The sequence below is a fragment of the Scleropages formosus genome, chromosome 20 (assembly GCF_900964775.1).
Source record: "Scleropages formosus chromosome 20, fSclFor1.1, whole genome shotgun sequence".
Classification (NCBI taxonomy): Eukaryota; Metazoa; Chordata; class Actinopteri; order Osteoglossiformes; family Osteoglossidae; genus Scleropages; species Scleropages formosus.
This window is the reverse complement of record NC_041825.1, coordinates 19,449,834-19,559,485: the sequence shown is the minus strand read 5'-3', so window position 1 is coordinate 19,559,485 and position 109,652 is coordinate 19,449,834. Positions and strand designations below refer to the sequence as shown.

General features: G+C 42.8%; 1 protein-coding gene across 8 annotated transcripts; it reads right to left on the bottom strand.

The window, feature by feature from the left end:
* Window positions 1-707: 707 nt before the first annotated feature.
* axin2 (axin 2 (conductin, axil)) lies at window positions 708-89,133 on the bottom strand. 8 transcript variants are annotated; one of them, XM_029246695.1, is made up of 18 exons: window positions 88,585-89,133; window positions 87,557-87,739; window positions 60,343-60,405; window positions 53,121-53,260; window positions 49,046-49,162; window positions 32,634-32,684; window positions 31,548-31,608; window positions 26,514-26,597; window positions 15,488-16,418; window positions 12,790-12,930; window positions 9,134-9,236; window positions 7,197-7,337; window positions 6,168-6,634; window positions 5,640-5,834; window positions 5,217-5,441; window positions 4,786-4,881; window positions 3,751-3,918; window positions 708-1,403 (listed from the first exon to the last, which is right to left on the bottom strand). In XM_029246695.1, the coding sequence occupies exons 9-18, from the start codon at window positions 16,309-16,311 to the stop codon at window positions 1,277-1,279; spliced, it is 2,487 nt and encodes an 828-aa protein (XP_029102528.1). In that variant the 5' UTR covers window positions 16,312-16,418; window positions 26,514-26,597; window positions 31,548-31,608; window positions 32,634-32,684; window positions 49,046-49,162; window positions 53,121-53,260; window positions 60,343-60,405; window positions 87,557-87,739; window positions 88,585-89,133; the 3' UTR covers window positions 708-1,276. The 8 variants fall into 8 exon arrangements, with proteins under 8 accessions (XP_029102528.1, XP_029102530.1, XP_029102531.1 ...); XM_029246697.1 differs by having other exon boundaries at window positions 88,792-89,133; XM_029246698.1 differs by lacking the exon at window positions 87,557-87,739 and having other exon boundaries at window positions 88,792-89,133.
* Between the last annotated feature and the right edge of the window lie 20,519 nt (window positions 89,134-109,652).

The following is a 109,652-nucleotide window of genomic DNA, read 5'->3' as shown; positions in this document are numbered from 1 at the left end:
GTACTAATAAACACTAGCAGTAGTGTATTCTCTATGGTTTATAATGCATAATTACAGTATGTACAGGTGCTCTGTGTTTATATAGTGTAGTACAGCATACATACAGTTAATTCATTCATTCATTCATCCATCCATCCATCTGCAGAGTGACTTCTTAAAAAGGTTGCATGTTTAAATGTGTGATGAGATTGCGGAAAAAACACTCATACTGTAAAATGAGACGTAACTTGTTCAGGAGGAGAAAATGTTGGGTTTCTATACATTTTGGTGAGCTTGCAGCATGTTAATGTTCTCCCCTCACTTTTCATCATCTTCTCTAGTCAGTTCTGCCTGTCCTATGAAATGCCTCGTCCTTAAACAAAGGCACAGAGCACAATCAGAGTATGAGCTTCTACTGTAAATTCCCATCCTCCGATGAACACACAAATCAGCAGCATTGATTAAGACTGGCTGACATCCAGAAGAAGGGGGGGAAGGGAAGGAAAAAAAAAAAAACACACAACTCAAAACCAAAAACCAACATCAGTTTGTGATTCACCTTCAGAGTCTACTTGTGTAGTTAAGATATCCAAACATTTAATAATAACAAAAAAACACCACCCTTGTTCTCTCCCATTCAAAAGCAGCGTGTCCGTCTTCTGGACATGGGGGGGGGGGGGGGGTGACAGTTAAATAAATATTTTTAATATTATAGAGACAAAATCATTGTTTTTGTATGATACATGTATATATACATATGCATGTATGTATATGCACACGTATGGACATGTTTTAAAAAGTATAAGGAAAGCAGTTGCACAACGTTAGGTTTGATGCCAGTCTGTAGCGAATAGCCAGGAAGCCGTGTATGGGCACCCTACAGTCTATCAGCTCAAACAGTCCTCGGCATCTTGAGACAGTGGTTATATTTGCAGCGTTTCCTCCCTCCATATCGTTGTCCTCCTTGTGGAGAAAATGGTCCTCAAGGCCCCCCCACATTGTCCCTAATACAATTCCCTTGTGTTACTAAGGCTGGATGGTTTATAAAGTCACCTATAGGGCATCTCCTTGCCCCGGTTCATCCCCTACTTCATTGGCTCGAGTTCCTTCAATAGCTTCTGGTGCCCGCAGTCCATCGGATATATTAAAAATCTGTTTAGCTTAAAATAACGAAAACATTAACAAAAATAAATAAAAAAAAAAAAAAGGAAACGGGCACCTTTGAAAAGTCCATTTCCACTAAGTAATGCATTAAATTTCTTGTGGAGAGACTTCTGTTCTTTCTGATGGCATCCGCCTACTCCACCCTCTCCACCTTGCCAAGGATCTTGCCCTCATACATAGGGAGAATGGCACAGTCATCCCAGACCTCTTCGAACACTGCTCCGCACTCAAATTCGTCGCTGGCCTTCTTGAAGTAATACCTGAAACACAGAGGAGAGCAAATGATTAGAACAAATCTGCTACATCGCACAAACTCTTCCTATCCCAACTGGGAATGAACGTTATGGTTAAAACAAACAAACAAACAAACAAACAAATAAATAAATAAAAAAATAAATATACAGACAGACCAAACCAGACCAGGGGTGACTCCACCTAAGTCCAAGGCAAACTACTTTCCTGAGAAAAAGGTTTAGTGGCAACCACCTGCTTTGCCAAAGTATGCGAGTATCTTTAAAGCCTTTAAAGCACAGGAAACCTTTCTTGCTTTCTCTCTCTCCACTGTTTTCCATTACATGCTTTTCGCTAAACATACAATGAACATGCCCAAAAAAACGGGACTAACAACAAATTGTTTTATCACCCGTCAGCTGAGCCGCCGCAACACACCGGCGAAGACTGCCATCTCTCCGTCAATTAAACGCTTCTCGAACCTGCAATATCTCCACTCCTGCATCGGTTCTAATGGTGCCTGCTGTCACATGAAGGGTATTTTCTCACAAAAGGTTGAGATTTCAGGTGCCTGCAGGTCTGCCTGTCACCCGGCACACGGCGGCTGTTTTCCTCCCGAACTCCTCGATCACCAGTGGAGAAGAGAGAGGAGGGAAGGGGAGAACTGAGAACGCCCCCCAGCCTCTGACGGTTTGGAAACAGGCCCAGGAGGAGGGCGCGGCCCTGGAAAGGCAGTCATTTATAAGAGCGGGTCTTTCGGAGGTCGTGGGGGTCGCATAACTAGGGCCAGGAAAAATTTGGAGGGTTTGTTTTATGCCCACAACTCCGCCGGCCTGCTAATGATTTTTCTTTCCCTTGGTTTAAAAGGAGAGATCAGCAGGGGAGTTTTAATAATTGGCTTTGTCATGGAAAAAGGCTCATTTTACTGATGCGCAGCATGCAGTGGAATTCATATAGCTTGTGCTTTATGGCCGGAGTTGCGCGTAAACCCACCATTTACATGAAGCACCCACTCTTTCAGCTTTAGGTCACGAAATCAAAGTAATCAAATAAACATCTGGCTCGGATTTCACGTGTTGCGCAGAACACGCCAGTAACATAGGATGCCTTACGTCACGAAACCATTCCTTCCCCCTCGCAACAAAGCAATTCAGAAACAATACTCTGTTCTGCTTGGAGCTAAATAAAACCAAGTAAAATAAAAGCAGTATGACATTTCATTTAATTATAACCTTATTTTTCAGGAAAAAGCAACATCCTCCCCCACAAAAGCTTCAAACAAGAAACTCTGCTTTTACTTGATTGAAAAAAGGGGGAGAAAAAAAAGAAGTCTTTCCATTCGAACATGTTTTATGTGGCAAGCTTTTCTCTGTGCAACATCTGGCACCAATATCATCTGGCACTCCTGGCGGTACTGTTCTTTGTTGAATTTCTGCCATGGTGAAATTAACCAACTCCACACGTTTTCTGCTATTAAAGCCATCAGCTCAAAATCTATTTTTCTTCTCAGGCAACATACGTGATGAAGACAGGACTGTGACCCATATGTTTGAGTGATTTTTTTTTTTTTTCCCCTCCCCAAACATCTCAAGCTGCTCTCAAATCTTGGCTGCAGACTCGGGGGAAAGGCCATTCGATTCTCATGATGTCCCGAGAAGGCAACCATTACCATAAACACTTATGGCTCTTAAAAAGGCATCTTGCTTTTGCTGCTGATGCACAGGACCAGAAGGTGCCTTATTTCCAGCTTTGAACTGAGCCCTCTAGTGTTAAGCTCATAGAATGATCAGTGCAAGATGAGAATGTAAATAAGAGCATTCGCACTCGATAGCGGAAGGACAAAAATCCCATCCGTCTCAAGAAGTTCCGTGAATGCTACGTGCGTTCCAACAAGTTCATATTGGCTCTGTGGAACAGAAAAAACGTGCATGTGATTCCCCCTGATACAATCGGGGAAGAATGCGAGGGCCTACCAATTGCACGAGTCTTTCTGCATGAAATGAAAAGGGCTGTGCTTCAAAGACATGCTTATTAAGTGTGCCTTACGATGGAAATCAATACCAGATGTGGCCAAATCATTCTAGTTACCCCTTCCTTTCAGCACAGTGAAAATAGCCCACAACAGTGGCTCTCTTTGCCTTTCCTACTACACACAAATGCACTTACACCTGATAAATAAATCACTGATAAATATAGTGACAAACAGTTTCATACTGAATTTCATCAAAAGGTTTCGCAAAACTTACCGTTGAGCATTTGCCACAAAAAAGGCGGCATAAAACAGACCTCTTAGTTGAAATTAAGGAAGAGAAACACATTTGAAAAATATATACGTTTCAGGAATGACAGCAGTAGACGCATCTGGAGAACAACTACCTGTAATTGCCCTTCTTGCGGAGTTGCTCCTTGAAGTGCCCCAGTGTTAGACTGTGTGTCTTCATCATCCTTCGGTAGGGGATCTCCTCCCCGCAGAAGAAGTAAGTAACGACCAGCTCTGTGCCCAGTGCATTGTGGGAACCAGGCTGCTTCTTTGGCTCTTTCGTTCTGCATGGACAAAAACCAAGAGTACTGGTGGTGAGCACAACAAAGAACATACCGCACAAAGTTTACAACACATGGAAAGGAAACAAGAGGAAACGAGGAAGACAAAACTAGAACATCTGGAATGCAGGTCAGCGTGGACAGGAGTTAGGTGGTGTGTGTGTGTGTGTGTCTCTCACTGCTGCAAAGAACCACTCCATGATGGCCCATACACCATAGACTACGGGATGGATGATGCTGGGTCCAGTCCAGGATCCACGCACTAAAAGCACAAACTGGTCCCAGCTGCTGAAGGTACGAGTGTGTGTGCATGCTCTGGGGGGCTACAGGGCACCAGGCATCCTGTAGTCTTAGTCCAGCACTCTGCAGAAGGTGGACTGGAGCGGCATGTGTCACGGGGGGGGGGGGGGGGGGGTCGCCAAAGGGCAGGCCCAAAGTAATTTAGTCTTCTTCATTCACTTCCAAGGCTTTGTAACACAACTTCAGAAAGCGCCTGCTAGCCAGAGACAGCTGGCAGACTGAAGGTCAGCCAATTAAAAATAAAAAGGCTGGCAGTCAGGTGGCCGCGGCCGAACTTCAAACACGGCCCCGCTGAAGACCAAGAGGAAGGACGGAGGGATGGGGGGGTTGAGGTTGTAGAGGTTGTTAACTCTGGTAGGAAAGACTTCTGCGTGTGTGTGTGTGTGTGTGTGTGTGTGTGTGTGTGTATGCACTTGCGTATGTTTGCCTGTTTCCCCGATTTTTATATTGAATCTTAAATAATTCAACAAGAGTTCAAAGAAGATAGCACGCTGGACCATAATCTCTCTTTATGGCTTTTCTGGCGCAAAAAAGGAAAGATACAGATGTAGAACAAAGGTAGAAACATACTCCTCTGTTTGAAGCCCAGGACTCGACTGAGGTGTGCTACCACTCTGGAAAGGCATCGAATGGCTCCTGTCTCTTTGAAGGCTTGTTGCTGAATGTCTGACGGAAACACAACAAATTGTACCGGAGATGAGATCCACCACCAGTTCTTGTTGTATGCCACAGCCCTCAGAAATTGAAATGGAACCCGAATGGAAATATGGGGCAGTTTTGTAGTGTGCCGGCAAATGGGTTGACCCCGTTTCGGCGAATTAAACATGAGCATTTTCAAACTCTAGAAGGTAACGCAACCTATTTTCAACCTGACTGTGAGAAGGTTAACTGATGAAACGGTGGATCAGCATAACACCTCTGAAAATGGCTACTGAGATTAAAATGAAGTTTGATGATAACCTCTCCCACATGGTCTGGAAACAGGAATGTTGGCTAGCTACCTCTGCTTAGGAGGCTTGGATACCTCCTCCAAGCGACGGCAGGCCTCCTCCAGCTGAGCCAAAGTGTTTGGAGGTGGCAGTGGCGGCATGGCGGGGTCCTGAACAAAGGGATGGGCAGGATGATGGGCACGGAGGTGAGTCCCACTACCTCCCCAGGTATGTGTCCGCCCTGGCAGCGTTTTTGAGGAAGAATCTGGCGCGTACACCTTCTTGACACCTTGGGCACTGTGGATACATGGTCCTAGTCAGAACCAAGGATATCGATTCCTGCTTACCCTCATGGAGATTCCCCAGTCACTGAGACCATTACTTTTAAATCAGATCAACACAGGAAGTAAGTTGTGTACTTGATGTTAAAACGCCTTAGCAACTGAACAAAACGTCCTCATTGGCATCAACAGGTGACAGCCGTAAGAGACTGACCCGTATGACTTGTGCTTGATCTGCCTCTCGCTCTCCAGAATCCACTGCCAGACGTTCTGTGAACGATCGGTGCCGTCGGAAGGGAGCTGTGGGGCGGCGCTGCTGCCACAAACCCCTCCGACTTCCCCATTCTGCTGGGCTGGACCCTCGCAGACCGTGGCCTTGGACAGTCGCTTGGACAAAGTGCTGGAACGCCTGATGCCCGAAAGAGAACGAAAGAAACATGTTAAGTTTAACACTGATGCTCCTTTCACCATCACCAACAGAAGCTGGTTTGAATGCGAGCAGAACTACACACTCAGAGAAGAAAACCTTAAACATGAAAAAGAACAACACACAAAAAAAAGATCAATACGGTTAAAGAGAATAAGCTAAGGAAAAAGTTGGAAATAAAATCAATTATTAAATGAGAGAACCATACCGATGGCATGGGAATACAACTTTTCTCAGAGAAGAAAAGAAAGTCGCTGGCAGTAAAGAAGGATGACTCCTCACGGAGGAGTGAGGTAGCGGGCAGCGAGGACTCACCCAAGAGCGAACTCCGCCGGGCTGCCGCACTGCTCTCTGCCATGACCACGGCACCGGTGGTAGGATGAGTAGTCTGCACCAGCCGGGCACAGGCCCTGCACGCGCTGGGCCGCCTCTGCCTCAATCTGCTCCTTGCTCTTGGGGCCACTGTGGTGGTGGATGTAGTGGTGATGGATGTGCTTGGTTGCCTGTCTGCTTGGGAAGACCTTGGCCAGGGAGCTGGGGCTGCACGCAGAAGGCCCCTGAGCAGCCGTAGTCCCATGGCGAGATTCTGGTGAGTGGGAACGGGGCGAGTGTCGCGTCACACCTGGGGACTGGCATCCAGGGGTCTTCAGGACCCTGGAGAGGTGCTCGTCCAGGATAGCCTGGGGGTCCTCCTCACAGGATCCGGAAGGCAGCAGGCCCAGGGGGTGCGAGGGGTGGTGGGAGGGGACACTCAGCAACTCGCTCTCATCCCTCTCCTCCTCCTGTATAGGTGAACGTTCCGGGTCAGTCCAGAGAACACCGCCAAACCACAGACTCAAGACAGGAGTCTCATCAGCTGGAAGCCACACATAGGCAGCAATTACTTACTCAAATCACAGGCTCATTAACATTTTTACAACTTTTTCCCCTCATCACTATGTAGCAACCCTTTGCATGTGAAGGATGCTTCCTTGTGCATGTGGTGCACTTAAACTGCGTCAACTATTGCATTTAGCGACAACATAACATGCTTAACACGTGTTCAGTTACGCACTTCCTCGAACACTTGAATTTCAGGTACGCCGATGAGCTACTTTCCCTAGTGAGACGAGCTGCACCGACACGTTGTTCCGCGGCCCCCGTTTCGATACCTTGTCCTGGACTTCCTGGGGAACACACACTTAGAGCGACTGAGAAACCAGCAAAGCTCAAAGACGCCAACGTACGAATGGTCAAGACTACTGCCTGGTGGTGCAAATTCATGTCCGGAGCCTGCAGCGCGCGTGATGTCACTCACATTCCTGTATGAAGGGCTGTGGGGGTTTGGGGGGGGGGGGGGCTCACCTCCTGGATCTGCTGCAGCCGCTCCTCCAACGAGCTCATCGTTTCCTGCTCCCGCTTCAGCTTCTCCAGGCGGGCGATGAGCTCGGCAGCGAAGGCAGCGGGCTCCACGGGTGTCATTTCCTTGGGCAGGCGGCGGGTCCTCTGCGGGGGAGGCAAGGCAGAGTGCCTTGAGAGCGGGGTCGGGGGAGCGAGGTCAGGGGGAGGGTGGCCCGAGAGGCCAGGTCGAAAGGGCGCTGGTCTCCGGCGAGCGGCTCCGAGCTGACCGCACTGCTGCGGCCGGCCAAGCTCACCAACCCCGGCCCCGCACCGACCCTCCCCCCCCTTTCCCTCTCCGCCCTCTCATCTCCCCCCTCCCGTGCCCAGCCGCCGCTGGCATCGCTCGCCGTCGGCATGAGCAGTTGGTCTCACTCCGAGGAGCCCCTGCTTGCTCCTTCTGTAGTACAACCAAGCCATCAGCACCGGCTCTGAAGTCAGATGGCTTCAAAGGCCCCTTGTCAAACATCAAACACACACCAGGGTGGGAGGGACAGAAGCTTTAAATCTGGGAATAAAAGCCAGATATCGACAGGAAAAAAAAGAAAAGGGGTGAAATTAAAAGAAGAAATAAGATGGAGAGATGTGTGCAGCTGAGGGGGGAGTGGAAAAAGAGATAGAGGAGTCAAATGGTTTGAGATCAGAAGAGGAGAGGTAAATTATTTCCCGAAAGCATGCTGGGCACCTCTGAGGTACAGTAGCGACATTATCCTTTTTTTAGGCTATATGTGCATTTTTTTCCCTATTTTGCACTCTTGCTTTTTTTGATTTAGCTTCCACCCCCCCTTCCTCTCATCTCTTTGTAGAGGCGATGAAGACGGAGAAGAAAGGAGCGAGGCTGCTGGCAAGTCTCGCTGCGGCGCGGAGCTCCCGCTGCCTGGAGCTGGTGCATCCTGGGAGATGGAGCCATCTCCAAATCAGGAGGGAGACATTAAAAACAAGGAGAAGAAAGTGCACCGGAGGGAGGAAGAGAAAGGAAACCCACAACTAGCACGCACCCCACCCAGCCAAAAAAAAACAAGTTGTGTGCATAACGGCTCTTTGACAAGGAGAGGGCCACACGGTTTTACAACATTGTCCCACACTACCAGTCCCGATCCGGTGGCCCCCTCGACCCCGTCGTCACAGCGCGGCGCCCCTCCGCCGGCCGAGGGTCGCCCAGAGCGGCCAATTCCCCCCGACCCGGGCTCACGTGCGACGCCGCGGCTCTGCGCTCACATCCAGAGACCGCTGGGGGGGGGGGCGGTTGGTGGGGTTGCGGGTGTGGGGGAGCGGGAGAGCGGGAGGAGGACGGGGGCGTCGCGAAGAAAGGGGGTCGCGCTGCTGGAAGTTGTCACTTCTACACAGGCTGGCTCTATTCATCCGCTGATCAAAGCAGCATCTAGAAGAGCTGGTTGATTTGGGAGCCCCAGCCCTGAACAGTCTCATTTACAAGAGCCAGCGTCTCCATTCCCCACATTTAGCTCATCGTCATTACTTACTATTTTAGAATTAGTGTTGCCGCCATTACCCCCGTAGCCGCTATTGAGGAGGAAAGCACCAAAAACAAACTTTAACTTATGTTTTTGACAGCCTTAGGGAACTTATAGGGCATGGGGGGAGGGAGGGGGGGGGGGGCGTTCTAAAAAGGAACAGGGAAAAAAAAAAAAAAAAAAAAAAAAAAAACGGAATGCTAATTCTGTCTTTCATTTATTGACTTTTATATGAAAATGAGACTGTTGCGGAGAGAAGGAATATAAAGAACCGGCATCCTGTCAAAACATGCATTCGGAATTGGAAAAACAAAACAACACAACACAAAACAGAAACCCAGAGGAGAAAAAATGCCCACTTCAAATAAAGTTCTGTGAACGTGTAGGAACAGAAGCGGGAGGAGTGGGGCGGAGGTGGGGGGGGACACTTACAGGGAAGTGAGGTAGTGGGACCTGGCCGTTGACTCGCACGCTGCGCTGCATCTCCCGCTGTAGCTGCTTCTTGGAGCCCAGCTTGTACGGTGGGATCCCATCTCTGCCGGAGGACAGGGGGAAGGCGGGGGTTAAAATCTGCAGCGGCGCACACCTTGAGCGCGGCAGCCAGGCGAGACGCGCTCCGTCTCTCAGGACCGTCACCAAGCGCCACGTCGGCCGCCGGAGGGAAGCGGTGGGCCGATGGCACTGCCGTTCCGAACGTCAGCCCCTCCGCCAGCCGGGCCAGCTTAGTACGCTACGTCTTAAGTAAGGAATCCCGGAAAGGAAGGCTCCAACAGGTAGACACGGCCGCGTCTTTAAAGAGCCGACGGCGCTCGGAGAAAAGATGCTTCAGGTGTAAGAGGTTAAGGCAGCTACGCTTAAAAGGACATTAAAAATGACCTCCATTCAACAGCTCACAGAACTCCTGAGCAGCCCTTCCAGGATCATTAGGGAGGTCTGAGCTGTAACAAGGGTTAGCGCCACCCCCTTACCTCCTCCAAGATGAGCGAGGGATAGGGACCCCCAGGTACCGAGGCTACACTAGCAATATAAGGCCTTTCACCACAAGGGCTAACATGCAGCCCTCAGGGCAACGGTAAACGCTAAAGTAAACCGCCAAACACCAAAACAACTTCCACCAGGGGGAGGAGGAGGCTGGGAAATTACCCAACACCTCCGCATCTTCTCAACCATCTCTCAGTCAAGAGCCTTCAACGAATGTCCGCAGAGTACGAGCACGGCTGTTGACTTCTGACACAAGACCAGGATTAAATAATGAAGAAACCTACTTTTCCCAAGAGTTACACCAGCTTGAGAAATGTTTCGATTCGCACCGCAAATGAAAAGCGTTTCGGCGGAAGCGGGTGGACGCAGGTCCCGGAGGAGTTCGATCGCAAGCACGTTACCGGGAGCCGGCGGTGCCGGGAACCGCCGCGGTAGCCCCGACTCTTCACCTTTCCGTTTCTCCTCATTTACGCCCGCCGCACGCACAAATACGCACGTGCGTTTTGTTTAATATCGAATCGCGCTTAGTATAATTGTCGTCATCGCCATCAATCGATGCCGCACTCCTATAAGCTGCCGTTTAAGCTGGGCCAATTATCTTAGCCCCTTTTTAACTTAGAAGTGTGTGACCTAGCCCAAATGCAGCTTTTCGCTGGTGCTTTGAAATCCCGCACTCGTGCGCATATGCGCTCCCTGCCATCTTCATTTGGCAACGGCTGTGCAGCGCGCCTCTGATCTCGGCAACATCAAAAGGCTGGTTTGTAAGATAAGGTAATGTTTGAAGTTGGCACAGCAGCATTCCCTTGCGCCCAAGTAAATCCATAAATAAGATATAAGCAAAAAATCCTCTCCCCTCCTTCCCCCCCTCCCTTTATCTAGAAATGAGATTCAAATTTGTGCTGTGCCTTTTAACCATAATAAAAAGACATACTAATCAAATTGTTCCCCTAACAAAGAGGAAGCTTTTCCCCCCTCTTGCTCGGCAATGTGAAAATAAGGACGGCACGCCAGCAAAGGGAACCTTGCTCAGGTCTAAAGCGAGCGCAAGTGCGATGCTTCGCCGCAGCATCTCTACTGGGGAAAGGAGCGCGTTTCTAATGCGGGACCGCTCGCACTAGTACAAGTCGACCGGCTTCGGATGCACAGCCGTACGGTTTCCTCTCCCAGCGAAAGGCTTGGACCGGGAGACAAGATTTCCACGAACTCGATAAAAGTCAAAAGAAGCTCACCAGATCTTGTGCGTGTGTTAAGAAGACCAAGGCCGACAGAGGACGCATTGACTAACAACTCAAAGTATCTACCCCTCCAACGCCACCTTCCAAACTGTCTTGCCCCCCAGTCTCAGGTCCCCACCCCTGGCGGAATATTAATCCCCCCCAGCAGTTTAATCAAGCAAGGCACCCCCCCACGAGCTCTGCTCCGTCTGCAATGGCTACCCTTTTCATGGGCCTGCTTTACGGGGATCTCCTATTCACTTGTGCAAGTAATTTTCAAAGCAGCCAGCCACCCTCTTATCCCCCTAAGCTCCCCTAGCCTAACAATAGGCTGAAAGCGATTCAGTTAAGCCTTTCATCCTCCATGCACTTTAGTTCTCACTCCCTGCACTCGGCTATATGCTCCTACAATTGGCACTGGTGTAAAAGAAGGGAGACTGGGTGGGGTGGTGGCGGTGGTGGTGGGGGGTGTGGTGCCCTAATCCCAGCCCCGTTGAATCCCAGGTGACCTGTCCTGGGGTCCACAAATGACTAACCCAGCAAATGCCCCACCGACACATGATCTCACCCCACCAGGCCGGGTAGGCGGAAATCAAACCACCATGTGAGTAAGCCTTCTTTCATTTACTGCCAACATTTTTCTGAGAGATTGTCTTAAGGCCCAAGTGGCTATTTTTCCCCCTGTATTCAGCAGTGGAAAAAATTGGATAATAAAAACAGGTATTTTCTGCGGGAGATAGGACACGCTTGTCCTCTTTGGAGAGGGGCAACACCCCCATATGAAGTTTTCCTGCAACACTCCGCACACAACTTCAAACGCTAATGGCTAATGGCTTTCCCAGAGTCCTCTCCTCAAGGGACACATGTACTAAACAACAAGATCCATCATAAAACGGAAAAAGAATGAAAATAATTGTGGCTGTAGAAAGGCAGTAACGTGTTCCCACACGGACCTCTCTAGGGTCCCCGGAACACAAAGCAAACATCTCCAACAGTATCGACAAGTCAGCGGCTCAGACCGCGAAATAACTTATGCCCACTAGTCCCCTGCAAAACCTAAACAAATCCACCTGTGTAGAAAAACAAATCGTAACTCTACGCGAGGGTTACGCTGTGTCACTGTCAGCATCACAGTTTTGATTATCCGACATCAAAGCTGATGGAATTTTTTAAAAAAAAAGAAAAAAAACACAACACTTGAGCGCGGGCCCAGGGCTGGAATGTGTTGAAAAGTATATTGGAAATGTGGGTGTACTGTGTCACCCTGGTTGTTTGTTTTACAAAGTGCAAGAGGAAGCGTTCAGAAGTCTGAAATCTAGCGCAGAGCTCAAAACGCGAGAATGATAGCAAGTCTGAAATCCCCAGAGGACTATTGACTGGCCATCCAAAGTACCTTTAAAACAGTTAGAGAGGGACGCGGTGCAGCTCGGCTCCAAAACAAACAATGCTCTTCCCCGACGCTCGGTGCCAGCGTTCTTCTCACTGTGCTGTGGCCTTCTTGCATTCCTAAATATAACATCTGAGAGGCCGCCCGCCAACAGGGTCGCATCCATCTCTCATTACTCGCTTCAAACAATGAATCACAAAACGCTACCCAAAGAGGCTGGGAATGAAATGTTTCAAAAGGCTTTCAACATCTGCCTTGAAGAAACCGAGAATATATGCTGACCTTTGCCCACTGTCTGAAGCGCATGCCAAACGCATTCGGCGAGATGGCTTCTTGCACATTCCGCACAGAGCCCCCCCCCTCCCACAAAACAAAAGGAAAGGAATTAATAAAAAACAAATCGTGTCTTCTCATTTCAATGCCGTAAATCCAGGCTGCAATTAGCAAAAACGGAGAGATTCCCACAACCACGTGGTCCGAAACGGGAGAAGCAACTTCACACTTACACGCTGCTGTCCGTCATAGACATGGAGTCATCAGTCATGGCATCGCTGGAGATCTCGCTGTCATTGGCGCTGGTGGCAGGGGCGAAGACATAGCCCGAATTCACATGGTAGGGGTTTGCTGGCTCTCCTCGCCTGTGTGATCTAAAACCAAGCATAAATTAGTTTGGTGCATTGCTGAAGCTTCATCTGAACGAAGTGTTTTGTGCATGTTTTACGTGTGCGTGCACTAAAAGGTGATTTAGGTACACATGCATGAGCCCATGAACCCGGCAAGTGTCTTTTTTTCCCTGCGAGGGTCTACGGATTTTAATAATCAAGAGTCACTTCCACGTGGCTCGAGGAATGTGACAACGAGCTCTATGCCCCCCACACAGTTCCCCTGTCCCCCAGCCCCTGGCACAAGGAATGATGGGGCACAGTTAAAGTGAGCAGCACGGCAGTGTGAATGGATCACTCCACTTATTCTGCCATCTCTGTACTTTCTTTGTGCAAGTCCAGTGGTCCCGCACTTTCTGGGATTTTTTTTGTGACTCCCTCCTCACCACCATGTCCACACACACCTCCAGCACCCCTTTCCCTCTCCCCTCCAATACCCCCACCACTCCAGCATCCTCCCCCTCTGCTCCAAACTCTCTCTTTCTGCTCTCCTGCTGTGATGCATTGCTATTTCACTAGTGAAGGGGGTGGGGGGGGGGGCTGAAAACTTGAGCTTAAAGCTTGGGCAAATGAGTGAAGCAGAGAGCGAGAGAGATAGAGTGAGAGCTAGCGAGAGAGAGAAGAGAAAGGGGGAAGGAGGGCCTCCTCTTTATGAGAATGCCTACTGCCTGGAGTGCCGTGAGGATAGACACAGCATGACTAAAGCCTTAGGCCCCAGCTCAAACCTGACCTTTGGAGGCTCTTGCAAAGAGTCAGGTATTTAGCACAGCTGGGCTCACATTCTTTTCCTCTCTTTCTTTCTTTCATGATCACTCCCCCCAGCCCACCCCCTTCCTGTCTTTCCCTTCCCTTCCCTTCCCTTCTCTTCCATTCCCTTCCCTTCCCTTCCCTTCCCTACCCTCCAAAGCTTGCTTAGTCTCTGTCAGTGGGATTTTTTCAATAAGGAGAGATAAAAGCAGCAGGGGGAATGAAAAAAGGTATAAAAATCGTGAGCAAGGGAGTGGTGGTTGAACAACCATGCCGGTGGTGGTTCCTTTGGAACGGCTTGATTCAGAGGGGGTGTGAGGCATGTGGGGGGAGAGAGAATCTGAGCAGTGCTGAAATTAGTTCCACATGTTTCAGATGGAAATTTGGTGACATAAAGAGTTGGTGTGGAACAGAGAGAAAGGAAGGGGGGCTGCTCTCTTTCTTCACTGAAAGATTAGAGCACAATGATCACATGAACGAACCCAAGGAACGTCTCCATGTCAACAACCTCTTTCGCTCCAGAAATGGCTATATTGCGACGGTCAGCGACTAATATCTTGTTTCCCTAAGATCTTCAAACAAAGTCTTTGAGACCCAAGGCCCCCTATTAACTGCCAGCAGTTTACTCTAGAAACTCATTTGCAATGCCAGGCCAATTTTGCATACAAAAAGTAAAACAAAAACACATTTTACTGCTCGTCAGCCTCAGCTCTAACCGCCCTGCTTTCACTGCCAAGGCATTTCATTCATGCTTCCCACAGACGTTCGAGTCAAAGATTTCAGAAACTAACATTAAATCTTAACATGTTTCTCTTATCTCTATAAAGAACACGGAAGTTCACTTTCAGACAATTATACCCAGATGTGCTTTTTTCCCCCCCAATGAGTGGACGTACCGAAGAGTTCAATCGTAGCGAAGAGTTTGGAAGACCTCCGATAAACATCAAACATGTACTCCACAACTGAATATAATGTCTTGTGAAAAAATAAGAGATGAGCGGGAAAAACAAAGCAGTCAAGACAAGCATTCAGATGAAAAGCAGTACTGATGCTTTCCAGAAATTGCACGCCTTTCATCCAGTTACAAGACCACACCGACCCTTCACAACCTATCATTGCGTCCAATGAAAAGACAGCACAAAAATGAAATATGTATGCGAATTGAGGTAAGTGACGTGTCGCCACTACCCAAAACCTACAACTGGATAACAGAGTTCATTGATGTGTGCAGGGAAAATGGCGAAAACGGGAAGTGTGGCTGACATGTAACTTTGGAGAGGCATCACTCGCCGTGACGGAGCCGAAGCCAGACGAGCTCTCTGAACTTCATGCAAGACGCTCCGTGGAACCATTTCAAAGCGCAGGAAGCGCGCGAGCCAGCAGAGGGCCGCCCCGCGAGACACCGTCCGCGCGGAAGGAGGGAACAGAGCGGGTCGCGAGACCGCGGCGGGAAAACGACGCTCGTGCGGAGCGGAAGCGACTTCACAGGGACAAGAGAGACGCAGGGTGAACACCTCGTCAAAACTCCTTCAGTATTCCCAAAGACGGTTTAAAAGGGGCGAAACACGATGACAAACTAGAAGCTTAATAAATGCCAGGTAACCGGCAGTGCGAAAACACCTACCACACGTCACAGGGGCGCATTCAAAGTTCAGATCATCTAGTTAGCTTAGAATAATGACACAAGTAGTGGGCGAAAAGACAGTTCTGTCTATCGTTAGTTTATCTGATAATATCCTTCACATACTTTGAGGTACTATCAGCACACATGAGGAAGGGCAAGGAGGACTCTTACCTGAAGCCACTCTCCAACGTCTCTGTGGTCCTCATGGACATGGTCGCTCTCAGCGCCTTCGCCGATAGTCCAACGACAGAAGCCAACGCTTTAGCCTTCAAGTCGCCGCAACTCCACTCCTCTTCCTCGTTCAAGGTGGGCAGGTAGCCACACATGAGCTTGAGGGAGCCCAGATCATTGTGGCTCACATAGGCTGGGTTCTCGCACCCGGTGCGCACGAATTCGAGGTATATGTCAGATGTTAAGAACATCTGGTACGCGTTCTCCTCCATCGTCGACTGGATCTCGGTCTGCGCCTGGTCGAACATCGCAGAGTCGATCTGTTGCTTCTTAATAGTATCCTTGATGTAGGTTTTAGTGGCAGGTTTCAGCTGCTTGGCGACAATGCTGTTGTTCTCGATGTACCGCTTGTAGATTGCTTTGGCCACTCGAAGCGTTTTGGTATCCTTGAGGTCCATCTGCCTGAAGCCATTGCAGGCGAACCAGAAGTCCAAGGTGTCCACGCATTTCTCCCGTTCCAGGAAGGTCCTGAAAAGGTGAGCACCGTCTTGGTCCCCTAATAGGGAATGTAGCGATTTGGTCCACCGAGCTAAGGGCGAGTCCGGAGAAGCGCTCCCCTCGGGTTCCCCAAGTCCATCCTCGTTTCTCCTCGGCGTGGAACCGGGAGGGGCGACGGTAGCCGATTTAACCTTATTCTGAGGTCGCATCACGGCGAATTTGCTGAGACTGTGGCATGGCGCTTCACCCTCCTCCCCCGGGACTGGAGGACGAGGGGCATCTTCTCTGAAGCTACTGCTGATGTGGTCCGTGAGCGACCTGTTCATGGCTCCAGCTCGTGTCTGCGCGCGCGCTGCTCTCGCCTCCTCTGAGCTCGACTGTAATCTCCTCACTCTCTTAAATCAGCAGGGGAGCTTCTCAGCCCTTCTTCTCTCTGAAACAGAAAGTATTGATCTAATCAAAAACAGATCCGCCTAACTTCAAAGGGAGATATGAAGTAAACAGCCTTTCAGACCCTTGCAGATTCTCAAAAAAGGACGAAGACCGAGTAGAACCTCAGCAAGATTTATCTGCCTGTCTAAATTCACCAACTTCACAACTACTATCATCTTAACAGCACAGTGCCGGCTTGGTCACCACATCTCACACGCAATCTACAGAAATGTCGCTGTCACAGTACATCACCGATCACCTTCACCTCAAAAACACAAAAGCCTTTTAAATGGAAGGACATCGGAAGTGTACATTCAATTAAAACAACCCTGCAAAGACCAAGACCAAGATTATTATGCATCATAGACCAACATTCTTCACAACTACTCAACACGTAGTTTTTCCATTGGAGTCCCAAAGCCACTTGCTCCTATACATTCTAGTTTAAAATCATGGAAGTACGTGGGAAAAACAAAATGAGATGCGATACAACTGGACTTGCAGATGAGAAAAAAGAAGTTTTGGAAAAAGGCGCCCAAACAATAATCGCGATCAATCGGCTTTGATCACCGTATCAAAGACACAACGCAAAACACTAAGACTCGACACATTATTATATTGACTATGATACCGTATGTACAAAATACTACTAAGTGAAAATGTGTCGAGTGTGTACCACGGACCAAGTCGCTACAAAACTACGGACTAGTGTAAAAATACTTACTATACGATGTTGCAGAAACTGATACAGGAGTACCAACTACTGCTAGACAACAGCCAGTTTAACAGCTTCTTTCCATGAAGGAATTCAGACGATCTCATATCAACCAGGTTTAAACTAGCTCTTCAGTTCATTCCCAGCCAAGATATACAGCAAGATACTGGCCTAGACGATTTCGGATTTGCTGATAAATCAGAATAGATCTTTAATAACTACGTCTTGGAGCACCGATACTAGCGCATGCACCCCGTATTACATATGATATAATATCATGTGATTTAAGACACCACACACGATCACAGGCTCACCATTGTACCTAGACCACAGGACACGTCAAAACTCTGTCTCGATTTCCCATTCTCCTTCGCCGGCGAAATAACCCAAAAATAAATGAGAGAAAAAAAAAAAAATCCAAGGGAGCAGTTCCAGCAGACAGCGACAGTAATCCGACAAAAAGGGAAAATATGCTCATTAAAAAGCGCATGTGTGTTGTGTGTGTCCTGTGTGTGATGTCCCATTGAGCGACTGACCCGAAGTGCGCACCGACTTCTCCTTTTTACATCACAGAGGGTGTCAGAACATCGGGGGGGGGGGGGGCTAGAACTCATCACACACACCCCACTTCCCCGAGACCCCCCCCCTTACTTGTAACCATTCTGAAACCGTCCGTAGCTTCGCTGAGACACACGAAAACACCCGGGGAAAAAAAAAAAAAAATCGTTCAGTATCCATTCCAAACACATTACCATTAATATGTATATACACATTATGTTAAGCAGAGCTCACTGTTACACATCAAAACGGTCCGGAGAGGAGCCGCGTGGCCACATCATTCAGCACATCATCACACAACCAGGCTGTTACAACTTACCATCTATCTATGAATTCGCGTCTCCAAAAAAAAAAAAAAAAATCTTCCACACAGCAGAATGCAATTTAAAAAAAAAAAAAAAAAAAAAGTAATCCACAGTTTTCCGACGAAGGGGAGTCCTGCTTTCCGTTTGGAGCGCTGTTCTTCAGAAGGTAAAGTAGTTGTCCGAAGGAGGAGGAGGAGGAGGAAGCCGTTTGCCCTTGTGTCCCCAGGTACTGTTTCAGGTGCTGTTTGAGCCGCCGATCTCCTCCGGGCTCTTCCAGCGCGGACTGAACTGGGCTCACCGTTTAACTGCGGACATCAAAGCGAGCGAGCGACGGCCTCGTCCCGACAGATACATACAAAACAATCCTTTTCTGTGGCGCTCAAACGGGGACGCGCCGATCTTCTGCTTCGCATCGACTGCCCTCTCCGCAGCCCCGCGAGCCTCAGTAAACGTAGGGAAGCGATAGCCGGGGCAAATATTGAGAAAAACCGATAAAAATTACGTCACGTCTCCCGTTTCGCGAACGACAAAGTTGTTACTAAGTTGCAAGGACCTTATCAAAGGCTGGCAATCTCGAGCCAACTCCCCGAGGCTTCGGAACGTCAGAAGTAAGTGATCCGCCGCCCCAATGGCATTATCCCTGCAATCCTTCTGTTGCTGCAGAAACTTTAAAGACGCAGGCCTGCCTGCCTGCCCGACTGCCTCATTGCTCGTCCGTCCGCCTGCAGCCTGCAGAGCTCGCACTTTAACTCTTAGGCTGCTGGAGCGCGAGAGACACCGCCGGTGCCCACGGAACGGCAGTGTAACCGCGCGACCAAAAGCGAGCTGTTCAGCAAACCCAAAACAGCTGAAGTTAGTCACGGGCTTCAACAAATAATGCACGTATTCAGCTCTCTTTCGTGTGTGTGTGCGTGTGTGTGTGAATCTCGCATGCATGGGAGGAGAGAAGGCTCTTCCTGTGGATGATGTTCCAGCGTCATTGCCGGGATCTTTAAGGGAAGATGAGACACTGATCTTACCCCCCCTAGTACTTCAAAGGAGATATTGTTCCTTTGATGTCGAACATCAACTTTAAAGACGAAGATATAATTAAATAAGTGATTCATAAAAAAACAGGGGTAATAGCGTGGAATGTGGCCAAATATAAACTGAAATAGTAGCAGAAAGAAATAGAAAATTGTAACCTAGTGTCCCCCCAGAAAAGGAAATGAATGCTATGCGACAGATGGAATGTGAGAAATCATTGTTTCAAAAGGAATGTAACACGAATGTACAGGGGAGCAGCAAACGTTCAGTATTTTTTCTTCACCATCATTACAGAAAACATTGTCCAGACTCTGCAGAATTTCTCCAAAATACAGTAAATAATGGCCGATAATTATATTATCATAATAATCATAATATTATCGGCCATTATTTACTGTAGACATGTGAAATGTACTTGAAGAGCACATGCATTTTTACCATTTGTACACATTTTACACCATGTCTCGTTTTACTGTCACTTTTCTGGAAGTTGTGGTTTGCAAACTTTTTGAGAGCAGCTGAAGGAATGCAGCTTTTTTTGTCAAGTACAGTATTGCTAAAGCTCCAAATGCAACAGACTGCTGTAGCACACATCATTTGCCAAAAGCTTCCAGCTCTAGGGCTCTGAGTGATGAGATGTTGGGGAGCAGAAATTTATCACTGGTGCAGCATCACGGTTCCATGTTTCAACATTAACATGTTGCTGAGCTGGCACTTTCATGCAAAGAAACTTAATATTGCACCATATCATATGGATATTTTACATGATCAATTCAAGCTAAGCACTATGCTCAAATCTGTTATAACACAGGTCCTTTGGGGCACCAACTTTAAGATTATAAATAAGTGCCTTTAACTGCTACCTGGTCCCACTCAGCAACAGAAATAATTTTAACTGATGCCTTAAATTTCTTTTCCGACACGTATTGGTACACGTATTGGTACTTGGACTGGTACCAAGTGATCACTTTTTCACTGCTTACTTTGTAAATGTAATATTTTAATATGTCATAGCAGTATAATAAATATGTGATTAAACTGCAAGCAAATGTTCAGTTTTGATGCATAAACAATTTTAAAGAGAATTATATGTGTATATACTCAGGTTATAGGTAGTGTACGAATACTAAGTAATGTAAAATTATCTTGGACATGAGTACATACAATAGTTAGGTTTAGTGAGGATTAAAAGGGCTTCAGCATCAGTCAGGGAACTCTAAATTAAAAGTCTTAGCATGGAAGTAAAAGCCTATTGACCTAGCTGTCAAGAAGTCTGATAGTGCACAAAAAGCATCTCCTAAGATGATATGAACATTAACAATCAATTTTTATTCTCTGACCAAAGCAGAATGGGTTCTCTTTCATAAAGCATTGGTGCAGTAGTTGGAGCTGCTGGATTGCAATCAAAGGACCTGGGTTTGAATGTCCTCTCCTTCTGCAAAACCCTTGTGCAAGGTACCGAGTATCAATTACTCCGAAATTAACTAGATATATGAATGACGTAAAATGATTCTAAGTAGCTTAGTATACAAATCTAACATTGTAAGTTACTTGAAGAAAAATACAAGTCAAATGTATGAATAAGTAAAGGAGGACACCAGCTGGGTTGCTAGTCAGCATGCAACCTGCAGACAGAATTGTGGTTAAGAAGATGGACCTATAGCTTCAACCTTGATGGTTTAAGACTTCCGAAGGACCCTGCTCGCAAGGAGATATTCAGTTCTTTAAATGAGTAAGTAAGACAATCGCTTACATTTGTTAACTCAAGGACATAATTATTATGTTAGTTTTACTTTGTTATTGTGTATTAGCTTTACTTGAGAGGTTGTTCTTTACTACATGAGGCACATTAATATTTGTAGCATGGTAGTTAGGGCTGCTCCCTTTAGACCCAAAGGTCACAGGTTTGAATTCCACCTCCAGCTGTAGTATCTTTGACAAAGATACTTTTTATAAATTGCTCCAGGAAAATTACCCAGCCTCATAAATGGGTAAATAATAGTTGGTTGCTTAACGTTGTAAGTCACTTTGGGAAAAAGTGTCAGCTGAATGTATCATTATGATAAAGAGAACAAATGTAACTGTGGTAATGGACCTGTCCTTGACTGCTTCTGTTGTTCTACCTTTGAGAAAAAACACTTCCTTCTGCACAGTTTCAGGAAAAATATTTAGCTGCACAAATGAGTAATGGTATACACTGGGAAAACCATCTTTGGATGAAACATCTGCTGAGCAATTAAATAATCATATAATGCAAAAGCGACAAGGGCTGAAAAGTAGTGAACTTACAAAAGCAGACGCAACATCCCATGCATCCCATGCTGGCTTAACTAAAGGGAAACTCATAAAGTGACGACTGTTTCCATCTTTGGTTTGCAGGAGGGGTGGCAGGTGTATCTGCATACAGCTTTTGTTAATTTTCAAAATATAAAACTCCCAGTCCGAATGTCCAACTAGTTAAGGGATATGATTTACTCGGATGAAGTTCTGGCTAAATAGCTTCCATTATGGACTAAACCACGGACCTGGGGCTTCAAGAAATTGCAGACTCCCTCACTTGAACCTGACATCAAATGGCAGACAGAACTTACGAAAGAAACAAACAGCACTATTCTTTGCAGAACAGATATATGCACCCTACACATCATTACTATTTTTTCTCCCTGACAAAGTCTTTGTAGCCAGTCCTTGGTAGGAAGAAATATTTTATGTTTCAGGGGAAGGAAGAAGAAGAAGAAGAAAAAGAAAAAGAGACTGTCGCTGGAAAAGCTCACTCCTATCATTGTGAAAGTCCTTGAACTAGGAAGATAAAGTTGCTCCATAATGCATAATACTGTTTGCAACTTTCATGCAATGAAAATATACAGTGATGCAATTATTTGCAAATGCACGATTGTGGTTGCTCTGAGACTACAAATGGATATGTCCTCCAAAGGACATTTACCGCTCACCTGTCCCTACTTACCTGTGATTTTATTAAAGTGAGTCTGGCTGGGATAATAAAGCGGTCAAGTAGGAGGTAATGGCCCTTACCCACGCAGTCCTCCAAGCCACGATATTTACCTTAGGAAAGGTACTTAAAAAGTAACACAATGAAGACATTAGAAGGCTGTTCAGCTATGGCTCAAAGTTTTTCAACTGTTTAATTTACATATTAGAAAACATATATATATACATGTATATATATTTTAATTTACCGAGTAACAATTCTGATTGAATGAATAAAAGTGAATGAAAACAGCAATACTTACCTACAGTTTAACATTCTAAAAGTTATTGTCGGCCAACTTTTAGTATCTAAAGGAAGGGACCTCGTAGTTCCACTAAGTCTGATGAGGCTAAACTTTTTGGAAGAGGACCAGTGTCAATGTGATTTATTTATGTTACTGCTTTTTCAATTGAAGCATACTATCATAAAATCTATACTTTTTACTCGTTATCCATTCTAATACCTATTCTGATATTAAATATGCTTATCAATTTGTTAATTTAATCCATTCAGTTACATTACTGTAACTTTTGAAACATCTGTAGCATCGTACTAACATAATAGTTGGCTGCCATTTATAAAATTAGGATTAGGGTGCGTACATCGTTAATAAATTGTTGAATTTTTTGGACAAGATTTTTAAAAATGTAACACTATTACTAGAAAATAATAAGTATAATTGGAGAATTCTGGAAAATATATATATATATATATATGTCTCTCCAAGAAAGGATCAAAACATACTACTACATTTTAAGGAAAAGAGTGGGCCAATGAGCCTGTTCCTTACAGGTGAATTTGTCACAAATCAGGTTTTTATGCTCAGTAAATGTAAGAACAACAAAATGAGTGTATTTACTGTAGTAAAAAATAGTCCATAGAGGCACACAAAAGTGAACAATATTGTATGTGTGAAAAAGCTGAAAATGCAGTGCAAGATGTATTTAATTTATAAGACTGTTGGTTACAGAATAAAAACATGCAAAGAGAAGGGAAAAAGAAATTATTGTTTTTTCCTGATGCAGTGACAGCTTTTTGTGCCGTTCACTGCGACACTACGCTGGTTCATACCTCTAGTGCCTGTACCCTTGCTTTAGCTGTCAGCATCGGTTCTGCATGTTCAACTGCATGAGTGGGTCTAAATTTGAGTCCATTTATCTTTCAAGTTCTTTGGGAGAAAGAAATGAGCAGATTAAACATTATGAATAAAAAGCCAGATGAGTATAATTCTATAGTGTCCCCGAGGTTCAAGGAAACTTGATGGACTATTAAGATGAGGACACTATGAAAATACTGAATATTAATATCTTAAGAGGATCCCCTTGGGTACTAAGGTACTTGACTGGTCAAATAAGATATATAACTTTACTTCAACTGAAATTATTTAACATAAAATATATTACTTTAAAAATCCGAGTGAATGATTTTTTTTTTTTTAGCTTAAATATAAATATCTCTTTATTGCTGACCTGGACAAATTGAGCAGTATTAGAACTTTTTTTTTTTCTATTTCTTTGTGAATGTAATTCGATAGTTTACTAATGTACCAGAAATATAGTAAGCATATCTAAAACATTGAAGGAGCTGCATTGCCGCAATCAATGGGCATTGTTACGCTGGAAGATTACTGGCAGGTTTTACAAGCAGTATGTAAAAGAAAACCCCACTGACCCAGGAGCTTGAGTATTGTCAAGCTCATTACATAGGTATGGTGAGTGTGCTTTAAAAATCTAAATGGCCAGAGGATGGTTGACAGGTTCCTTTTTATAACACACTCATGGCTCTTTTGCTGCCTCGCAGGAAAATATGTGTTTAAAAAGAACAATCCAGGAGGAGATGCTGAGATCTGGCTATGCGCTAAAGCACAATAAAATAGGTTGACAGGGCACTGTGTGCAATTACTAATAGAAGCAGCTGCTGTTTATTTCCACTTTTGAAAAGCAACAGGACATTTTTTTTTAGATTAAACCCAGCCTGAAAGATCAATAAAGCTATCTCTAATGTGTATGAATTGGATCAGGACCTGTAATAGCCAGTATAGGGGCATACAGTGCTACTTGAAATTATGTGAACCCTACAGGGATGTTCATTGTTTTCGTATAAACTATTTAAACAAATTTAGAAAATTAAATCATAAACTTATACGATGAATACATAATTGTGATCTACACACCCGATTCTACTGCCCTACTTGGTTTCACCGATGCAACTTGGGATTTTACTAATTTTTGCGCCCGCACTACTTTCTACTTACGCACATGATTTTTCTCTAAAGCAACACATGGAATTGGTCACTACACATCTGTTATGTCACATGAGGAAGACTGATTCTCATCAAGCAACGGTTTTGTGGTGACACTAAGGGACGCGAGGGGTTCACGTACTTTCGAGCGGCGCCGTGCGTTCAAATACGTTCAAGCTGCAACGAGCCTTTTCGGTTCTTCCTTCCGCATAAGTGAGGTAAAGCCACTACGGGATGTAAATCCATAATGGAGAGGGAGCTGGGATTAAATAGGCAGTCACGTCAGGAGCGGTTCTGGCTTCGCTGACCGTTTCTGCATGGGCGAGCCCTGGAAAGAGCAATAAAATTAAGTGCATCTGAAAGTGTGTCCGCACCCTTTGAACGGGCCCTGTGATCAGTTACTGCTCTCAATTATCGCATTGTCCACTTGTCCTTTCAGCGCGGCGTTAAACTCTTAGCCGTGCGCTTTCAAGTGATTATCCCTTCATCTGAAGGCAGACTGAAGAATTTTTGAAGGACAATAGAAAACGAAGCGGAGGGGGGAGGCTTATGACGATTGTTGAGGAGGCCCATGCAGAGAGGAGCGTCAATGTCCACTTTTTCCCAAAGAGACCCAGAGGAAGAGGCGCTGGGAGAGGAGGGCGCAGCGAGCAACTGCAGTGTTTACCTGCTTTTTAATGACTTGTGACTTATGCGCAGCTCACTGTTTTAAGGAAATAATTGCTTATGTGGCTGAAATAAATGGGGCGACCATGAAGCAGCTCTGTAGAAGTGAGGAAAGTGAGAGCAGAGCGAGGGAAAGACATGATGACAAGGAGGGCGCTGGCGCTGCTGGTGACAGGAGGCGGCTGGGGGTGGGATTTGGGGAGGGGGTGGGGGACAGACGGAGGGAGAGAAGAGAAGGAGTGCAGTTGTCAGCAGAATCAGATGCCATGCAGGCAGCAGGCGAAGATACAATTAAAGTGTGGAGTTAAGACGGGCTTTGAAGTTGGACATGGTACATAACACCCTTAAAGTTAGAAAAGGCTACCATTCATCGGCTTGTTATGGGCTGTTAAGAGGATCTAGTTAAAAGGGCCAATTTGAGAAAATAAACTTTAATTTCAACTTGAAATAGTCTCTAAATAAGTATGGAAGTGGGCGATGGGTAAAAATATCAGCACTGCAACATCCCCATGTTCTGATTAAAGTTATTTTCGCTTTGGGGGCTGGGCGTTGGGGGGTGGGTGCCAGCACTGGAGATTATTTATTACTTTACTCTCTCTCTCTTTTTCTCTCTCTCTCGCTCACTTTTTAATCCCGTTTTGCGGTGACTTTAAAGTTTAACAATGTACAGAAACAATGTCTAATGTGGATGCTAATCCCTTTGGCCACAAACCCTTCACATCTGTGCTAATGAAGTCTTATAATGTGGCTTTCATTGCCTTTTTGGTGGGGGCGATGAAAACAGATCTGAACATTTTTTTTTCCTTTCAATATTTATTACTGCCCCCCGAAAGGATCCCCCAGATTACTGCCACGGTTCAGATCTGCGCTGAACAAATCGAACCCTGAGCCTGGGTGTGAAATAATTAAACCCGACTGTGGGGCGGGAAGCGACCGTCGGGGCTCTGTGTGCTCACAGATGAACCGAGATTTCAGAATTATGCCTTTTGTCAGGCTGAGCTCAGACAGACTCACAAGTTTAGGACATGTCCTCTCAACTAGTGTTGTCCATTGTCATTGGTCAAGGTAACCTCCTTGTAGGCCTGGCGAAACACCGAGATGGAACTGAACAACCGACGTAGGAAAAAACAGCGGTGGAAAAAAATAAGTATGAAGAGTTAACTCATGAGCCCTGGACCATCAAAAAAATTGCAACTGGGAAATTTCACCCCAAAACATATAGACTAGAACCTCAATGCCAGATGTGATAGTTACAGACGTTGTATACACACGGAAATTGGGTCCATGACTGCGCTTATAAATATTTGATTAAAAGGAAACAGACAATTGCTCTTAATTTCATCCTTTGCAGCTCATTTATTTATGGTGTAAATGGCCTGAACCTGCATTGCAGTGGCGGCAGCATCTGTGCTTACGACAATATCGTGAGCTGTCACGTAGTTTCCCTTCGTGGCTCATGTGCGGGAGCCAGTTTGTTCCAGTGCGGACACCAGTAACAGATGAGGCCGGCCCGGCACCTCTACCGGTAGATTGAGGAGAAGGTTAAGGAGCAGAACAGTGAATGGAGATGCACGCTGATGAGAGTGCAGCCTTACCGGGCAGGACTGGGACGAGTGCCCCGTCGAGCCGTGTGGTCCTCTTTCATCCGGGGCTGAAGCAATCCTGGCAGAACTCCCACGCTGCAACAAGACAGAGGAACTGAAGCAATCGATCGAACGTCTCCCAGCGCAGCAGCACTGATCTGCGGGCTTCCCGCAAGGTGGGCTGTAGCTCAGGTGTTGGATGAGGCCATAAGTACATTTAAATGAAAAGAAAACACAGCGGAAGAAAATGAAGCGCGTTCAGGACCCCTCAGTGAACGGGTTATTTAAACGATGGCCACGAAAAGCACACGCACTCGCAGACAAAAAAAAACAATAAACCTCTCCCAGGATGTGGCTTAAAAGTTCATAAAAAGCACAGCTGATTTATAAAGTGTACTTTGTGATGGCTCTCTTGGTCAAGCCATGCGTTAACGTGATGACATCCTCACACAAAAATCAGTTACGCTCAGGTATTCCGTTCATCCCTCCGTGGTACCTTCCAGACGCATCGCAACCAAGTGCAAAGAGATCAAACATTGTAATCAATGAATATTAGCAAAAAAACATTAATGTCACTGTTACATAAGTCCAAAGACCTTCCATGACTGACGTAGCAATTTTTTTAAGCAGATAGACATAGGTTTGCTGAATGTGAAGCTATAATCAAATGTAATTAAAGGGGTTTTGTTTGATGCCAACATTATAATGAGTCTAATGTGTAGGAGGCAGTTGCATGATGCCAGTGGCCAGTGGACGCCAACACGTGGGCAGCTGGTGGTCTGGGCGAACCCAAGAGCTAAATCTGAGAAGCCACAAATCCCCTCTGTTTACCTCTCTTAAAACAAGTGGGTAAAAATTCAGATATGTTGCTGCGAACGGTGTGCTCTGCAGATGCATCTGTGACAGCATTTTTCTGCTGTGTGCCACAAATTTCTGAGGAATTCAAATGTACTGTGTGCTCTGCAGTTTACTGTTAAATACCGTGCACCCTCCTCTTTCCAGTGTTGGACCTTCCTCAGTCCTGGTAGTGATGCCTGTAATTAATTACCCTTTTCATTGTGTGAATATAATTAAATTAAGGTATTATGATAATAATAATAATACCTATTATTATTATTATTCCGTACCATATCATCTGATCCATATCTAATGCTTTTGTCCAAAGCAACTTATTTGCCGATTTTTACAGGAGCAGTTTAAGCTTGGTACAGTACCTTGCTGGTACAATCTGGGATGTGAATTTACAACGTGCATCTTACACATTTCACACACTTAAACATGCATGGATCTGTAGCCAATTCCTGCTCCCCGATACACTGCTACCTTAGCCCAAGTGAGTCTGTTTGAGGTAAACCTTTGGGACCTTTGAATGGGACGCTGTGGCTTGGCTCCTGACCTCTGTCTAAACAGCTGTCGGTGTGCTGGTGTTGAGTCTCTCTCGCTGATACTCGACTGTTGTGCAGCAGTGCAGGGGATGAACTTCAGAAAGCTTCGCACAGAGATAGAAAGACAGAAGTATGTGGAAACAAAGCCAGGGCTGACTATGCACTTTTCTGTGGACTTTCACCAGAGAGAAGGGGAACACTGGGAATACATTCCCTTGGATTGAGAGTAAAATCATACGAAGTGTGGATGAGACAGGCCGACTGGCTGGGAAGAAGAAATGACATAAAGCTCATTTAGACTGGCCAGCAAATGGATATCATGTTCGAACCGTTCGAAGGCTTTGCTCTTCGCACTTGTGCGTTTCGGAGGTCTCCAAGTTAAGAAATACTCAACAGGTTAGTGAAGAAATAGGTATTTTCTAACTGGATTTGCTGGAGTTCGTTAATAACAGGTACATACACCTGTATTGAAAGAAAACGACTGGTGAAGTGTCAATATCCGGATGCCGGCGGTGTGGAAATGTGTAAATATACAGAAGAAAAGGCTTAATCACCTACGTGTTTGCCCTCCCACACCTTCCATGGCGCTTGTCAGCAGGGATATAACTGAAGCACCCTTATAACTTTGTGCTGGCAGAGCTCGATCTTTTCATATTTCGATATTAAAAGTATGTACTGAACGTAACGTGAACACGGGTGGTTTGTACGAAGGTTGTTATTATTTTGATCATTATGTCTTTCGGTCGTGGGCTGAGCAGCAGGTGGTGTAAGGCTTAGCGCTGTAGCCTAGGGTTAGTTTAAGGATGTTTGTTCAAATCCCTCCTCCTGCTTTAGTGCCCTTCTGGAAAGTATTTACCCTGAATTCCTCCAGTAGAAAATACACGACTGTAAGAAGCTTAGTATACAAACCATACATTGTCAGTCACTGTGGTGAAAAGCATCCGCTAAATGAATATATAATGTCTTATAGTTTTATTGGTCCATATACAGTATATGTTGAAAACAGACAGGGACTTTCTCTGGTTCGTCATGGGAAAATAAAAAAGCATCTCTGATGCCTTTATTTATTTATCGTAATTTGTTTGTGTAAATGTCTATATGGGAATGTACATTACCTACCTTCCCGTGCCAGAATTTTAACGGCTTGTCAAATGATGTTTACAATTACTACTCAGTGCACAGTTACAGGACTGAATAGACTAATTTGTCTTTATGGATCTGTCATTTTTCTAAAAAGCTTTATTTTCCAGATAGAGAAAGAAAGAAGGAAGGGGAAAAAAAGCGTCATCTGTGGTGCCATAAAATTTGAGTGTGAGCAAACACGCTGCTCGCCAGGAATTTGTTTTAAAATGCAAATGAGTCAGCTGATCAGCGATCAGCCCCTCGACCAGCATGAAAGCAATGGAAAGACAGTGGCAAATTTCCTCCTGTGACCTTTACCTCCCGCTTACACCTAATGCAAACTTTGAAGTGCAGGCCTTGCAGCTCGCTGGCAGCGGTGGAAATAACACACCCCTCAAAAAGTCTTTGAAAAGATGTTCTGGCAAAAAGGTCATAATGCTAAAAAAAATGCTACGGGGTCATAATGCAAAAATAAGGCTAATTTTAACGCTGATGGGGAGGGTTATTTTGCTTCTAACCTGAAAATTACGATGGTCAGAAGCTGTTGCAATTTCAAATTTTCACGCTCAGATTGGCTGAATATTTGTTCAGCCTGTTCTATTTTGCATGCCTCCTCTTGGTGTGTGTTACCTCCAGTTCACAAAAGAAAACATGCCTATGGAACATACTGTATGTCAGATTGACTTTAAAACCGTTACACCTTAAAAATTCTGGCATTCGTTAGCTTGTTAGTGAGGGATATTATAAGTTGAGCTCTAGTATTGCTTTTACCCAGTGAACTACATGGACCTTTGCATGGGCTCACAGATCACCTCTTTCATGCACTTCCATGCACCCCCGTGTATAGAAATGGAAGATAGTCTTGCTTCAGTAGCTTCATCTAAAACATCGCATGTTCTCCAACAGAAAATTTTAATCCAAATCCCCATCGTGCCTCTTCTGAGCTTAAAAAGCAGGTGTTTGGGATGAAGCCAATCGATAGGGATTCTCAGCCATTTAACTTTGCCATGGTCCCGCAGCCTCAAAGTCTGCCTTGGCAAACCTTCTGCTGCTCACTTAGATCAAAAGGCATTTTCCATCTGCAGCACAATAATAATAAATACATTTTCTGATTTAAATGACATCTGACTTGTTTTTTTGTAGGTGATCTTCTTGGTTATGTTTCCCTTTGTGTCAGAATAACTGGAGGAATAAGGAAAAAGCTGAGGGCTGTGGAAAAAGTCTATAATCATCTATGTATACATTTACATTTATTTATTTAGCAGACGCTTTTCTCCGAAGCGACTTCCAACGAACTCTATGTAGTGTTATCAGCCCACACACCTTATTTACCGTGGTGACTTACACTGCTAGATACACTACTTACAATGAGTCACTCATCCATACATCAGTGGAACACACTCTCTCTCTCACTCACACACTATAGGGGAACCTGACCAGCATGTCTTTGGAGTGTGGGAGGAAACCCACGCAGACACGGGGAGAACATGCAAACTAATCATCTATCTATGAATGTTTACCTCTGATAACTGGTAGGGTTGCTCTTCATAGGTAAACACAACAGTTTTTGGAACCCACTGCCCTCCATTTCTACAGCACTCTGTGAACTACAACTGTATGGTGCACTCGGGATGTTCTGCCTGCAAACACCCCGGGAAAAAAGAACAAGCAGGACATGAGGGAACCCAAACAGAAATCACTGCATACTACAGAATCCCTGGACTCCGTCTTCTTTCGTTCTTCTCATTGCTGCTCACAGAGTTTTGTTCTCCTGCTTTACTAATGAATATTCATAAGTAGACAGGCTTTGGCCAAATTTGGGTTCAGAATGTACAAGAGTTATCACAGTTGGTAGCATTCTGACAGTGAATGGAATCTGAACCACAATGTCACTGCAAACGAATAACCATTATTATGTCCCTTTAGCTAAAACACTTAAGGTCTGCAGCTGGGAGGCAAAGCTTTCTTGCTAAGTGCAGTTATCTGGTTACCGCTGATAAAGAGTGCCCATTTCAAATGGCAAGTGGCCACCACGTGGATTCCACTTAGACAAGACCCGTTTGATGTTCCAGATAAAAGTTCAAAACTTTCTGGTAGGGAAATTGTCAAATTTTAAAGTTTAAATTTGCGTGGTGTGAAAATATTCATTTATGCACGAAACCCTGACCTATTAAGATGTGTTGTGGCCTTCAGACCATCATAAAATCAGCAGGTTCATATTAATCCTTCCTCTTCTACATTTTGTTTAGCACCCTTTCGATGTTTAACATCAGTTATTGCCATACAGAGACGCAAAATATGTGTGATGCAGCCTCACATAAATTTGAATTTTGACATGGAAAATAAAAGTTCATTTATTTCAGCAAAAAACATAAAAGCCCCTGAAAATACAGGCATTCCTGAATACACACACACACACACACACACACACAGAAAACAGCCATGCAAACAGTGATTGAATGGGGTGTTGCTGTGCATGAGCTTGCACAGAAACAAGTGTTGAAGATGGATGGGTCACAAAACCCCTCCCCATCCTTACACATGTCTGTTGTTTAGGAGTTTACCATCCTTCCATGTGGTCCAGGTGCAGACCAGGTCACCTGAGGGAGTGGGGCCAAGAAGGGTAAAGGAACAGCAGATCAGAAACCATACTGCCAAGTGAAAAAGTAAACAATAGTAAAAAACATAGAAACAATGTGAGGAGTATTAAGTGACCTTAGTGTCTTTCTTTCTTCTGTGATCTATGACTTCATGCGATAACTTTGACAGTTAGACCAAACTCGGGTCGGTGGTATGGCTGGTTCACTCTATCCATCTTTCATTGCATCGTTTTTTTACTTCCTCCCACTTCCACTGAATGACTGAGCAAGCCATTATACAAACAGCTAAACCAACACATGGGTAACAACATCTGATTGTTTGTTTGCATAACAAAATGACGGGAGATCAAAAGAGCAGGTTTCACACGTGAGAAACCAGAGATCATTCACACAAAGCAGCCGTTTGCTCGCAGCTATGGTCTAGGGGCGGGCGTCATGTCAGCAGTCCGCGTGGCCAGCTGCACACACATTGCTTGCCTGGATTTATAAAATACTTGAATTTTATTCTTGTGTTCTTCTGATGCAAAAGTTTCTCAATGAATGCATTCAGACCTTAGAGCAGACCACACGACAGGCAAGCAGAATATCTGAATGTTACTCGCCTCTCATCTTTTAGTCATGCAAGTAAAGCAGCCTATGAAAAAAGTAGCAGAACATTTACTTATTTAAGAGGCTGCAGAGAGTCCGGGGCTGGATTCCCTGCAGAAAACTGATATTTGTGTCAGGGTAGGGTTGGGGGGAGAATGGGTCTGCCTGTAGAGGACTTTGTAGAGAGAGCCGTGCCAGGCCATTTACAGGGGAGTTTAATCCCCAGAACAACAAACTCGGGCGCCTGAAACCTCCTCTATCTTGTACACATTGGTGGTTTTTTCAAGATTCCTGTATTGCCCCTCCATTGGAAAAGCCCCCCAACATGCCTGATGGATTCTGCCACTCTCAGCTCAGGTTCAGTAAGCTGAACATCCCCAACAGTCCCCTCCCATCCCTCCAATACTCAGTCTCTGTGCGGGTGAGCAAGTGCTTACCTTCTATTCCTGGCCTCTCAGCTTGGCTGCTCCATCTTGGTTGGGCTTGACCTGCAGCCAACAAACACACCAAATTATACATAATTGCAAACAAACACATTTCCAATTTCTTGTCAATGTGAAGAACCAAGGGTCTGCAGGCTGAGGCGGGGGGCCTCACGATGTCAACATCAAGGTGCAACTCTGAAATCACAAGTAAGGCTGTGTACTACTCTGGTACTTGGGTTGTGTGGGGGGTTGCAATGAAAACCCTCCATGTCAACGTGATGTCAAAATTGCTTGTATAAATTTGAAATTAATGCACAGGGAGGTCTTTCAGTGTAGAGGCCCAGTTCAAATTCTGCTCTTGTGGGGAGCTGGCTGAACGTGTGGATCTGCAGGTGAGCGGACCGTGCCAGGCCACAGCCAGCTGTCCATCCGTAGCCCCTCACCCCGCACGACTATTCTCCTTCGATCCACCTGTCCAACACACATCACTATGTGCTGTCCATGTGCACTCCTGAAACACAGGACACATAGCAACCAGGGCTCAACTCTGTGCATCTGTTATTTGGGTATTATAGAAATTAAAATCAAAAGCAAGACCTGACATTCTGTAATACACAACATCCGTGTACTGAAACACCTGTGTTGACTTGACACAAATTCTGATGAGAGAAATTCTGTGTAGCAGCTCTCATTCTGGATAAAGAGTGATGCGTTTAATCTCAAAATCGTGAAATAATACCTCGCTTATCTACGCGCAACCGAAATCCCATTTATTGTATAGTCCCAGCCTGCCAGTTTTGCACTCCATATGAATGTTAAAAACAGTGGAGCAATTTTTTTAGAACATCTGAGAATTCATCTCAGTTTTTCAGGTACAAATTGGTTTAACTTTCTGCGGACTCAGTAGCTTGCTATAGAATAAATTGCTAAGGTGAATTTATCAACAGGATTTGGGATGTAATGCATATGGTATATGGCCAGGTTAAAGCCCGCAGAGAGTACTGTCTTCAATAACCTTCAAGTTAATTCAGGAGGTTACACTAAACTGTGCAATGAAACAGATGAGCATTTAGCAGTACTTTGCTAGTACTTTTTAGTACTAGAAGCACTTTTTGTTTTTCTGTTTTCTGGTGGGGGAACGTGGTGGTGCAGCGGGTTTGGCTGGGTCCTGGTCTCTGCTGGGCCTGAGGTTCAAGTCCTGCTTGGGGTGCCTTGTGACAGACTGATGTCCTGGGTGTGTTCCCTTCTCCTCCAGCCTTGAGCCTTGCATTGCCAGGTTAGGCTCCAGTTTGCCATGACCCCACTTGGGACAAGTGGTTTCAGCCAGTGTGTGTGTGTGTGTTTTCTGGTGTTCCCCTGGAACTGTGAAGTAACCTTGTTACTCATTGCCTCTGACTTGTCATCTGTGAGGCTGAGCTTTGCTGCTAAGGGTACTCCAAAACTGTTGGGAAATGTCTCTCCTCCACTTTGTAGGTTAAAATAAATTTATTTTCTGTAGATTAGAAAGCACATTTATGTGGCCCACCCTGCAGGTTGCTGCTGTCCACCTGTCGGATGAAGGTAGATTTTTTTCTCCCTCTTCATCTTCTACCCTGGTGAGCTGAAAAGGTGAGTGCCCCGACGGCACTCCTCTAATGATATCCTTTGCTTTGCCCCTTTGATTTTCTAGACCTTCCGGTCTCATGTTGTTTTCCGGGCAACATGCATGAAACACAATCTGCATCTTAGGCAATGTGTAGATCTTTGTTTCCCATGGCCCGGCTCAGCGGCACCAGAGAGTGCTGGGAAAATGGGGGTGATGTAATGTCAGTTCACACTCAGGTGTGTCGCTGCGGATGACATCAGCAGGTGCTTGCACAATTCGGCACTTAAAGGGGTGTTTTGACAATACAGAAGATCAAAAGGTAGTCACATAATCCAACAGAATCTGAGAGTGTGGACCAGTTTTCAAACAGGTAACTAAAAAGCAAAGGAATATTTTTGTGCACACCTTCAGAGGAAATATTTTTTCCTAAACAGGGTAGTTATGGACTAAACTTCTGTATAATTGCCTGAAATGCAACCTGTTTGCAAAAAAAGACCATACAGTTTTGGTCAGAAATAAAACTGAACAGGCATGTTAACCCTTCACTATCTCACAAGATAAGACACTGTTGACCTCAGAGCTAATTATTATTTGGAGTGTTATTTAAAGTCCGCCTTGATAAAGTATTCTTCAAAAGTCAGTTTTTGTTTCCAACCAGAAAATTAAAATTTCTAACATAAATTCTTTGCCACAGATAAATGCAGAACAAACCCCAGTTAACGTCCTTTCAAGATGTCCTTGAAGAATGCATCAGTAAGGTTACAGGTCACACTTGTCTCTAAATCAATGAAGAAGTCGAGAAACTTCACAGTAAGTTTCATGGCAAAATCCAATTCAAGTTAATAGCAGAGCGCTTGCATGACATGTTCTTGACCAAAGAAGAACAAAAATGAAAAATAAGGACAACCACAAAGACTCAGTTAATTATAAATTAAAGTGATTTATTAGCAAGTGTGTCATTCTGAATGTCCTCTTTTCCTGGTCAATAAGTTTTTGTCTGCCTTAATCTGGATCTTTTGATTGCATAAAAATTTGCAGTGAATTTTGCTTTTTAGTTTCGAAAAAACATTATGCATTGCTCATTGCAAACCATATGCGTGGCAAACACAGTTCTGAGCAGCCTTGAGATTCTCTCACCTTTTTAACCCCAATAAACTCTACCGGTTTCAGAACTAAATGTTTATAAAGACTTCCTCTTTATGAAGATTTGTTATCAAACCTCACAGCTTACAAGAGTCAACCAAACATGGATCTTTTGAAACTTCCTAGAATATTCCATTTACATGCATACATATGTTTATATAAAAGAACTGAAATTGTAACACTTGATGAATAACTAAGCATTCTGGAAATATTTTATTTGGAACCTGAGACAGTAAAAGGAATGGCTCAGATATTTTATGCAGGCTTGGGCAGAATAACTGGTGTATTCATAAATAAAAATAGTCTCTTTTATAGTGTGTTACCAGTGATCTTATTAGGGACTGGGATGCATCTAAAATGAAAAACTTAGACGTCAGATGCAAGTTTGTTTGATGTCTTTACTCTGAGGTGGGATGGACTTCTGGTTTTGTCTCCATGGCAGTTAGGCTGGAATATCTATATGAATGTGTGTGTTCCTCTTTATTTATTGATTCTGACTAGAACCTATTACCAGATATGACACAACAGACATGACTGTGCTCTGCTGAGTATATGTATTTTTGCATGTTCTCCATCAGTTAACACTGCTTAATAAGCCCACTGTCTGCTCAAAACTGCCAGAAAGCCTCCTTTCCACTGTGGTTGTAAGTCTGTCACTTGACCCAAGCTGGTTCTTGCAAACTAGTTCATCATTGCAATTATTTTATTAGTTAAGGTTATTTTTTCAAGGTAGAACACATTTACAAATCTTAGCATGCCAAACCAGTGATTATGGTAAAGGGTACTATACTATGAGGACAGTACAGTAAATATAGCACGAGTAATGAGTACAGTAGTGTGAAGTAACAACTGGATGAGAAATTGAGGCAGAATTAAATTCAGCACGTATGCAATCCACTGTGGACTGAGCTTGAGACTCCTGACTTGACATGAAGCAATGGTGTCCCGAAGCTTTGGTCTCATAGCCCTAAGAATTTGTCTCTTAGCTCCGATATCCGGTAAGGCAGATGTTGCAAATACCAAAGAACAGCACTGCCAGAGTTGTGGGTGTTCAGGTAGAGTTTACAAGGGTGGTGTGGCTTGACCTATTTCTGAAATCTGATTTTTGGCCATTATGACAATTAAATGACAATTAATTGTCACAATGGCTGAAGGACCCACAATGTGGTCTGCCCAACCAACAGCCAACATGAGGATGGATAAATGTGTAACTGATACCTACGGAGAGGCTTGTATGAAGGAGTATGAAAGATATAAAAAGTTTAGACCACATAAAAGCCCATGTGGAACACAATAGAACTAAAATAAACTCCATTCCAAACGATGCAAAATGCTGCTATGTCCAATTTCTGGTGCTTGAAAAATATATGCGGCAGTAGAATTTCCCCAAAAATACATAAAAGCCGTTGAAAGTGTAACAAATTTGGCAAGGTGGTACAAGAATGTCCGAAAGAACACCGACATCCTCAAACCAGGAGAGGTGAATAGTAAGGAGTGTGCTTGAGTAATGGCTTTTGCTGCGTTCCCAGCCTCACGCCTGTCAGAAAGCCCCTCATCGCAGGCCTTGCCGTTTCAGTAAGAAGTTAATTTTCTTAAGGAAAAGAGAGCGCGAGAGAAAAGATGATTGATCTTCCTAAAATAATTTTGCTGTTGTGGATTTAACTGATTGTTCTTGCGTACTGTAATTAATCTTTCTGGGCACAATGAAAGGATTGGGAAGTACTTCAAAGAGGGAGAGTATAAATGATCTGAAGAGTGCAGTTTTTTGTCCAGTCTCAGTGTGCAGCAGATTAGGCCTCTGCCACTTTGCCAGTTTTTCTTCCCTCCCTACCTAATGTGTCAGGCTCACAATGTAAGGGGAAGAAAAACCAATTTCCTTGTTTTTCAATGAAAGCAGGACGAGAAGCCGCCGTAGCAACGTTCTCACTTGCAGAAGAACAACAATTAACTTCGTTTCTATACTTACGTCTAACATTTTGAGCTGTTTTTGTAGGTGAGCTGGGAAAGCGATGACAGGCTATGCTAACATGAGAAGTAAAGCCTTCTGTCCACTCAGTTATTCAAAAGACCGTCAACAAAACGCCTATTTTGTCTCCACGCACCTGAATTGTGTTTGTTATGTCACAATCCAGATTTTGTTTCTGACAAAGATATGGAAGGTATATCGATTGTTTTTACACGTTTGGCAAGAAAATTCATCTTTTGCTATTGCCTACACCACAAGCTTACGCTACAAAGAAGTTGTTGAGTCAACTGTCTTTCTTACACTGTAAATGTTTCCACCCAATCTGCATAATGGATACATCGAATTTTGATAGATTTGGTCACGTTTTTGAAACTTTTCACACATTGCTTCAACCCACTTCTGCTTGGCACAGTAACTTTTTGCTCTGTATTTACTAGTATGCTTACATATCTGTATTTTCATCATTTTCTGATTGTGTTTCTGGGTTTTTCAGACCCAGTTCTATTTTGTTGTTGAAAAAGGAAGTAAAGCCTTCTGGTCAGTTTGGCCTCCTTTTCAACCTACACTTTTCTTGTGAACGCACTACTTTTATGTACATGTCAGTGTTACGGTTTTCATACTAGATTGGATGCTTAAGAACCGTTTCTGTTACTTTTGTGAATTGCTTTTTTATAAGTATGAAGAGATTATTATTAAAGCTGAGGTGCCATAGGCAGACAAACAGAATGACAGCCTGGAGCTGCACAAATCACTGAAGAGCAGAACACAGATGCTTCTTTGGTACAAACTATTAAACTCCCTCGGATGAAAAAAAAAAAAACGCACACAAAACTGCCCTCCAATCGCATGGCAGACATTCTGAAAATGTTGGCTTTATAAAGCCGGCAGGAAAAAGGAACCTCCATGAAGCAATCCCCCATTCTAATTATAACGTTAGGCCCATTAGAGCGATAAGCTTTAGAGCAAAGGGGGTGCTGGGGGGGCCCTATACCTGGACGACACTTTAATTACATACAGCTCCATCAGCTCATTAGATAAGGCAACAGATAAAAACCTACTTATTCAACAAGTCCATTCCACAGCTGCGGTGAAAATAGCTGCAGGTAGACCCGGTGCTCTCAACGCATATGTTATTAGAGCTATGCAATGCTTTCTTTTATAGTGTCCCTTCAGTGTCTTTCAAGGAGATCAACACTGACTCTTAATATTAAAGCTTGAGGCTTGAGGGATGATTGAGCATCCCTCAACAGCTGCTATGATTATTCTGACCAAGTACCTGTAGCTGTTAGCTCGGTATCTGTTTTGAAGTAGGCCAGGGACCGGCATGCTATCCATTAAAACTCATCCTCAGTTGCGTCAAACACCACTTTGTTTATAAACAGTTTCTGTTTTTCCGTCTCGTTGTACCGATCAAGCGTCAAGCCAAGAAAAAAAAAAAAAAGAAAACAACAAAAATAAAAATATCAGTGTTCATTTGACTAAAATACAGACACTCGGAATTTAGGACGCCCCCGAAATGCGCTTTGCAAGTTTTCAAGTGAACTGCATTGCTTTCATTTTCAGAAGTGCCACCGCTGCTTCCATCTCCCTGCTCCCTGCCCCCTGCCTCTCCCGCGCCTATTGCTAACAAGAAAGCTCACTCTGCCAAGGTGGATTTGAACCTGACATAGCTGAGTGCAATTGGTGTAAGTCGCGCTCTGAACGGGGAGATGAATAAATGATGCCCCGCCTTTTAGTCTGCGCGCTCAACGCTAACAAAGCGATCTGGAGACACTTTGAGGACGCCTAAAGACTGGGCTCGTGAGGCGGGGCTGTTTGTTTTCCTTAATGGACAGGCGATCAAAACGTGCATCTACGAAAAATGCGTCTGTCTGTTCAGAAACGATCTCGCTTTATTGCTCCAAAAGGGAAAAAAAAAACATTTCATCTTTCCCCCTTTTTAAAAGTTTTAGTTTCTGATAAAGCACTCTCCGTATCGGCAACTTAGGGAAGGCTTTTTTCTCCTAAAATGACAACATGTCACCTATATATAGCCTTTAAATTGCGCTCCGATTTAACTCTCCCTCACACGGTGTGTCACACGCTGATGCTTCTGACAGCTGCCAGTTGAAAGACGCAAGCTTCAATGCTCTAAGGATTGAAATTAACTTTGTCATGCCGTTGAGGGCTTGATGTATGCTAATAAAGGAGCAGGAAGAATGTACATGCGCTTGAAAATTTGAAAGCGACAGAACCTTGTCAGATACAAACTCCCGATACATCAAAAACCAGCGCCACTCACAAAGTTTCTGACGCCTGATCTCCAGTCACAGGCGGTATATTTGGCAAGAAGCGGTTCGAATTCCGAAGTGTTACACATCGAGGAAAGGTAGGGTGGAATGGATGGAGCAGTTCTCTTCTCCAGAGAATATGAGCGCTTCATACTCTGAGAGGACTAAGATAAACCTTGATGCTACAAGGATCACAGTCTTATAGTCCTCCTATAAGGTACCTGAGCGCTTTGACTGTGAATGTAGGTGAAGGTGGAGCTGGGTAGACTGTCAGGTCTTTGCTTTGGGAATTAGGCTGCTCCCATGCCATGGAAAAGGTCTACTCCAGCCGGATTACGAGGAGAGGCCTACGGATCTGTGGTAGAAATCATCACATAGCTTGCCACATCTCTGTCACAATCACTAAGGGTCAGAAACCCACTCTGGACATAAAATAAGCTACTTATTGCGTGGGTGTGACACATCTCGGAAACTGTGTTGCAAGAAAAGATGTTTTTTCAGTAAATTGCCCACATAAGTCAACCGAATGCGCAAGTACACATCTGCAGAAAACTTCCAATTCTTGTATCTCCTCTGCCTAAAGTCGTTCCCCTCTGCTCTCCACCTGAACAGAGCAGTGGAGAATATAAAACACACGTGTCTGATTGGCACGCACACGGCATCGCTCATCTGGTCCTGATCTGTGCTCTCGTCGAAGGCCTGTCAGTTTTTAACATGACAAAAATTGTGGCTTAAAAGCCTTCAAGTGGGGACCAAGGTACTAAAACGTGACTCCGCCCACACCAAGGTGCGAAGGATCACGAACAACGAGGATTAATTCTCTTTAAATTTGACATGGATGAAACAAATGAGATTAACGGAAATTAAACCAACACCCATAACTGGGTCGCTCTTCTCTCAAGTTGAGCAGGTACAATAATATTCTCCGTTACTCTAGTATTTGTTTTGCATTATAAAACAAACACTCACACAGACACAAGCACACATAATATTATGTCTTCAACAGACGCATGGAAATACAAGATTACCTCTAAATAAGTCCACATATTTCAGTTGGAAAACCATGGTTCTTGTCCTTTTCCATCCTTACTTTTCTTTGCTTGTTAAAGCTGAACTTTAACTGTATTTTTTAGTTCAAATTTTATGGCTGGTGCACCAATGATTCCTGGAAAAGAGTCTGGGAACCTTAGTTTGAAGTCTGGGGGAAAAAAAAACATATGTGAGGGGTTGTATTACAAAGACATGTGCTGGACGATAAACTGGGGTGGTATCACCCCGTGGAAGGGAAGCCGGCCTTTATCTTCACTGCAGTGCCGGCAGATGCTTGCTCCAGGCCGTATCTTCTGGGTCGAATGGCAATGGTATGTCGGTTTATGGGGTGGGAAGAGATGGGCTTTCTTAGGGCGTCACTTTCAGAGGCATGGAAGACATCTGGTACTGAAGGGGTGGCCTAGCTAAACACTACCCAAAAGTCCACTTCATATTTCTTTCGTTTTCCTGCCTCTGAGAAAACAGCATAAAGGCAGTGATGCTGAGACATTTGTTGACTTGATGTTTATGTGTGTGGTCAGCATGGAGCGTACAAGGGAAGTACATCAAAACACTAAATATCAGGGGCCAAATGCACCAGCTAATGTTCAGAGGGAAAGTCTGGAATATTCTGAACAATTTTCCAATATATGTCACATAAAAAAACAGTAACAATCAACTTAAAAACATAATTACTTTTGAGCATACCAAACCTCTTGTGACAATATGAGTGTTGTTCTTGAAGCAGTACAATACTAATATCTAAGCAATATCTAAACACTAACGGATTATCCATACAACTCCCAGTACACAGATTCATCTTTTTAAAAGATTACTACGGTAAGCCAGATGAAAGAGTGATAAAGGTATATGAATTACAAGTTGTAATTTCACTGAAAAATAAAAAATAAAATTATTATTTAATATGTGAGAGACTGAAATAAGATGATCAGGAAAAAGAGAATGACCCTAAATCAGGTCTCCCAAGAATCAATATTGCACATCTCTGGAGCATAAATGTACTGGTTCCAGGTTGCAACCTGTATCAGAGCTTTTAGGGTTCTTATTAGTCCCAGGATATGCTGAGACTTCCAGGTATACAGTTCCTGCCAGGCAAGAATTACAGGAGCCATGGAAGGTTTCCGCACGGTGACTCGAATGGAGAGTAAATCTTATGAGATACTAATACTGCAGGAGAACTAGGGGAGGCAATGAAAGAGGTTTAGGGTCTTACACGAGGCATCCTAGTGAGGATAAGGTAAATGTCAGTGTCTGGATAGCTGGATTTAGTACACAGTCTCTCCGGTATTGGTGCACGTCATCTACGTCTTGCTGATTCACCGTCAAGAGTACCTGAGCTTTGAGAGCAATAGTAATAGGAATAGTGGGTGTGTCCCCTCCCCCTCCGGCCTTACGCCCTGTGTTACCGGGTAGGCTCCAGTTCCCCGCAACCCCATATGGGACAAGCGGTTCTGAAAGTGTGTGTGTGTGTGTGTGTGTGTGTGTGTGTGTGTGTCAGTGTAATGATGAAGAGGGGTCTCACATTGCCTACTAAGACAAGTTCCTATTCTCAAGAGTGCAGAGCAGATAGTAATGCCTTCCTGCATCTGACAGCTATGAAGGTCAGTCTGAGGTGACTTGGGAGGAGAATAGCTCACAGAACATTTCCTCATTTTGTGGGGGCCTGTTAAAGTGGCGACCGCAAGGCGGCTGCTCCCTCTGAACCTGACAAGGCCTCCTTGCCCCTGGCACTCACTCCTGAAAGCTGGATTTCAAAGAATTCAAAAAATTTGCAAAAGGCATATCTGTGTCTTACAATCAGGGTTGGGGTTGGGGGGCCAGAGGGAGCAACGTATCAGGTTTACTCAGAAATACTCTCCTTTTCTTCCCCTCAAGCAGGGTAAGGCTAGTAATAAAGGGCTTCCTGTGCTTGCTTCTGTTTCTCTTGCTTATTTCTCACCAAGTGTGGAGGGAAAGGGGGAAGGAGGTGGTGAGGGGGTGCAGACACTGTGGGTCCTCTGCATCCCCCGAACAGGTTATGCTCTAGGAAGGGGAATGAGCGACAGACAGGTCAAGTGGATGAACTTGACAAAGAAGAGCATAGGGAGTGTCTATCTGTAGGCCGTGGCCAGAAAACCGGCGGCTTAACTGAATTTTATGCACTGCTCCAGAAAAAGGCTTTACTGTATTTCCTGAGTGAAGTGAAAAAAGAAAGTGGCCATAAAACCAGCCTGCAATGGCAGCACATTGTGATAGGAATGAGTATAATAAATTCTCCATCGCAATGAGCCTGGACGCATGCAACATACTGTATCTCATCTGCCTTTCTCAGCTTCATCTCTTGACAAATCTTCATCTGTTGACATGCTGTCACGGCAAGCATTTATGCTTAAACTGCGCCTCGTTACATGGAATTGCCCAACCTTCACCGATTCATTTGTTGTCGCGGCGAATTAATTACTGTGATTTTTAAAATGCATCGTGTATCACTTTACGTTGAAAATGAGAAGAGTTTATCCTCTGAAGCACTGAAAAATTGCCAGCGGTGGTTTTTCGGTAACGTCAGGCTGGAGTTGGAGTTCTTCCCTGAGATGAGGGTAAGCGTAGAGGAACATGCAAATAACAAGCACCGCAGTTATGTTGTGCTCCTTTGCTGGTAACAGTGCAGAGTTCTCGCTCGGAACCAGAAAGCAGGTGTCTCTAGTAGGCATCTGCACACCTCCTGATGAACCATTCCTCGTGGACAGCAGATAGCTAGCGCTTCCACACTGCAGATGCTAATGCGATGCAGGGTTTGCTCTTCCCTACAAAACATGTCACTACCAATTCATTACTCAAAGGCCTCAGATACTTCCTCAGTTTTTGTTTGATCGTGCCACAAATAGCACAGAGCGGTGTGGTGATATGCTAATGATGGAGGTATTTTAAGATGCTGTACTTTCATTCATAAAAGATTTTGAAAGCAGTAAGTAGCTAATATATATTATAACTGAACTCCACGGCCAGACTTCTTTCACAGACAGGTTTATGGGTAGAGCTCCAGGCTCTACTGCTTTGACTCTCACTCTTCACTTGGATCAACACCTTGTAAGGATACAGCCCAGCATTTCTAAAAATACCAAACCTGAAAAGTGGCAGGAAGGCTATCTCCTTTTCTGTCCCCAACAGAAAGCGCGAGCGCTGGCTTGCAGCGTCCATTACGGACCTTCCGACTACGGCTTTCACTTGGCTAAGCCCACATGGGCTGGTCAGATAGTGCAGAGTCCTATCATTAAGACGCTCACTGAGTAGACCATGGAGGCCGAGTGCACGTACTTAATTACATTCAGCTAAAGTGCGTGCACGCACGCTTATGTGCGCGCGAGCACACACACACACACAGAGAAGAATCCCCAAAGCCTTGCGCCACACCAACTGTTTGCTGTTTAACAATTCACCCTCTGATCTAATTCTCATTTTCATAATTATGGCGCTGCTATTCAGGAAGGTGGCTGCATTACCGTACATTACAATTCTTCTCGTTCCACGGTGCAGGCAGGAGAGGGAGGTGGACGCGAATACATTACGATCTTTAGTGCATCGCGGTTTGCCGCTCATTATGAGTCCCCAATGGTCCGTGGGCTTGGGTGCGTGGATGGCAGCAGTGGTGTTGATGCAGATGAGGAGCGCGTGGGGTGTTAGGCTGTGGGGGGGGGGGGGGGGGGTGAGGTGGGAGCCAGTGTTTACAATGCGAAGCGGAGGGGCCCCCCTCTGGCACAGAGATCAGACGCTGGCCCAGCTCTTGCCTTTGAACTGCTGCACTGCGTCTGATAAGCGGCCATGTGGGTGAGTCAGGAACACCACATAACTCTATGCATTCCTGCCGCGCCGTCCACCCCGAGCCCCCACCCCCTCCATCCAGCCAACGTGCGGTCATGCTGCCCGCTGCTGCCGGGAGACCAAAAGCCCCTGGAGCAAGGCCGCGGGGCTGGCCCGCATTTGGCCTGTCCCCCCCGCTTTACAGAACAGCCTCCCACTGGAAAGAGCCATCATTAGCGCAGATGGCAGCGTTTACCTCACATAATAATGATCATCCCCAATTTGTTTACCTAATCGCCCTCAAGAGTGAATCATCTAGTCATACTAAATGTTAGATGGAAACCCGCTAATTGTCTGCTGTTAATGGTTTAATTTATGGAGTATTGATTACAGCCTTGTAGCGTACAGCAGAAGCGAGCTGAAGCAAGACGAGGAACCACCTTGGAAGGGCGCCTGTGACCAAGTGTATGGACTCTGTACGTGGGAACAATGGATACTAAAGCATCGCACTGCCCTTTTGCACAAATTGTTACGCAGATGTGCAACAACGTCTAAACGGGATGTCTGCTACTGTACAGCTTGTTAACTATGAAGAAACGTTACTAAATTGCATTGTCACAATTTTGTTTAGGCTCTGAAAAGCAAAAGGTTTATTTTTTTAGTTTTTCTGCAGTCTTTAATTTTTCTGTAGAATGTTCTCTGTGGGGGGGTGCGGTGCGGTGGCGCAGTGGGTTGGACTGGGTCCTGCTCTCCGGTGGGTCTGGGGCTCAAGTCCCACTTGGGGTGCCTTGTAATGGACTGGCGTCCCGCCCAGGGTGTGCCCCCTTTCCCTCCCCCTCCGGCCCCCCGCCCTGTGTTGCCGGGCTAGGCTCCGGCTCCCCGCGACCCCTTATGGGACAACCGGTTTCAGCTGATCTGTGTGTATGTGTGTGATGTTCTCTGTATGTTTCTGTAAAACACAAAGCCATCTATGAACATGTTTTTGCAACTTTTATTTCACTTTTGGGGGGGTGCGGTGGCGCAGTGGGTTGGACCGCAGTCCTGCTCTGGGGTGGGTCTGGGGTTCGAGTCCCGCTTGGGGTGCCTTGCAACAGACTGGCATCCCGTCCTGGGTGTGTCCCCTCCCCCTCCGGCCTTACGCCCTGTGTTACCGGGTTGGCTCCGGTTCCCCGTGACCCTGTATGGGACAAGCGGTTCTGAAAATGTGTGTGTGTGTGTGTGTGTGTGTGTGTGTGTGTGTGTGTGTGTGTGTGTGTGTATTTCACTTTTGAGATGTGCTCCATCACTGGTAACTTTCAGCTTTTCCGTAACATTGTGATTTTCTGACACACTGTTTTAACTATTTCAGACGTGCGCAATGTGATGAAAACTATTTTGTCTGTTGGCGACGACATTCATTTTACACAAGGAATTAAAGAAAGCGGTATTTTGTGTAATATAGGTATGACAATCTAAAATGAAGATGTTTTTCCAGGCTTAAACAGACATTTTTACCATCTGTATGCACTGCATAGGCAAAAAACAGACAGTCGTGCTGTATTTTAAACAAGAAACTGTGTCTTTTTGTGTCGTCCAACAGCTTCCTTTTTGAAGGCCTGGTTTTCTCCTAGCAGCAGAATGGACTACTGAATTTCTGCATACAGCTTGATTTCATTATCCATCCAGGATGTCACAGGCAGTGCGGCTCATTATCACTCAGACATAGAGGGACGCCTAAACAGGATGTCAGTAAATGGCATAATGAATGCTGCTGAGTGACTCTACGCTGTGGAGCTCCAAGACAAGAGGTGCAGGATGACCAGGATCTTATCAGGCTAGACCGGAGGAGCGCGTTGGCCACTCAATGTGTACATGTAAGGTGGGGCGAAACTATCCTCCACCCATCAGTTGGACCCGAAAACAGAAGGTATTATTTACTCTAGGATTTTGAAAAGTCTTTCTTTCAGGTGCTGCTCTCCTCTGTGTGATTCTTGGATTATTAAGGAAAATATTCCCAGACAGGAGCTGGATGAGAGGGCAAAGATACACACATAAATATTCTGAGACAAATCTGAAGATGAGACTTGAGTTTTTGAGTTTCCTGGGTGGTCTTCCCATTAAAGAGACTGTAAGTTGACTTAAACCATTCTAGAAAGCAAGTCACACATTTGAGGATCGTTGAAAACGGCGCGCCCATTTCTGCTAGCTCACGAGGAATTCTTGAAATGGGGTGCACCATAATGCTCCCGAGAGTTAGATTAAAGAGAGTCCTCCTGATGACAGCAAGTCAGGAGCATGACCGCTTCAAACTACATAAATCGCCAGTGCTGCTTGGCCCAAAGGTCTAGATGAATATATTTGTCTGTTAGGGTAGGATTACATCCAGAGCACTAAATTATGGGGGCGCCCCTCACGTCGTAGAAAGAGCTGGTCAGGCACGAAGGCGACGGAGGTGGTGATGGGGGGGAAAGAAAAAAAAAAAGAAATTTGAAAATAAAGAGATAAAAGAGGTAATCTGCCCCATTTTGAATCCAATCCTCCGTAGCTTTCCATTTCTGTAAAAATCCTTGTTCTTTTTTTGCGGTTGCTGCACCAACAATGTATATTCCGGGAATTTGCCCTTTGATGTTCACATCCAGTAACTGACTTAAAGCGAGGAGGAGAAGAGACAGGGAGATAGAGACGGGGGAGAGAGATTTTGTGGTTTGCTTCTTTCTCTCCCTGGCAAGGCATCTGACGTCTCACTGCAAAAACGAAATTCTGTTTCGCCTGTTAAGGCATCCGTCAAAAACCGCGCGCGGTTTTCATTCTCGGCGGTGGCTGTGCTGCTGTGAAGGCCGCTTACATGGTTTTCAAACAATAACAGTTCAATGCATCCCCCTGCTCGCTCTGCCAGGGCCCGCACACGCCAGCGCATCCTTTATAAATCCTTGAACCGACTACAAACACAAAGCATTTACTGGGGGGAAAGAAAGGGCCCGTTCGCGGAGCGGTGTAATTAAAGTGGATCTAATGCTGTTTCATATAGGTTGAAACGAGGAGAGCAGAATTCTCCACTCCTCGTCGCTTTCTCGTTCGCACGCCCTTTGGTGGACACCAGCTGGCTTTTAAAGGGAAACAAAATTATCGCGAGAACATTGAGAGCTGAAATCATTAATTATGACGTTTTCGTGACATGGGTGTCAGCTGCGGAGTGCCACAGGGTGTCTTGTTCGACAGTTCATAACACCAAGGTCAGGCAGCAATCCAGAGAGCTTTCCTTCTTGTGCTGCTGGTAATCCCAGGTTTTCTCAGTGCAGCTCTCATGATTATGTTTACCTCTTCTGTATTCCTTATAATAGCGTTTGTCATGTTTAGGTGGCAGAGTGGCACAGTGGGTGGTGTGTATGCTTAGATTTGATCCCCTCCACACCATGTGGAGTTGGTGTGTTTTCTCTGTGTTTGCGTAGGTTCCCTCCCACAGTCCAAGGGCGTGTGTTTCAGGTGAATCGGTGACTCAAATATTTCTTATTGTGTGTATGTTTCGGTGAATGAGTGAGTGTCGTTGGCTTGCAATGGACTGATGTGCCATCCTGGGTGTACCCTACCTTGCCTAGCATCCTACACTTCTGGGATAGGAAATGAGCCTCCATGATTCATGGGCCTGTAACCTGAAAGTTGTTGGTTTGTATCATGCATGAGACCCTGCTGTAGTGCATATACACACAGACACACACACACCGTCTGAAACCGCTCGTCCCATACAGGGTCACGGGGAGCCGGAGCCTAACCCGGGAACACAGACCGGGGGGGAGGGTGGGGCACACCCAGGACGGGATGCCAGTCCGTCGCAAGGCACCCCAAGCAGGACTCAATTCCCAGACCCACCGGAGAGCAGGACCCGGTCCAACCCACTGTGCCACCACGCCACCGCATCCCCCCTGCTGTAGTACCCCAGAACAAACAACAGCACTTATCCTGCTTTGCTGGCCAAACTTGTAAGTTGATCTAGTCCTTTTTAAGTGCAACATGGTGTAATAGTGGGATGTTTTAAAAACACATATGAACAGTTCTTACAAGACAGTCACTTTAGTTGCGATCAATCATATCGGTGCTGAAAAATGTAACGGCTGAGTGCTATGTGGTACAGACAAGTGTTTTGACTGTGCAGACACAAGTTTTGTTTTCCGAATATGAGCCCAGTAGGGAAAAGTTTTGTGACATAATTTTTTATCCCTGTGCCATGGCACCTGCTGCCACCCACCCATGCTCCGCGCACCTTGATTTGCCACGGTGCTAATTACTCATAATGAAGATGCGTTGTTCTTTTGCCCCCTCACCAATATTCTAAGTAGAGTCGTCCCATAGGGTGAACTACTTAATTTTATCCAGGCCTAATATATGAGTAATCTGAAAACCAGACCATGTCAGAAGTGACTCAGAAGAGCATACAGCACAGCAATATTTTGCTGTCTGTCTTAAGCTGGCAAAATATTTTAACAGCCCTTTTCTAATGTCTACATGTAGTTACATTCCATGTTGAGCGGTCCGGGGTTGCCGTGTTCAAAAGGACACGGTGTAAAAATTAGCAGTATTCAGCTGAATTGTACCCGATCAGTGTGGTTAGACATCTCCTCCCTGACGCACACTGGTTGACCCTACAATGCCAACTGACCTGTTGAACAGGAGCTGAGACGTCTGGAAAGGTTGGACAGTGCTTGACCCCTGGGCAGCGATGTGGAACTGCTGATGCGAAACAGCAGCTCATGTGGTGTCACAGCTCCTGCTCCCCCTGACAAAAGAAGAAGATTTCGGGGGGTGACTACTCTGAGGTCTCCGCCTATCACAAACAGGGTTTCTTTTAGAGAAAGAGCATCTATGAAAAAGAGAAATTTACATGTATTCCTTTAGCCGACACTTTTCTCCAAAGCAACTTACAATGCTATAAATAGAAGTTCACAAAGTCTAAAATGGTCCCGAGTCTCCAGCAGATTCAGTCCAAATGTAGCCTGCTGCCATTCATGTCCACCAATACATTAATTTATACTGAATGGTGTGAGAGCTGAGCACCAGTAAAAGAGTAATCAAAGTGAAAGGGAAAAAAAAAAAAGTTTTTTGCTTGTGGAATGCAAAGCATTATCAAAAAAGCTGAACTCAGTGCTTTACAAACAGTCCTTCCCACAGGCAAAGTTATCTTTTCAACTGTGGCTGCTATATGTTGCATTCGATAACTGAAAATACACACACACACACATTTTCAGAACCACTTGTCCCATACAGGGTCACAGGGAACCGGAGCCTACCCGGCAACACAGGGCATAAGGGGGAGGGGGCACACCCAGGACGGGACGCCAGTCCGTCACAAGGCACCCCAAGCGGGACTTGAACCCCAGACCTACTGGAGAGGAGGACTGTGGTCCAACCCACTGCACCACCACACCCCCTGTAACTGAAAATAAAAAAACCATAAAGTCCAGTGAAAGCCTGCTCGTGGTCTGCTCTCGCAAACACATGTGTACTCACTCATGGGCACACACACGCGCACCCAACACACACAGCCAACACCCGCACTTGCTGACAGAAAAGAGACTGTGGGGAAAAAGTACACAACCGCTCAAGGAAACCTGCAAGCGAGAGGACACAGAAAACTGGCACTAACAACCTAACACAGGGAAACACTTGTGATTACATCCTGCCTTGACAAGCGCAGAAGGACAACCAACTGTAGATGTAATGACAAGCCATTAATGCGGAGCAGCCCATGTGGAGATGGCTGTGTGCCCACGACTCATCAACGAGCAGAATGCAGTTCAAGTGGACGGTGGACAGACAGTGCATGGTTGCCAAAACCATAAAAAAGGAGAAATGTGTTGAACTGGACCAATGACTTCCTCAAGCAGGCTAACAAGTTTGAGAAATGGCGCCCTGCAGCACCCGTTTCCACCATCGACGCTTTTGATACATATCACAGCAAAGCTATAAGTCAGAAGTCTTGAAGCAGTTGCGCGTAAGTGCATCTATTTATTCTTTTTACGGTATGTGGTCTTGTTGATCTGACCAACTGTTAATGATGACTACGGCTCCCGGCCCTCATCGTCCAAAAAGCTACCTTGGAGGATGAACGGTAAAGGCTGTGTATTACAGCTGGGGCCATAATAAATGCTCTCAACACTGGAAATCCAAAGTTTGTCATTGTTATTTATTTCGCTGACTGCTGTGTCGAAGGCAGCTTAAAACGTGTAACGGCAGCTTACAATGATTTACCCATTCATACAGCAGGAGATTCTTATGGTACCAATTCAGGGAAAATGTCTTGGTCAAAGGTACGAGAGCAGGAGTGAGATTCAAACCAGCAAACCTCAGGTTACAAGGTAATGGCTCTAAATTCTCCATTATCTGCTGCCCTCTAATATGGGTTTGCCCAGCTCACTTTCTACAAGTCTTCCACCCCAATGGGGCATGAATCACCTGTTATATTACTTAACCCTGGCATTCACTGTCCTCATTGTCCTCCTTCACATTGTCTGTACTTGACTGAAAGATGTCGAATTCATTCATCTTACCTAAAATAAGCAAATGAAACCAAGAAAGAACTTTGTATGTCAGATTTAAATGTAACAGACAAATTATTTAATGCAATCATAACATTTGGAAAACAGAACATTACTCTTCCAAACTGTTAAAACACCTAGAGAAATAATTACCTAAAAACCTGAATCAGTAGAGCTCCCTTTGCTGCTCTGTACCCTTTCAGTCGTTTCCCAGCATGCCTGTCTACATATTAATCAGCCATTTTTTGCCACATTCCACAAAGGCGCCGCAGGGAACGAATACCTGTGAGGAAAGATAAGGTCTCAGCACCAGGGTTTAATATGTATTCCATTTTCAGAATTCTGTGTCATACGCTGGAGAATATCATGAATCTTTGATGGGCCATGTAGCCCGGAATGTATGGATTCATTAGCATGTGATTTGCTGTTGTTGTTGACTCGGTAAACAGGAAGGCTTTTGTGACCCACGTGGCGGTTAAGGGGCGTCCCGGGTTTGACGGGCTTCAGACTCGGAACAAAACACCCCCAGTGTGGGGCTGTGGGGTGGAGGCTCTTGTGCTCTGTGTATATGTGGAGGAAGAACCTGGAACAGAGAAGTGCCGGTGTGGATGAAAGGGCTGTGAAGCCAAATCGCTTTATCGACACGCAAACAGCTCCCATACTGAGGGTGGGCTTCAAACATCAGTGCGCTTTCTGAGAGCCACCCTGCAAACTGACATCCACAACAAGGACGATGTCTGGCTCAAGCCTCTCTGGCTACTGTAATCATTATGGCAATTTCTCTTACAAAACATCAAATGCTGTAATGTCTATAGGAATTTGCATTGAGCCTTTGATCTTCGCAATTCAAACAAAGCATGACGTGGTATGCAAAGAACCATGAATGTTACACCCCTGGCCAAGCACTACTTCTACTGTGGAGATATTTGGAGGGAAAGGGGGAGAGATGAGAAAAGAGAGGTGCTGTACATAATTGTGATCTTTCATTAATGCCACTGAAGCGCAAGGGCGTGGCATGACAAACTTCACGGTTATGGAGATGAAAACAGGCAACAACTCGGAGAAACAAACTACTGCTACGGTTGCACTTTTCAGATGGAGGCATGTTGGTTTTCCTATAGCACATTAACAGTGTTACAATAAGCAGTGGGAAGTGTAGTGGTTAAAGCTTTCATCCCACACTCAAAGGAGGTAGGATTGAATTCTACCTCCAGCTTTATTGCCATCGAGCATGGCACTTACTCTGAATTACTCCGGTAAAATTACCCAGCGGTCTAAACAGGTAGGCCGTTGCAATTACTTTAACACTGAGAAAAGCGTCAGCCAAACAAATTAATAATAGAGTAAAAGACATTTAAGAAAGCCAAGGAGGATTTGATGCTAACTCAAAAACTCTGTTTAATTTGTAAAGAGAACGGTGTCTGGTACAAGGTACAATAAGCATTAAGGAGGAAAATATGGCAATTCTGAACATTTCGTTTTAATTTCTCACACGATGCATCTTTAGATTCTCTCAATGGAAAGGTCTTCATCTTTTTTCAAAAGCAATTTGGCAAGATGTATTTTCTCTGCTTAATCGACAAAGTGGTTTTTCTGATGCGTCGCGTCTGGACTTATCAGCTGGTGATGATCATGCCTTGGTAATTATAACTCTCTCTCTCTCTCTCTCTCTCTCTCTCTCTCTCTCTCTCTCACACACACACACACACACACACACACACACACACACACACACACACACACACTTGGAAGAGTGGCCTTCAAAATGCATGTTTCTGTAGAAAGTTGTAGCTGGAATATCACATTTTACTGAGGCCTGTTACTGTATCCTAGCAGAGGATGGTAGGAAACCAATATTAATCTGTGAATATGTTAACATATGTTTGTGTGGAATGCGAGCAGTACAATACGTGAAATTCTAGTTGCAGGGTCCAGAGAGAATTATGCAATTTAACCCCATAGTAACCTCACTTTTGCAAGATACACACAGTAATGAGCATCTTCCAGATAGTGAAACCACATCTCACATGCTCGCAGGTGTACAGTATACGTTTATGCACACAAATGTGTTTTTCTGTACATACTGTATTTATAGGTGTAATGATGTTCTGGTGCATTGTTCAGAAGCCCTTGTTAGAGAATCTACGATGCATGTCTGCATGTAGGGAATAGGATGTGTTGTTTTTAAGGGTATCTCACAAGCGCAGTCCTGGGTGATCATCATGGCTGATACAGGGTGTCTTGTTCTGTCCTCCTGGGGGGTAGTGTGTGCATCCAGCATTGGTTTCTCCACTTCTATCCTCAGTGGAGTACTGCACCCTCTGGACACCGCAGCCATCCTGCACAGAAAACACACACATCCACAACATCAGCAGTGTAAAGCACAAACCCAGGTGCACAGCACCAGGCTTGATGTACTGATGTTGTTCTCTCAGCAACGACCGAACTACAATGCATACGAAATGCCAGCCGTGTCTTTGTTACTGCGCATTTGGTGGATGGTGATGCCAAGAACACAACGTGTCACAGTGAAAACCCATGCATAATAATACAATACATTATTATCGATACATGAGGGAAAAGTCCACAGGTGGCCCTTGTAATATTACTTTGCTTGCCCTTTGGATGACTTCACTGAATGCCAATCCAGGTACTGACCTTTGGCACTGACTCATAAAGATAGACATTTCAGCTTTATTTCATCAGCACATTAACAGGGAGCAGACTGCAACATCATAAAGAAGAACATTGTTAAAACACAGCAGGAAGGACTGATAAGATGCTAATATAACTCAATCCATTTCAAGGTTGTATATATCTATGACTTCCCTCACTTACTTTCGGTTGCAGCTGACATAGTTTAATAAATGGTTCCTAGCTACTAGAAGGCTCCTTGTAGCGAGCTGTTGAAGCAAAGGTCAGTGGAGAATACAGGCTTGTACAACGTTAGACAGATGCAGAGTGTGATTGCAGAAGCTTGGTCAGGGCAGCACTCAAGAGGAACATGGAGGTCAGGCTTGGTACTGTCCATATCTAATCTCTTCCCCCTTCCAGGGCACTAAAGCCCTTGAGTCTCATGTGTAATCAGTAGTTTTACTCTTCACAACTGCTATATAACCCTTGTCCTCTCAACAGAACATTTCCAGAGTTTTATAATGGAGTCATTGATTGTGGTGACTAGGGTTTCTCATGGGTAGGGGGGAGGGTTACTGCAATGACAGGTTGAGATCATCCCTCACAAATGTAAATAACCTTGCAATCCAACCCAGGATTTTGATTTAAGACACACTCCTGCCATATTATTTTGAGTTTGCAGAAAAATGTGACTATGGGATGTACTTGGGAAATTTCATGTTGAGCTCGTATATGTAATACTTTATCACAAATTTTGTGAAATATCTGAGGGGAAAGAACTCAGCACAGAATTTATTCTCCATATTGGCAATGTCTGCGAGCTCTGTAGAAAATGGATAAGTTACACAGGCAAATGTTTCAAATAATTTAAACTATTGCATATCTCATGAATATTGCATTCAGACTAAGGTAAATGTAAGATGGTTATCTTTAAACAGATCTGCAATACCCTTAGAGATTTGTACGAGGACTTTGATGACTTGGGCTCGGACCTGGACTCAACGTGAGAAAGGATCAGTTACAACGTAGCAGGGAGGTATGCATTTTAAGTGGAGAATGTATTTTTCTTTGACATGTTGGATAGCGTCTGAATACCGCAGCACTTAGAAATTTACCAGCAAGCCCTCATATACTGCTTTAACAGATCAATCAATAAGAAATCTGTTTTGGGGGAAAATACAAATCCAAAACCATTTGGAGAAACACTTGAAGATCACTCCCATTTTTCTGTGTTGTTTCTCTGCAAAGCAGCAGGAGAAAGAAGCAGTCTGAACGAAACAAAAATGGCAGCACATTTTTTTTTTTTTTTTGCACTGCAGCGTGCCTCTGCGTTGGTGAACTTGTGGTATGCACCAAGATGAAAAGCACAGGCAGTCACTTTGAAATCCTCCTTGAGTCAAAATTAACATTTTATTTAAACTGCAGCCAGAGAAAGTAGAACAGGGCACTATTGCCTGCTTTGGCCAAGACATATAATTGTTTATTGTGTGCAAACCTTGGGGAAACAGTTACTAGAATATATTTATTATGTGGGAGGTGGAAGTGAGCAGTTGGAGCAACTGTAAAGGGGGAGATTAGCTCTGTTTTCTCAGAAGAGCCACATAAAAGTGAAATAAATGCCCCATTATTATGGTAACATCAGTGTTCTTTGTAATTATTACATTACAATATAGATTTTAACATCTAGACTTGAGCCTGAAGCTATGTTACGTTTCATTATTGCTATTTAGTATTTTATACTCGCTTGTTGGCTTTTGGCTATCATCTATGAAAGTCATAAGAATGTTTGGTCAGGTCATCCTATGAATTTTGTTTAACTGGCATACTTGGCAGTTACTCCGATTCAGTGAGAAACTATTTTCTTTTATTAGTTATCTCTAAGATTTTTTAAAAAATGCATCCTGTAATGATTTACCCTGTAATCCTAGTCTGGACATGTTGAAGAAGTTTGTAAAAATGAACAAACAATGAAACATGACTATCCGTGAGGAGGAAAAAAATTACATAGAAGACCTGAAAATCTGTTTCTCTTATGGATGCTATTTGAAAGACACTGTCAGGATAATTTCCTCATCAAGACTAAAGAGGAAAACAAACAGGTTGGCCTGGATTGTAATTATAAAGGGAAGATGGTGGCACAAACACACTGCTGTGCCACCTGGAGTTGTGATAAATGGGAGAGATTTGCAAAGATGACGTTCAAGGGCAGGTCATGGATGTTTTCACAAGGCATATCCAAGGTGACCTGATTGCAGAATGCTCATTAAAAGTCACAAAAGGATGAAGCGTATTCATGTTGTGTTCCTGTGCTCCTTCGCTAGTAATATATGGCCTGAGATGGTCTATGATGTCAGGATTCTGTAGAGGGATTTACTTCCTCTCAAGGTGCAGCTAAGCAAATTGCTACAATATTTAGAATGTAGGAAAGCCAACTGTGTAATATGCTTCAGTTTTGGCTATCTGCATCATGCTGAAAATTTCATGAAGTTGTAATGACTTTACAAAACCCGCATAATTTGTTTTCTTGTGGTCACAAGATTCATATGAATAGTACTTCTCCAGTCTCACAGGTACTCCAAATGGTTACACATGACAATTAGATAAATGTAAGCGATCATTTCATCCTTTGCAATTGTCCTCAGGCACTAGGGATGTATAATCTTTCCACAAACTTTCACACAGGACATGACTTGTTTGCTGTCAAGGACTGTGAAATCAGGTAAACCATTTTACTCGCATAATGTCTACATGTCAACTTTACATTCTTACTCTATACAAATAAGCAAACAAAAAAGGACAACTTTATGGGATGAGCTCAGTAACTGTTGATGGCACAGCAGTCTAGGTATGGCATCTATTTGGCTACTCAGAAGGAAGAGGTTACTCTCCAATAGGGCTTAAGGATAATTTACAATCTCATACATGTACAGAGGGCATGCAAAAAAGAGCAGGGACGGACTGATTTATGGGCATTGAGGTCTTTACTTAGTTAGCTCCATTCAGTTCAGGAAGATTAAATCTAATGTTAAACACATGGCTGAAGCAGAAAGGTTTCTTCAAAAGCAAAATTTGATCATGATGGCATGCCGCGCATGGAAAAATACCAGCGCAGCCCCTAAAGCTGGAGCCCGGGAGAAATCCAAAATGTCGAAATAAGTGAGCGAGAAACCATTAACCTGAATAAAGAAAGGAAAACTATGACAGTTCCAGGTGAAGCATTTCTGAAGCTTTATCTTACAGCTCAGTGAAACCGGTCAGAAAGCTAAAGAACAAACAGGAAGGCAGGGATATGTGACAGATCATTACAGTGCCCAGCAGAGGCCTCTGGTCCAAAACAGACACCTGACATAACTGCTGGGGATCTCAACTTTTGCAAGTTCTGTGAAAGTGTCAACATTTCTATGTGACCACCGACGTAAAGCAAGAACTGAGAATTGAGAACTAGTTATAAAAATAACCTCTACATATATTTCAATCCATTAACTTACACTGTAACAAGGTGGACATAATTCAGTATGTAATTACATGGGGTGAAAGCACATTCAGCTGTACAATATAATAAGAAAATTGCTTTTGCATGAAATTACCAAGAATTTGCCCATTCTACTCTACTGTTGTTTTACACTTGTATGTTTTTATTGGACATTCCCTGAGTTATCAGATGAAGGATTTGTTAAGAAATGCAGAACAGCTCCACTAATCCTTCCCGCAAGTGTCCAGCAGTGGAAATGGAACAACATGGATCTTTCTGTGCCCAGCTCAACCATTGTTCATGCAAGAAAAAACAGATTTTACTAAAGGTGAAAAAACAGAAGAATAGCAGCCAGGTTTTATTTGAAACAATTCACATCCCATCATATTTATCTGTTGAAATGCATCATAATAGCCAATTATGATTTTAATCAAGGGATAAATCTTAATTGGATTATGCATGAAAGACGCCTGGAGAGAAATAGCTCTAGAAAGCCGTTTTTTGCTCACAGCCTGACTTTCTCCAGAGAGATGGACTATAATGTTTTAGTCAACAAACATCAAACCGTGGATGATGTGTTTTTTCAGCTGATATGTAGGAGTAAGCCTGAGTCAGAGCAGGTGAGTGTTTCCCAGAAAGAATCAAAGCATTCATGCCCTGTCAGAGAAAGAAGAGGGCTTAAAAGGCAGAGTAAATTTTTTAAAAAGAGTGACTTCAATTTTTCTTCTCAGTCACTGCTGATGAAACATATTTGCTGAACACTAACAAATGGTCAAAAAAGATATTTAATGCTGAACGCCTAATGCCTCTTATCTGGGCCAAAACACCATTATTAAAACTCTCAGAAGTATTGTCTATTGTGCCCCCTTGCAAAAGCTCTTATGTCATAGCATTAATATAATTTAGGTCAGTAAACGAAATATTACATGCTCAATTTTATTAACCCAGCTCATTTTATTGTCCCAACATAAGGTCATAGTGATCTGGAGCCTAGAGTGGAAGCACAGTCTGCTGGGATAAACAGGGTACACCCTGGATGGGATGCTAGTTCATCACAAAGTGGTCATATGCACAGTCATTCAAACATTCACACACTTTGGGCAAGTCAGGATTCCTCAGTTTACCTGAAACACATGTCTTTGAACTGGGGGAGAAAAACCCTGATCTGAATTAAAACCTCTGCTCAAACAGCTAAGGTCCTGTGAGGTGGCAGTGCTACCTGTTGTACCACCCTGCTATACATGTTGCTGGAATAATAAAAATCAACACCACCGTTGATCTAATAGAAGAGCATGCATTTATTCATTTAGCTGATGTTTTTCTCAAAAACAATTTATAGTGTTAGTCTACCTATAAGTATTTACCCATTTATACAGGTGGGGAGGTTCACTGAAGAAATTTAGGACAAGTATCTTGCTCAATGGTGAGACAGCTGGAGGTGAGGACTGAACCTGGGACCTTGCAGTTCAAGGGTAGCAGCACCAACCACTATGCTACCAGCTGCTCGCCTAATGTAGATAAATGCGAAGGAAAATTTGCAAAACTAAAACGGTTCATGCAGTGTTAAGCACTCAAGTTCTTGGACACCAGATGCTCCTGTCAACCCACCATGTCATGTACTGTGCCATGTGTCATGTGTGGTTACCTATGATACTAGCGATACTTACTAGCTGTGTCCAGTAATCATTACATCTGGTACTGAGAAGCTCTTGGCAAACATGTTTATTAGCAATTAGACTTCTGAAATTGGAGAAGGAAAAAGGGTCACAAAAGGACATTCATATATGGATAACTTGGAAAGAACAGTCAGAAAGGAAAGGATGTATTGAAGACAGACTAGAACTAATAGAAGGCTCGATCAGACTGTTTTATGTATCCATGGCAAATCTGTTGTTCCCATTTCCTACATACTAACTGTAGGGTAGCAGATCAAATTTCATCTCTATTATTAGCATATGTAACTAATGCTGGTAATTCTGAACAAGTCAGCAGCTTCTAACTCTTTAATTAAACATTCTTGTTTTGTAATGTATTTATAATTATCCCAAGAACACACAGTTTGGATTTGACCACTTAGGGGATTTTGCAGAAACATTGTGGGAAGATCTGTGATGATATGCTGTATGTATGGTATGAACATTACTGACATCACTATTACTGAAAATTCTTTCTAATTAAAAAAAGTCTGTTTCTATTGCGAGAGAATCAGAGATGCTGTACTGGGGCATGAGTAGGATTGATCCAAATTTTAGTGTAATTTTAAAAGTGGTGTAGAACAGAGTCTATTGAAAATATTAACGTAGAGTTAGAGGCATCAGGTGGTGCAGTGCTTAGAGCCAGTTACTCTACACTTGAAACACCTGGGACAGAGTCCCTGCAACAGTACCCTTATTATTACTTATTAATTTAGTTAAAGCTTTTCTCCAAAGTGGTTTACAATATAAGGTTTAAATATTAAGCTGCTTTTCAACTTGAGCAATGCACCGTGTTCTGCTGTACTAGAACAGAAGGTGAGGATTAAACCTGGGTCTTTAACTTGCACTACAATCACTCCAACCACTATATTATGTGCTGCCTCCACTACCCTAGATTGGGTTATTCACCCTGAATTGCTGCAGTAAAAATAACCCAGCTTCAGAAATGGCTAAATGAATGTCTTAATACAGTTTACCTGACATTGTAGCTCTCGTAGGAAAAAGGGGAGAGTAGGGTGGCACAGGAAGTAATGCTGCTGTCTCCCAAGGCCTGGGTGGTCTGAGAGGATGTGGGTTCAATCCCCACTCAGTCTATGTGAAGTTTGCATGTTTTCCCCATGTCTGTGTGGGTATGCTCTGGTTTCCTCCCACAGTCCAAAGACATGCTGTTCAGGTTCTCCCATAGTGTGAGAGTGTCAGTGTGCTCTACTGGTGTGTGGATGAGTGACCCAGTAAAAGTCACCTTGGTGAATGAAGTGTGTGGGCTGATAACACTACATAGAGTTCACTGGAAGTTGCTTTGGAGAAAAGTGTCTGCTGAACAAGTGAATGTAACAAAAAATGTCAGATAAAGGATTAAATTGCAATATTTGTCTTGAAGTTTTGGTGTTAACAATAAAAAGTTATTTAATATATATTTGTGTTAGACATACTTGCAGAATTGTGATTTTGACCCACATTTACCTGCAGAGTAATTTCAAAATGATGTAAACAGATGTGCTGTGTATTCATGTATTTTTAAAAAATATGGGAAAAGGAAGAACACTTTTTGAAGGCTTTCCACACACCGTTAATCCTCACGTTTAAACACTGTCCCTGAAAACATTTAAAAAATTTTTACCTCTGAAGACTTGGCAAGCATGTGCCGGTATCCCTCCTCAATCTGCTTCAACCTGCTGTCGGTCTGGAAGAACAAAAAGAAGAAGAGGGAGGAGGGGTGGGGGTGAGGGAGACAGAGAGGGGGAGGGTGTAACGTGAGACCGGATCCGCTCGCAGGAAGCGCACGCACAGACACTTTGCTGTTGACCTCTGAGCCTGGCGGCTCATCTGCATGCTTGTCGCCGAGGACCCGGGCAGCGCGCCAGCCTCGACGCCCCTCTGTGGCAGCCAGAGCCACGCAGGGGTCTGCCTTTGATCTGGGGCCAACTATTCATCACTTAAAAAGGAGAGAAGACAAAAAACAACCTCTGCTGCCAATTATTAGAAAAACATCAAGGCCTCCGTGGAAAGAGAAAGAGGAGGTGCAGAAAAGAGAGATGGAGGGAGAAAGAGAAAGACAGCGAGAGACGGAGCGAGGGAGGGAGAGACACCTGGGGTTTATCGTGCTGACTTCACCTTAGTCAGCGTGGCTTCTCCGCAAGGGTATACACCTGTATAACCTGCCATGGGCAATCGTTCATGTACAGCACACACTGTATGATTGTGACTCTCTTGCGATACAGAGGAGCCAGAGGAGAAAATCAAGCCATGTGGAGATTATATACATAGCAGCTCACATTCTATGGGCAGCACAGCTCATCTCGTATTTACAGTGACTCACAAGCAGTAGAGCAGAGATCCTGAGCAGTAAAGATGCAATACAGAAGGAATAATAACCCACACACTCTAGTAGCGCTCACAGGAGCATCATTTGTGAAAAGCTTCTTTAACAAGCCAGGTTAATAATGAAAAAGAGCCCTTAGTGAAGACTGTGGAAACACATGAACATCTGCAATACCAATACGCACTGTGCATGCATTCTTTCAAGACCACATCCTTTCTAAACGTGAACTGAATTATGTCAGCTGTGACTTGAAGAAAATTTCAAGTTGTGCATGACATGCTTACAATAAAACAGTAAAAGGATTATTCTGCTTGGACTGAATTTGATGGACACATTTTTTGGGGGGGAACACTGAAATAATAAATAAAGTGTGGGTTCTTCAGAAAGCATTAATGTCATCTTAAATTAAACACCTGTATTTTGAAACGTAAGTGCCATGTTTTATCTCAAGGACACTAATTTTAGAAATAATATCTAGAAGAAGGGGGCACAGTGGCGCAGTGGGTTGGTCCGCAGTCGTGGGTCTGGGGTTCGAGTCCCCTTGGGGTGCCTTCCGACGGACTGGCGTCCCGTCCTGGGTGTGTCCCCTCCCCCTCCGGCCTTATGCCCTGTGTTACCGGGTAGGCTCCGGTTTCCTGCGACCCCGTATGGGACGAGCGGTTCTGAAAACGTGTGTGTGTGTGTATCTAGAAGAAAAAAATGAAAAAAGCTTATTTAAAATTCCAAATTTTCGATAACATGAATGCTTTATGTTTAAGGTCAGGTGACTGCTCTGACTGTCATGTGAAAATTTCAAGAAAAATTGAGAAAACTTCAACAAAACCACAAATGGACACAAATCGTCAGCAAAACGGGCTATACTTTTTCTGCATACAAGATTCTTAAAGCAGATTTTTAGGACATAATTTCAGCAAAAATTATTGATTCATCACAGAGCTTAAGAAAACTTACCTTGCATGTTGTTAGTTTTGAACAACCCTATAATTTTCTTAAGCAAAAAAACAAGCCAGTCCCGTATATAAAGTTATCCTTCGAACTTTGTGTGCAACAAGAGGCAAAAATTTTCCGCAGGATATGTTCCCTTCACAGCCATAAGTCTCGTTTTTATATTTCTATTACATTACCTGAACAACAATGCCAGCAAAGTTTATCTTCAGTAAACTGAGGAAATTAGCAGCTATGTCCCTGAGCACACAACTGAAGGATATTCGTGTATTCAATAAAATATTGACACTGGCACGGTATTTACATATCAAATCATGCCGCCGCTGTGTGTATCACTACACCCATGGTAAAGCTCACATTGAGCTACACTGTTTATACACAAACACATCTTGAGTCTAAGGTGTGTTCTGCTAAGGATGGGACTCACTGTTTAAGTAACCGATAAAGAACTTTGTCCAAAACATATTCACTCTACGAATGTCACAAGGGAAGTTACTGCTGAATTTAGCGAGCAACAAAATGGCAGTAAAGTTGAATTTTCATATTTCAAACTAGTTGTTCTTGCCTCTGGGAGGACACAACGCACAAAGAAAAAGACTGCATGAAAGGGGTTATTGCGGTGCGGTTTGCCTTCACTACTTGGAAGGACTTATGAGCGAATGTGCATATGCGGACAGCCAGATTACCGGACAGTCCTCCGGGTTTTCGCACCTGAGCTGCGGAAATGTGTTAACACTTCTTGCTCTTCACTGCAGGCCAGAGAAACATGAGCAGGAATGACGGTCTCCAAGTCACTGGTCTCCAAGGAGAAAATTCATTCTCTTTGAATATCTTTTGGAATTTCTGTTATTTGTTGTTTGCTCATCTCGAGAGACTCTTTCAGCTGATGATTGCGAAAACAAAAAAATAAAAAACCCTCCAGCCCTTTAAACACTTGCCATTTCTTCTGAACAACCACTGTTATTGTTGCTATAGAGACCATTCCCACAGATTCTTGTTTCATTAGGTGTTCTAGTGAGGGAAAAAAGGTCAATCAATTACAGTGTGAGGCATGATCAAAAGGAACCCGTTTAAAAATCCAATTTACTCTGGAAGGATCTTGCTGCGCTATCTGGCAAAGGACAACCTAAGAGCCCATCTCCCTCCCTGCAACATGCGGACTAACGGCGAAAACGCAAGGGCAAGAACAGAGGCTTGCGCTGCGGTCTTCCTTCAAATATGCAGAAATGTTCTACGATATGTTCAGACAAGAGAAAGTGGAGATGCAGAGACACATTATGGAGCCACGCCGTGAATGGGATGCCATTAGCTCGCCTTTCACAACCGTGTACGTGCACCCCACCACAGGTATTTAATGCTAAAGGCAGTCTCCGCAATATCAGACGCTACAATCGCTAATCCTACTGGAATGGCGCCTGGACGCTTTGAAGTTCGTATGAGAACACTGGTGTAGTAGATGTAGTATTTGGAGGCAAGGCCATACGCTGCTTGCAAAAACAATTTACAGTATTCAACTGCAGTCAGGCCAGATGCTGAGCAGTCATGGTGTGGCTATAAAAAAGAAGGAGAGGAAAAATCACCTTGTACTTAGTAGGCCGCTAGCACGTTCCTGCACGGTTCACACCTACATACACACAGATATAAAAAATATGGACATATGACACACAGACACAACCATAAAGGTACTTTGAAAATATAAAACATACACCAGTGTTCATAACTTTGGAATCAACCAGAAATGTTCATGTTTTTGAAAGAATTGATAAGTTTATTGTCAAGGTACCATTGAAATGTTTTAAAAGTATAGCCAAGACATCATTACTAATGATGGACTATTACCATTAGAGTTTACCATTAGGACACTGGAGTAATGGCTGCTGAAAATGCGGCTTTGCAGGCATGTGTGAATAATAATTTGTAAATCCATTATTTTAAGCAGTAATAGCCATTTGCAACATTAGTAATGATGCCTTAGCTATATTTTTATATCTGATTAATGGTGTCAATTATTCCAAAAAGATGAACATTACTGGGTGATTCAGAACTTTTGAATGCTGGTATTTGACAAATCATTCACGCACTGAGGATATTAAGAATAAAACACTTCTATTTCCCTGAAAGACTGGCTCACTTTTCCAATATAAAAGCAGAAATCTCTGGGTATGTTGGCATTTTTCAAAAATATATGACATAGACACTGATTACCATTTTTCTAGTGGTTACTTTTTACCTATTGAGTTTTCTTTCCTTAAAGCTCATGAACCACTGATCTTTGAAAGCAAAAATCATATAGATAGTATAATCGTTTAAGTTTAACAAGTTTTAAGATTGTTTAAAAGTTTACGTTTTTTTTTTTTCATTTAAAACAGAATTATTAGACATTGTCTGTGCAAATTTCAAAAAGCAGTATCTTTTTTTTTATTGAACATACACACACAATACAGCAGGCACAACAGGGAAACAGTACTTCTTCCTGTGAAGTAATGTGACAAGATTTTTTTTGCTTTATTACTTAAGATCAAAGTGACATTTTTTTAATTTCTGAAACTACTCAACTGTGTCATCCAGCCTTGGAGCAACACAATGCTTGCTAAAAATGTGTTTATGCTCCACGTCGGCATGATAAGTGGATCTGTCAGTTCAGGTCTTCAGCCATAACTCCTCTTTCAGCTGCCAGTTCATCTTCACCGTAAGTTTACTTGCAACAGCAAATAGGATGGATTCCTCCCACATGTCATTCTTAAAATGATGTTAAAATCAAACACGTTGCATTCCAGCAATGTACGCCTTTGGTAGTAACCACAGTGATGTGTACCAGGAATCCCAGCCAATTCCTTTAAGAGTAAACTGTTCCTTGATGAGGCGGCTAACGTCTCTACAGGCCGCTAGGTTCATTTTACAGCCCAACAACCTGACAGTATATACACAGCAACTTCTGAAGAACATATGACTTCCTGCAGGTCATTCCAGGTTGTCCAACACCAGTTTGTAGGAGGTATAACAACAGGATAGGGTGTGCTGTGGTGGCAACTGTGATGGTCTCTACCAGCAGTAGCCATCATGTTCTTATTTATTCTGGGAAAAAACACAACTCCGGATGTAGCTTCCCGTGGTGGAAGATGCTTTAACGTGAAGCTCTTGATGCTCTGTAATGACTACTATGTCTATCTCCCATGCCATTCCTTAACGGAAGCCTTTCTCCCAGCTGAGACTCTTGTCGATACGATCTCTCCAAGTGAAGCTCTGTGTCAAGATTTCGTAGAGGGTCTTCAAGCTCAGCATGTCCTCTGGCTAGGCCGTGATACAAGAAAGAAAACGATCCTTGGGTGATTAGACATGTGTCTGAGCTAGTGGTGTGGGTTCATTCTGTATTTCCTCTTTGTTTCCAAGCCGGTATCTGTGATCATCTTTACCACAGTGGCTCAGAGTCTCAAGTGTATCATCCATGTAAAGTTGATTATCCAAACTTTCTCCAAGATAATGAAAGAGTTTTCTGACAGAGGTGTTGTTGACATACAGCATATATATGAGAGTATACACACTGCATGTTACCGCAATCCAGATAATGCCAACAAAGTACACTGATGCTGGGAAGATAGGCAGAAAATTAGCAGCTTAAAGGAAACCGAACACAGCCTCTCGGCTTCCTATGAGCTTATTCAGAGTGTCAACCCATGTCACTACCATCAAAATGAATAAATCAGTTAAAATATATATTTTCAAAAAGAGAACTTTTTCCTACAAAAAATGTCTGCAGCGACTAGAGCCATCCACCAAGCCGAGACATTATAAATCAGATTTTCTGAGCAAGCCCACCCGTCTGCCACCCCCTCCCTTCAACCACTAGGAGGTGATTGTGAAACTTCTTTGATCTTTATTCCAAATTTATTGCTGTACATAATCCATGACAAAAAAATAATGTGATTTAGTGTATCTCTTAATGGCAGAAAACCAGCTGACAGAAATTAATAAGCTAGCACATGAAGAAAGAAAGAAAGGAAGATTAAAAAAAATAAAACCTGGCAGCAAAATACACAAATCATCATTCAGACACTTTGGCTTCCCGAATCTAGCGGCACGCGTAGTGGGTGCAAGGGGTCCTGTGAGCTCAGCCTGGAGTTTGCAGGCTCTCCTGTCCAGCAGCACTCTCCATTATTCTGTTCAGCCATCTTCAGGAAAAAAAACAACATGGTATTTTCAGAATGTGCACCGCAAGCAGTAACCCTCGTTCTTCTGAACGTCGCTTGTTCTCTTTTAGTGCCTGGTCCAAACCGAATCGAAGCAATGCAAGAACATTCTCCTCTCCTCACTGTGAACTCAAAATAAATCCTTACTCGTCCGAGTAAGGAAGAGCGATTGTATCAGACCCAATAAAAGACAGTTTCGCAGGCTTAACTTGGATTATATTCAGACCTGTCAGCCTGTTTTATATCTAGAAAAATGGTTTTGCATACAAAAAATGAAAATAGATGTAGAGATAAATTGTGACATTTGTAAAGCTACTCTATAAAATTAATGCCAATATTGTAATTTTAGAGACCATCTAGGTAGGGACTTAAGGATGAGTCCTGAAGCTTTGGAAACCAACAGAGCTCTAGAGTTCAATGACACTTGTAAAGACATTGTAGAAGGTGGGGCCAAAGTCATTTTTTAATGGTTTTTCTTGTCAGCGATGGCAGTTTTGGCCTACTACAAGGCCTGTACATTCATACAAACTCACAAAGTGTATCACAAAAGTTGTAATTCATTAGGGCCATCCCTTATTGATGGAGGTCCTGCATCGGTGTTACTAAAACCAGCATTGTCACCTTACAGTTGGACCCGATATCCACAGACATCTCCATCCCTGACACCGTCCCCCGTGGCCAAACACCAGACCACCCCAACACACCACACACTATCTTGGCATGCTGCGCAAGGCAGGAAAAGAGATAACGGGCACCACTGCGAGCAAAGAGGAAACCGGCAGCCAGTGTTTGAAGAGGAGGGCCATTGCTTGGAAGGCCCGCTGGTGTGGTCCGCTCCCTCTTTCTTTTCTGTAGTATAAATACTGAAGAGAGGCGGTAAGGTAGGACTGTTTTCCGAAGCTGTTTTTCAGCAGCCCAAGGTTACTTCCGCGGCACATTGTTCCAGCATCTTCTGATGTGCTGTGGGTCATGCTTGTCAAGTGCTGTACCCCCCCCCCTCCCCCCAATTGCAATGCCCTCACCCCACCCCCGACATGAAACTCTGCTGCAGATGGTTCTGAACAACACCCCGGGTCCAGCAAGCTTACATCTGCTCACACTTAGCTGATCTGCCTCTGCTGCTCGACTCCACCCCCTCCCCCCACTTCCCTTTGTCATCCTTGCTGTTGTTTCCATTCCTTTGAAACTTAAAATATCTTCACCAATTGTGTACTGTACACCTAGTTGCCATGGTGATTTCAGGCTTGGACAGAAGGGAATCTGCCATTGCTATCAGCTAAGTGCAGGAACCATACATTCAAAGGGTAAAGCAAACCTTGCCAAGAATTTGGTCCACCAGCCCTTTCCCTTCATTTTGTACCCTACACGCACACAAAATTAACAGTTGATGCGGGGAGGGCTGCCAGGGAGCACAGAAGGGTGAAGGTCATATGGTCTGCAGATTGAAGCCTTTAACAAAGAAAAAAAAATCATGGTTTCAGTTTACTTTCCTTCTGATCATAAAACTTTGGTGCAACCCGGTTTTATTGAATAACCTTTGCTGGACCTAGAGGCTTGAAGTGTGTGGTGGTGGGGGTTGGGGACGTCGTTCCCGTTCGCTGGGAAAGTAAGAAGCCCTTTCATCCCAGGGTGGTCCCGCAAAATGCCCCTACCCCCGCCTCTACATCTCAGAGGCAAACAAGAGGCAAAGAGGAGTTTGGGGGGGGCGGGGGGTGTCCAAGTTGTACGAGTTTGAAAACCCTACTTCAGCTTCAGGACCTTTGGTACTAGCTAACAGGACTAATTCGCAAATGTGGGGAAAAAAAAAACAAGTAAAGCTAAATTAGTACATTAAAGAGATTGGTGAACACTTTAAGTGTTATTTATAGCTCAAAATTAATTAATCAAAAATGAATTTGATAAAACATTTGAAGACAGTTAAACATTTAGCAATGACAAACAGTCTCTAATTTTGGATCAACTTTTTTAATAAAACAGAAACATACAGAACATTTCTATGATACCCTTGTTGTACTTTTGCACTGATTGTTACATTGGACTTGGGACACTAAAACAAAGCTTTCAGATATTAAAGAAAGGAAAACTGTAAACCATGTTTGACACAGTAAATAAAAATTGGATAGTTATGATTTGTTGCTTAGCTCACACCTCAACCCAAAGCTAAATAAAATATTCTTCATTTGAATAGTTCATCAAACTATTTTGGCTGTGAAACTTTGCTCAATATTCCTGCAGCAGCACCAAATTCACCATTTGCAGGTTGTAAGTCTCTGTCCCTGACTACTCTATTTGGTGCCTGATCCATGCATTTAAAAATGTTTTTTGTCAAAACTCACTATGTAAAGATTCATAGTTAAGTGACGACAAATGCTACATAAAATGTAGACATTGAAGATCTAAGCTTGGAAGTTTGGACACAAGGATAACCCCGATTTGGGAACGAGTTAATGAAAGCAATAACTTTTTGTCAAGCCTGAATTAGAGTCACTGTTACACAAAACGGATGTTCACAGTTGATGTTCAGTGACGTTGGGCTGTATCCACTCTAATGCTCTTGCATCATTTTCAATGTATTGATTGGTTCCCTGCAGTGCCATTGCATTCACCTCATTGCTCCTCCTGCTGGGTGCAACCACAAAATATATTCTGCAATTTAGGTCAGTAAAGTGGGTCAGGCAAAGGTCTGTCTGCCTGTATTGTGGGCACAGCTTCAAGTATACTTTGAACACTACAGTCATGTTTTCTCAAGCACCCAGAAAAAGCATGCACACACTCACAGAGACACCATTCATAAAACACTAGCGCACACACATTTACACGGACAGGCACGCGCACACAAGCACTACCACACACACGGAATTTGCTCAAAGAGAAACACTCCTACGAACTAGGTTAAAAAAAGTCTGGGCACACGGCGTTAGACTTTAGAATATGAGACGCTTGATCTTTTTCAGCGTTTACCCTGCCCCGCCCCAGCAAGCTAGTGTTAGCGAGTGGGGAAAGGTCCCACAGGCCCAGATCTATGTTGGAAGAGGGGGTGAGAAGAGGACAAAAGGTGCGGAAAGCCCACAGTAAACTCAGTGAGGGTAGGTGTGATCAGCAAGAGCTCAGAATAGCTCTATTCCCACGAACCGACTGACCGTTTTTAGCGCAGCCGCCGAGATGCTGGCATCCCAAGCAGATCCGGGGCCTTACGGAAAACTCTCAGCTCTAAATGTATTATGACGCTGTAATATTTATCCCAACGCTGCCCGCGTTGACCTTACTGGAAGCAATATTCCTTCCCACGAATCAAGTGGCGATGCTCCGTTTGGATTTCTTTTTCTTTATGAAGGGACGCCGCTTCCCAGAATGTTCAAAACCAGAGTGTTGTATGGGGGCAGAAAAATGATCACGTAAAAATGCGCCGCTAATGTAAGTTACAGTTTAGAGGACAACACAACAGAAACCTGGAACGCCTACAAAAACTACAGCTGTTAATTTAGTGTTACTATTAAAATTAAACAATAAGCTTTTCGGTAGACCAACCACCTGATCAGCTTTACAAGGGAATCCAGGAGTATGAGAGATGCAGCACATACCCTTGAGTAAAGGTGATTTTTCTGGAATGCACCAGACTTAATAATTCAGTTGCTAAGGATAAAAGAGAGTGATTGTAGAGAGAGTGCGTGTGTGTGGATTCCAGGGTGGGCGTGTGTACCGATAAGCCAGGCTGCTTCAAGGAAGTCTCAGCTCTCCTTAGTTTGTAATTACTTCTCAAGGAAAAAGAAAAAGAGGAAAATAAATAAATAAAAGGATGTGCAGGAACTCAGTAATAGGTGTTCTGGAGGTAAGACGGATTTATCTGGAGGTACCCGGCTCTGAATAACCCCCCCCCGCACCAAGCCTAGTCAGTTACCGAAGGCAATTGGAAACCTTTCGCAGGGGGTGATAAACTTTGTTAGTATCCACACAGCAATATAAACTCTTTATGCCGTCCCTTCATTCAAAAAGTATCTTTTCTTTCTCACTCCTTTCTAAAACTGGTGAACAGCAAGCCAATCAGAGACACAATCTGATCTTTTCTGATATTCTGCTCCTTGGTATTACGTCGAACAATCCCTTCAAACAAGCTTATTTAATGAAAATACATTCCTGCGTTTCATGGATTTAGTGGATTTTCTCCTCTCCTTCTTTGGGATTTGTGAAAAGTGCTGGAACTGTGGCAGCCCATTTTAAGAACTGCTGACTCCAGAAGAGCGAGTATTTCTGTCAGTGTTGAGGGAATAAGAAATTTCAGGTTACACAACGTGACCAAGTCATTTAAAAAATACAATGAAAAAAACATAAATACCTGCAGAATGTACCAGTCGACCAAAAACTACAATTTTCAGGCTTATTTACATTTAAAGACATAGCTTTTAACACAGAATTAGAGTGGCTTCTATGTTTAACTACTTTTCCGGCATATTAGAGGTAGATTTCCTACGCAAGGATAAATTTGTGCCCTCAAAGAAAAGTTGTGCCAGTTGTTGCTCCTCAGTTCCTTGTTTATGTTGTATTCTGATTGGTATCCTAAGCTTTTGATGCAGAGCCTTATTACCATGGTTGGAACACTTCCGAAATGCCTAACAAAATGCTGAGGGAACCTGGGTCGACCTTTTTTCTCTTGCAAAGCAAACAAAGTGTGTCCCTTCTTCCTCCAATTATGCTCATTTTTCTTGACCAAAGCGATGATTAAAATCTGCCACACATCATAGAAGGCAGTTGGCTTGAGGGTCTCATCAGTAAATCTCTGCTGTTCAGTGACCATATAGCTTATTCTGTTGCTATTTTGTCGAGATATTCTGTCTCTATTGCTGTTCTTCTGCCACATGTTCATTTCATGCACCGAGCGAGGAAACACTTAGGAAATGGCGACTTGAGCCAAAATGGCGGCTCGCTATGTTAAGTACCCTTTGCTCTTCAACACTATTTGCCTTTCATCCAGGACAGTTCAGAGTGCTTAGCCCAAAATGCATCCGCAAAGCAAGGCAGTTCTACTATGCACCGTGACTTAAAAATTAAAAAAGGATGAAAATGATTAATTTTGGCAGATGCAGCTATGTAAAAAAGTAACTACTATTTTAACTTTATTTCAGGATTCATTTGGAGTAATGTGCCTGCATATGGTCTTGAAACAGAGACAGGATTTATAGATGTTTGAATAGCGCAATAATGGGCAGCAGATGTGTTTTGGGGCCCTTGTACCAGCAAGTTTGGAGGAGAAGAGGATCACTTTGATGGGCCTAATCAGGAGTGCCTTCAGCACCATCTTTAATTCAGTTTCTGCTGGATCTGCACAGAATTACTGGCATATTCCAGCTCTGTTTTCTGTTAGCTGGGATGAAGTGATTTGTAAATAAAACACAACAGACCAGGCAGAACCTTGGGAATTTTAAGCCAGTACAAAGAAATTCAGCAGTCAATCACTTTCAAAAAAATCAAGATCAAATGGAAGGCTGTAATTTGGGACACTTGAAGGCCTGTACCAAAGACTACAGAAGAATGTAGTACGGTAGTCAGATCGTATCTGTTTAAAATAGAAATTAATGACCATCTGAGAAAACCAAAGGACATTTCAGATGACATTTACTGTTATTTTGTGTCTCGGACAACAGTTCTATTCATTGTGACTTACAGTTTCCTCTACTTTCCTCTACAGCAGGATAGCTTCACCTGATCGATTTAGATTATACATCTTGCTTCTAGGACTTGATCATGAGTACAGAGCCATTTCAACATCCAACTATCTACACCCATACCAGCCCACTGTTGCCCCACTTATAGTATATTTACTTCTGCTTACAACGATGAGTGAAGTGCAGGCCAGTTTCCTCAGATTAAGTTCTTGACATATGGCAAATCTAAAAAGATTTGCATCACTACTGGCAAAGTCTCAAATCATGGCAACACTATCAGAACTTTTGAAAATAACTTCCCAATAAGGGCCAACCTCTGAAAAAACCAGAGAAGAGAATACATCAGATTCCTTCTTGTTTAAAACATTACAGGCAATTATTTTATGATTTTTTGTGTGCTCTCTTCAGATACTTCCTCTTTTTCTCATATTCTTCTCAGAAGTCCCGATCTGCATCTTCTCACATTTCCACTGTAAGAAATGACAGCAAAGCTTCTGCATCCATGCTACTACAGCTCAGCATGTAAAGCTGAAGAAGAACACATCTCTACAGAATAACCTCCTCCACAATTATTTTCCAACTGAATATTTCACACTGGACCTGAATTAAAGGCAGTTTGGCGTTGTTCTTTATAGGTATGGAACAACTGAAAATGTTGAACAATTTTAAAAAACTATAAATTTGTTATCATATCAAGACAACACCATGTAAGGCTTCTTATCACAGTACATCCCCTAAATGAATAAATGTAAGTATAAAAGTTGGGTGAACACAGAAATTGCAATGCTTTTGATAGAAAATTGATACTTTTATTCATCAAGGTAGCATTAAGTTGATTATAAACAAAAGTCAATACATTGAGAAGGTTGTAACATTATTTTTATTTTATATAATTGTTTTATGCATGGTTGGGGGCGCGGTGGTGCAGCAGGTTCAGCCAGTACCCGTGATGTGGTAAGTCTGGGGTTTGAACCCTGCTTAGGGTGCCTTGTGACAGACTGGTGTGCGGTCCTGGATGTGTCCCCTCCTCCTCCAGCCTTGTGCCCTGTGTTGCCTGGTTAGGCTCCAGTTTGCTGTGACCCTGCTCGGGGTAAGTTGTTTTAGCCTGTGTGTGTGTTTTATGCATCAAACTTTACATTCATTAAAGAATCCTTCATTGTGTCAGCCAGTCCATCAAAGACGATACTCCACCTTCCAGTTTCTTCACCAAATGGGTTTTGCATAGCTTAGAAGTATGCTTCAGATCATTGTCCTGCTGCATGATGAAATTTGTACTAATCAAGTGTTGACCATGCTTAGAGTGGTAACCTTTCTGGTTTATTATTCCTTGCACTCTGTGTAAATATAACTTACTAGAACCAAAGCGGCCCCATACCATTACATTTCCTCCACCATGCTTCGCAGAATGCATCAAGCACTCCTCCAGCATCTTTTCATTTGCTCTAGATCTCACATTTGCCCTCCTCCTTGATCTAATCTCTTCAGAATTAGACTGACCTGTCCGTAATACTCTTGTCCAATCATCCACTACCCAATATCTATGCTCTTTGTCCATTTTAACCTTTTCATTCCGTTTGCCAGTTTCAGATATGGCTTTTTCTTTGAAGCTCTGCCTCTAAGGCCAGCATCCCAGAGTTTTATTTTCACTGTTGCAGATGATTCTGGTGTTTGGCATGTACTATTTAAGGAAGCAGCCAACTGAGGACCTGTAAGGTGTCTGTTTCTCAGACTACAGACTGTGATGTACTTGATGTACTTATCCTCTTGTGTTGTTGTTCATGTGGGCCTTCCGATTTTTTTTCTGTCCTGGTTAATTCTAGTTTGCTCTCTTCTCTTAGGGCAGCAGTGGACTCCTCTGTATGAAATCTTCAGCTTCTTGGCAATCTGACACATTAAGCAGTAATAGTGTTTCGCAGCATTAGTAATGATCTCATGGCTATATGTTTAAACCAATTTAATGCTACCTTGACAAAAAAGTTTCAATTCTTTCAACAACATAAAGATTTCTAGGTGATTCCAAACTTTTGAAAGCTTGGGTGTGTGCATGAGTGTATATAACAGTGCCTTTCTCTTATTAACCCTTCAGTTTTAACAACAATGCAGTGGTAAGCTTTGCAGAAAAGCCATGGGAATCAGTACCAGGAAATAAAGCAGGTCGGCATAATCTAATCTATTGTTATCACCTTTGACCTTCTTCACAGAAAGCTTCTTTTCTGAAGCCAGGTCCAGTCAGAATGTGGGTGTTTCTGGAGCGCCAAAAGAAGCCTGGACCTGGGTGACCTTGTTCCCTGCCATCTACAGTAAGTCCATATGGCAAGTCTTATTTCCCAAATTCACCTGAACCTCTGTAGGGGGAGATGAACCAATAAATATTGAAGATTATGGGGAACCATTATGATTACACTGGAAAATGTGCAAAAGTAACTTTAACAGAGTGGTTCCCAGTTTGGGCTACATGGACAGAAGTAGCTGAAAACTCCTCACATCAAAAGGTATATTTACTACCATAAAAGGTATATGTAGAACCTATCATGCTCCTGACAATGGGGACAGATGACCCCCAGGAACCAAAAATTCTGAAAAGTAGCTATGTACCTGATTATGCAATCCTTTGGTTTCCTTGGAAGTACATGATGTTTACTGGACAGTAAAACAATCAGGCTGTAGGCCCTCTACCTGGCTTGTAAATGCAGGGAAGTGGATCATGGTAATTGAGATTAGGAGCCAAGAGGATCATTCAGAGGTGAAGGTCAAGGCTTTGATTACGTGTCACAAAAAAGGTACTCAGTTTTTTTGCATGAAACAGATGCTCTTGTCAGTTAATACTTCAAAGCAAAAACAACCAAGCAAACTGCCAGTAGTTCTTTACCATTAAATCCACTACTCATTCAAATGCAGATAGACTGAAAACAGAAACAAAAGGAGGCCCACAGTAACCATTACTGCATATTTTATGAGAACCTCCATTAGAAAGTCAATTGGCTGTTATGTAGTCATATCTACTACAATAACTCTGACAGGGTGACCTCCTGTTTGACCTTGCAAGCTTTGAACTCTTCAGCACTGACTTTGCCAGAATTAGGACTTTGATTTTATATCCAGCTGCATAAGTCAACCACATTACATTTTAGGAATGTAAATAATAGAAAAGGCTTTTGTGAACGTTGCACTGGATGCTTCAGAATACCACATAATTATTTAGCAAGTGTATGTAAATACCTCTTATGATTATGGTGGAATGTATGCGATTTCCTCTTCGAGGCCTAACCAGTCATTTAGTGTATAGATAGGACTTGGTACAAAGTGGATAACAATAGAAAGTTTTCTCAATAGCATTCGACGAAAGAATGTTTCTGTTTAAAGACTTACTTTTCAAAGACTTACACTTTCAAAGTTTTTCTTAGTCTTACAACTGAATCTCACTCTTGTCTCTGGCAATGACACCACTTTACTAGCAAAACATGCATTATGTCTTGATTATAGCAGACTTTGTCTGGGATTCGGTGGAGACAGCGTCCATGCCACGTGCAAGAAGTTTAGCCTTGAATTCCCCTAGATAGATGGCAACCAGTCCCCACCTTCCCATGGCTGCTCAGGTCCCCTTACTTCCTGTCTACTCTTGACTGACAAGGTACACTAGGCTTGAAGGGTTTCTGTGGTGGTCATGCCAAGTCTGTCTCAAGTCGTGGGCAGGGATGGGCAATTACTTCTACCGCAGCTTCAAATGCAAAGCATGATGCCCCAGATGCCACAACCCTCAGTGTCACAAAGGAACTGTGGTGGGGTTAGAGTGGCTCGCTTTACATCTTCCTCAGTGACACACACGCACGCACATTGTCTGAACCGCTTGTCCCATACGGGGTCGTGGGGAGCCGGAGCCTAACCCAGCAACACAGAGCGAGGGGACACACCCAGGATGGGACGCCAGTCCGTCGCAAGGCATCCCAAGAGGGAGTCAAACCCCAGACCCACCAAAGAGCAGGACCCGGTCCAACTCACTGCGCCACTGCACCACCATGCCCCCTCCCCCAGTGACACCTGGCATTCAAATGTGAACTTTAAAATCCTCCCCCCTTTAATAAGTTTATAAAATCACACAAAGCAAAACAAAGAAATGAAAAATTTGGTGACCACAGCAAAGTATTTAGGGGAAAAATAATATTTAAAGACAGTCCAATGCAGTTTTACAGCAAAGTTTTCACTGAAGTATTCAGGTCTATTCCACTGTAATTAATCTGGAACACAAAGAAGCATCTAAATGGAAACAATCAAGCATTTAAAGTTACAGAGAAAGCAAATCAAACCGGAACCAAAACAAAAACAGTATTACTGTTTATATTTTATCTCAGAGAAAACTGGAGCCAGGTAATTCACTGTAATGAGCCCCTGAGCAATAGATTGAAATTATTCTAAATTGTCTTCAAAGCAAGAAGCAAAACTTGACTTCTTAATGCCTCTCAACAGACTCAACATGCTGTCAGGACAAAGTTTGTCAAGTGTTTTATTTACCAGTGTTTTTTTGCTGTTTCCAACTTTTTCCACCTTCAAATGCAGATCACCTCAAACACCAGACCTTCAATTCTTTGAAACTCAGGGTCCACTGCCACTTTCTTCCAGCTTTTCAAGTTTCTTTAAATTTCCCTGCTCTTTTCCTGTGCTGCTGCTATGCGATTTTTGCCGCGTTTACAGCCTGAAACTACCACAGCATGAAACAATCATGTGATTCAAAACACGCGTAGAACACAGATGCCTGGATCTAAGTGTTCCCTTCTCATAAGGCCACGGTGTGTCTCTCCCCCCCAAACATCCTGCTGTTTCCTGTGAGCTCAGTGCCATGCATGAATGGACAATTTTAGGTGTCCCTGTGAAGCTGGGTTCAAGTTACATTCCAACGGTAAACTACACCCTCCCCGTCCATTCCAAAAACTGTTTACACTTCAGTTCCCCACCTGGGCACAGGCCAATAGAAAAGCAGGCGCTGCAGATAAAGATCGTGGATTTTGTAGGGATTCTGATTCCTTTCTCTCCAAAGATGTTTTCTTTACCTCGCTAACACAAAGAAAGGAGATAACTGTTAAAGCTCCTAAGACATCATCTGTGCTTTTGTTATTCTTTTGCTCTGCAGAATGTTCACACTTTCACACTAATCTTTATTCATCACGCAGCATATTAAAAATAATAGTGGCGTCCAAGCCACTTCCTCCATCTTGGCTATAAAACTGGTTGAGAAACATGTGACATCATTCCTTTATCATAGGCCAGTCAATGAGAAGTCTGCTGCAGCTGACTATTTCCCAGTGACACTTGGAAAAAAAACACAATCATGTAAATTAGGATAGAACTTCTAGAGACAACCCGCAATAATCCAATTGTAACATTCTATGAAATAAACGGCTCCCTCTGTTTTTGGTACTAAGGATGCATTTTTTTTTATGAATTAAACAGTTTCTGAATAACTAGTCATCTCAAAGCAGGTTGAATACATGAAAATGTTGAAATTTGATTCCATTTTGCATAAGTTATATTGTTTCAACTGTGTAGGAATCACTAAGTACTTATGTACAACTGAAAATTCTTACATTTGGGTAAATGATCTATATGTATAATACATATAAATGTTTGTGTGTGTAAACATATGAATAACACACAAAATGGCATGTTTTCTGACATGTATGTGCAACCTTATTTGCTGCAGCCGTTAATTTTTTTTGCGTTTTGTAGTGATACTGAAATATAGCGAAGAAAGGCATTTTTCTGGTGGAGATGAGAGCCAAAACCCACAGCCTCCAACTAGAATGTCCTGCAGTGACATGTATATTGAATACAAATCAGAGGCAGAGCCTTTATATCTGCGGCACAGTTCTCATTTCCAATTCGAGAACTGTAGCGCAATCAGAGGTCCCTGGTGGATAAAAGGAAAGAAGTTCACTGAATATTAGCTAATGCCACATTTGCAAGTCTTCGAGAGAGAGAGAGAGAAAGAAAAAAAAAAACTTGTGCTGTTTGGGGAAAAAAGATAATTTCTCGCAAAACCTCTATATGAATCACTTTGTACTGCTGGACCAATGGAAAGGATGCCTGGGCAGGGATTAAACTCTTTTCATCATGAAACCCCATCTGGTACCAAGACCATGTCTGTCAAAGCCTTCGCCTTTAAAGTCCCGCCTTGGATTCTGCATCAATTTATTTGTATCGCAGCTGTGCAAAAAATAAAGATATACACAGACACACACGCTAGCAAAAACAACAAAAAGATGCACACAAAGGACAGCACAGATTTGTGTTGTGCACATTTACACTTTGAAAGGGACAGCCATAATTAAAAACAAAGGCCATAAAGAAGGACAGAGAGGAGTGTATGACAATCTTTTCAGGCCTCTTTAACTACACAAGTAACCCTAAGTTTAACAGATGTTCCAACTTTCTCAGTTGATTTTAAACAGACTGAGGAAGAAACAAACGCTGCCATTGCATTATTATTATTATTATTTTTTTTTTTTTGGTTAAGCGTGCAGAGCATCCCAGAAGCCAGCACTTCTTTGTCAGCATTTATTTGTATTTCGTTTTATGTTTTTGAACATAATACTGCAGGAACACACTGATGCATAATTAACACTGCACTAGCCACACGAAAAAGAACGGTTAGCAACGTCCAGTCTTGTTTTCTAAATATTGCACAAATAAAAATGTGAACTTCATACAGAGGATAGCCCACGGCCATGTAGAGCATATTCAGCAATGAAAATATAAATTCATATGCTCTAATAGACAGTCTATGCAAAGTAGCCACATGTGTTACAAAAAACTTTGATGATCAACACGTAAAGCGGCAAACCTCATTAGCAGTAGGTATGTTAGAATAATAATGCAGAGGTTGCAGGTACTCTTGCCAGAAGTTACTAAATCTCAAAAGATGAAATGGGATGATAGGAAGACCAGAACAAGATATCAGTTCATTTACTCTGCCTTTAGTTCTCATGATGTTATGAGTAATGAGGGAAGGGTTCTGGAGAGAGGAAATTTGAAAAACATTGTGTTATTTTCCTTTGTTGAATTCAAGAGATATTTTGAGGAAACGCAAAGTACAACTATTTTTATTTACATAGCTGATTCTCTTATTCAGTGCGGCACTGAGAGAAGAATATCAAATTTATTTATTTAGCAGATGCTTTTCTCCAAAGTGACTTCCACTGAACTCTATGTAGTGTTATCAGCCCACACACCTTATTCACCGTGGTGACTTACACTGCTAGATACACTACTTACACTGGGTCACTCATCCATACATCAGTGGAACACACTCTCTCTGTGACACTCACACACTATGGGTGAACCTGAACAGCATGTCTTTGGACTGTGGGAGGAAGCCGACACAGACACAGGGAGAACATGCTAATGCCACACAGAGTGGGATCAAACCCACATTGTCTTGCACCACCCAGGCACTGTGAAGCAGCAGACACTACTACTACTGTGCCACCATGCTGCCCACTGAGAGGAATATCAAATCAAATTAAACATGCCTTGTGCAGTATATGATGCAGGCCTATATTTCTACTATTGAAGTTGTAGGTTCAACATTCAGTCCTATGATGTTCTGCTATGGTACCTCTGAACCAAAGTACTTACATTGGAATTGCACAACTTAAATATCCAGCTGTTTGAATGGTTGAAATTACAAGATGGTAGTGAGCTAAGCAACAAGAACTTAATACTGAATGAGGTTGTTAAAGAATGAGGTTGCCAGAGAAATCTTTTGCCTAGTATGTTCTGAGATACACATTCACTTGTCTCAGATTATCTACTTGAAATCTCTTTGAAAAAGTCACAATCACAGGTTTAAGGAAACTGCTGGTTAATCTTTTCAGGTCTTTTTTTCTCAGACATCTGAAATGCATAGAATGTTAATGGTGCTGGTAAGTGGAACAACTTGCTTTACAAAATCAGAAAGCAATAAAACAAATATATTTTTAAAAAGCCTGAAAATTAAATGAAATATTGATTTAGACTGACCGTTACATTTCTTCTGTTAAAGAAGACAAACCAATAAGTAATTTCAATGGTTTCTTTTCTAGTTTCTAGCAGAATAGTCATTCACATTTATAACTGATCTAAATCCAGCTGTGTCAAGGACAACATTCATACTTGCTTGGAAAAAACCATTGAAGTAACATGTTTCCTTGCAATTAAATATCTCCTTGCATTCAAAAATATTTTAAAAGAACTGATAGCAAATTTCCCCCTAAATTCAGACGAAGGACAACCAGCGTTCCAAGATAAGAATACAACACAAAACCATATCACAAAAGATAATTGGTACCTTATACAGTATGGGCCAATCACTGAAAATTAAAATTAGAAGATCTACAATTTGAGAAATTCACAGCCTCCAGAACTGTAAGGTAACCATTTTCATATTTGGTCAATATAGACCAATTTCCACAATTTTTCTATGAATTATAATCACTAGTGAAGACTTAAAATAATTCCTTCTGCACAGCTAGATAGCATATGAAGAGGTAAAAGTGAATATCCTGTGGGAATTATGTCCTGTGGCTGTTTACAGGAAAAATAGCACCAATTCCCTGCACCTCTAGGGAATAACATCTTCCTGGTTGATTCAGACTTTTTAGACTTAAAATTGTAAAATGTGACTGGACGCAGTAAATGTCACATTAAAAGTGCTTTTGGCAAAGCAAGCCAAATGAAGTTCTGTAGAAAAACAGGATTAAACGGACAGAAGTGATTCATCTGCCTCCATCCTGTCGGAATAATGGGACAGCTCTGCAAAGATCAAAACCTGCTCGTAAGTCTGCCTTCGTCTGTCACGTCCGAGGGTTTACGGGCCGAACTTTGCTCACTGCCATAGAGCAGTCTTTTTAACAGCACTGGGAAAAAAAAAACGACCGTTTGAAGGAACGAGCAGTGAAACATGAAAACTCAAAATCAGCTCAGTGAGAAATTGCTGGCAGTTACCAAAATGGAAGGAAGAAGACTACTGCTCGCTCTGTCCCAAAAATCAATATACATTAAGCCTTTAGTGCTTCCTCGCATGCTTCAGTAAGTCAGGTCAAGCCTCAGAGAAAGTTTCAAGGTCCCTCGTGGTCTTTTCCTTTCAACAACATAGTCCCAGTAATGGCCTTTTCCTTGGGAAGTACTGACTGTGACCGTTAACAATGACATGGCACCATTATCTTTATGCCAAGTGGCCATGATGCCTTATTATTGCAGACATTTTCGTGCCTCATCCTTGATCAATGACTTGGTGGAAAGCCAAGAATATACTCTATCCACAGAACTGGAAGTTCAACATTTCCTCTCCAGGTGTTAATGGAAGAATCCAAGTAGTCTGGTGAACATGATATGATGCTGCGAACACGTTACATTTACATTTTACATGTATTCATTTAGCAGACGCTTTTCTCCGAAGCGACGTACATCTCGTAGAAAATACAATTCGTGCGTTACATCAGGAGAAAGAGACATAGTTGCAGATGTGTGATTCTTAAGTACAGTTAGTTTGTGTCCTTCACCATATGCACTGATGTTCATTAGCTGCATAAAACTTTATCACAATATCAACAATTCCTAATCACATTCCTAGTAGTTTTTTTGGAGATAGATATACGTATTTACGTTACATTGTAGGAGTAGCTATGTAACTACTAGTACATTTGCGTTAGTTCATATTTCTAGCCTAGAAAAAGAACATGAAAAAATCTTCTGTGTCCTTTAAAAATTCTAACTGGAAACAACTTCTGCGTTGTTGTTCCATGTTCATATTGTGAAACACACACACACACACACACACATTTTCAGAACCGCTTGTCCCTTACGGGGTCACGGGGAACCGGAGCCTACCCGGTAACACAGGGCGTAAGGCCGGAGGGGGAAGGGGACACACCCAGGACGGGACGCCAGTCCGCCGCAAGGCACCCCAAGCGGGACTTGAACCCCAGACCCACCGGAGAGCAGGACTGCGGTCCAACCCACTGCGCCACCGCACCCCCTATTGTGAAACATTCTGTTTTAAAACATGAGGCACCTGCGGAAAATAAAAGGTCTACAGAAAATATCTGCTTTATATTGGAAAAGGAGTGGATTTCAAAGGAGTAGTGAAAGTGGAAGGATGGAGGTGCTTCCCCAATCCCTTGGGCCATAGTTCACACACTAATAACTGGCTTTAGGCGACCACCTTTTGGATGAACAACCATGCAGTACTGACTGCCAACTATGAAAGCTCCATCCACAGAGACTACTGGTAGTGCCTGATTTTATTTTCTTTATTTTATTTTCTTTTGTGCTCTGTCTTGAAAAAAATAAAAGGATCAAGAAAGTCAGTGCCCTGAGGGTGGCGAACTCCCAGTTTCAAGTTCCAGAACCAACAGGCCCCTCCCCACCAACAAACCAACAAACCACAGCAACATGACTGCTGGGACGGTTATTTGGTTAACACACTTGGCAGCTACTGATACGGAATTTTTGGCACCTTCTCTGTTACAGGAGAGGATCTCATAGCCAGTCTACCTAAAGAAGGAATACAGGGATGGCCAAGGTTAACAGGTGGAACCCAACCAACATGTCAGTTTCAAGGAATGTAAGAAGAGAGTTAATTTAAACTAAACACTCTCTTCACTGAACTGAAGGTACATTATCTGAAGGATCTCCTTGGTGCTGGGTGGAAAATGGTAGAATCATTGCTTCTAATGAGAAACAAAACTTAATTTCAAATGAGGCAAAGACCTTGCAAAATCAGTAGTCATCTGTTCCTTTTTTTCAAACACAGCCCTTTACTCTTCAGGAGTGAACAAACCACATCAAGACATGAGCTTGAATTCCACAGCCATAAGCTAGTCTTACTCATTTCATACAAGTCTAGCCAGACGCAAACTAAGTCAACGTTCCTTCATGCCAGGGTTCCTTCATGCCAGTTATTCCCATTGTATTCAAAGAACTGAAAATACATGACTTTTGAAGTACTGAACTTTTTTTAGAGATACAAATATATTACAAAATATAAGCTATTGTGCTGTCCTGTGGGAACTGTTGTTTATACACACACACACACACATTTTCAGAACCGCTTGTCCCTTACAGGGTCACGGGGAACCGGAGCCTACCCGGCAACACAGGGCGTAAGGCCAGAGGGGGAAGGGGACACACCCAGGACGGGACGCCAGTCCGTCACAAGGTACCCCAAGCGGGACTCGAACCCCAGACCCACCGGAGAGTAGGACTGCGGTCCAGTTGTTTATACACATTTTATGTAAATCACTGTTTCTTATGTGTGATTTTGTTGTTTTAAATGAATTTCACTGTTCTTGCTAGTTTTGGGATTTCATACTAAGGAAGGATATGACTTCTCTGCATATTTTTTTACATTATCTATAACGGAACATATTTAATATTGTACCACTAAAGTTTTTGAGCTACAGAATTTGAAATTTGTGGAATTTTTTTATAATAAAGTTATGGGTTTGATAATTAATCCTCCTTTATTTGGTAATAAAATACATATTTCACAGTTACAGCTGTGAGCTTTTGTATTCTATGTGTTCCATGAGTGTGAAAGCTTTGAGTTTATTTGTAATTGTTTTTCCTAATTTCTATGTACAATATTACAATATGGTATTCGTAGCAGTTATATATTACAGAGGTAAATGAAAAATTATTGTAAAGTTCATTTTATATCATAAGATAAGTCATTATCTGCTGTATTCAAACTGTGCACTTTTTGGAAATTGGCCCATAGTAATCAAAAGAATTGACTGTATTGTGTACTGTGATCAAACAGTTGATCAACAGATACATTTATTTGAAAGCTGGCCTATATATTACGGTTTTAGGTAAAAACACATTTTGTTTCTGTCAAAAAGGTATGTAACAAATCCTGACAGTAAGGTAGGGCTTTCACAAATTTTGGTCAAGTAAAGTAATCTTCTAGTTGACAACAAGTGTTACATATTCAGTTGATAGTAAACTTTGACAAGTAAAGGGATCAATACGCAGACAAATTTGCTGAAGTGAATTACTTCTCAAAGTTGACACCTGCATGTTTCAGACCTTGCTGTGTCATTATCTGTTAAGTACAATAACACAAAACCCATGCTCTTTCTGGCTTTGCTTAAAAGATGCATTTAGGCATTTTTTAGCATGGTTCCCTTTGTCCTTCCAGATGTTTAGAGTCTCCTTGCTGTGGTGCCCTTTCTCTGACTACAGCCTGCTTGGGCTGAAAAGATAAGACGTCTCCAATTTCAATCATACCTGGCTACTGCTGGTCACCTTCTCAAGAGGAAGAAGACCTGTCACAACTCTGCAATCTTTCAGTAAAGGCAGTAACTTCATGAACCTCAAGCTTGAGCATACACAATATCATATCTCAGTTTTCTATTGGAACATCCATTTTCCTTTTCTCCTTTTACGAAGAAGAGTTAATCATTTTCAGAATGCTCTGTCTTTTTTTAAGTTTTCACCTGGTCAGATGACTACTAAGTCAATCTTTTGCTTTGCATCCTATGCTCTTAATTACAGCAGAGGAATGAAAAAAGTATTTTCCCATGTCGATAAAGACATTGCTGACTTTGCAGTTAAAAATGTACTATAATGTATTTTGTGGAGCCACCAAAACTTTGCATGTACTTATAAGAAAATGCATCCACAAAACTTAATGCTTTTTTATTAAAGGTGTTGCTGTTGTGGGGGTGTATAAGTACAGTACTCCCATGACCTCAGTTGCATTCTCAAACTGAGGTACAGCAATGAATAAGCCAAAGTACAAAAACTTCCGAGGTCAGCGCCAACACATTGCCTGGTTTGTGCTTCAGGCAAGAAACTTGAACCAGTCAACTTCCAGTTTTGATACATGCTATGTTCTAACTCTATCTCACATAAGCATATCCGTTTTGACATAAGTATAAAGCTTGAAAAAAAATCTCATGTCAAATGTCATGATTGCATGTAGCTACATTGAAACTATTAAGATTTGTAATCACACTTCATGCTATAAATTTTAAAACACAACTCATAAAATGTTGGCATTGCAAAGAAATGGATCTTCTATATACACTGTTATCTTGTTCTCAGCTGTATATGTTCAATGACTAACTACTGATTTACACTAATGCGACACACAAATTTAATGTATCAATTGCATGGGTGTCATCAGTTATTGTGCTAAGATAAATGATGTTTTTTTCTTAGATATATTAAATGTCAGTGTGTTGCCTTTACTCATTGTTCTTAAAACTCTTGCTATAAAAATTACGCTATGCAAACTTGTGCTTCATGCATTTTTTGAAGACATAGATGCAAACTGTTAATGTTCTTTTGTGCACAGTTCTTTCCTCTTGATTTTATGACAAAAACATCTTGGCTACTCAAAGCAATGCACAAGCCAACTCACTCAGTGAGAGAGATTAGTTTTAATTGAGTTAGCCTGTGCCCTACCCTCACTGTTTTCATCCAAAACACTTGTAAGCCAAGCTTCTAATTCCCCCGTGTGGACCATTGGACCACTTGTTGGAATTAACAAATGGCAATTATCTTCACCTCAACATGATGGGGGCATTTGTTGCTATTTGCTATGATTAAGTAATAACTAATATCTATACCTACTATCTGCAGACAGATCTATTTTTGTAGCTGGTGAAGAGGGGTAATCTTTAATTTTCATTATTTAGCTTAAGCCTCTGTCCGAGGTACCATATTTCACTGTAAAGAAATCACCACTAAAGTATACAGGAGTCACGAACTTATTACACCTACCTCATAGCAACTGTACATAGTGTAATACATCAATAGTTGAACTGTAAATTGCAACCTGGGCACTACTAAGCACATTTTAACACTTGTTAACATCAATCATAACAAAAAAGTATTTGTCAATATCATAAAGGCAGTCCAAATGGCTATTAGACAGACTGTTGTCCTTCAAGTGTAGTCTAAAGAGGGCTTGAGATCTGACAACCATTGTCAACTCACTCCATTGCAACCAAAAGGCTCCCCACTGAGAAGTTCTCAATCAAGCAAATATTTCAATCTACATAGCTGTCTGTGTTTTGACATATCACCAGTTTATTCCAATGTATTATGCCACGCTAATGAGTACCCTGCCAAACTAGAATTTGGTCACTCTTCTCAACTCAAGAGATTCTTACCAAAACCAGCTCACACATGCAGGGCCCAACACTGAAGACTGCACAAAGGAGATACACTAGATTTGTTAACATACTATATATACTGCACATAAATATTTCATTTTGAAGAGATGCCCATATAAACACAATTAAAGACAAAGCACCGTCAATGCCAAAATCAGTATACTAGAGTACCTCTGGTTATCAACGACTGGGAGAAATTTTCTAAAGCATTATAGTATGGCTTAAACAATGGAATCATTTCCGTAAACATGCTGATGTATACTTTATTTTGTCCCAAGCTATGCCCACTTGAACAAGAACAATAAGATAATTTACTTCATACTGTGGAGATTGTGCTTTACAAAAAACAGTGAGGAAACACTGTCCAGAAGTAATAACAGATCAAATAAATTAATCTTTATGTTTTTTTTTTTTTGTTTTCGTTTTTGAATGATAGTATGTTGGATATTGGCCATGTAAACGTATTCCTAGAAAAAGACAACTAAATGGTACATTCGTGTGCCACCACATCTTTACTGGTTTGCAAATCTATAATATTGCTTGGCAAAAACACTGAGGTCAGACTCTCATCTGAAATGGCTATCTTTGTGCTGATGCCGCCATTTGACCGCCATCCCCCGTACAGAGCCACCTGCCGATTTACACCCAGAAGCAAATAATGATGGCTTCCATGCTGACATTATACATTTCATCTTCCAGTTTGAAGAGTCAAATACATCCACAGTTGGGGGTCAGCGTGCCAAATAGCTTCCCACAGAGACCCCATGATAGGAATACTGGGGAGGAGGGGCTCCGGGGGGAAGGGAAGGCAGGATGAGGCACAGTGAACCTGCTGATAGAGAAATGGTCATTTTAATCGCGTTATTGCCAAATCCTTCATCAACTTTCACAAACGTTCAACGTTAATTGTGGTCTGTATTGATATAATAGGAAACAAAATAGTGTTTAGTAGGCTGACCGTAATGGCTACCTGCAGTGCAGAGAGAAAAACAGAGGGCGCCCCACTAAGCGCACCATATTCTGCTGGGCTACAGGAATCTGCGTATTGCACTGCTGGTGTGAATCCAGCTCAGAGGGGAAAGAAAAGAAAAATGCAACCTAGGGTTCGGGATAAAAGGCCAGAATTATATTGGACTGTGAGAGTTTTTTTCCTGCAACCGACAACCTGTGGTTTCTGCATATTAGTCCTTTTTACTCTGCCATTAACGCTCGCTGCAAAACGGACACGTCCAGAAATGCGTAAAGTTGGCACATTTTAGCAATTTTTTCATTATAGTTAGATTTTTCTTTTGTCCGCCACCCCCGCCCTCTTGCCCAAACCACCTGCCAGAGTGCTAAGCACTATTTATATATTTAAAAAACATAACTATCTTTTTAATCCGTTTATTCACTATACTACGTTCCCTCATTGCTCGTCCCATATGTAATGCTACTCAGTTAATTTTTAATCTAAAAGCTAATGATATATTTCAAAACAATACTGTAAATAGCGTTTCGGCTGTCTTTACGACAGTAGCAAACAGTGATATTAACAGCAGCAGACATGTCAAAGGCCCCCTACCTCTCTGTCCCGCGCACACTATTCCCGAATTCGCCTTTTGCGCTGAACCATTGTGGCCTTAGCAGCTTTTCCAAATTGTCAGTTTTCTGTTGGTGGTCCCGGACTGGGTTGTCCTTCTTAGGCATTGTGCTGCTGGAATAGGTGCGTCCTCTCCTGTTCAAGCTGCAGTTTTAGCTCCACGATCTGATTGGACAACGAGGAGCAAGACTTCATCAGCAGAACATCCCTGTCGTCATGACAACTTGCCCACATCCCGCTTTTAAAAAAAAAAATTTGCCTCAAAACTTAAGACGACGACACATGCTTTTACATCATCATTACCTCATTTTTTAATTTTTCCCAACTCCTACGCTAATAATCTTCCCTGCAATCTTCCATGTGTAGGCCACCACAGCAGCTTCTATGGAACTTCAACCATCTTTCTGCATGTCCTGTTCAATTCACTCTTTCCGACAACCGAAAGATCGTCTTAAAATTACACATATAATCATTATTATGCACACTTTTTTCTCACAAGGCAGTGTACGTAATGAGTTGCTAAAAAGAGGAAAAGTCTACAGGAAGTGAATAGTGCTCTTACAGGCTGCCTTTACCTGTAATTCTGTTTTCTGACGAATTGCAATACATGGGTCAATTTTGTGGGTCTAACCGCAAATGCCAATAGAGTTCTTATATTTCTCTTATTCACAAGACACTTCAGAGAGAAGCCTTTGCTCCTCTTCATTGCAGCTTTACCCAACTGCGATAATCAATTTCCTCATTTCTACTCGCAAGCTACCCCTCTGCCATTAATATATTCTTATAAAATAGATTTCTGGAAAAAAAAATGCATAACTATGTTAGCGATACCCACATACAGTTGCCATTCGAGGAAAAAAAGGCTAAAAAAGAAACAAAAGAGAAATGCAAAATAAAGCAAGAAAGCCGGGAAAACAAAAAAGAAAGAGGAAAAAAGAAAGTGGAGGCTTTATCTCGTTGTCAGCCACGGTATCCCCACACAAACAGATGTACGTTTAACAGAGAGACACCTGCTGTGCTGGAAGCCGGCTCCACGATGAGCCGAAAGGCGCTCGATTCCCAGGGTCCGTTCCCAGTCCCCTCCAAGCAGGAGACGGTGACCTTGGCCGGTGCTGTGCCCAGTCCCCGCCAACGCTAAAAGGCAGCCCCGAGTCCGAGGGCCTAGTCCTCGCAGCTTTGATACTAATCCTCCCACATTGTGTAGCTCGGCACCCTACCTGGCCTGCCAGTCGGAGGCAGTGCGGCGGCCATTGAAAGCAGGTGATGAATGGGGCTCCCGCAGGAAGCTGGGATCCCCCCTCATGGAAAGTGCAGGCCGCAGAGCTGTTCAGAACAGTCAGCCGCATTTTTCTTCAGTTTTGGTGGATTTGTAAAGAAAAGTGGCGCTGTGTTTTTGTTGCTCTCGCTCCTTTTTCGGGTTTCACCCAAACTCATAAATATTAGTGAGAAATATTAGGGATGAGAAAAAGATCTTCCGTAGAAAAAACAAACACAGAAACCACGTTGCACAAATGAACGCATACATACACGGGAAAGGACACATAAGCATGCATGGATACATGAACACACACAATCGACATGAGAATTATAAAGCGGCTAACCACGGGAGCCGGCATGAATTGATCGAGTGTGAGCTAATAGGTAGCGCCAGGACCTCCGAGTCTTAAAGCGGTAGCATCCTTCTTAAAGACCACCGCCCTTTTGTCTTTCACAGCAAAAAAAAAAAAAAAACTGAATGACACAGGACAAAGTAGTCACACATGGTATACCACAGAACTTTCACTTCAATTATTTCTCCTTATCGATTATTTCTGGTTACTTCGCATCTTCAGAAAATGTACAGTCTACCGGACATCACTTTATTCCATGGTAACGGAAAAAACGGCTTAAACGTGAAAGTACATCAGATCCGGTATTGCATTTTTTTTTTTTTTACCATTATTGTGACTTTGTCACACAGAGCATTTTTGCACAACAAGCATTCATTCAATGACAAGAAGATGTCTCAGGCTAAAAAACTGAATGGTATTCGACTGAAAAGACAAGTCCTTTTTCACATAGCATTGTCAAGCGGGATGGGAGACAGCATTTACGTCTAACAAGTCAAATTTTGTTTCATAAAGTAGAATCGTGAAATCGTACATCCGTGTTAAAATAGATCGGCAAGGCGAAAAAAGAAATGAGAGGAAAAAAATGGAAACACAACCGCTTCATTGTTACGTCACCTTGATGAAGAAAAGGCTGATGGGTGTCGGGCTCTTAAGGGGACCGAAGCTGAATTCAATGCATCTTGTCAGGGGGCTTGATGTGATTATCGCCCCCTGCTAGGGCAAGAACAGTGGTCCTGTCTGGAGCGGGCAAAGCAAGCTGCCCTTGCCCAAGCCAGACTGCAAACAGAGCGCCGTCTGCTCTAGCCCCAGCAGGGGGGCATTCAGTCTTTAGGGGTGGGGGGGATGTAGGAGAGAGACAGTGGAGACCTAGTCATTTGCCAGTGTGCCTTGCTTGTTGTTGGCCTTCCACCTGCCTATCTGAAGAGTAGGACTAATTCACCAAGGGTAGGGTACGAGTCATGATGGCAGAAGGGGTTTCAGCTACCAAAAATCCACCCTCCGAGACCTCATTGTGTCGGCTCAAGTTAGGTATCCGCTGTCATAATGTCTCCAGAGGTCAGCAACACTATCCGTTTACTGTGCCTTTAAAACTTTCTAAGTGCACCTTTGGGTTCAAGTACACTAGAAAACTTTGAACTTCTGAACATTGTCATATTTTCCCCACAATTTGTTTATATGAATGTGTCTGAAACAAAGATCATCTGGTGAGAAGCAAAAGTCAAGCGATAATTAATGCTCTGCATTGGCTTTCCCTCAGTATTTACTTTGTGATCAGGCAACAACAAAGACATGATGATCTATGAAAGAAAATGAATTCTTTGTTGAATAATTTAACCAACAAGTACAGAAAGAACTTTTCCATATATAAATCCTTTTTTTGTGAGCACTTTAGCTTTTTGAAAATGACTTCAAACAACTTGTGTTAAATATAGATGCAAATAAACCAGAAAAAAAATTACTTCTTACTTGACCTGATTTTTGGTCTGTAAATCTGCACAGCACCTCAATTTCAAATGTTACACATTTGCAGTTTTCAGTTTTTTGTATAATTATTGACAGGATATTGACATTGAGCAAATATACACACCAGAGCACCAAAAGAGATAATCTTTGGCCTTAATGAATTCTTCGTTAGGGTTAGAGTACATGGGCTGAGAAAGGAGTAACTGTAAAACTTGCCTTGATATTGTAGCCTAACATATTGCAGCTGAGCCAAGGTCTGAAAACTCCTGAAACCCGTCAACAAATTCAATGCCCAGAATTTATTCAGAGTTTTGGAAAACAACAACATGGAACCACAATGTAATCAGACAGGCTTCATTTTTCTTCATTTCTGCAATTGCTAATCTCCAATTGCAGCTTAGTAGGAAGGGGAAATTGCGCAAATGAACACATCATAATGCACCTAATTTAGCTCATGTTGTTTCTGTGCAGAAACATGTTAAAATGGCTTCTAGCGGCATCATTTGTGCAGCCCAGGGACTGTATGCATACCAATGGCAGACCAGTGGAGGAGCAACTCTGACAGCATTACATTTCCATTTACATTTATTCATTTAGCAGATGCTTTTCTCCAAAGCGACGTACATCTCGTAGATATATAGACAGATTTATATAATTTTTGCATTACCTTAGGAAACAGCACCGTGCAACTCATGGAAAGCATACAACTCTGTCATGCTTGTGCAGAGAATTTTATATCAGATGCTTCATCTCACATAAGTTCATGAAAACTTGCACGGTAAAATATGTGGAACTCTTATTAGCAATTCAGACCGCAAGACAAGCACAGACACTGCTATTGTTCTCATGTAGATGTTTTTCTTCATCAACGCCCATAACCGCAGCACCACACATTTAAACTAAATTCTGTCTGAATATTACTGATGGGACAGTGTATGGAGGAAAAATGGGGACCTTAGAACTAGAGACCCCCAGACAAACTGAAAGGCAACAACGAGGGAGCCAGAAGCTGAACCATTGATAGTGTTTATATTCACAAGAACTTACAATGTCACCTATGTGCACATGCAATTTTTTGGATATAAGTTTATCTAGGACAGCTGGTAGTGTAGTGGTTAATGCTGTGCCTTTAGACCCAAAACTCTCAGGTTTAGCTCCCACCTCCAGCTATAGTGCCCTTGAGGAAGGTACTTACCCTGAACTGTTTCAGTAAAACTACCCAGGTGTATAAACAGGTAAATAATTCTAAAGTAGCTTAACATTGTAAGTCACTTTGGAGGAAAGTGTCAGTTAAATGAATAAACATTAAATTTCCTTGTGTAAGTGTGCTATGGCAGGGGCCCTCCTGAGACTTGAGCTCCCAGCTCCCCTTCTGTCCAATATGACTGAGCAATTTCCACCCATCAGGCTGTTACAAGTGCTTCCAGAGGAGCTTGCAGTCTGGGTCCAATGGAGGCACAGGAGGAAAGGAGTAGTGTAGGAATGAATCCACAGTGATTCACTAGACCTTCACATGCGCCTTCCTTCTCTCTACCAGTGCTGGACATGGCATGGGCTGTTTTTGAATGATCAAGCCTTTCGTCACGTACCCGTGCTTGTACAGCTCCCCTTGGGGGCTGTGTCAAAAAAGGCTTCAAAGAGGCCAGGAATAGTCATGGCACAAACTCATTTCCTGGTGTTGTATAGGCTACGCAAACAGGGCTGCCTGTGCCCAGGAACAGCCAATGATCAGATGGCAATGGAAAAAAGAAGGTTAAACTTGATCACTGCCCACATCTATGAAAAGTAAGCCAGGGTCATGAGTAATTCTTCACTTCTGCTCTGATCCTTTTATCTTTGAACCAATAGGAAATCAGATTTAAAGACTTAAATAATTGCTGGAAATGATTAATCACAAAATCCAATGAACAACTTAGATAGGAATTTTACACCAGCTAACATACATTTACATACATTTTGGTCCCGTTCAAGACAATTGTTGTATTCGCTGGGGCTTTTACAGTTTTCGGGCACTACACTGTAGGTTCCGTATAGGGGGGCCGTGGGGGCACAGCGGGCTTGTTTGAGTCCTCCTCTCTGGTGGCTCTGGGGTCTGAGTCCTGCTTGGGGTGCCTTGTGATGGACTGGTGTCCCATCCTGGGTGTGTCCCCTTGCGCCCTGTATTGCCGGGTTCGACTCTGGCTCACTGCGACCCCACTCGGGACAAGCGGTTTCAGTCAGTGTGTGTGAGTATATCCAAATAAGCCCCAAAAACTAATTACTTCAGCTCACGCCAGCTGTGAATCCTTGACATTTACTTGACTATTTCAAATACTGAAAATGTGAATATTTTATATAATTTATTCCTCATATCAGAAATGAAATTATTAAAAATGCATGCACATTACTATTTCTGTAAAAAAAAGGGGAAGTGAACATATATACAACTCACCCAGGGTTAAAATAGCAGTTTCAAAATACCTAAAGAAGTGCAGAAATTAAAGTGGAACTCTTAGCGTTTACATTTATTCTTCCAAAATGATCCCGTCACAAAACAATGAACTTACCAGTGGGTTAATTAAAAGGCCATTGCTATCAAAGATTACTTTCTGCATCCCAAGGAATATCTTCAATTTTTGCCTTCTTTATTAACCCACTGAGCAACCCAATGTTTTACTATCGGTCTATAATGGCACTTTTTAGATTTTCAATCAAGAGAAAATTATGAAGTTCTCATACAACAATACCATAAAATCCAACTTTCAAATCACTTTCGAGTAAATCTTTATCTTAGGTCATATTTGTGGCTTCACCTGAAATGTCGCCATTTGGTTCACACTGAAGCCTGCGTTGAAGAAAAAAGGTTTCCACTGGTTTGATAAAATAACTATACATGAGATAAGACTGGTGTAACATGTAGACCATGTAGCTGATGCTGAAATGGAGGAGTTCTGATGCACAACAGAAAAAAAGTGGATTTGATCACAGTCATTAATTCCAGGATGCCAATTATTTAATTTAGTATGTATGTTCATAAATTACTTATAATAACCAGGCACCTAAGCTGTTTACAACTGAAGAAAATAATGCACTCTCTACCATCATAGGAGTCCCATACAAAAAGTACAACAACAGCTTGTGAAAATATATAACTTTTTTTCATACAGCAACCTTATTATTGAGGCTACAGCATTTTTATCCACTATGCAGTCAGTCTACTTCTGTACCTGTCCTTTGTTCTTAACACAGAAGCAGCAGACGGCTAAACTACATACACATGCCCTTAGACCTGCATTGGTGACTCCCACCAACACAATGTCTGTCCCCAGTTATCAGTTCAGAGCAGTGATTTAAGCCAACAATAACTATGGAGTAAATACTCATGGGAACACTGGAGAAAGTTATAGGACACAAAGTCATTTAACTAGATATAGAAACTTCTGAGCGACTTAGCATTATGCACCCATTTATAAAGCAGGGTAACTTTTATTGGCTTTATTTTACAATTTTTGGTAAGCACATTGATCAATAGTACTACAGCAGGAGCAGGGAACAAACATTTGTTAGTAACACTATATAGCACCTCTAACAGCACAGTGTCCATGTCCTTTGCAGAGGGAAAGATGTTGGGCAGGCTTGTGAACTTTAATAATTAATATACACAAACCAACTTATAAAAATGTCTTCGAGATGTGCCAGGCTACATTAACACTTGACATTAACTTTTGTCTTCATAGGCACAACATCTATCCTGCCCTTGATTATTTAGTCTTTTAGATAACCTACACATGCCCAATGTATTAGACTAGAATGCCCATGCGGGGTGGTATTTGGACCCCTTATTCCCTTTCTTCAGGTTGGGAGTTCGTTTTCCTCTCTTCATCTGCCAGTAGGTTTCCTACCATTGCCTATGTTTTTATTTGTTTATATTGTGGTCTTTTGTGCTCAATTGTTCAGCACTCTGCATCACTCTGTGGAGAAGAGCACCCTTAAAAACAAATTGAATTATCTCCCAACCTGCCCTTGTACAGTAAACTCTGTACCACTATGACCCTGCACTGGACAAGTGGTTCTGGATAATGAATGAATGAATAAATGATAATGTAACATTCAAAGTTATCTGGAAATAATTTTTTTTTAGCAAATAGCACAAAATATGTTGGAGTCACTACTGTTCACTTACAAAACATGTTGGAGTTACCAATGTCATGCATAAAAATACATTTTTAACATTTTAATCAATATTAATTGGAATTTTGCCCAGGAAGTGATTTTCTCCCATAAAAAAATAATGGTAACTTCATCTCACTACAGGAATATGCCAAATGGGATGCTTGCACAACAAATTAACCCCATTTATAAGAGGAACGGATGTAAAGATGTCACGTCCACACCCACAACTTAGCTGACATCACCTGACTCTGCTCCAGCACCTGATTAACCGCTCACCCTTTAAAAGACCCTCCTCAGCTCCCATACCTTTGCGGAATCTCGTCAGGGACAACCGCCCTTCCTTGTGACTTTTCGTTCGTACGCATCTATTGTTCCCAGTTCACGTTCTCCGGTTTTTGACCCCTCGCTTTGTTTCTCAACTACGTCCACGGACCATCGTTTCAATGCCGACCGCCGATCGACCAACTCTACTTTGCTTTGTCTCCTGACCTCACCCATGGATTCCCGCTCTGACCCCGACAGCCGATCGACCAACCATTCGCCTGTCCCCGACACCGAGAACTTGTCTGATCCCCTGAATCCAGACGAATGACTCCACACTTGAGTCCTGTCGTCCCGGTTCTCTTGGCCTGCCATGACAAAAGATACATAAACTCTATATATATATATATATAGAGATATACCCTCATAATAACAAAGATATACAGTAATAACTGAAAAAGCACATGATATTTGCTCAAATGAGGTTATGTTTGAATGACGGTATTTGTCCTTCTTACTTGGTTTACTGATTAAAAACTTTGTTTATAGCAGTGAAGCATGTAAATATCGATTGCCTCGCCCACACAGTCATTGCCTGTGTTAAATGATACATTGAAAAGAGTTTGGAAAATGGACAGGAAGCCTGACAGAAAGCCTAGGAGTCGTTCGGTATAAAACAAAGGTAGCATCCGAGGAGCGGTACGTGGGTAGCAGGGGTAAATTTCTAGAAGATTGGCAGCAACAAGACAGTCTTTCTTGCTTGGAATGGAGTTTTTTTTTTAATGTATTGGATCAACCTCCACCTTCATTATCAACAAAAGAAATGAAAGAGAGTCAATTGTAATTAGTTAGTTTTGTGACTGTGGCCCTGAGAGAGAAGACAACCTGTTGGGGTAGGGGGAGGTGCACAGGCCTCTTGTAGCCTGCAGGCTTGTAAGGGTTATAGTCACGGTCCTGTTTTGCTGCAGATCGGCAACCTCTGACCTGGACCATACCGATGCCTACTCCCCCCAGAGGCAAAGCCAGAACTCCCACACAAAATCACATACCATGCACTGGGCCCTTCTTAGAAGTCCTACATTAAATCGCTTAGAAATTCCACCAGCCTCTGGCTGCACTCTGCTGTTTTATAAAGCAATTCTTATGGTATTTAAAAAATATGCACTTTCATAAAGATAATTGTTTAAAAAAATGCAGGTGGCAAAACACAGTTGCTATGAAACCTGTCTTCTGGAAATAAATCTACTGAGAAATGATAAACTGTTGGATTTCTTTATGTTTACTCTGTTAAAATTATTGGATAGTGTATCTGTACGCCCAGTTCCTTTGTTAGGTGCCTTTTAAAACAAGAGGAAGTCTTCTGCAGCATGCTGCTGCAATATGACACTGACACAAAACTGTTTTCAGTAATAAAGCGCTAGAGACAGATGCCTCATTTTGTTCTAAACTTCTGATATGTGACAGTACACACACACATTTTCTGAACCGCTCGTCCCATACGGGGTTGCAGGAAACCGGAGCCTACCCGGCAACACAGGGCGTAAGGCCGGAGGGGGAGGGGACACACCCAGGACGGGACGCCAGTCCGTCGCAAGGCACCCCAAGCGGGACTCAAACCCCAGACCCACCGAAGAGCAGGACCCGGTCCAACCCACTGCGCCACCGTGCCCCCCTACCTATGTGACAGTAGCCAATTAATATTAATGCAGGATACATTTAACAAAAACATACATATAAGAACACCCAAGAAAAGTAGTAAAACATTGACTGCACCACAGTCCTCAATCAATCCAGTTAACATTTAAAAAATGGTTTTTTGGAAGCACACTAGGGTTCAATGTTAGGGACCTACTTATGAGTGTGGGATGCACTCATACCTTTGATATATACTAGTATTAATACTTCGTAGTATTACCAATACTAGTACATTGCTATCATTATTTCATGTAGCAATCATCTTAGTATAAGTAATATATAAGTAATGTGTAAATTATTGTTATTCAGCTGCATAAAGTATCATTTTGCTACCTTTGTATAATCGATCTGTAGGCAGCAGGACTTATAATTCTCAGAATTTTGAAGTGTTTTATCAATTTTGGACCTCATTAGTGGCACCTTGCACTCAAAAATCCTGGGTTCAAATCCCAGCTCCTGATATTGTACCCTTCAGAAGGTACTTACCCAAAATTGCTCCAGTAAAAGAACAAACTACAGTATACATGGGGAAATCATTGCAAGTAGTTTCGTTAAATAAATGTATATGTAAATGTATTTATATTGTGTGACAAAGCAAGCATGTTTTCCATCTTAGAAGAGACTGACAGTTTTTTATTTTAACAGACATAAGGTAAAGCAATGAAAATTAAAATATTAGATAAAATTATGCTAACTGCTGTGAAAAATGGGTTTTACCATCAGTGCAGCAGTAAAATTAGGTGACTGTCTGCAGTCACCCCTGAGCTCACATACTGTATGTACTTAGATTTGCTGTAGTGGAATTATACCTAAAAAGGGGAATAATGGGTCAGCATTGATTTAGGCTGTGGTCAAATCTGGAAGTTCTGGAACAAGTGGTAGCCATTACATTTCCCTCCTACAAAGTGACATACTGTACATCTCATAGAAAATATAGTATGTGCATTACACTAGGAGAAAGAGACATAGCTTCAGATGTGTGATTTTTAAGTACAGTTAGTTTCCTTCACCATATGCACTGACGGTCATCACGCAAGTATCTGCATAAAACTTAACCAGAATATCGCCGATTCTTAATCACCTTCCTAGTAGTTTTTTTTTTTTTGAGATACATATAAACATTTACGTTACTTTGCAAGAGTGGCTCTGTAAAGGATTAATCTGAGCATGATGTGAACATTTACACCTTACATGAACTTAAGAGATCATGGGCAAAGTGAGCCCGGAGGACGTGAGTTTTAAGACCCTTTTTAAATCTGGACAAAGATTCAGCGGTTCTGAGCGAAAGGGGGAGGTCCTTCCACCACAACGGAGCCAGAACCGAGAACCTCCATGCTTTACTACTTTTGACTGCATCAAATGCCAAGTGAACTAATAAGCTAATTCAGCCCTTTAATGGGTGACTCACAATGTCCCGAAGACACTGCATCAACATGCCAATGACAAAAGATGTAAAAGAACAACAAAGGGTAAAGGTATCACTATTACGTACAAAATTGTGTGATGTATACAGGCTTTTGCCTCATTTCTTAAAATGATAAACACTGACTGTTTTTTTTTTTTTTTTTTTAATTTTGTATGTATTTTCAGTTGATATGTATTTCATGATCATGTTCATTATTACAATTACTATTATTGTTTCATGGAAGCACAAGCTTAAGGTACAAGAAAGTATTCATGATGAACATATTATATGTGATTTTGGTCTTTGTCAGTTTTTTATTTTATGTGTTTTTTGTGTTTTGTGTAATATTTTATTTCACAGTGTGCTGCATATAGAGTTGGAAATTTGGCCTTGAGAAGGAGCAGCTTGAGAGCAATGGTTCCTTGTACAAGGAAGCAGCTGAATGCCTGGTCACACATGTGTCTGTTTTACCTGACAGGTGACACATCCACTCCATGAAACCACACGCTCCTGAAAAACAGAGCCATACGTAATCTCTGAATTCATGCACTGCTATTGAATGATCTACAGTACATTTTTCCCCTACCTAGGAGATGCGAGTCATCTTTGTTAGTTGGTGGAATTTTCTACCATTACCATTACCACTGCTTGGAAAGATCACGGGCAGAATCTGGGTGTGTAGGGCACAACAGACCAGCTGGAGGAATATGGTAGGCATCCTCTTCACCAGCAGCACTAGGCCTTTGAGATGAGTCCTAACAAGCCTAACAATAATTAGGCCTGGAGGAATTCATTGCTCACTGTAAGTAATGACCCTGGTTGACATGAAAAAATGAATTCATAACGCACAGAATGCTCCTAATGAATCACTCACTTGGGGCCGTTTGGGTGAGATCTCCCCACATACTCCTCCACACTTCTTAATTTTGAACTGAGAATAAATCTTTGTAAAGCGTGCCAACATATTTAAATCAGTGCCTCCCAGTTCCAGACGATGGGCCATAAAAGTACTATAATGTTTCCTCCAGCTGAGGAGCAGGTATAATAGTGGTTAGAGCCATCACCTTTAGAGTTGGAAGTTCCAGGTTTGAATCTCACCTACTGCTGTAGCAGCCCTAATCAAGGTATTTACCCTGAATTGCTCCAGTAAAATGACACAGCTGTATAACTGGATAAATAATTGTAAAGTAGCTTAACATTGTAAGTTGCTTTAGAGAAAAGTATCAGCTAAATGAATAAAAGTAATGTAAACATATCTCATGTTTCAAGCCAAACTTTCTAGTTTGTAAGTTGCTCCAGCACTAAGACTATTATGACAGGATTTAAACAGACAATTTTAACAAACATGAAGGAATTAAAACGGAGGATACCTGACACACTTAACTTTTGTGTATCAGTGACGGTCTGATAGGGAAAAAGAGGGTTTCAGATGGATTTTTCCTTAAAAAATTGACAATTTGCATTTTTCAGACCCCAGTGTTGTATTCCAGACATTACTGCTGCTGCTGAGTTTTTGACTGTAAAGGATATGTTTGTAATAAATAATAACGAGGATGGAGTGAGATCAGCAAGACCGCCCCAGGCAACAGCAAATGAGCAAAACATTAACAAATCATTATGCTTTCAAGGCAGTGAACAGTACGTCGAAGCAACATAAATAGTCAAACGTAATCATGTACCAATTACATAATGTATAAATGCATGAAACTGCAAACACAAATAAAAATAAAATTATTTTTGCAAGGCGCAATGGGTTGGACCACAGTTCTCCTCTCTGGTGGGTCTGGGGTTCGAGTCCCGCTTGGGGTGCCTTGCGACGGCCTGGCGTCCCGTCCTGGGTGTGTCCCCTCCCCCTCCGGCCTTACGCCCTGTGTTACCGGGTAGGCTCCGGTTCCCCGTGACCCCATATGGGACAAGCGGTTCAGAAAATGAAATGTGTATTTTTGCAAGTTTTGGTACAAAACATATTTACACAAATAACAAAAGTTTCTATTTTGAAGAAGTTATGGATTGTATTTGGTTTAAATGAGTTGCATGCTACCCACTACAGAATTTTTTAAAAATGTCATGGCCCCGTGGCCATTCTGGACATTCTCTGTGGAAAACAGTTTCTTCTCACATCTGCAAGGAATGAAATATCATCCTAGGTAACTGCTTAAAAGTAATACGTAAAAACTTTGAGTATTATTATCTTAACATAAGAAAGCTATTTGAATCCATTGTACCAATGAGGATAAAAGCATTCTTGCTACATAGCTGCTTTTTATCTAATTTTTTTGTAACTGTTGGTAATTTCTAACATCTTGAACCTAACTTAGTAATTCAGAACCAAACATGTCAGCGTCCACATCATGTTGAGAAAAACTCTTTTGTCATACCATGTATTTAACTGGGGCTCTGAAAAAGGTTCTGACACTTAAACGCCAAAGCATTTAGAGAAAAACATTGAAGAGTATTATGTTTTTTTATACATTCATTCATTTTCAGTAGATACCTTTCTAGTGTAGGGTCACTGTAATCCAGAGCCTATCCTGGAACAATGGGTGCGAGGTAGGTTCACGTGCTGGACAGGACAACAGCCCATCACATTCTTCATAATTAAAGAATTCAAGTTCATTTGGTGACTTTCTAAAAAGGGCTTTTGCACCTAAGACACTTTGTTTTCCATCTGAAAGCTTCACTGCTTATATGACATAATTGTACAGCTCTGCATGACGGTGGACCTGCACGTGTGAGATGCCCCTCAGAGGAAGAGAGAAGGCACAATGGTAATGCCAGCATGTATCTCTCATTGAACAGAACTTACAGAGGAGAACTTAGCAAATGCCCACTAACCTCCTCTCTCAGTGTGTTTGAGTAGCTCCTTGATAGAAACAGCATGTGGGTAGAAATTAAATACAGCTGTTTCGTTATTTATTACGACATAAAATTTTCATTTATGGACGAGATTCATGGAGACACAGGATTATGAATGTGCAGAATGTCTGTTAGACCCCTCAGGTTGGTCTGGATTCGAAGAGGTTGCAACAAGGACAATGACCACACCCTTGAGCAAAGACACATTTCCAGTCCGGATGGAAGGAGAAGGGGAGGAATGTGTTTTACTCTCCTTCATGGGCACATCTGCTGTCGAGATGTGGAGCCTGAATGGAGAGCAAAAGGCCCTACAGTCATCGGTGCCATCTTCAATCAGAAGTGAGTCATTATTTGAATTCCTGTGGTCAAGTTAGATGAGTGTGGCCAGGGAGTGCAATTGGAGGTATGGTCTGCATAGAGAAATTCGAAAGGGACTGAAAAAACAAGTGTTTCCACATTACTGTGGAGTGTCTATAAACATTAATGAAAACAGAAAACCCATAACACGGGGAGGTTAAACGTGGGGTGGGGCAGGTGGGTCCTTGTGAGCGTGCTTTCTGTTGTAACTTTCCCCTGCGAACTCATATATATTTTAGTTCCGTTCTGCTCTTCTTTGGCCCCTTTCAAAAAAGTGTTCCGAGAATCTTTGGTAAACAGGAAATATGGCCTCTTGGCATGTGGGAGGATGAGCACCACTGTGGCAAATGCAGCTTTTATAAGGCATGATATAAAAACCACCAAGACAATTGGCCCGACAGATTAGGATGAGGCAGGATCCATCTGTTCCTGTATATCTGTTCTGCTTTGCTGCCATCGAGTCTTTGCTTCCAAACACCAATCATTTCAACTCTGTGATTCCAGGTTCCCGGGGATGTGATGCCTTGTTTGTTGCTCTTCAGTGAGAGATTTGGATCTCACATTTTTCGTACAAAATGGCTTGTAAAAACACACACACACACACACACACATTTTCAGAACCGCTTGTCCCTCACGGGGTCACGGGAAACCGGAGCCTACCCGGCAACACAGGGCGTAAGGCCGGAGGGGGAAGGGGACACACCCAGGACGGGACGCCAGTCCGTCGCAAGGCACCCCAAGCGGGACTCGAACCCCAGACTCACCAAAGAGCAGGACTGCGGTCCAACCCACTGCGCCACCGCATCCCCTCCTTGTAAAAACACACACACATAAATAAGTAAGTATTATAAAATGCACAGCAGGTTGTGTAGTGTTTAATAACCTGAATTTGTAACCAAATTTGTCAAGGTTCAATACCCATAAGTGATTTATTTTGTTATACCTGTGAGAAAGGCACTTCATTTGAATTATATCTGTAAAATATCTGCCCTGTAAGCTGTTTAAACCAATCATAAAATAATGATAAAAATATTTGCACAGTTTACCAATTTTTCAAAGGGTCTTTTGCTTTCCGATAGAACTGAAGAACCACAAACTAAGAATTATTGACATTGTAATTGACATTATCTCTCTAAGTGTTTGCCTTTCACATTTTCCATGGGTGTAACAAGGGGGAGAAAGGCTGTGCGTCACCTCAGTGCTCAAGGAAGCGCAATGTGTTCCCCAATATTTCTGTATAATTCCATTGCAGACTGTTGCTAATATTTTTCATACCTCCAGTATCTGATAAGTTGTTACACTATAGATGTTTTATATAAATATTATTCATTAAAAAATCATGCATTAAACATATAGATTGCTGCAGACAGATAGCTTTTGAATGAGCTGAAATTTCACATTTCCATCTACATTTATTTATTTAGCAGACACTTTTCTCCAAAGCAACTTACAATGGATAGTATATAGTGTTATCAGCCTACACACCTTATTCACCAAGGTGACTTACACTGCTAGATACACTAATCACAATGGGTCACTCATCATTTCATTATCAATTTTGATTTTTGCCACCGATTACTAGTATTTGTGTTTTCTGACTTTTACAGAGAAGTTTAAAGCTGGCTTACCTTGCTGGTTGGTAGCATAACCCTAACCCTTAAAAATGAGCTTCCGAGTTTTTATTACAATGTTCTGTATACTTGTGGCATGCAAGAGGTTAGAATATGTCCACCAAGTCTGTTTGCCACACCTGGGGAGGAATCATGTGTCAAATGCAGCTCACATGGCCCTAGTTCATTTTTATAAATGGACTTTTGGAAAAATATGAACTGGCCTGTGGAACCATGTTACATTACATTTATATGTTTAGCTGATACCATTCTCCAAAGAAGCTTGTAATGATTTACCCGTTGATATAGTTAGGCTGTTTTTACCGGAGCAATTCAAGGTAAGTACCTCACTCAAGGGTACCTCAGCAGGAGGTGGGATTTCAATCCAGGCCCTTCAAGTGCAAAGTAGCAGCTCTAACCACTACACTACCTGCAGCTCCTACCGCTTTGTTTGTTTCTTTATGGTTTGCGCATTGTGTTGTGGTTGGCATTTTTTTCTTTTATGGGTACATTGTTGTTTCACCACTGGTGCTTTTGTTTTGTAATAAACTCTACTTGTTCCCGCCTCATGCCTGATCGCTCTGGAGACTGAAGACATTTCGGCATGTCACGACAATTTTTATACTTTTATTTCCATTATTTTTCAATCTATTGTGCTTTTAACTGGAAAGATTTTGTTTCATTCTACCTGTTGGAAAACCATACACTTTTTTCATTTGCACACAATTCGAGATGCGGTTCATTCATCAGCCCTCAGTTTCAACATCGAATTTTGCCTTTTTTGAGCTCTGTTCAGTGTGGTAATTGCATTAGCAGCATTGCCCCCTCCAGCCCTGCTGCTCCACCTTTGTCCTGCGAAGGAGATCAGAAAGTGTAGTGTAGATATCCAGAATGTGCGGTAAGATTGCACAGAGCCGACCCCTGGGGTTTAAGAACAATGACCGTATTATGCTGAAATCCATTTACTTTTTTTTAACATGGTGCCCTAAAAGCAGCGGATGTTCAAACACATAAACAAGACATTATCTAGGCAAAATATTGTGCTGCATTTTTATGCTCACCTATAAAAACTGAAAAGTAAACAAGCTTACATTGCTGTAGTTCTAATAAGCAGAAATAACTTTTGACATAATCTAAAGATTGCAGGCCCATCCCTGCTGTGGAGGTGGGGCATTTTGGCTATAGGTGATATTCTGAGGTGTGCTCAGTCACTTCTGACTGGTGAAATACACCGTCACATCTAAAGGTGACTGCTGCCAAGTGCTGACACCTACAGAGCAGCTGTCATGTTGCCGCAGTCGCCGCTGTCGGCTCCCCTTCACTTCCCAGGATCTCCGAAAGGAGGCACATTATGAATGGTAAGGTGTCTGTGATGAGATCTTCTGCCTTCTTTGCCTTCCGCAAACTGTCCGTCTTCATCAGGTGTAGAGGGCAATACAGAGTTCTAATTCATAGACCAACAGACACATTGTCCTCAAACTGATGTTGGGGGAGTCTGTTGGTCATCGTGACCCATCATCATCAGGACTTCATGGTGACCTTGAACAAGAAGAGGTGCCAGAACATCAACGGAAACAAAATGCATGCAACAAAGCAAAAAAAAAAGAAAAAAAGAAAAATCAGAATGAAAAACAGATGACAGCAACAGTCCTAACACACGAACAACACATTCCTCCGCCGGAACGCTGCTCGCGCAAAAGTGCGTCCTGAACAATCCATCCAAAACGGAGGCCAGCAGAACCAGCAATTAGGAGGCAAATTCAGAAGTTCAGAGAACATCCCATAAATGGACTTCAGGCGTACTGACATGGTGATCACAATAAAAAAGACATGAAGTGGTGTCTTTGTTCTGCTGCCCTCCCGATATTTTTGGTCACAAAATGTGGACTCCCCCTGAAGGAGCCAAGGGAGTGAGGACCCTTTATAGATGCCTTTTTAATGCCTCTAATGCACTGCCAAGCAGTATACTGTAACAATAACAGGAAATGCAGCCAGCGCAGGAAGAAAGGAGGAAAGACCGAGAAAATCCGGGACCTTTCCTCTTTATACCCTTTTCTTTGTAATTATGGTTTCTCTCATGTTTGACATCAAAGATTCAGAAATTGTTTTCCCCGATGTTGTGTACTCTGTAATTATTAATCTGCCTCGCAACACTGCTGCCTTCGGGGCAAACCCAGACACAAAAGGACCTTCTCGGAATCTCTGATGTGGAGCAACACGATAAAAAATGAAATTGAAATGTTGCCTCCAAAATAGATGTGCAAACTTTATTTGACAAAAGTTTTTTTTTTTTTTTTTTTTTTTTTTTTTTTTTAACTGGGAGGGGAAAGAGAAAAAAAGAAAGGAAACTTGCCATGTTTTGTGAAATTGCAAGAAAGAGAACTGCGGCTTGGGAATGTTCTCAAGGGCCGCAGCACTGCGAGAACCGGGAAGTGCTCACCTCCTGCGCTCTCGCCTTCCGTACGTCGGCACCTTGATCACATCAGTTTGCACCTCGGCTGCCTCTCCTTTCCGTAGATTTTCCACTGGCCTCGTGTCGGCGCTTCCAGAAGAGCCCAGTGCTTTCATCGCTATCATCCATCAGCGACAGGTCAACCCAAAGAGCAAATCATGTTACATTTACACTTATTTATTTAGCAGAAGCTTTTCTCCAAAGTGACTTCCAATGAACTCTATATAGTGTTATGAGCCCACACACCTTATTCACCGTGGTGACTTACACTGCTAGATACACTACTTACACTGGGTCACTCATCCATACATCAGTGGAACACACTCTTTCTCTGTGTCCCTCAAACACTGTGGGTGAACATGAACAGCATGTCTTTGGACTGTGGAAGGAAACCAGAGCATCCGCAGGAAACCCACGCAGACACGGGGAGCACATGCAAACTCCACCTGCATCATCTGGGTTTTTAAAAATATCATTTTCATTTCATTACAGCTTCAGTTAGACTCAGTTAGTGACGGTGGACCAGTACTATCCTTCAGAGAAGAAGGCTGATCCAGGACCCTTACTGGTGTGGCTTTAGGTTGGCCATCTCCGGTGGAAATATAGCTGCATATGACACTTCTCCTGACCCTCCGAAATTCTTCGCAAATCTTCCCTCTCACTTCTGTGTCAGAGAAGACATTTGCAATCATAACGGAGTAAAAATGAGACTCTTCATTAGAATTACTGGTCAAGGTCAAAGGGCAATAATGTACATGTTACGCATTTCATGGTTTTCGAACAGGTACGGTCACAGTGACATTTCCCAGGGGTTTTTGTTGGTGGTAGAATAGCTGTTTAAATCCTGCTGCCTGTGTTCCTCTGTGTATGTGTATGTTTACCTGAATGTATCGGTGTGTGTCGGTATTTGTGTGCACGCTCGGGGGAGGTTTGCGGTACGGACCGGCGCGTGGCCTTGCAAACTGTCCGGAGAAGCAGGAGACGGTGGTGCTACAAGCAGACAGTCTGCCACCAGTGCGTCAGCGGAGTCCCAGAGAGACAGGCGAGGGCAGGGGGGGGGGGGCGGCGACAGGGTGGAGAGGGGAATGCCAGCACTGTGGCCAGAGACTCAAAATGGTTTCTGGTCAGGGAAGTGGCAGGAGATGAGACCGAAATTAGAGAGGGCCCGTCAGAATTGAGGAAATCCTCTCATCCTTTGAGCTGTGGTTTTCAGGGCAGAGACGCCGAGCAGGAGTGTCTGAGGGCCAGGCCGGCGATGCTGGTCACAGTCGAGACAGGAGGGCCGGCCGCGTGGCGCGTTTTCCAAACCTCCAAACCCACATGACACCTTGAGATGGAGCCTTGTGACTCTTTGCTCCTTGTTTTTTTTTTAGTTCCGGTAGCTTTTCTCGACCCGTTCAGAAATAGAACGAAATACTACCTTTGCCATGACAACCCCAGCGTGATATTTACAGGGTAAGATTTAGCAGCTTGCAGGACAGACGCTTGTAACCTGAAGGTCTCTGCTTCTAGTTCCACGAAGGGTTCTGCATATTGCTCTTGAGGAACATGCTTTACTGGAAAATCATCACTGAACAAAGAAAAAACACATCATGTAACATGAATAAATGCCAGTGAGTAATATATCAATTAGTGAAATGACAATCTGTTCTGGATGGAAGCTTTGTTTCAGTAATTAATAATGCATCTGTGATGGGCGGGCGCCTTGTGCAGGGTGGACTCTGTATTTGTGCATTTGGTTATTGATCATAAATTAATAATATTGCATGTAATTTTATTACATTTGGCTCTGTAGTCATTGGAGTATTTACTGTAGTTTCATAGAAGGCTGAAGTAAAATACTACATCATTTTGCAGTATTCATGTTTCATAACTTTTTTTCTGTTGCACTGAATTTGTTTTCACCACATCATATGCTGAATATTTGTGAAAGTACACTGGGCCCGGAAATAGAGGCTGACTGTTTGAAGCCTTCAAGCCAAAATGTTCGGAGTCCATTATAGTCACTTATCCGACACAATTTTTTTTGTGTGCCGGACTCGAGAGCTAGCCCTGGAAAAATATGCAAATGCATTCTCTTTTAAAATCAAATAACTCAATGGAAAACAAACCGTTTTACATATGTTAATTAGGCTTGGAGCTGAAATGCGAGTGTTTAAAAAAATCCTATCAAGGGCACCATTAACAACAAGCATTCAACGCAGCAATTACTGACAATCTTTTTTCTTCTGCACTCATTAATTTCAATGCCCTCCTTGAATCTGAACAGGCATGGGCAGCACAAGTCCCTTAATGCGTGCTGCAGTTCGTGCTGTTTTCACCAAGCAACTAATTTAAAAAAATACAGGATAGTTAGAGCACCTTAATCCATGGCAGGTCATTAATTTTAAGGGTTCTGTAGAGGTGATTTAATTTCTTATTTAAGTAACCTTGACAGTGAGGCATCATTCTCCTTTCATTGTTTCCACATCCTGCACAATGCCTGATGTGCTCAGTAATTTTATGCCACCTTTTCTCTACAGATATTGTTGCTGTGGTCATTAATAACGGCCTGACTGCAGTTCGGTGCATATCACGTGCAGCTGAGTTACTGGTGGCATGGGGATCTGCGAGGCACGGAACAGTCAGATTCAACCCCGGCACCGCACTTGTGGGTTGGTGGGTGGGCGGGTGGGTAGGTGGGAGCACGCAAACAAGTGCGGGGGCCACAGCGTGCACAAAACATATGGAATGCGTGTAGGATCCTGCATTCTGGTGCAGGGATGAAGAAAGGCAGTGTGAAGTCATCCAAATGGAATGGTAAAGAAACCAAAACCGAATCAAAGGACCTCGGGGAAAAAAAAAAAAAAAGAAGCTGAGAGGGAAAAAAAAAAAAAATGCAAAACTCAAATATTCATTGCCTTCAAAACAGGGCTCTTCTTCTGTCCTCTGGAGAGCAAGAAATACTGCTGCTAGTGTAGGCTGCACGGCTCTGAAGTCTCACAGCTGTCGAGTTAATGCATACATTCAAAAACATCAGTCACAACAACGACCAATATGAATAACAATATGAAAATCTGTACTATATATAAAGTCAGTGTGTGTGTGTGTGTGTGTGTGTGTGTGTGTAAACACTGAAACCACCCTAACTGCTCTCCCGGTATGAGTGCTTTAGCTATAAACACCTCTTGAAAATGAATACCCTTTTTCACTATCCACCCCGATCCCTCCTGCTATAATGCCTTTTTTTCTAAGCGTCTCTAAGAACACCTTCTCTTATATTTTCTAACTCAAAGTGACAGAAAATGCTACAGAACACATTGAAGCAGCGGTGATGGGAGAATTAGCTCTCCCATAATGCAGCGCTGTCGCTGTGGATGTAAACAGTTGTCGGACAATCTTTGCGGGGAGCTACGAGGGATTAATGACTCACGTGTCGTTCTGTTGTTCGAGAGCTTTCGGCCGGACGCGTGCGTTCCGCGAGCGCTGCTGTCTAACAACGCGGAGGCGCAACAGAGCTCCTCTTCCAGCACTTCAGTCTCCCGAGCCGTCTTTCCGTAGCGCAGTCGGGCTGTTTTGTGACAATATTTCCGGGAAACCTAAATAAATATCATATAATGTACTAGTGTACTTTATTATTACGATTTGCTATTTATTTTGTTACATTTGTTATTTGTTTTACATCATTCTTAGAGACATTTCTCAAAGTTAGTTCAGGTTCTTGGGATCTTCTTTGAACCAGCTATAATTTTCCCCATAAGGAATGATGAAAAATGGGCCCGCTCTTCATCTTTTTGTTATCCACTCCATTTTCAGGAACAGATTAAGGGCAGATAGCAGGGTACATCAGCATATATGTATATGTATATATATATATATACATACAGACATGTGTCGCTTAACGACGGGGATACATTCTGAGAAATGCATCGTTAGGCGATTTTGTCGTTCTGCGAACGTCATAGAGTGTTACTTATACAAACCTAGATGGTATAGCCTCGATGCAGTGAAGAGACACGGCAAACACGAGAGTTGTGATGCTGCTGCTGCCGTACCACGGCATACTATCATACTGTTTTACAGTAATTTTTTTATAAGTAGAAATAGTACAGTCTGAAATAACGATAAAAAGTAGAATATAGTAAATACATAAACCAGGAACATAGCTGTTTATTATCATTTTTTTAGTAGTGTACTGTACATAATTGTATGTGCTATACTTTTATATGACTGGCAG

What these genes read in the sequence shown, in the direction of transcription:
- axin2 (XM_029246695.1), bottom strand. Translation starts at nt 16,311, where the DNA reads ATGAACAGGTCGCTCACGGACCACATCAGCAGTAGCTTCAGAGAAGAT. An exon ending in ACGTTGGAGAGTGGCTTCAG is followed by an intron (nt 12,931 to 15,487) that starts GTAAGAGTCCTC and finishes GCTTGGTTTTAG; the next exon opens with ATCACACAGGCGAGGAGAGC. An exon ending in CCGGCGGAGTTCGCTCTTGG is followed by an intron (nt 5,835 to 6,167) that starts GTGAGTCCTCGC and finishes TTCGGGCATCAG; the next exon opens with GCGTTCCAGCACTTTGTCCA.